Source organism: Rattus norvegicus, chromosome 12 (genome assembly GCF_021556685.1).
Source record: "Rattus norvegicus strain SHRSP/BbbUtx chromosome 12, alternate assembly SHRSP_T2T, whole genome shotgun sequence".
Taxonomy (NCBI): Eukaryota; Metazoa; Chordata; class Mammalia; order Rodentia; family Muridae; genus Rattus; species Rattus norvegicus.
In genome coordinates this window covers 16,928,589-17,052,431 of record NC_141545.1, presented here as the reverse complement: position 1 = coordinate 17,052,431, position 123,843 = coordinate 16,928,589, and the positions used below count along the sequence as shown (strand labels likewise).

Sequence of the window (123,843 nt, the reverse complement as noted above, 5' to 3'; positions counted from 1 at the left end):
TTCAGAAGTGAGGCTTTGGGCAAAAATGATTGGATTAGCCATTGATGGTTTCATAATTAATGGAATATATATTCCTTCCTCCCTTCCTTCCTTTTTTCCTGAGACAGGCTCCCACTGTGTAGCTCTACTGGAACTTACTATGTAAATCAGCCTGTCCTGGAACTCACAGACATCAGCCTGCCTCTGCTTCTCAAGTGCTGGGATTAAAGGTGTGCACCGCCATGCCTGGCATGTTCCCTAATTTCTATTTTTCTGTCACTTCCCTTTCTCCTGGGAGGTAAAGACTCCTGTTAACTTCTGTTAAGGGAAAGTATAGGAAGGCTCATTTCGGGATAGCTTGGTGAGCGACTTCACTGCTTGACTCCATGAGACAAGAGTCCTGCACTGTAACCTAAGTTGATCTCAAACTTGATATCCTCCTGCCTCAAGCGCTTGGGTCACAAGCGGGTATCACCATGTTTCTCCTTGGCATAGTCCTTTAGCGATCTTTGGTGCTCAGTAAGTGCTGGTGTTGGGTTTCAGAAGGTAAAGATCCCAAAAAGGAGGGTTTAGAATTCAGGACCCTCTGATGTCCCGTTTCTGTTATGTGCATGTGTGCACATGGTGACTAGAGAGGGATGTAGGGCTCCATCCCTCTGGGCCCTAGTCCCTTTAGATAGGCTCTCCTGCTGAACTTGGAGTTTAGGCTGACAGCCAACAAGTGTCAGCAACCCCCTCTGTGCCCAGGGCATTGGAGTTATAGTCCTCCGGGGCCAGATTTAGTCTTTTCTTTTCTTTTTCTTTTTTGGTCATTTTAGGGATTTCAGCTCAAGTCTTTATGGTTGCCAGGCAAATGCTCTCACCCAGTGAACTAACTCTCTCTCTCTCTCTGTCTCTCTCTCGTTCATTCTTCCTTCCTTTCTTCCTTCCTCCTTCTTCCCCCTCCTTTTCCTCCTCCTCCCCCTCCTTTTAAGATTTATGTAAGTACACTGTAGCTGTCTTCAGACACACCAGAAGAGGGCATTGAATCCCATTACAGATGGTTGTGAGCCACCGTGTAGTTACTGGGAATTGAACTCAGGACCTCTGGAAGAGCAGTGCTCTTAACGCTGAGCCGTTTCTCCAGCCCTCAGTTTGCTTTCTTACACAACCCAGGACCACCTGTCTAGGAGCAACACTGCCCACAGTGGCCCTCAAGACAGTATCCTGCAGATCTGCCTATAGCCAATCATATGAAAACGTTTCTTCCTTCGGTTTTTTGAGGCAGGGTTTGTCTGTAGCCCTGGGTATCCTAGACATGCTCTGTAGACCAGGCTGGGCTCGAACTCAGAGAGTTCTGCCTGCCTCTGCCTCCTGAGTGCTGGGATTAAAGGTGTGCACCACTCTGCCTGACTTGGAAACATTTTTAATTAAGACTCCCTCTTCTCAGATATGTCTAGGGTTGTGTCACACTGACAAAACTAACCAGAATCCCGGTTATCTGACAGGGACAGCTTAAGGTGGAAGGATTTATAACACCCGTTTGGACAGAACATCACAGTGATGGGAGGTCATGGGGGAGGAGGCTGTCCACTTTATAGTGGAGAAGAAAGGTGAGCAGACAAACAGGGAACAGGGCACATCTCCAGTGATCCACTCTTTGCAACCTGGCCCTGCCTCCATGGGTCTACCATCTCCAAATATTTTAAGACATATTCTCAGGAGTCTAGGTGGGCTTTGAACTTACTATGTAGCTGTCTTAGTCAGGGTTTCTATTCCTGCACACACATCATGACCAAGAAGCAAGTTGCTTAGGAAAGGGTTTATTCAGCTTACACTTCCACATTGCTGTTCATCACCACAGGAAGTCAGGTCTGGAACTCAGGCCGATCAGGAAGCAGGAGCTGATGCAGAGGCCATGGAGGGATGTTACTCACTGGCTTGCTTTCCCTAGCTTGCTCAGCTTGCTCTCTTGTAGAACCCAGGACCACCAGCCCGGGGATGGCACTACCCACGATGGACTGGGCCCTCCCCTCTTGATCACTAATTGAGAAAATGTCTTACAGCTGAGTCTCATGAAGGCATTTCCTCCTTTTCCTGTGGTAACTCCAGCTTGTGTCAAGTTGACACAGAAAACCAGCCAGTAGAGTAGCCAAGGCTATGAGCTCTCATGCAGCCAAGGCTAACCTTGACCTTCCTGCCTTCAGTTCCTCAGTGCTGGGATAATAGCATGTGTTTCTCTGTCCATCTTATGCAATGATGGGAATCCAACCCAGGCCCAGGGTAGGCAACCGGTTGGTCACCCGGGCCACACCTGGAGCCCTTCGAAAAAAACCAAAATATATTAATAAATCCATAAATAGTTTATATATAAATATCTTTATTTATAAAACATATAAATAAAGTAATTAACTCATAAATAAATAATACACGATAAAATTATTAGTTAAGAATTTGTGAGTGTGTGTTGGGGGAAGGGGCGCATCACAGGACAACCTCTGGAGTTGGTTCTCTCTTTCCAGCAACTGAACCCAGGTCGTCAGGCTTGGCTGTGAGAGGGTACACTGAGCCATCTCATTGGTCCTTTGGTTCTCAATCAGATGGGATTAGAATCTCCATGGAAACACTCCTTTGGGTGTTAGTTACTATGAGGGTATTTCCAGAAAGATTAAAGAGGAAGACCAAGGGGTTGGGGATTTAGCTCAGTGGTTAGAGCGCTTACCTAGGAAGCGCAAGGCCCTGGGTTCGGTCCCCAGCTCCGAAAAAAAAAACCAAAAAAAAAAAAAAAAAAAAGAGGAAGACCAAGACGGGACATAGGTGCATAGGTGATACCAACCTGTGGACTGGGATCCCGAAATGAAACAGAGAAAGCGAGTGAGAGTCAGCATTCATCTCTCCCCTCCCCTCCCTCCCTCCCTTCCTCCCTCCCTTTCTCTCCTGACTGGCTCCTCCACTCCCCAGGCGTCTCTGTCATCTCAGTACTTATGGCTGGAACAAACACCCTGTCTTTATACTGCTTCTTGTGAGCTATTGGGTCACAGCGGGGAGTAATGCAGATAGATAACCTCCGACCTGACTCATCCCTTAAGGTTGTCTTGCAGGGATTTTGGTCACAACTACCCAGAAGCAACTAACACAGTCGCTGACCTACTCAAAGCAAGGCGTGTGCAGGCAGGTGCAGCCAGAGCCTTCTAGAAATTAGATCCACTTACTGTAAGGCAGAAGAAGGTAGACATCATGTTTGTGGAGGGGCAAAGATCTCCAGGGGACCCTGAGAAGGCAGCTCAGTGGTAGTGCGCTTGCCTCCCGTGCAAAAAGCCTTAGATAATTTGGTCATGGTGGTGTACTTGGGAGGGGGGAACAGAAGGACCCGGACTTCAGGGTCTGCCTCCATTGTACCCCCTAAAATTTTCTCAGTCAATGAAGAAAGGAAGATAAAGTTAGAGACAGAGAGGCACTAAAAATTTGCCCATCAAGGGCCACCGGATTTGCCCAAGCCATTGTCTATTCTCTGGGGTCTCCCCCAATAAAAATGATTGCTTCTTCCCAATTATTGTTTCCCTATGAATAGAGTGTTTAAGCTTCGACATCCGCCTCCTCTCTTTAAAGATAAGGTTTCATTCAGTTCTGACAGACCTCAAACTCCGAATTTGAAGATAAGGCCTAATTTAGTCCGGACTGACCGCAAACTCAAGATGCAGCCCTGGATGACCTTGGTCTTCTAACCCTCCTGCCTCCGCTACCACAAAAGCTGGGGTTACAGGCGTAGACCACTATGTCAGGCTTGTGTGGTGCAGGGGATGGAACCCAAAACTTGGGAAATGTCACTGAGACACATCCCCAGTACCCTGCCCCTTCATTTGAGTTTTATATTTGGAAGGCTCCCAGGGATGTGTGCAGTGATAAATTAGCCTTTTGTTCTCTTCTAAATGTGTCGGTTCTGTGTGTTAATAAACACAATTATAAAACTTTCAGAAGGGGGTTGGGGATTTAGCTCAGTGGTAGAGCGCTTGCCTAGCAACCGCAAGGCCCTGGGTTCAGTCCCCAGCTCCGAAAAAAAGAAAAAAGAAAAAAAAACTTTCAGAAGGAAAGGTCTATGTGCGAATGTGTGTGAATGTGAGTGTATGTGTGTGTAGTATGTGCGTGGTATGTGTGTGAGTGTATGTGTGTGTGGTATGTATGTGAGTGTATGTGTGTGTGGTATGTGTGTGAGTGTATGTGTGTGTAGTATGTGTGTGAATGTGTGAGTGTATGTGTGTGTAGTATATGTCTGAGTGTATATGTGTGTAGTATGTGTAGTATATGTGTGTGTGCAGTATGTGTGTGTAGTATGTGTGTGAATGTGTGAGTGTATGTGTGTGTAGTATGTGTGTGAATGTGTGTGAGTGTATGTGTGTGTAGTATGTGTGTGAATGTGTGAGTGTATGTGTGTGTGAATGTGTGTGTAGTATGTGTGAATGTGTGTGAGTGTATGTGTGTGTAGTATGTGGGTGAATGTGTGTGTAGTATGTGTGAATGTGTGTGAGTGTATGTGTGTGTAGTATGTGTGTGAATGTGTATGTAGTATGTGTGAATGTGTGTGAGTGTATGTGTGTGTAGTATGTGTGAATGTGTGTGTAGTATGTGTGAATGTGTGTGTGTAGTATGTGTGTGAATATATGTGAGAGTATGTGTGTATAGTAGGTGGAGAATATGTGTGTGTGTAGTATGTGTGTGAGTGTATGTGTTTGTATGTTTGTTTTTGTATTCAAAGGCAGTTTCTTCATAAGAGCCTTAGTCTATAACCTGAAATCTTTCTCCTTCTGCCTCCCAAGTGCTCTGGTTACAGGTAGGCGCCACCTTGCCCAGCCTCATGAAATTATTATATTATATATTATTTTGTTATTTACTTAGTCCATGGAACCTTGGGGCTATCTCTGCCTACTTGTGGGTAAGGCTGTGGTTCTTACCTTTCTCTCTGACCTTTCTAGGACCTTGGGCAACAGTCTGACACTAGGCGGTGTGTGTGCTTACTGCTTTGTGGCTGTTTATCCTCACAGGGTGACTGTAAGGTCCTCTTTCCTGGGTCATGGCTTACACCACATGTCTTGGCAGTGGGAGGAAATGTTTGCCCTGGTGTCAGCTCCTACAGAGCAGAGCCTTAGGCTCAGAACCTAAGAACCTTGGCATAGACTGGGATTGTGAGGCTACATTCTGTCCCCTGCGAGGCCCTGCCTGGCTTCCCCCGCATTCTCAATGGTATGACTCTTTCTTCCTGGCCTTTTGGGTCACTCCTTCATGTCGGCTACTGCCTGTCTGCAGCTGGACCATAAAGGGGCTCTTCCTGGCCCAACCTCGGACTCTCTCTGGCCACTCCTGGGCATCTTACGGGGACTAGCCATGTCCTCCACAGTACAGGAAGCAGGTAGGGGGCCTTGGGATGAGCCTCAGGAGACCTGAGAAGGGACAGGAAAAGCAGTTGGTTTTTGTTTGTTTGCTTTGCTTTTTGTAGTAGAGCACTGGGACCGTGGGTGGCTTCTCTGAACCGTTATCTCTTTTTTCTTTCTTTTTTTTTTTTCGGAGCTGGGGACTGAACCCAGGGCCTTGCGCTTTCCTCTGAACCTTTATCATAGCACCTCCCTCTCACGTGTGTGTGTGTGTGTGTGTGTGTGTGTGTGTGTGTGTGTGCGTGCGTGCGCGCGCGAGCCCGCACATGTGTCTGTCAGCCACAGAGTCTGTCTCTGGGGCTAGGCTAGCGGCCAGCAAGCCTCGGTGATTGGATCGGTTACTTTTCCAGGGTTGTGATAAAATATCATGACCAAAGCAACTTACAGAGGAGGGTTTATTTGGAGTTATGGCTCCAGAGGGATAAGACTCTAGGACGGCAGGGCCGCAGGAACGGGCAAGAGCTCACATCTCAAAACTCGGAAAAGAAGTAGAGAGAGTGAACTGGGAAACTTGAGTTTTGGAAACTTGCCCCCAGGGATGTAGTTCCTTCCTCCAGGCCACACCTCCCAGACAGCGCCACCCACTGGAGACCAAGTATCTAACGCCCGAGGCTATGAGATATCTCATTCAAACCACCACAGTAATCCTCCTGTCTCTGCTCTTCACAGCGCTGTGATTAGAAGCATGTGCAGGGACATGCCTGATTTAACGTGGGAATCTGGGGATTTGAACTTAGGGCTTCATGCTCCTAGAGTTAAGAGCTCTTTCCTGCTGAGCCCACGGTACCCTCCCATGTCAAAGCCCCCTCCCCACGACAATTCCCTAGGCTCACCTGTTCTACACAGCCAAGGTCCCATGACAGCACTGTCTCAAATCCCCTGACTCTGAGGAGGACTAGTTTTGGGTGGCTCTGGCAATACTAAAAAATGGCTGAGCGAAAGCTGTCAGGATCATTGGCCACTCCACACACGAAGAATCCTCTAAAAATAATTTCCAGGTTGGGCCCTAGACCTGCTTACAGATCCAAAGTTATGATTTATTTGTCTCCGTTGACACCGGTCCCCTGTCTGCTTCTCCCAGACAAAGAGAATCCGTGTTGGTTACCAAACTCAGTTGTCAGTAATTGGTCACTATTGTGTCTTTAGGTTCTACTTGGTTCCCTGCCACTCCTGTAAATTAAACAGAAAGGGAGAACCCTTGTGCAGGGCTCTGGATCAAACCCAGGAACTAATATGCTCAGCATGTTAGTCCTCACTGGGGGATTCTAGGCAGGGGCTCTACCACTGAGGCATGCCACCAGACCCTCACTGGGGGATTCTAGGCAGGGGCTCTACCACTGAGCCACGCCCTCAGTCCCTCACTGGGGGATTCTAGGCAGGGGCTCTACCACTGAGCCACGCCCCCAGCCCCTCACTGGGGGATTCTAGGCAGGGGCTCTACCACTGAGCCATGCCACCACCCCCTCACTTGGGGATTCTAGGTAGTGCTCTACTGCTGTTTTTGTTTTTTAATTTACGTATGAGTTCTATATATATATATACATATACATACATACATATATATATATATATATATATGTATATATGAGGTATGCCAGAAGAGGGCATCAGATCCTATTATAGATTGTAAGCCACCATTTGGTTGCTAGGAATTGAACTCAGTACCTATGGGAGAGCAGCCGGGTACTGTTGAGCCATCTCTTCAGCCCCTCTCCTGCTGGTTTTTACATGCCTAGGTTCCTCAGTAAAGGACCTGCCAGTCAAGCACGATGATCAATTTTGTATGTAGAACACATGTTAAAAAGCCAGGCATGGGGTTGGGGGTTTAGCTCAGTGGTAGAGCGCTTGCCTAGCAAGCACAAGGCTCTGGGTTCGGTCCCCAGCTCCGAAAAAAAAAAAAAAAAAAAAAAGGCAAAAAGCCAGGCATGGCAGGGCACATACCTGTAACCCCAGGCTGTAATTTAGGCCTGCCTAGGAAAAGACGGTGTAAATCCAGGTAACTTTTTATCCTCTGAAGCTGCTTGCCATTTTCCTTAATGATACAATGTAGCCATGCTAAATCCACAAGACTTCTCTTTCCTTAGAGCTGGAGTTCCGGGTGTTCGTAGGATATCTGGCTTGTAACATAGGTACTGGAATCCACATTCTGATAGTCACGATTGCGTAGCAAGTGCCCTCAACCTCTGAGCCACCTCTCCAGACACAAACCAGGTTGGTTTGGTTTTTTTTTTTTTTGTTTTGTTTTGTTTTTTTGTTTGTTTTTGTTTTTGTTTTTGACAAGCACTCGCTGGCCTTGAACTTTCCAATTCCGATAGTCTGGCCTGGCAGCGAGCCTGAGGTTACAGGTGTGCGCCACCATCCCTGATTTTTTTATCAGGTGTTCTAGATACAAAACTCAAAAGGTCACGTGTTGGTTTGTGTGCCAGGCACCTAACTGATGAACCGTGTCCCAGCCCCGGGAACCTTTTAGCTATAATACTGAAAGGATGGTTGACTTTTCCAGTTCAGGAGGCTCGGTTCCCTTCTCCAGTTATACAGGAAGCCCGAAGCTTGGAACGTTTTTTTGGTTTGTTTCTTTTTTTTTTCTTTTTTCCGGAGCTAGGGACCGAACCCAGGGCCTTGCGCTTGCTAGGCAAGCGCTCTACCACTGAGCTAAATCCCCAACCCCTGGAACGTTTTTTTGATGAGAACCAGTTGTTCTTCCATGCAGGATCCTCCCCACACCTTGCCTGCCTCAATATCTAAATTCGGTTGAAATGTTCTTGGACTCTCTGTCCTTCAATCACAGAACCTGGGAAGATTGGGGCATGGCTCCATGAAAGAGTTCTTGCCTAGTGTGCGGAGGCCCCAGATTTAATCCCCATTAAAGAAAGGGGGGCGGGAGGGGCGAGCATTATATACATTTGAATATGTGTTGTAACAGTATATTTGGGTGTTTCTACTCCATTTTAGATTATTTAGTTCCCAAAAGACACACAACTTTTTTTTTTTTTTCTTTTTTTTCCGGAGCTGGGGACCGAACCCAGGGCCTTGCGCTTGCTACTCTACCACTGAGCTAAATCCCCAACCCCAAAACTTTTCTATTTATAATAAGCCCTTAAAGCATCAGAGCTGGGCAGATTTTGTTCTCTTCCCTGCCAGTAACCCTGAGATGTCCCTTGTCATGTTCCGTCCCGGCTGTTCCTACTCGGGCAGGCTGGCCTTCGCAGCCCTGTGCTCAGGATCCACCTATCCCATGATACCTCGCTCCTGCTTCCTCTCCCTCTCTCCCTTCCTCTAGTTCTCTGACCCCAAACCTGGGAACCATAGCCCCGCCTACCTCGCTTTGTTGACCAATCAGGCATAACTTTGGGGCGCATGGTTACATAGCATCCCTTGAGTTACGAGAGAATTTTTTTTTTTTTTTCGGAGCTGGGGACCGAACCCAGGGCCTTGCGCTTGCTAGGCAAGTGCTCTACCACTGAGCTAAATCCCCAACCCCGTTACGAGAGAATTTAGTCCTCTTGAGGCAGCTAGACCTTGAGATACAGAATTTAGCATTACAATACAGAGCAACAGATCAAACCCCAACAAATATGTGTGTATGTGACTTATAAAGATTGTGTGTGTGTTTGTGCGTATCGGCGCAGCTGTGCGTTGGGATGCAAGCACGAGGTGGCCAAATGTTAACCGTGGGTGGGTGTCGTTCCTCCAGGTTGCCTATCCTGCGTTTCACGACAAGGTCCTTTACTGGCCTGGATCTTGCCAATAAATAATTTCTTGGCTGGAAATTGAGCCTCAGGGATCTGCCTGTCTCTACCTCCCCAGTGCTGGGATTGTGAGCCTTGGCCTCCACGCCTGGCTTTTACATGTGTATTCTGGGGAGCAATGGCAGGCACTCGTGCTTGCAGGGCAAGCACTTTATCCGCTAAGTTATTTCCCAGGCCCCATGACTTATGAAAGATTTACCACCCGTCTCAGGAAAAGCGAGGCTTTTATGTGTTGTGGAGAAACCGATATGCTTAATTTATAAAATACTTAGAAATATTTGCCCAGTAGAATTGTAAGGCTCACAACGGGCTTACCATAAAACTCCAAAGTGTTTATCTAAGATAAACATTTTGTAGCTATTCAGCAAATATTTGGTAATGTCCTTCCCCAAGCCAGGCACTTGTAATTGGTTCCAGCCCTGGCTTTTGACATTATGCTTCCTCCTTTTTTTTTCTTCTTTGGTCACAATCCCAACCATGTGAGGTACCCAGTTCCTGTATGTGCCAAGAAGTCCACGTGACGGGTTATCAGCTCTCTGAAGTGTGCAAGAAAAGGGCAGATACTTGTTTCGGTTTCCTCTGGTACATTTTGAGGGTAGTGACAGTGACTGTCAAGTCTGGAGGATGAGAACTGTCCCAGCCCTCAGGCAGGGAACAGCATTTCCCGTCTCACCAGATCCCTTCCTGGTGCCCTCCTGAGGAAACATTTATATACAAAGTCAAAGTCAAAGTAGCAGTTACTTATTTTAGTAGAAATGGCAACATTTAAAAAAATAAATTTAGGGGCTGGAGAGATGGCTCAGAGGTTAAGAGCGCTTACTGCTCTCCCAGAGGTCCTGAGTTCAATTCCCAGCAACCACATGGTGGCTCACAACCATCTGTAATGGGGTCTGATGCCCTCTTCTGGTGTGTCTGAAGACAGCTAGTGTGTACTCAAATAAATAAAAATAATAATAAAGAAAAAACATTTAGTGTGTGGTAGGTGATAAAGAACAGAATTTTAATTATCAAAAAATAAACACAGGACTTATTTATTATGAATGGCAGCCCAGGCTGGCTTCAAAGCACTACTGTATAGTAGAACAGTGGTTCTCAACCTTTCTAAAGCTGTGGCCCTTTAAGACAGTTCCTCATGTTGTGGTGACCCCCCAACCATACAATTTATTTTGTCATTACCTTGTAAATATAATTTTGCTACTGTTGTGTATCGTAGTGGAAATATCTGATATGCGGGATATCTGATGTGTGACTCCCCCAAAGGGGTCAAGATATAGTAGGGGTTGACCTTGAACTTCTGATCTGCCGCCTTGTATTTCCTGAGTGCTAGGACTGTGGGCGCTTGCCAGCACATCTGTTTTTATAGGTGCTGGGGATACAACTCTGAGCTTTGTGCAGGCCAGGCCAGCACTGGTGCCCACCAACACCGGTGCCCATCGACATCGCTAGCCCTTATTTTTGCTTTTATTCTCCTTCTGGGGGTGGAACCTTGCATGTGCTAAACAACCACCATCTTCCCATGCAACATCCCCAGCCCAAAGAAGATACGCTTGTTGTAAGTGAAACAAATTCCATTTCGTTCTGTATGAGCGTACAGAGTTTGATCAAGACCAATCAGGGCTCCTTAGTGAGATCCTGTCTCAAAATAGTCCAAAGACTAGAATTGTTTCTTGGACTTTTGGCTAATACCAACTGTGAAGAGGGCTGGCGGTACATAACTCATGTGCGCGCGCGCGCACACACACACACACACACACACACACACACACACACACCACAGTCACCAATGTTTCTATTTCGCACACTTAGTGCAGGGCAAGCATGCTGTAATCTCAGAACTGCAGGTGGTAGACCTGGTGTCCAAAGGCCTGGATTCCTTAAAAAAAAAAAAAACAACAACAACAGAAGCTGCCTGTGCCCTCAGGTTCTTTTGCAAACATCTAGGAGGTATTGCTGTTACTTCCCTGGGATAACTCTAAAGAGCCTAGAAAACACACAGCGTATGACATGCTCTGGAGAGTGCCTGGCGCTCCCAGATTACTGTTACTGGAGTTTTTATGGTTGGAGAAGCCCGGATGAGATCGGTTCCCACCCAGTCTCAAATATACCAATTAAAGAGACTTGTGACAGTGAACAGCAGGCAAGGGATTTATTCAGTGTGGCCTCACTGGGAAAAGGAAGTAATGGAGGTGTCCGGTGGCCCCTAAGTCCACCTCCATGGTCCTGACATAATCATGGTTTTAATTTTTTTCATTTTCATTTAAAATTTTAAAAAGTTTTTTATTTATTTATTTATTTATTTATTTTTTTAATGTGAATGCTTCACACCTTTTTTTTTCAAGATGTATTCATTTATTATATATAAGTACACTGTAACTGTCTTCAGATACACCAGAAGAGGGCATCTGATCCCATTACAGATGGTTGTGAGCCACCATGTGGTTGCTGGGATTTGAACTCAGGACCTCTGGAAGAGGAGTCGGTGCTCTCAACCGCTGAGCCATCTCTCCAGCCCTTAGTTTAATTTTTACGTTCTGTGAATGGGTGTCTTGCCTGCATATATGTGTACCACATTCATGCGATTCTCTTAGCAGCCAGAAGAAGGCATCAGGTCCTTTGGGACTAGAGTTAGAAATGGTTGTGACTCCCACTACCAAGTGGGAGGTGGGAATTGAACCCAGATCCTCACGAGAGAGGCATCTCCAGTTTCTGAGGTTTATGCTTAAATTGGCGTCAAGAGTTCCACATAGCTAAGCTGTCCAGGTTAAAGTATGGCCCTTCCAGTCACTGACCCAACATTGTCTTGGCTTCTAATCTCTCCTGCAGGATGGACAGACGTTACTCATACATGGTCCCCCTCTGGCTGGCACTTTTCCATCCTCCTGGGCAGGGGTGGGGATAGGAAGTGAGGATGTGGAGGATTCCAATTCTCTGGAAACCATTGTTTCTATAACCAAACAGCTGAAGGGAGGACACAGTGTGTCTCTAGAATACCTTGGCTCCAGCCATGCCAGCAACACGGTGGGGCAGCTGGATCTTGGCTATACAAGGGTGCACTGTGGGAGGGGTAAGGGAAGGGAATGTGTGCGTGGAAATGACAATGTCATTCTGTATCAAGCTTGAGCCCTAAATGCAAACAATGCCTGGTGTCCTTATAAGAGGAAGGGACCTAGAGAGTCACGAGGAGAGAGCTAAGGACATTTCAGTTACGTGTGCCCAGGAACCTGGAGTCACTATATTCTAGAATGACAGGGAAGGGTGGTTTCCAAGAACCTTTGGAGGGAATGAGGCCCTCCACACCTGGAGTTTTTTTAATGCAGTGTTTTGTTTTGTTTTGTTTTTCCGGAGCTGGGGACCGAACCCAGGGCCTTGCGCTTGCTAGGCAAGCGCTCTACCACTGAGCTAAATCCCCAACCCCCACACATAGAGTTTTAACTTCTTGTCTGCAATGAGAAGGACACAAAGCCAGGGACATTGTGGGGACCTGTGAACGGAAACGATCCCTCCTCCAGGCTCCTGCTTGCAGCCTCTCTCCAGCTAAGAAGTAAAAATTCCAGCACAAGGAGCCGCACCTCCTGAAGGCCTTTCTCCCTTCCCAGCTGTAACCTGCATTTTGTAGGAATCTCCCCAGAAACTCCACTACAGTAAAAGGTGTGTGCTAAAGCCCCGTGCAGCCACAGGGCTTCCCTGTTTCACCTTATCAGAGTTCGACTCCATGCAAGTTACCTCCATAGCTATCCTGTGGAATCGTTTATCAAAAACTAGCCGGGTGGGGTATGGCGCAATTGGTAGCATGTTTGGCCTCCATCATCACGAAGCCCTGAGTCCCGGCTTCAACACCACCAACCGTGTGGTGGTGCAGAGCTGTGAGCCCAGCGCTTGTGAGGTGAAGGCAGGAGGATTAGAAGTTCAAGGTCATCTTTGGTTACATGGGACCTCATCTCAGAGAGGAACAAGGGAGAGGTGGAGGAGGGGTGAGGGAGAGAGAATCTTTAGCGAGCCTTTGAGATGTAACTTGAGAGTAACCAAAATGATGACAACTTAATACTAAGACACTCGAGTCTCTCCTTTGAGCGTCATTCGTTACTTGTCCGTTGCTGAGGTAGAACACCTGACCAAGGCGACATATTTAGGCACTAACGTGATTTGTAGAAGCAGAGTTTATGGGGAGACTACGGTTTCAGAGACTCGTCCCAGAGCATCACGGTGAGAAGCATGGCGGCAGGCAGGCAGGCAGGCAGGCAGGCATCTGACCTACAAGGATAAGACAGAGAGAGCTGGTTGTGGGCGTTTGAAACCCCAAAGCCCACCTGCAGTGGCACTCCTCCAACCAGGCTGCACTTTCTAAATCCTCTCTGAACCCTTCATCAACTGGGGATCATGTACTCAAGCACGTGGGGACCACTTTCCCTCAAACCACAACTCCTTGGAAAGAGATACTTGGGAAGTTCCCACTCCTTAAGGTTTACCAGCTTGACGGATTCATCCGCCCGCCCCCTGGAAAGGCCCGCCCCCTGGAAAGGCGGAGACACCGGTCTCCAGAACCTTTTCCCTTCTGCCTCAAGGCTACGAGGCTGTCTCATTAGGCTGCACAATAGCACGCTAACTCTTCCTCTTCCCTGCTCAAACCCCAATTCCGGGGGAGCCCCAGAAAGTTCTATTTCTCACACTTCCTCTCCTGGGCTTAGACTTAGCGTCTGACTTCGCTCCCAATTTCCTGAAATTAGCGACAATCAGGACAAAGCTCCCAGGCTGGGGTTGTAGCTCAGAGTAGAAGGCTCATATAGACACACCCAGTAGGAAGGAGGAGCAGAGGGTGAGGGAGGAGAGGGGATGGGGGGAGGGAGCGATATCTGTCCTAGCACTTTTGTGCTTCCCTTCTGTAGGTGACTGACCAGTCCAATCCTGTAGGGCACTGTTCCTCCTATGTGCAAGACTCTAGCCCATTACCCATCATCCCTTTCCCTGCCCTGCTGGATCCGCTTGCTTTACAAATAATCTGTGGTTTGTCCACCTTAAGCAAGCAAGCCAGCCTAAACTGTTCCTTCCATCTCCTCATGGCCAACTGGTTCATTTTCTTCGTGTGTGTGTGTGTGTGTGTGTGTGTGTGTGTGTGTGTGTGTGGTGTGGTGTGTCAGTGTGGAGGACAGAGGTTAAAGGCAGGTGTCTTCCTTGATTTCTCTCCAAGGTCTCTGGTTAAACCTGGGTCTCATTCATTTGGCCATGCTGGCTGGCCAGTGAGCTCCAGGGATCTCTCTCTCTCTCTCTCTCTCTCCTCTCTCTCTCTCTCTCTCTCTCTCTCTCTCTCTCTGCCTCTCCAACATGGGATCACATGTGCACACCACCTTCTCTGGCTTTTATGTGGGCCTTAGGATGCAAACTCAAATCCTGACCTGACTGACGGACCCACCTGTCCACCCCTCCATCTGTCTGTCCATCCATGCGTCCATCCATCCTCAAACTTTCTATGCAGCGAAAGATGACCTTGAACTCCTGATTCTCCTGCCTCTCTCTCCCAAGGGCTGGCATGCAGCACCACACATGTCTACCCTCTCTGGACTTTGGTCAAATGTCCCCTTCCAAAGTTAGATGCTCGAGACACTGGGAGAGAACTAAAAATCGCTCCCCCACCCTCACTGACTCCTTTCTCCTGAGCCTCTTCATCCCCACAGCATTGATTCCTGCAACTCCGCCCCAGCTTCTTACCACATCCGCTCCGAAAGCAGGTGACTGTCTCATTTCAACCTGGGTACCCCGTGCACAGACGAGGTGGTCCACGGTGCTGACACTTGAGTGGGTAACCAAGCCCACAGATCAGGTGCTGGTACCTGAGTGGCTTAGAGCAGGAAATGTCCCAGATCATTCAGCAAGAAGATAGTGTTAAATGAGAAGCAGTGTTGTGTCTCTGTAATCCTGGTACCGGAGAAGTGGAGACAGGAGGATCATGAGTTCGGGGTCATCCTTTGCTACATGGTGAGTTCATGCCAGCCTAGGCTACGAAGACACAGACAGACAGACACATGCGAAAGCACAGACGTGCATGCACGTGCACATGCACACACACACAGACACACAGACACGCACATGCATACACACACAGACACACATACATGCATGCACACACACACAGACACACACAGACAATGCACACACACACAGACACACACACCCACACACACGTGCACACACACACTGGAGAGATGGCTCTCTAGTGGTTAAGAGCAGTTCTTGCTCTTACAGAGGATTTGGGTTCAATTCCCAGCGCCCACCCATCTATAATTCCAGGGACTCTTAACACTCCTTTGACCCTTGCAGGCACCAGGCACACATATAGTGCACAGACATTAGTGCATGGGCATACATTCAGGTGAAATTCTCGTACACATAAATACATACTAAAACCACTAAAAGATAGAGAATGGTGATCCCAACGCTTGCCCGGATTCTCCCAGCTTTTTATTATTATTATTATTATTTTTTGGTTCTTTTTTTCGGAGCTGGGGACCGAACCCAGGGCCTTGTGCTTCCTAGGCAAGCGCTCTACCACTGAGCTAAATCCCCAACCCCTTCTCCCAGCTTTTTAATAGGTATCACTTAGGCAACAGGCTCAGCTCAAGTTCACATGTGTAGAAAACTGGCCCTGTCTGAGTGAAGGTTCTCCTTTGTGCACAGCCCCGGGTGATAGCCATCTGTCTGCCACCCTCTAAGTCTTTGTGAGCTTCCTGTCACCGGTTTGGTACCCCCGCCTCCTGAGGAAGTCACCAAGTTTTTGTTTCAGGAGGGGCTCTGCTGGTCTGGAACTCCAGATCCTCCTGCCTCAGCCACCAGAGTGCTGGGATTAGAGGCCCATGCCCCCACTGCGGTGGGTGGGGGAAAGCCACTGAATCTTAAATTGGTATCTCATTTTCCTTCCTTCCCGGTTTCTCCCTGACCTGATGCTTCCAATCATGTTCCCGTCCATCCACCACCAGGCTCGACTCTTTCTCTTCCGAGATCGGGCACCTTCAGAACGCTATGGCTGTAGACACGGGTGGCCATCTTCCAATACGCAGATCTGAGGCTCACCCGTTTAAACACACGTAGATCCCTTGGGGGTGCGTTCTCCAGTATTTTAGTCTATTTCCCTAAACAGGGCCTCCACATGTGTGTCTCAGAACCCGCTCAGGCCACCCCAAGTGACTTAGTATCATAGCCTAGAACTGCCCGCTGGGCACCTTCTGGGGCTGAGTTTTGAGCTTCCTCTTAAGCTTCTGTTCTCTGCTTCCTGGGAGGTTCTTGCTCTGATCTCTGGGGTCAGCTCCCCATGGCACCTGAGCTAGGCAGCGGTCCTCGGACTCCTGTGACACCCAGGTTCGTTGTTTACCTGTGTGGCACCTCTATCTCCTGTCTGGCAACATCTCGGCCCCTCCGGTGTGAGTTTTGGATAGGGGCTCCAAGGTGCACATTCATGGGCTGTATGGAAGGTTTTGTAGGTGAGTGGCGTTTTTTCCGGGCAACACTGGGAAACCCCAAAGCCCTCCCCGAAACCCCAGCACTCATAAGATGGAGTGCTTAAGTAGAGACGTTCCTAGGGAACCAGAGGTGTGGGGTTTGATCAGCAAACATGGGCTTATAACGGGAAAAAAAAAAAAAAACTGACCTAAAATTGAAGTCTACCGATGTGTATGAGGTCTGATCGGTAGGAAAGGGCTTGGAGGAGCCAATGCTTCTCTCTAGCTTTCTGCAAGGCAGGGACAATAAGGAGTGTCCCAGGACAGCAGGATGGCTCAGTGGGGAAAGGCATCTGCTAAGCAGATGGTCTGAGTTTGATTCCCAGGATTCACATAAAGGTAGAAGGAAAGAGTTTACTCCGCCATCTTGTCCTCTGCCCACCTCACACATGCACTCCCCGCTCCACACATCATCTACAAAAACGATAATGAATACTGATTATTTTTTTAAATCTGTAGACAGACTCACCACCTGAGTGGTGACAGTGGCCAGCCTGAGATGAAGCCGCTTCTCAAGGCGATAAGGCTCGGCCATACAGCCCAGGCTCCCTGCTTCCTTCAAAGCCGTGAGCCACTCTCCATCAGCAAGGTTTGTTTGCTGTTGCCGAGATGCACTCTCAAGCAGCTCAGACCGCCTTTGCTAAGCTTGCTGTGAAGCCACGGATGATTCGGATATTTTTTCTTTTTTCTTTTTTTTTTTTTTTTTTTCGGAGCTGGGGACCGAACCCAGGGCCTTGCGCTCGCTAGGCAAGCACTCTACTGCTGAGCTAAATCCCCAACCCCTCAGATATTTTTTAAAAGAATACACTATTCATTTATGTATTTTATGTACATGAGTGCTATGTCTCCATGCACACCGGAACAGGGCATCAGATCCCATTACAGATGGTTGTGAGCCACCACGTGGGTGCTGGGAATTGAACTCAGGACCTCTGGAAGAGCAGCTAGTGTTCTTAATGGCTGAGCCATCTCTCCGGCCTGACCTTGAACTTTTGAGTCTTCGGTCTCCACCTCTAGAGTGCTGGGATTACAGGCTTGAGCCAGTATGCCTAGTTAATGCAATGTTGGGGATGGGTCCTGGGGCTTCGTGCACACTAGGTGACCACTCTGTGAACTGAGACACACATACAACCTTAATGGGTTTCTTTTGAGATAGAGTCTCAGCGTGTTACCTGGAATGGCTCTGAACTCCCAACTCTCCTTCGGAGTGCCACCAGACAGACAGACAGACGACAGACAGACAGACACACACACACACACACACACACACACACACACACACACACACATCTCTTCATTCTTGTCCTGGATGTCCTCTCTGGTTATTGGCACATGAGCTGGCCTGCCTCTTAGTTCTTCCTTGTGAGACACTGAGGAAATGATCAGTACAAAAGGAAAGAGAAAAATCCAATGTGTTCTAAAGGGAGATGAGTTTCGTATTTGGTACTCAGCTGTGGATTCTGTACCCATACACCAGGGCACTAGGGCAACAGTGGCACGTCTGTCACAGGGGTACCCAACCCCTCTCTGATGGGCTCTGAGGGATCTCCAAGGGATGGACTCCTCCTCCTCACTTGTACTATAAACCCATAGCTTGGGTTGTCAGAAGCCCTAGTGGGGAAGCCCCTCTGTTAATAAAAGTAATTAAAATTGAATGGGATAGGCCTAAAGTCCCATATTCTCTCTCTCTCTCTCTCTCTCTCTCTCTCTCTCTCTCTCTCTCTCTCTCTCTCTCTCACACACACACACACATACACACACACACACACACACACACACACACACACACACACACGGCAGGGATTGGGAAGTGTCACCAAAGCCAGACCCTGGAAATACCTAGGCAACAGTTGGGGAAGAATTCTAACTGTTCCAATATTTCCTTTTCTTTGCTTGGTTTGTGGAGACACGGTCTCCCGTAGCTCAGTTTTTTTAATATTTTATTTATTTATTATATCTGAGTACACTGTCGCTGTCTTCAGACACAGCAGAAGAGGGCATCAGATCTCATTACAGATAGTTGTGAGCCACCATGTGGTTGCTGGATTTGAACTCAGGACCTCGGGAAGAGCAGTCGGTGCTCTTAACCACTGAGCCATCTCTCCAGCCCCTCAGGCTGGCCTTAAACTTGCTGTGTAGCATCGGATGTCACTGAACTGATCTCTAGAATCATCTCCCGAGCCCTGGGGTGACAGTCACGTGCTACCACACCAGGTTCATGGAATGCTGGAAGCGGAACCCTAGGCTTCCAGTGTGTTAGGCCAGCACTCACATAACAAAGTTACCAGGACAGCTCCCAATCTGCCTTTTAGAATCTTACTAACCAACCAAGCTTATGCTTCGATACTTCGACTAGAGGCATGGCAGTAGCTATGTAGACACTGATGGGTCTGAGTCCGGCCACGGTCCTGTGCTAGGTAGCGAGCGACATTGCCACGCTGTAAACTCAAGTACGTGGCCGGGCTGCTAAAAGAAGTTAGAGAAGCTGAAGGAAGCGTAGCACATATGTGTGCTTAGAGTTTAGGGTTCTCCCAAGCAGGGCAGTTATTACTAAATAGTGGCCACAGCCCCTGAAAACGACAATTAATCGAAAGACAAGAAGGAGGATCGCTCAGCAGTTGAATGGGCTTTCCTGGGCAAGTGTACTCGGATGTGCTCCGTCCTACACCCAAGGGTGTGTGGGCAGTGCAGGGCGTGACTTGGGAGGGGCTCACCTGGTGCCTCCCTGTGGGTGGTGACCTCCCTCCCCCCAGCTGGGTTGGGCACGGGGAGGATTGGGGAGGGAAGGGGAGGAGCAAGGTAGTCCATAGTTTAGGAGGCAGAGGTGAGGGGATTAAGAGTTCCAGGCCAGCCTTGGCTACATGAGCCCATGTCCAAACAAACAAACAAACAAACAAACAAATAAATAAAAAACCAGAAACAAACAAACAAAAAAAAGCGGCAGAGGTGGCGAGATGGCCCAGGGAGTGAAGTCTCCCGCCTGCTGCAGAACCTGTCAACTTATCTATCTCAGGACCCATATTGTGGAAAGCAGGAACCCACTCTCGAAAATTATTTATTCTCTGACTACCAAATGCGTGCCCACTCATATGTAACAATTTTTTTTTTAAAAGAAAAGACAAAACCTAAAGAAGGCTAGGATCTTATTGGGTATCCCGCCTTGGCAGGGTGGCAGAACTTCTCTGGAAGTCCAAGATCCATGGGGGGGTTGCAGGGGGGGCGGGACTGAATGAGGACAACACGCCACCAGCGGCCGCCTTGGCTTCTTTAAGAGGCCCTCCCAAGCCCCTCCCAAAGCTCCGCCCCGCCCCGCCCACGTGACCCCGGTCTTGTGACCGGCGGGAGGGCGGGGAACCCTTGGCGCGCCCGCCCCGCCCGGCGCGCGCCTCACAGGGCCGAGCTGCCCGGGACACCGCCGTCGCTGCTACCGCCGCCATCCCCGCCGGGCCGAAGGAAGCGAGCCGGGCCGGAGCTGGCGGGCGCGCGGCCCCGGGGGCCGCGATGGACCACAAGCCCCTGTTGCAGGAGCGCCCGCCCGCCTACAACCTGGAGGCAGGCCAGGGCGACTACGCGTGCGGCCCGCACGGCTACGGGGCCATCCCCACCGCGCCCCCGCCGCCGCCCTACCCCTACCTCGTCACAGGTGGGCCCGCGGCTCGGCGGGGTCCCCGAGCGGCCTCCAGGCTGAGGACCGCGCTGTCCCGGCGCGGGCCTGCGGGGGGCAGCTGCTGCCCGGAGCGCCCTGCCCGGCCAGGCCCTGCCCCGGTGGCCGTGAACTTTGTGTTGGAGGGTTTGCACTTGGCTTCCAGAGCCCACCCGCAGGCGCGCTCTGCCCAGTTGGAGGCGGGGAGGACCGGGGTTAAGGGGGAGGGAGGAGAGGAGGAGGGCCGAGTCGCCCGGTGCTGATCTGCGCTCCGCTCCCACAGGGATCCCCACCAGCCACCCCCGGGTCTATAACATCCACAGTCGAGCGGTCACCCGGTATCCTGCCAACTCCATCGTCGTGGTCGGAGGCTGCCCGGTCTGCAGGTAAGTCTCTAGCCTAGGGGGTGGCGGAGAACGCACGTGCCGGAATCTTGCAAAAGGCCAGCGGGGGTGGGATGGGGTGGGGTCACAGCCGGGCTCCCGTCTTAGAGGGAAGTCCCGCATGGGAGGGACTGCAGTGGGAGAAGGTGGGGGTCACTCACCCCTGGCTCTGAATTTACTTTATGCGGCAGAAGGATGGGTTCCCTTTCCTGTGGGGAGTTGAGTGCATTTGGAAGGCATGGCACCCGGAGTGCGTGGGACGCAGGAATGTTAACAATGGAGACGGATGGTCTTTCCTCCCTAGTACTGAGCTTCTCAGTGAATAGGGGTTTATTTTGTTTTGTTTTGTTTTTCCTCCAATTTCCGCAAGTGTACTGTTACAGTTGAATCCTATTAAGGAGGTATTGGGACTTGAGTCCGCTGGCCAGTATGCCAAAGGACTTAGGAGATCCAAGTGTCCAGCAAAGAGCGAAGGCTGTGAGGGTGCAGAATGCGGACCAGGGCTTAACAACTCCTGGCCACTAGCTGGCCCAGGAGGAAACCCCGTGCTTCTTTGTTTCAGGCTGGAGTGGTTTTGTGGTGGTGGTTATATTATCCTCCAACTGGAGCTGACAGAAACTTTGGGAGGACTTTATGTAAGGCGAGAGATGCAGCCAGATTCATTTTAGTCAGACTCTTGAGGATTCAGCTTCCAAGTTGGACTTGGCCACTCACCCAGATAGGCCAGGTGGGGCCTTGTGCAGGGCAGGGTTTCGGCCTTTGTCTGGGAGGGGGAAGTTCGAAGTCTCTGAGATGGGATTAAGAAACCCTTGTTTGGACTTCGTTTTCATTTCCAAAGTGTGCTTCGGAGGTGCAGAGTGGGGGAGTAGGGAAGTTAATGATTTTGGAAACTTTTGAGTGGCTTCACTGGAGATGACTGAGGGTGGAAGACGCTTGGACCCTCAGCTGATCGTGTGTTTGGTGAAGAAGGTTGAGGTCTAGTTAGAGTCCTCGTTCAGGGACCCGCTTGACTTTTGGAACTGGTGGAGGGAGAGGGGTGGAATCGGCTGGTTCCTCTAACTGTAGACGGCTGGCTCTCTGGTAGCTTAGACTTGCTGACTGCCTCCAGAGGGCAGCTCTCTGCAAGAGTGCTTGAGGCACACCAGGTAGACCTGGTCAGAGGGAGCATAGCTTGGGAGGTGGCCCTAGCTTGTTGAGCCAAGGGGATCAGTGTAGGGTCTCGTATGCAGAGAGCCATTGGGAATAGTGGGGAGTTGTGTGGAGGTGGGAAATGGGAGACTTCCTGTGTGGCCTTGAGGCTTGTCCCGGGATGGGAAGTCTCAGAGCCCTTAGGATGGAGCAACTATTAGGTGACCTGTCAAGTTTAAGGGTAGATGGCAAGCAGGCAGGAAGATGGGGAGGGGGCATAGCAGTGGAGGCGCTCAGTAGGATTTCACATCTGCTTTTTCCAGCAACCAGGTCCTGGCCCTACCATGGTCAGCTGGGCTCTTTCCTCCCTCAGTGGATGGGGTGTTCCCACGAGGCTCTTGTTAGATCAGACCCCTGATGGTGGAGTCTGCAGCAGTAGGGCAGCATCGATGCTGTCTGTAGTCTGGGAACCAAGGCAGGCGGGATCCTAGAGCTGTGGAGTGTCCCCCCCCCCCCCCATGCAGTCTGGATTACTGTTGAGTGGAGAACGCTCTCTGAGACTCTGTCCCTGGGAAGTGAGTTGTTCGCAGGCTTGTGGCTTCTGTTCATGGGTCTCTTCAGTCCTGTAGAATCTGGGGCAAGGTCAGGCTGTGCCTGCTGCCCTCTCAGGAAGGCCTTAGGGCTCTTGTGGTGCTACCTGTGGATGGGGGTGTCCAATATTAAGGAATCTGGGGCCTCTGAGGACAAGTTTGGATGTCCCTGATCCTTATAGTGACCACTCTTCAACCTCCCAGGCCGCTTGTGTCTTGGCTGGGAGGAACAGGCTGTATACACACTTGGAATCCCTGCAGGCTTGTTCACTGTGCCCTCTGCCGCTAGCCCCTGGCTTCAAGGCTTATCCCTGTCATTACAAAAGCAAGCTTGCAGGATGTTGGGGGGCTCCCTCTCCAGGAGAATGGGAGCACAGGAGGGGTAGCTAACTTTGCCTTTGATTGAGGGAAAGTGTGTCGGGGTTGGGACCAGGTGTTCCCCTGTAAACATTTGAGTCTGCCTCTGCCTGGCATGTTAGGGCTGAAAGACAGGACAGACACTTCTCATGTGACCAAGCTTTCTCCCTTCCAGATGTAGCCTGCCAGGCCCTGTCCTGTCTCTCCCTAGTGGCTTGGCAGGAATTTATCCAAGTCACACGTCTGTGATTCCCTCTGAGTGAGACTTGGCATAAGAGGCCAGTGTCGCTTGTCACGTTGCCATTCTGTCTGAGTCGAAGTTAAGTAGCCTGACTCCGTCTCCTTTTATAGACATTTGCAAGGAGCAATTTTCTCCTCCAGTGGATGGGGCTTCTCTCAGCTTCCCCCCCTTCGAGGCTTTGGTGCCCCACCTGCAGCAGTCATATCCATGAAGGCCCTGGGTCTCTGAGGCAGGTGGCTTTCCATTCCAATGGCTGTGGGTTGTCCCCAGATGCAGGGCAGGTGGGGCTGGTCAGCGTGCCCTGGGAGCACAGGTCACAAGTGGACTGTGCATGCACAGGGTGAGTGGGACGCCTGTGAGTGCAGGGCCTGCAGGGAGCCTGCCAGGCACGGGCTCCTCCTGTACTGGCTGGGCTATTATTGTTTCTGAGTGTTTAGTTTTGGAGGTGATCAGAGAGACAGGAAGAAATCCAGGGCAGGTGGGGTCAGGGTGCAGCACCGAGGGTCATTGGTGTGAAGGCTGTTTCTGAAAGCAGCTGTGGGCCGGGCTGAGAGTCTGGGGAAGATGGGGTAGTTGCAGCTTTAGGCTTCTAATAATGGTGGTTGGGGGAAGGGCTGCTCTGCCCTATCTGTAGCTGAGGAAGAAGGTGAAGGGGCTGGTGGTGCCTGGCAGGAGGTGGAGGCTGGTATCCTGGCTGTGTGCAATATGAGGGAAGCCCTTTCCCAGTCCTAACTGTGGCCTCCCAGATGTGCCAGTGTGGTACAAAGCCGCCTCCTGGAGCTGGAGGGCTCATGCCCTTGGGCCACCCCGTCCTTCTCCCCAGTGTGAACACTTGAGGCTATGCCTGACAGTTCTGCCTTTGAGACCTGTGCCCAAGTGGCAGGACATTTTGAGTTTGGTCCCTGTGAACTGCCCACATGACGGTGGGCATGTTCTGGAGTGGAGACTGTTGTAAGCTGTAGCTGTATTGTCAGTCAGTAGCTGGTGGAGAAAACCCTCCCATCCAGGCCTGGATGGTGCCTGGAGCTCCCTATGGAATGGGGTGCTGTAAGGATGCAGGAGGGGTCAGGGTAGCCTTTTCTGGATGGGTACTTGGTCCTGGGCCCCTCCAGGATTACATGTCTTCTTGTAGCCCAGAGCTTCTCTCTCCCCTTCCTCTGCCCACTCCTGTCCTGTGGCCAACCCGTCTGGCAGATGTGGGGATCTAGTGGCCACTTGTTTATGGAGCCTCCACTCAGGGGTTAAAGAAGTACAGGCTTTTAAAGTTAGTCACTTCCTAATTCCGGGTACCATTTTCTCTCCTTCCAGTGACCTGTTCAGCACGGGGGAGGGGCCATCCAGGTGCTGCCAGGAGGCAGGTTTGAGTTCTGAGTCTTTTGAAAGAGTTGAACCGTGTCTAGGCAAGAGTTAAACTTTTCTGGAAGTTGTAGAGGAAGAGAAAGTAAAGCTGTTGGGGAAGGGACAGGCTGGAAGGAGGAGGCAGCTGGTCTCCTGGGCCAGGCAGGGTCTTCCCTTAGTGCTGCTGCCCCGGCCACTGCAGCCGCCTGTAGCATCTTGCTGATTATAGGTTGGCTTAGAGGCCATATTGTGTTTCTGGAGTCAGATGTTGGCTTTTAAAACTAAAACTTTTGCCAATGTTCCCTTTGAGATCTGGGGCAGAGCTGAAGTTAAAATATTAGTATTTCCGCAGCAAGACGTGAATCTTCATGTTAAGTGACTATATTAAGACTAGAAATAGGCCGGGTGGCACTTGGGAGGCAGAGGCAGGGGGATATCTGTGAGTTTGAGGCCCACCTGGTCTACGCAGAGAGTCAGGTCTATGTAGAAAGAGCTTGTCTCAGAAAACAAGCAGATAACAAAACAAAAAGACTATACATGACATAGCGTATGTTCAGGTCTCTGCGTCCAGGTTGAGCTTCCTCCAAATGTAGGGAAAGTTGTGCTTCCAGAGTTTCGGGCCTTTGGTCGTGTGGGTTCAGGGCGATGGGACCTTGGGCCCTGAGAGTGCTTTCTCATGCTCAGAGCAGGTCGGTCTCTCTTTCTCTCTCCCTCTCTTCCCCCTCTTCCCCACCCCCTGGTCCATTCATTGAAGCCTGTGTAGAGCGTGAGTTCAGTTGCTGTGTGGGATGAGGGTGCGTGGTCTCTGGTCACAGACTGTTGATGTCAGCTGTCCGACCCTCCTTAGGTGACTGGTCCCCACACGGTGTGATTGAAGAAGCGTCCTCTTTTCCCAGAGGCATAGACAGAGCCTTTTAATCCTCCCAGAGGTGAGCAGCCCTAAGTAACTCGAGAGGATGGCTCCTTAGGAAGCACACGGTTCTTAGCGCCAGTCTGGCCACTTGTGCCTGCAGAGTCGGCAGAAGATGGCACTGTTTCCCAGGTTGAGCAAGTGTGGAGCTTGCTGGGAACAAATGCTTCAAGTTGTCCCAGTGCCTGGAGGCCCAGCCGTGACAGGTCAGCTAGGTGTGCCGTAGCTTGCTCTCAACGTTGTGAGCACAGTTAAAGGGGACAGAAGATGTGAGGCCTTGTGCCAAGGTGCTGGCCTGGCTACTGTTGGGAACTGTGAGCATTGGGCGGTGCAGGCCAGGAGGGAGAGTGCAGCAGACCTGCCATCTTGGGCTCCAAAACAAGCTTGCACCAAAATACAGCAGTAGCCTTCTCCTGGGCTGTTCCTGTGGATGAGATGCAGGGCAACATGGAAAGCCGATCCCAACCCCTCACACCCTGGCATGGTCCTACACTGCCCCAGCCACCTTCTGGGCTCTTGTTTCAGGTAATAAAGGTCTTGAGGCCCCTGGTTTCAAAGCTCCTGGTGATCCAATTGTCAAGATTTGCTTCCTGTGACCCAGTGCTTTTGAGGGACATTTTCTTTCTCCTCCTTCCCCTTCTGAACCTTTTAAGACAAGGTCTCCTGTAGCCCAGGTTAGCCTGACATGTTACATAACAGAGAATGAACTTCTGCCGTTACCTCCTGAGGACTGGGGTAGTGGGTGTGAGTCACTACGTCCGCTTCGTGGTATATTTTCTACCTGGAATATGCAGACCAGTGCTTGTTAGAGTTCACGGACAGCTGGGAAGGGGCTAGGAGAGATGGAAGGATGAAGCCCAGACCGACAGTACATAGTGGGTTGGGATCACATGGCCTTCTGCCAGCCACACTGGACATGGCTAGTCCCAAGTCCCTCCCACCTGTGCCTGGGGACAGCTGCTGTGTCAGGGCAGGAGAGCAACCTCAGGTGTTTTTCAGCTGGGTTTTTCACCACTGGCTAGTGTGCACCCTGCAGCTGCAGCTGGGTGGAGGAGTCCTGCCCAGTCTGTGGTAGGCCAAAGGAAGTGTGGTGACTTGGTGACATTGTGGTAGTTCAGTGACACTTTTTTTTTTTTTTTTCTCGGAGCTGGGGACCGAACCCAGGGCCTTGCGCTCACTAGGCAAGCGCTCTACTGCTGAGCTAAATCCCCAACCCCCCAGTGACACTTTTTGTAAGAGTCATAGAGAGAACAGGCCTTGGTGGCACATGTCTGTAATTTTAGATGTTGGGAGGTGGAAGCAAGAGGGCCAGAAGTTCAAGGTCACCCTCAGTTATTTAGGGAGTTTCTTTCAGAGACCCTGTTTTAATTCCCCCAAAGAGGTGGCTTTGCTGACAGGAATGCCGGCATCTTGATTCTTGTGGCTCAGGTGCTAGGAGCCTTGTGCCAGGCGGAGTGGAAAGCTCCCAGGAGTGGAGAGTAAGGTCGTTTCCCAGACCTGCCTGTTTAGAGCTTCCTCACCCGAAGAGCTTGTGAGGGTTCAGTTACTGTTCAGCGTTGGGGCTGTTCATGGCAGCTTCTCCTGGGTGATGGTGGTGGGGAGGGGCTGGCATGGAGTTTGCCTTGAGATTTCCAGAATATCCAAGTTTACTTGTCATGGCCCACTCCCCCGGTGAGGTCCTCCCTCCCTCAGTTTGGCTGTCAGCACATTTGGTTTTTTTTTTTTGGTTCTTTTTTTCGGAGCTGGGGACCGAACCCAGGGCCTTGCGCTTCCTAGGCAAGCGCTCTACCACTGAGCTAAATCCCCAACCCCGCACATTTGGTTTTTAAGCTGTCACTTCATGAGGTGGAAACAAGGAGCAGCCAGTGTGGCCTAAAGGGCTCGTGTGCAGTGTGTAATACCAGAAGTACAAAGGAAGGCCTCCTGCCCAGTGGGAGCCAGCAGAGGGCTAGCCAGGCAGCTCGCTGTGCCTGTCTTCAGACCTGTCCCTGTGGTATCCCTGCCGAGCCCTCAGTGCTGTGCTGACCAGCTCAGATGTCTGACAGTGTCTCCAGCAGCCCCTCTTCTTTTCCTATCTTGAGCTTGGCTCAGTTTCTTTTCGAAAGAAACCCAGCGGGGTGCACTGCCCATGGGCTGCCCATGGGCACGTGACTGGAGCACAGGATGGGGGTCCCTGCTGGGAGCTAAAAGTCTGGGAGGAGCTTGTGTGAGTCTGTTTGGTAGAAGTGAGACTTGGTGTCTAGATCTTTCCGGAGGAGCCTTCCTTCCCACCTTTGGGACTTTTGAAAAGATCCTGGAGCCTGACTGGGTTACACGCGGAGAAGAAATTCATTAGGATTTGTATTTATGTATGATTTATGCAGGCTTTGCTTGACATCCCCATGTCTTTGGGTTCCGCGTTATGCATATTGGAAATGGACTTAATAGGAAGCTTTAAAAGTTCTCAAGAGACTTTCTGCATGTGTGAACATGGCTGACTGTTTCTCTTAACCCCACACCAACCAAATGATCACTTTTAAAATACTTAGAGGACAGAAATGAAACCTAAAACTTTTCCTCCTTGGAGAAGCACGCTGGGTCTGTGGACAGAGCAGTTGGCTTGCTACTCACGAGCTCTGGCTTCCTTCCCCAGCACAGCAAACACTAGCATGGGTTTCATTTCTGTGGCGGTTTTCCAGAGCTGTAGGAATTTCTGTAGATTTGCTTGGGTCGCTCTTATTTTTGTTGGGTATGAAGGCAGAGTCAGAGGACAGCTCTGTGGAGTCGCTTCTCTCTTTCCATCTCTGTGGCTCCAGTTGAGGGGCTGAGCTTGACAACCCGATGACGGAGAGGCCACCAGAGTGTAACCAATGGCAAGTTCTTTGCCTCTGTTCACACTAGGTGATACTTTCCATTTTGTTCTGAGTTTGCCTAGGATGCCCTTGTAGCACTGGCAGTCTATACTGGTTCCAGCTAGTTCTGTGCACCGCAGCCCTAGGCTGGCTCTGAGGTGGGCAGCTGCCTGTTCTGAGCACATTCCCTGCAGGTTGGGCAGCTGCTGGGTAGGTGGTGTGGTGACGTCCCTTGGGCTGTCGGGTTGGGGAGGGGTCCTGACTTGGTTGTCTCTTTCTGCAGGGTTGGTGTCCTGGAATACTGCTTCACCTGCCTGGGCATCTTCTTGGCCATCGTCCTGTTTCCTTTCGGGTTCCTCTGCTGCTTCGCGCTGAGGAAGCGAAGGTGCCCCAACTGTGGAGCGGTCTTCACCTAAAGGGAACCACACACCCAGTTTTCCTACGTCAGCTCTTTTCTAATGTAAATGTCGTGTACAATAGTTTTATTTGATTAAGCTTCAGGACTGTTTTGTAAAGTGCGTGCTCTGCCTGCGGTGGGATGGACTGGCTTAGGGCTGCAGAGGGGGAAGGCAGCGACCTGCTCCCAAGGCCAAGGATAACGCGCTGCTTCTATTTTTTGCAGTCTTCAATTTGAGAATGGTGAGAAATACTGTTTTAAATAAATGAGATTCATACCATTGTGTAGCTTGTTCTGCTTGCCCCGTGTTTTTACACACTGCCCCTCTGAAGTCTTGCCATGGGAGATGTCACAGGCCAAGGCCATCTTCTGGTCTTCAGGTGACACTCCGGCAGAGAACGTGTGTTTGAACTCTCCTTTATTACTGACACTGAACAGATGTCAGGGTAAGGTGGTGTGAGGGAGACCCAGGGCAAGAGGGCACACCCAGCAGACTGGCTCCTGTACTTGTGCGCCAGAGCCAGGATTCCAGGTCTCAGCTCACCCCTCCTGCTTTACATATCTGAAAGCCATACTTGGCTTGTTCCCTCCTGCGGAAACAGGAGGCTTCCCACCTTATACCCTGCATGTAGGCTGGCCACAGGGAGAAAAGGGAACTATGGCCCTGTCCCCTATCAGGGCAGGCTAACCCCCTCACACAGTGACAGGATAGCTCCACAGGGCACGACCCAGACTTTGTAATCTAGGGGTATCGGCATGGACGAGGTTGCCATGGGGCCATCAGGTTTGGCCCCCCATGTGAGCCTGCCGCTGCGTGGCCCAGCTGGAAAGGATGGCGTTTCTAGACCCTGACCAATTAGCAACTGGAGGAAGATGATTTCTGGTGAGATCCAAAAAACCGATCAGCAACAAGCTGTGGATCAGTGGCTGCCGCAGGTGGATTTTAATTGCTGTTCTAGAAAAGGTCTACATGTTAGGCAGGCAGGACAGACTGATCTCTGGCTTCTCTGTGCAGTGGCCTGGGCCTGGATGCTGGTCTCAGCTGGAAGTCTGAGTGTGGGACAGTGTTGGGCTGGAATGGCGGCCACCCCTCCTGCCCACTGGGCTTCAGAATTGCTGTTTACAGGCAAGTAGCTGACTAAAAACTGAACTTCAGGAGGGGTCCCCAGAAGTAATGGTGGGGGTTTGGTCACCCAGTTTATTGAGACCCTGCTTGGCAACCTTTGTTACGCTGAATTCTGTAGCTCCTGGAGATAACTGACAAATGCCAGTGAAGCAGGCCACTGTAAGCGCTCTGCAGCCGTCCCCTCATGGATGTTGGAGTTCTACTTGTTTAATCAAAAGGTTAAGGATTGGGTCATTTAAAAAATTATATTTAATATAGTTCCATAATTTACATTGCTTACTGGATTTGCATGCTCTGATGCAAACCTATACAATATTTTCTTTAGATGAGCATCATACTGCATTAAGAACACAGGCTTTATTTTATAAAACTCCGGTCTTACTTGCATTCAGCTACAGAAAGCCAGGCACTAAAGCATACCCCTACTACCCCTTAATCTGGCTGTTTCCTTAAAAATTAAAAAGAACTGGAGCCAAACTGACTGTTTTTAAATAGAAAAGAAAACACTTCAAACGATTCATTTATGCACTAAGCTACTCATTTACCTTAAAGACAAAATTGTGTAAGCCCAGCTCTATCAAACAGAAAATACATTGATTTGCTCAAGTCGGGGTTCATTGAGATCAGGCACCCTCTGCGGGCTTTGTCAGTGCCTGCACTTGTCCAGCAGTGAAGACCTATCGCCCTGCAGGTGAGAGAACCACTCCGGCAGGGTCCTCTGCATTTTCACCGGATGATCGGTGCCGATCGGTCATTGGTCACTGTCGGCCGGAGTTTCACGGTGGCAAAGGGGTTTTCTCCACTGCAGGGGAGGAAAACAGACATACTAGACCAACAACGACAGCAAAGCCCCCAGGGCAGGACTTAAATGACATTGTGTGTGTTAGGGGGGCGTGTGTGTTAGGGGTGTGTGTGTTAGGGGCGTGTGTGCACGCTGGATGTTACTCAGGTGTTTTCCCTCATATCCACCTTCCATTTTGAGATTGGAATTCAGTGTTTCTGTGGGTTGACCATTGAAGTGTCCAGAATCTGTTTTCCCCTCTGGTGCCGGGGACCAGCATGCCCTGCTGATGTCCTGCTCCTCTGTGGGTGCTGGGGGTTTGGACTCAGGTCCTTTGTATGCTTGTGTAGGGAAGACTTCAATATTACATACAAACCGGGACTGCCCGTTCTGAGCACAGGTGTCCGGCAACTTACTGTGCCAAGCTAGGGAACAAGTCCTACACAGGTGCTTTAGTCTGACAGAAGGAGTGCTGGAGGACGGGTCACTGTGCCATGGGTTATACCTGAGCCATGCTGCTCTGTCCCTCTGCACTCCATCCTGGACTGTCTAAAGCTAGTGAGAGCAAGGAACCTCAGTTTCCCTGTCTCTGAGGGGCCTGTGGGGCTCTACTGGTCACTTCCTTAGCAGTCAGGACATCATCACACTGACCTGTGCACAGGGTATACATACCTGAGGAATGGTGGCTTCGCGGTCCCATTTGAGTCACTCTGGGGAGAGACAAAGATTATGGAAGGCTTGAAATTGGAACATTCTTCTAAGACCCACAGGGAAAGGCAGGCAGAGTTAGGTTTAAAGCCACCCGTGGGGCTGGAGATGCGGTTCAGTGAATGATGCTGTTCATGTAGATAATCTGAGTCAGTTCCCAGCACCGGCACCTACATATAGGCTCAAAGGCACCTGGAATCTGCTCTCGGGCTCGAGCGCACACATGCACACACATAAGTAAAACTAAAGCTATTCATGTTTAAAACATCCTGTGATCTCACATTGAGAATGCCTCATATTTAAAGTCGTTCAAAAGAATAAGCCAAGAGGAGCTTATCTTAGAACTTTGAGGGCCCTCTGCATGTCAGAAAGTGGAGTATGAGGTGCCTGGGAGTGTGGCAATAATGTTCACACAGGGGTCGTCCTGAAACATCCTGGATGCTCACAGAAACCCAGACCTTACTGAATTAAACACCAGAGCATAGCATGGAAGAACACACTTGCAGATACGCCTCAGACCCACACTGGGGCGCTATAGTAACTGGTCATGCCCCACACCCTTTTTTGAAGTGGTGTCCTCAATAATGACATGAAGGTTACTTAGTTTGGGAAAGTGATGCTAACTGTTAGAGCCAGCCATCTGGGGACCTGGAGCGAGGCTTGGTAGAACACTTAGCATATAGGGTTCAATGCTGGAGAAGGGGAGATTAAGAGGGGTGGGGGATTCTGAATTGAGGATCTGTCCCAAGGCCTGCAGGTGCATGGCAAAGCGCTGGGCCCCTCCCTCCGGCCACCTCTAGGCTGTTGGCTGGGGACTGGTGTGTCAGTGCCACCTTTCTGGAATTCTAAGTCTTACCGCCTTAAAATCTTTCCTGCTGTCCTCTGAGATCACTGAGCACATGGAACTGACACAGCACCACCCAGCAGAGGGCAGAAGAATATCACCTACTGCACCGGAGCCCAAGTCCTGGAAAGCTTCCTAGTTTCTCAGTAGTCTTGGGCACTTGTAGATTCAAAGCAAGTGCTTCATGTGCTAGTGTGTGTTCTGAGGCTGAAGCCTGGGCCAGGCTCCTCCAGGCCAGCATCTCTGAATCCTGGAATTCACCTGATAGACACACTGTCTCAGCCAGAGGCAGGCTGGAGGCACCTGGGCCGTGACCTCAGCCTCTGGGTTGCCTGGAGTCAGCAGTCATCTAGCACAGGACTTCATGTATATCGTCAGAAGCACAAAGCGACTGCCTGGCTTGGCACATCTTAATCAGGCTTGAAGTGGTGTTAAGTGATTTCTTCCTGCAGGGCCCTCGGTTGCTCTGGACAAGTCACCTCTGATGTAACTTCATTTGATAGGGTGATTAAGAGACAATTTATGATTTCTTCTTAAAGAACATCAGGAGGGCTGGCCTGTCGATTGCCTGCTCAGATCGCCGGCATGATTGGACTGCCTGGAGCAGTAAGCCAGGCAGCAGCCTCAGTCTGGAAGGAGCCTCTGGGTGCCCAGAAGGCAGACCAGAAATGCAGCCTTGCAGCCCCAGGCTGCCTCACTTCCCATAAGCAGACTCTTCCCACAGGAAATGGCTGCCTTCTGTTTTCCTCTGGGCAAACACTGACCTATCCTGTGTGGCCTTAGGAGGACAGCACCAGATGCTCAACTGGAAACTATAAGGCTCTCTCTCCACCTGACAGCACCGCACCTGCTAAAACCTGCCTAAAACCACAAGCTCAGTGCATCTTAAGGTGCCCTCACCAACACGCTCTGAATGGGTCTCTCTTACAGCCCCAGGTAGAAACAACCAAAAGTCTGACAGAAAACTAGCGCTTGACTGTCATCCAGTCTGTCCCTGTGAGATCCCCATGCCAGGACATGGGGATCCTGGTCTTAGAGAAGAGGCAATGATGCCAGGACATGGGGATCCTGGCCATAGAGAAGAGGCAATGACTATGGGGCACACACAGAGGGTCCTGGGGATCTGAGAATGTTGTTTCTCAATCTGCTGCTGATCCTACAACCATTTCAAGAAAATTCACTTCCAGGCCAGGCAGGTCTGGTATCCAATGCCCATATGCCCAGCACTTGGGAAGCTAACACAGGAGAAGAGTTCGAGGCCAGCCTGGGCCACATAGTGAGCCCCTGACCTAATTCCCAAAGATCTAGGGATGTAGTTCAGCTGGTATTATTCACGAGGCCCTGGGTTTCATTCCCAGAACTTCATAAACTGGTCATAGTGGCATCAAGCATCTCAGTACCATGGAAGTGGAAGCAGGAGGATCAGAAGTTCAAAGTCATTCTTGGCTACACAGCAAATATTATGCTAGTGTGGACTATATGATCTTGTTTTTAAAAAATGAAAAAAAAAAGAGTGTACTTACTCTTTATGTGTTATTCCTGTGCTTGGTGCATGAACTTGTATATTTTAATAAAGTATTTACTTAAAAACCAAGTACCGTGACTGGTGGTTTGGTGTGATGGCGTACAACAGTGTGAAAGTGACACGTTCACTAGAAAACTGTACTGTGCGTTTTGGATGTGGTCTTTTCCTGGGCTGGTGGTACATGATACAGTCCCCTCCCATGGGATGCTCAGGTAGCGCTGAGACAGCGTCTGGCCCTCTGCAGTGTGCTGCCTTACTACGCTAGGATGGGCCATAGCTTAGGGGACCAGGCGTTTTCAACTTCCAACAGGTATTTCAGGACATCACGCCGCAACAAAGACAAGTTTTCAGGCAGCTTCTCCTCTGCCTCAACCCTCCAGCAGCAGTCTAATTTCTAGACCAACTTTGAGTGCTGTCCATCAGGGTGACTTCAAAATACACCATTATGGGTTGGGGATTTAGCTCAGTGGTAGACCCTGGGTTCAGTCCTCAGCTCCGGGGGGGGGGGGGGGGACCAAAAAAAAAAAAACCAAACAAAATACACCATTACTGTTTGCCTATCTTAGCTGGCCTACCTCCCACTTCCTAGACAGGAAGGACTGCTGCCCCCAAGCCTGCCCTCCCCACTCCCCTTCCCTGCAGTTGGGGGTACCATGGCAGACAGGCAGGGCCTGTCACCCATGCTGTGCCATCTCCTGACAGCTAGTGAAGGTGCTGGCCCCTGAGCACACAGAACAAAATGGGATGATGCAGGCCAAGCCAAGGTGCTCAACTGGAGCCAGGCAGGCCATTAGGGAATGGGCCAATTTGTCTCTAAAACGCCAGGGCAGCAGTGGCCTTGAGTCTGGAAAGGGCAATGACCAACAGGAGGTAATGGGCAGGGCCGGGGTGCAGACACTCTGACTACCCAGTGCACATGTTTACGTACACTGGTCACTTGCTTTCTGTCCCACTGTCCCCTTCCTACTGTACAGAGGTCGTTGTGGAGATGCACAGGGCCAAGAGCTCGACCCCTTACAAGATGGTCTCAGTTTAACCGAACACGACTCGTTCTTTAGGAAGACACTTTCAGGAGTAAAGGGCTATGCGACCCAGGGTGGGCGGGGTCCTGCTGAGGAAGCCTAAGGGACTTGGGACACCTCGTAAAGATGTCCATTTCAGTATGATGACATACGCCTGCAATCTCAGCCCTTGGTAGGTAAGGACAGGAAGAGGATTTGAGTTAAAGGCCACTCTGTCTCCATAGCAATACATTTTCTTAAACTCAAAAGACTGGCCATCTCCCTGGGTATAGGGACACATGTCTATAATAGCGCGTTTGGGCAGCTGAAGGCAGGGCAGACTGCCCTCGCAGTGGTCCCGACTTCAATTCCCAGGACCAACATGCTATTTTACAACCATATGTGGCTCCAGTTCCAGGAAATCTAATGCCTTCTTTGGACTTCCTTCAGGTACCAGGTATGCATGTGGCACATATATGTACGTGCGGACAAAGACTTGTTAAAAATGTAAAATTAAAACCCCAGAGAGTCCCAGAGCAAACGTGGTCATGGCACTCACTCTTTGGAGCAACACTCACTCTGTGTCCTCCGTCTCTGCTCCTGGGACTCCTGAGCCTGTCTGGTGATGGAGCAGTGTCGATGGAAGAGTACTGTTCTCCCTGCAGTTTGCCCAGGACCCTTTCTGTAATTGGTGGTAACTGTACAAATCGTCATGCAACCTCGACCTCTAACAGGAAGCCTCTGCATTTGTGTGGGGTCCTGTCTGTTTCTCCTCAGTGTAAGATAAGGCAAAGTAAACATCCTTAGTGGACTGGGCAGGGACTCGCAAATATCTCTGCCTTTGGATATTGAAGGCCAATCGCTCTTTTGCTTGTTTGTTTGAGGCTGGATCTCATGTAGCCAAGGCTAGCCGTGACTGTGAATTCCTCATCTCCTGCCTCTCCCTCTGAGCACTAAAGATGTGAGCTCTGTAGCACTATGCTAGGTTTCTGTGGTGCTCAGGATGGAGCCCACAGCTCTGTTCATGCTAAGCAAGCACGCGACTGAGCTACACTTCCACTACGTTCTAGTGACGTCAGACTTTTACTAGCTGGTAGTTTCCATTATCTGATGGATCAGGAAGGCAGTGGAATGGGCCTTATCAGCCAGAGCTCCCAGCTCCCTTCCCTCCTTGTGCTGATAACCACTGCTAGGGACATTTCCCAATCCACTGCAGGACCTAGGAAGTGGCTGTCATTCCGGTCTCCACTTCCCGAGGCCCTGTAATCCATTCCGACCTTAAGTTACCCCACCAGGCCAGCTCTCAGCAGGGTCCAGGCGCAGCGGCTCAGCTGGTAATGGCAGGAGAAAATGCTATGATTCTACTAAGTGTGGGTGTCAGGTCAAGACTAGAGATGAAAATATCAATCATCCAACCGTCCACCCACCCACATCCATCTGTTTATATTTATCTAAATCTGTATCAAAAGAAACATAATTAATGTTAATCATATCCTAGAAATATAAGCATTACTAAATGTTCCTTTTAACATTTTCCTAGCTTTGAGAAAATGGAACTAAACCAAATCCATCCTTTTTTTTTTGAATGGTGCTGGGGGTTAAAGTCAGGGTTTTCTACGTTCTAGTTGCTTGTTCCACCCCTGAGCTATCCCCTAGCTCTCTAGATCATTGCTGTTATCATATTCAAGATCCAGGCAAGCTACAGTCTTCCATCGACGCTCCTCCGTCACCAGACAGGCTCAGATCAGGAGTCCCAGGAGCAGAGACGGAGGACGCAGTTAATGTTGCTCCAAATGGCGAGCGCCATGACCATGTTTGCTTTGGGACTCTCTGGGGTTTTGTTGTTGATTTAATTATTTTTTTATAATCTCATTTTTTAATTGTACATATTTAACAAGTGTTTGTCTGCACGTATGTATGTGCTGGGATGGATCCCAGGATCTCGTGCATGTTACACAGGTACTCTATCCCGAAGTGCACCTTAGATAAGATGTAGTTATAAGGTATTTTAAATATTACAAAAGGCCGAGGACAAAATTTGGACTCTGATCTTTAGCAAACATTCAGTCACTGTGGACTTGAGTGTGGGCAAGGTGTTCATGCCATCCCCTCTAGGGCTCAGGAACACTGCAGAAGAGGGGCAGACTCCTGGTTTGTTTTCTCTTTGGAGGGGTGGTGCTTCTGAGAGAGTCTCACTGTCCACCTGCCCCAGCCTCCCGATGCTGGGATCATGTGCTACCATACTGACTCAGTTTCTCAATAGTGACATATCTTATGATTTAGGCAAGTAAGAAGTTAAAAACAAACCTAGGTCCTAGTTAAACTATGAAATGCTAAATACAGAATAAGTTATTTACTTTTTCTTTTTTGAGACAGGGTCTTACAGCTTTGACTGTCCTGGGACTCGACCTGTAAACCAGGCTGACCTTGAACTCACAGACAGCCACTTGTGTCTGCCTCCCCAGTGCTGGGATCAAAGGTCTGCGCCATCACGCCCAGAAAAAAAGTATTTTTTTGAGAATCCTTTTTGTTATTGTTGTTTATTTTTAAAACTGGACTTGTCAATTCGCTTTTTCCTATGAAGTGAGGGTTACTCTGTCAACTCCCTTGGCTCATGTGGCAAGGTTACTGAAGATAAAAAGATGTTCTGGGGGCTGGAGAGATGGCTCGAAGGCTAACAGCACCTGCTGCTCTCTCTTCTGGAGGAGCTGAGTTTGGTCCCAGCCTCATTGTGCAGCTCACAACTGTAATTGCAGCTCCGTGCCCTCTCCCAGCCTCCATGAGCACCAACTCACGTAGGCATGGAACACGAGTACTCATACGTAGGAAAAACAAAATGTTGGGAGCCATAAGGATGTAGCTCAGTGGCAGAGCACATGTCTAGCAAACAGAAAGCTTTGGGGTCAACCATCTGCAAAATGACAGACAAGCAGTCAAACCCATGGCAGCTGCATGATGAGGCTGGGGTTTCTTGGTGGGTGGGTGGGTGGGGCTCAGGGTCTCATGAGTGCTGTCTATGCATACTCTACTGAGCGACACCCTAACCTTTTCTTTTGATTTGAAAAAAGGAATCTCACTAAGTCGCCTAGGCTGGGCTTGAACTTGCAATCCTCTTGCTGTAGCCTCCAAGTAGCTGGGAGTAGGCCATCAGACCTGTCTTGGACAGGATTCTTTAACTTTAAAACACACTAGATAACCAGGTGACAATCCATTAACTGTTGCTGTCACAAAAAGAGAAATCGTGTTGACTCCAATGACAAGTGATCATAGAGCAGCAGAGAGAAACGGACTGGACTGGAGCTCCAGAAACACAGGACAGTGAGGGGACACAGTAAAGGCAGTACAGGGATGGAATCAACACAACACAGACTGGGGGCCAGGACAGATGACCTGGTTTCCTAAACAACAATGGAAGGGAAAGAGAATGAAGGGAGACCTGTCAATGAGAAAGACTCATGAATCCCCTCAACTAATTACAAGACCCAGACTCAAATGAGTATACTACAAATATCTCTCTCTCTCTCTCTCTATATATATATATATATATATATAAATATATAAAAATATAAATATATAAATATAACTAAGGATGATGCCGAACTTCAAATCTTCTGGACTCTACTGCCTGAGTGCTAGTATTGCAGGACTGTATCTGCCACTACATCTTGATTTATAAACTATTTTAACGACATTACCAGGAATTAGAGTAATGACTAGTTGATGATGTTCACAAAAAATCGTGGGGCTTTGAGGATATGCTGGCCCTGTTAGAATTTTAAACGAGTCCTCTCTTTTCAGTCGTTCTATGGCCAGGTTGCTGAGTGACTTGACTGTTGCAGCTGAGAGAGTTAAGGCCGTCCGTTGTCCTGTTTGCATTACACTTGAACTTCTGCAGGAGAAAATGGAGTCTCACCAAAGCAGGGAAACATGAAGACTCAGCTCACCATGTACTTGAAGCTGTGACATGCAATTGTTTGAGACAGGGTCTCACTGTGCAGCCTGTGTTGGCCTGAGACTTACTACATATCCCAAGTGGGTCTTGAACTCATGGCAATTCTCCTTTCTCCGTCTCTTCAGACTGGACACCGAGGATGCACATCAGGCTCCTTTGCCTGGATGCACCCTGACTTCTCAGCTGTCTTCCTTTTCTCTATCTTTTCCTCTTCTGTCCTCCCTGAAAAGAACTATCCGGAAGTCCCCCTGACCGAGAGCCACACATCTACTCCATGCCCTGTGTGTGCACATTGCACACAGTGTTTAAACTTTTTGCACTCTGCCTTGGAAACATCTCCCAGGACTTCTACACAATGACTCTTTCCTGTCATAGCTTGAATGTCACTTCAGAGAGACCATAGCCACATATGCTGTCCATTGTCCTTTGCCACAGAAGGGCTGACTCTTAGATGCACGAATGCATCTCATAAGTCTGGCTGAAGGTCTTGCTCCTTCCTCCCCAGCCAGCTTGGCGGCCATCCCAGTGGGATCCCTGGAGGCCTCCCACTCGGAATGGTTTTTTCTTCCCCTTCCTTGGGGCTCCATCTTGGGACGCTAAACTTTAAACAAAAGTAACCTGCCACATCCACCCAGGATGCTATTCAATCATTAGTCACACACACGCCTGCCCCCAGCATGGCTTTTATCCTGTTTTGGTTTATTACCCGCTTCTAATCACTGAATTCCAAAGAAGCCTGGGCCTTGCTTGTTGGTCTAGAGCTCACGGGTACAGGTACTCTGGAGACACTCCGTCTGCCATTGCCAAGGACGGACAAGGATGCAGCCAGGAGCCCAAGCCCCCCACTTCCTTTCACAGGGGTAGTTTTGCACATTGGTACAAAGTCCCCATTTTTAAGCTCAGTCCTTCCTCTTTTCAGAAAAGGAACAAAATGCAGGGGAAGAGGAAGAGAATTAAATGAATAAAAAACTAAGACAAAAGCAAGGAGACAGCAAAGCTCTAGCAAACTAATGGCACCGATTCTCCTACATAAGAGAAACTAAAAAGCAAAGAGGGCTTAGAGCCGGGGAGAGAATGTGTGCATGAAGAAGAAAACCCGAGGCCCTCACCCCATCAACAGAGCCTGCCCCTCCAGCACTCACGGGAGATGTGGACGTGGCATCTGGTCTGGGCACTGGGGCTTTGAAGGTAGAAGTAGAAGGTATCTTGGCAGCGTCTGCTCTCTTGTCGGAGGTGGCTCCCATGGACAGGCACTCCAGGTAGTCAGGAGGAGGGATGACAACGCTGCTCTTCTCAGTCAGATCCACAGTGCTGATGCTTCTCACTGGTGCAGAGCTCAACGTCAAAAGTGAGGAGGCCAAGTCAGACAAGGTCAGGCCACTTGGACCCCGATACCCTAAATACCCATGGTGTCTGACAGTGAAGATGAAGTGTAGCTGGAGAGATGGCTCAGCAGCTAAGAGCTCTTCCGGAGAACTCCAGCTTGGTCCCCAGTATCCCTGTGATGGGGACCCCCAACTATCTGTGACTCCATTCCCAGGATCCAGTGCCCTCTTGTACCCTCTAAGGCACTGTGTATGCATGTGGTTCACGGACATTCATAAAATCAAAACAATACACATGAAACAAAGGTGAAGAGAGGACAACGGCACTGCATACACTCGATAGTTTATATGCTTAAGGATGTATGTTTACATACATGTGCATGCATCCTTAGCTATATATTGAGACCCTGCCTCAAAAAACAACCCTTACCCCTCCCCAAACAGACAGCTTCCTTCTTGGTATGAGAGTATTTTTAGACTCTGCGAGAGAGGAACATATGGAGATACTCTCTGGGGAGAGGGGCTGAAGGCTGCTGAGCATGGCACTGAGGCTTCAGAGGTAGAGAACAGCATGTGTGAGGGAGTTCATGATAAAGATGACCAGTCCAGTGTGGACGTCACTCCTGAGGGTCCAGTGTGCAGCCAGCTAGAAATACCTAAGACCTAAATATCCACACCGGATAATGTTCAGCCTGGATGGGTCATAACTGACTTCCGTTTTGGTCTACTCTTATCTGTATGCCCTTGAGCAAGGTTCTTTTATTTATTTATTTTTTATTTGGGACCAGGTCTCACTGTGTAGCGCTGACTGTCCAAGAATTCACTATATAAACCAGGCTGGCTTGAACTCGGATCTGCACACCTCTGCTTCTTGAGTGCTACAATTAAAGGTGTGCGCTATGACACCTGGCAAGCAGGTTCTTACAATCTTCCTGTGTCTCAGTGTTCTCAGTTTTAAACTGTAGCCCCCCCCCCCCCCCAATCACTTTCTCCTTCTCTTTGGTTTTTTTGAGACTGGGTTTCTCTGTGTAGCCCTGGCTGTCCTGGAACTCACTCTGTAGGCCAAGCTGGCCTCCAACTCACAGAGATCCGCCTGCCTCTGCCTCCCAAGTGCTGGGATTAAAGGCACATGTCATCATGTCTAGCCTTTTTTTTTTAGTTTTTAAATATATGTTTTACCAGTTGTGAGCTACCTGACTGAGAACTGAACTTGGGTCCTCTACAACAGCAGAAAGCATTCTTAAACCCCAAGCCATCCTTCCAGCTCCAAGATGGCTATTTTCCTGGTCACAGCCTACCCTGAAGAACTGGGGAATCAGGAGGCGGTGACAGGAGGACCATGAGAGCAGCTGCTGAGCTGCTCAGGGGGGAAGCACTCCTGCTGCTAAGCTTGATAACCTGGGTTTCAGCGCTAGGACCCACATGACTAAAGGAAAGAACCGATTCCTGCAGATGGTCTTCTGACTTCTACATATGTGTTATGGATCTGCTTCCTCCCACAAAATAAAATAAATAAAATGTAAAAAAAAAATAGATGAAATAGCCCAGGAGACACAGATAAGAGAGTACTGATGGGTCCTGAGAAGCGTGAATGTCTGTGTGGTGAAGCAAACAGACCCACAGAGGTCACTAAGTGGGACACAGGGAGGAAAGAAAACAGCACCAGGCCGGAACTTGAGGTGAGAGAGCATCACAGCAGAGTGCTGCACAGTCTACGCTGCTGGTGGGAAACAGAGGCCATGCCCTGTGGGCTTAGTGTGCAACCGGTGGGGACAGGAAGGGGTGAGGAGTTGGTGGGCTGGGCCAGGCTGTATCATAGCAGATAATCAGGGAAGCTCATGGACCACAGAAACCACAGGGGAGCAGCCATTGGCTCCTATCAGCCCAGCTTTGAAGGCTAATCCCAGGGTGGCTGCATACAAGGCTGTAGCTCTAATGTGTCTGGGACATTAGGGTCAAGGTACGCTTCAGTTGCTAGGAGAGCTGGGCCATATTCCCTACCTTGGTGTTGGTACAGACATAGCTTCCTTCATGTTTTCTTCCAGCAACTTTGTGTATGATGATGGGAACCAGCCCCTCCTAAAGGTAAGACAAAGAAGAAAGACTCCTCTGTCTGTGATACCTGAGGTAGGCACACAGGCAGGAAGTACTCACACTTGAGGATATCCTGATGACAGGTGGGATGGCTAGCCACTCACAAAGGGGCTGAATGAAATGGAGGCTGTTTCAGGTGTCTCCTACACACACACACACACACACACACATACACACACACACACACACACACACACACACACACACACACACACACACACACACACACATACACACACACCAATAGTAGTTTGATGATCTCAGGACTCAGCATGTTGGAAGGAGAGAACAGATTCCTGGAGGTTGTCCTCATACACATGCTATACACACACACACATGCACATACACAGTACGTAAATATAAACTACGTATGCCTTTTGTGAGCAGGAACCTAATATCATCTGCTGATCTATTCTTGTGCCAAGCTCACCTATATACACGAGATATAAACACAGCCTAGGATATAATGACAGCAGTGACCCCGACTGTAAAGAGGTACAAAGGGCTCCTGCACCCACAGACAGCTCGAAGTTTACAGGACAGACAGCTGCTCTCTGAGGCAAGGCCATTTGAACCTGATGCAGATGTGCTGGTGCCAACTCACACTTTGGTGGTGTCATGCTCCCCGTAGAGCCAGCCGTCCTTCTCCTCGGGAATGAGCAGTGTGAGGACGTCCCCCTGGGCAAAGCTCAGTAAGGTCTTATTGTTGCCAGCGGTGTGAGGGAAGATGGTCTTCACTTTCTGCTTCTTCATCATGTTCAGCCCAGTTGCAACAGAGACCGACCGCTGTAAACTGGGATCGTCCCCAGTGTTTGCTGAAGTGAGCAAGGCCGTGATGGTGATTCAGAGAACACTTGGTGGGCAAGTTTGAAGAATGACCCCAGGAAACCACTTGTTTCTGTGTCTTGCCTACATGATCCTTTTATGGAAACTTAAACTTTGGCCTATTTCCAGACCTTTCACGTTGCCCACGAGGAGGAAACCAGTATGCCTCAGCCTGAAGGCTTTAACAGCGGGCAGAGGAGCCCAGCAGCCAAGAGCACTCATAATAAGAGAAGGTCAGCACAGCATGCCAGTCTCACCTGTCCCATGGCAGCCAGGTGAGGGGCCCGCACTTTCCTGCTCTTTCAGTTTGGAACACAGAGGCAGCTGAGGCAGCCGCCTAGACCCACCACCTTTCCCTTGGGTTACAAGAAAAAGGAGGGAGCTGGAAATGCTGGTGCTCTGGCCTCTCACTGAGCATGTGCAGTGAGAACTTACTAAGTACCCGCGTCTCTGGAACCTCAGTGCTGTGCAGCCACCAGCCAGCCTCCGGAGGAAGGCTCGGTGAATGCTGACACTGATGAACACAGAAATGAGCCTACAAGAGTTCCCAGACTGGTCCTGTCACGACTGGCAAATGGCGGCCGACCATAGCTACTGGAGCAGCTGAGCACTTGAGCACTGTGCTGCAATGGTCTCTCAACTGAAACACACACTGCTGTGTGCTGCTCCAGGAGACGGGAGACTAGCACGGGCTTTAAGATGCCCGTCTTATCACGGACTCCATAACAAATATAATACAATTTAGCTGTTCTTAACATGTCTCTAATTACTCCAAACACCCAATCTGCTGGAACTTTTCACTTGGCTTTTACTAGAAGGAACCGGAGTTATTTCAACTGAATTATGGACTTTACCTTTCTTCAAAAGCAAATAACTACAAGCTATTATTTTCCCATGCTGAGCAATCCTGCCTGTCGTTATAAAATCTCCTCCTGCGATCTCTCATCTTCCCCTACAGCTGAACACTGTACTCTGTGGTTCTCTCCAGGGCACAAGTTGACTACCATCAGGTCTGTCCTGAAGGAGCTTTCAGATAGGAATGCTCTGTGAAATGAATTTATCACGCTCTATCCTGATTGTCTTTAATTACAACACCTCACGAGCTGCAGTGATGGCTCAGTGGGTAAGAACAGGAATTACAGTTGCAGAGAACCTGAATTAGGCTCCCAGCACACATGGCGAGTGGTTCACAGCTGCCTCTAACTCCTGCTGCAAGGCATCCTATCCCTCTTTTGGCCACCATAAGTGCTTGCACCCACACAGAAGCACGCACAATAAACAAAAATCTAAAGAAATTCTTTTCAACAAAATATTTACTTTGTAGCTATCTATCTACCATAGATTAGTGCTACAGAAACATGTCACCTATCCAATGTCCTATGGTTTAGACTAGACCTTATTTAGTGCATCCCCCTTACTCTCCCTACCCCCACCCCACCCCAAATACTGGGAGCGGGCCCTAGGGCTTCACACATGCTTGACTGATGCTCTACCGTGGAGCTGCACTTAGTTCCAGTATTACTTCCAGTATTACTTCTCTGAGGTAGAAGTCATTCAAAGCCAGGGCTGTATGTGTCCATTAGAGCTGTGTGTCTGCCTTCTGCTTTTCCCTCACAGTTCATTTATCAAAAAAAAAAAAAAAAAAAAATCACTTTTTAAAATGTGGACAGAGCTGGAGAGCTGGCTCAGTGGTTAGAGCACTGCCTGGGTTGTGAAAGGACCCGGGTTCGGTTCTCAGCATCCAGAGCAAGGGGCTCACGATCGTCTGCAGCTCCACCTCCAGGGGAGCTAACACCTCCTCCTGGCCCCTAGCACGCATGCAGCTTACACTCACACTGCACGCATGCACAGAAAAGTGAAGTAAACCTCTTACCTGTGGAGTTGTTGGTTTTCTCTGCGCTCTGTCCAGCCGTGGCAGGGTTGTTGAACATGTCAATCAGAGGACTGGTGTAGGCTTTGACTGAAGGAGCGGGGGGCATCTTCGGTGAGTATTTAGAAAGGGTGTCGTAGTCTTTCCCAATCTGTAGGAACAAATGTCTATTAGTCTACTGTTAGACTAGTGTGGCCAGAGAACAATACACATTTCCAGGTGCTTCTCACCATATGGCAGAAACCCCACTTTCCTACCTGGGAATACTTCAGAAGACTTCATTCTGACAAAGAGTCTCACTATGTATTCCAGGCTAGCCTGGAACTGTCCATGTAGACCAGGCTGTACTCAAACTCAGAGAGAGCTGCCTGCCTCTGCCTCCCGAGTGGTGAACTACAGGTATAAATATCACATCTAGGTAGGCTCCCTCTTAAGCGCTACTTGACTACAGGAGTCTACACTCGAAATAATTTTTTTTGCTCTTTTTTTTTTTTTTTTTGGTTCTTTTTTCGGAGCTGGGGACCGAACCCAGGGCCTTGCGCTTCCTAGGTAAGCGCTCTACCACTGAGCTAAATCCTCAGCCCCGAAATAATTTTTTTTAAAGATTTATTTATTGCACGTATATGAGTACACTGTCACTGTCTTCAGACACACCAGAAGAGGGCATCAGATCCCATTACAGATGGTTGTGAGCCACCATGTGGTTGCTGGGAATTGAACTCAGGCTCTGGAAGAGCAGTCAGTGCTCTTCACCGCCGAGCCATCTGTCCAGCCCTTGAGTAGTCTTTTGAAAGGCTCTGAACGCATTCCATTAACTTGCTCAGTTCACAGCTTTGATTACAATCGGTTTACGGCTAACTTGTTTCATGTATCCTTCACCCAGATTTGCAAGTCAGGCCTGCATTATTCTGAAGCAATTCTCAAACATATCATTTCTTTTCTTCTTCTTTTAGAGAAAGGTCTAATATGTAGTCTAGGCCAGCCTCAAATTTATGATCCTCCTGCTGCTGTCTTCCAGGTTCTGGATGGCACCAGAGCGTTCTAGTCTGTTCTCTCGGATTTGTGTCAGTGGAAATAAACTTATTGTGTTGGAATACAGTAACAATACACTTCTAAAGTGAAGGTGACACAGTCAAGTGGAGCATCAAACGTTGGCACAGTCCATTCTAGTTGTAAAGGAGGACGGGGAAGGATTAGGAGTCAGGTCAGCGAATAGGAGAGGAGGACTCGTGTGTGTCCATCAGAGTCAGGCCTGGCCCTCTGAGTCAATTTGAACTAACTCACACTAGTAAGCATGCAGAAAGGGGACTGATCCTACCATCTTGCTTCTCTCCGTCATGGGCGATGGCTGTGGCGTCCCGGACACTGGGGTAGAGATGGGCGTCTTTATCTCTTCTATCATGTTCATGATTTTCTCTGGGACTTTCGTGGCATCACAACAGGTTTCCTGCCATCGGGGCAGCTTGGAGTTAAGTAATTCTGCAGACTGTAAGTACAGAAGAAACAAAGACAAAGGAGCGCTGTCAGAAGAGCTAGTGAAGACCACCTCAAACAGCGCCTCTCCTCATGTTACTGCTCTGCCACCAGGCATGGGGCTCGGAGTCTAACTCAGCAAGCAGCTTAAGCCGCTCTGAGCATCTACTGTGTCTCAGTTGCTGACGAGGCTGGCTCAGGACCTAAAGGAACTTACCTGCTTCCTCAGCAAATACAGAACTTCCAGGTAACACAGGACCATACGTGTGTGTGTGTGTGTGTGTGTGTGTGTGTGTGTGTGTGTGTACATCTCATAAACAAAAGCTAAAGTGGAAGAGGTAAGCAACCAGTGTGATTCTTTCATTGTCTGGATGTCCCCGGAAATGACCATGACCACCTCCCGACCAGTCCTTCTAAAATCAGCACGTCTATGGTGGTTAGAGGCCCAAGAGTGAAAGCACTAGGCAAATGTTTCAGACTTTGGTCCAGGAAGTCTGTCTGTGGGAGAGCCTGCAGGTGGAGTGGTGGGTGGGAGGGAGCAGGTAGGAATATCTGTGCCGGGAGCCCTTCTGTCACAGTCTAACAGGCTCGCACAGTAGCTGGGTGGCAGCACAGAGACCGATGGGCAGAGCTGAGACATTGCACGTTCTGGAGGCTGAAGCTGAGGAGCCATTCCTCCTCCCATAACCTGGCTCTGCTCCTGTAGTGAGACTCTAGAGGCTCCCAAAACCTGTCAATGCACTGTCTTTCCAGGGCAGCACTCTGGTTTGAAAAGGACGCAGGGCTCCCTCTGAAGCTACTTTGCATGGCCACACACTATTTATTGTTTTTCAAGCTTACACACTTCTGCCCCTGACAGGCTGGGGAGAGGGCACTGAGGACCACTTGCTAGACTGGCTAGAGGAAGGACTCGGATGCTCTAGCTGCAACAGGAGGAATCACACAGCAGCTTTCAGAGAGCTGAAGATGCTTCTGGTACAGAAGGAAGCAGGATTGGTCTGTGCTGTTTCACAGCGCACTACTGGGACCCTAGTAAATCTAAGAAGGACACTGGCAGTAACTAGAGCTTCCAAAGATAGCCCAGGTTACCTCCGGACATAGTGGGGCACTGCTGTACCCTGCAGCTGCGACCCTCCATTCTGCAGCAGCAGGAGCCCTCAGCAAGGAAGCACACAGGCTTCGGCAGGTACTCAGCAGTGCTCTGACTCTGTAAATGCACCGTGGGCATCGACAGATGTATCTACACCAGGGCAGACACAAGAGCAGGCACCGAAGACAGCAGTTCTTTTTCATTATAACCACTTAGACCTTTAAGTCTCTGAATTCGGAAGCTGCATATTCAGGGTAGGAAACAGAATGTGTGACACATGCTCCTGAAGGGCGCGGTTTTCTCCCGGAGAGAGAGTTGGCTTAGGTCTAGCTCCTGCAGAACTTGTATTTCGGATCGAACGCTGTCTTAAATCACTTGCTTATGAGCAACAGTGAATGTTCGACCTTGGTCATGCTAGCTTGGGATGGTTACCAAGGCTCAAGGGAATTAAAAGGGGAGAAAGAGGAAGAGAATGCTGGGTAAGTGTCCTGGGCTCTACTGTAACAGCTGCCTCTGAGAAGGCGGGAACTAAGCCAGCCTTTGGTTGAGGTGATCGTGAGTAGCACTGTAAACAAGAGTGGAAAATGACAGAACTCAGTGCCTTGATGGGTGTGAATGGGGGGAGGGGTGTCTGTGGCCTTGGGTAGAAACACCCAGAGATGGGCTAGTCAGACAGTGACACCCAGGATGCACACCTGTCTACAAAAGTTGACTTTTTTGTATTGTGTCTTTTTGCTTTGTTTTTGTCCAGGCTGTCCTCAAACTCACTACATAGCTTAGGATGACTCTGAACATCTGCCCTTCCTACCCTCACTTCCTGGGGATTACTGTGTGCCTCGCCATACCCAATTTATGAGGTGTGCTAGAGAGCAAGCCCAGGGCATGCTGGGCAAGCCGGGTTACAACTGCCAAGTCTGTCATTTTTTCAAAAAGGATCTTAAATATGGATAAGTTAGTAAATTAATGGTAAGTGGATATTTGGTCATTCATCCCACCTGTACTTCGGTAAGCGCCCATTGCTCTCTACTGTGCTAATCTGTAAGGAAAGGCATCCAAGGACTTTTGAGTACAAGATAAAGCTTCTGCCACCCTTAGTGCACGGGGCCGCACGCTCACCTGCAGGTGATAGCGGTGTATGTGACTGGCAAAGCTGCAGTGCTTGTCCACCAGAAAGCAGAAGCGCCTCTTCTCCTCAAGCAGCGCTTCTTTGCAGCCATCTGCGATGAACTTCTGGATCTCACTCTGGCGAGAGGTAACTGTCTCCACATACTGTGGAGATAAGTAATAGAGAGATGACGGGAGGCATCTGATGGCTGCATGGTGTGAGTCTTCTCCACTGCCACCTTTATACCCAGTGTAGTGTGATTATGGTGTGAACACTAAATGCAGATAAACACTGGGCAAATCCGTGTAACCTGGCCGGAGAGGATACCACCATCTTTTTTTTTTTTTTTTTTGGTTCTTTTTTTCGGAGCTGGGGACTGAACCCAGGGCCTTGCGCTTCCTAGGCAAGCGCTCTACCACTGAGCCAAATCCCCAACCCCGATACCACCATCTTTAAGACACTGACTTGTGCAGAGAAAGGTTACCGAGGGCAGCTGGCATTACAACTCTGTACTCTTGGGATGACTAGAGTCATCTTAGAAAGTTTCACACTTGATCACAGCTCCAGGTGCCAATCACAGGATTTTCCCGTAGTAAAATGAGGACAGCGAGGCCTCGTGTCACTGAGTGTGCACACCTTTAGTAGTAGCACTTGAGAGGCAGCAGCACACAGGTCTCTGTGAGTCCTGGACTAATCTGGTTTACACAGAGTTTCAGGCTAGCCAGGCCACGCAGTGAGATCCTACCTCAAACAAACAAAGCAAGCAAGCAGAAGGGACAGTCATGTGAATCCCAAGAGTTAAGGGAAAGCCAGTGAGTACCATGTGCTTACCTTAACTCTGGAAAATGCCGCATTACTCAGTTAGATTACGCATGCTTTGTTTTTCTTTTCTTTGAGACAGGCTATGTAGCACAGGCTAGCCTAGAACTCTCACTATATAGCACAGGCTAGCCTAGAACTTTAGACCCTTTCAACTCAGCCTTGAGAGAGTTGGGATTACTGACGTATGTTACCACATATTTTTGTTTCACCTCAGCGGTAGCACAGGACAAGCTGGTGGACAGGGTACAGCTGGCTGAGGTGAGCCTCCCCTTAAGTTGTGCATTCATGATTGACAGAGGAAGACATTGCTGAAGCGCTCACCTCGATTTCTTTGTGTTCATATTTGAGTGCGTTTCGTCCACCTTGACTTTTTCTTCTGATCTTCTTCAACTCCGCCTGAGATTTCTCCAAAGAATCTAATTTATTCCTGTGTTCTGCTTGATATCTTTTAAGAGTAGCCTGTAAGTTAAACGAGATATCTCACTGAGCACTGTACACGCTGTCTTGGGGTCACCTCTGCTCACACTTCCACTGTGTGTCGCTGACTGACCAGCTCCAATCTGGGCCTTAAGAGTGAGGGCCATACTGTCTCCATATCTACGCCCCAGAGGATCCCCTCCATTCAACTTGAATTCTTAGGACTATGTACTTTCTTTTGAATTCTGTCTTTTCTCCAAGGGATTTAGACCCTGGGTAGTCAGTGCTTTGGTGAGTACACAACAGCACTAAGGGCTGGGGATGTAGCTCAGTGGCAGTGTTTGCCTAGCATCATGTCAGGCCTGAGGTCATCCCCAGCATCACACACACACGAACACGAACACACACATACACACATACACACACACGCACAGACACACACATACACAGTCACACACACACGCAGACATGCACACTCATGCACACGCGCGTGCACACACACAGCACGACACACAGACATGCACACACACACACAAACACACAAACACACGCGCACGCACAGGCACGACACATACACCCTCTAATGGTGTGTGTAAAGCTCTCCTAGGCTGTGAGCTCCGGTGTGGCCGGGTGGGTGAGAAGCACACTCACGTTCATGTACTTTACATCAAGTTCTGTCTTCTTCTCCAACTCATGGATAATCTCCTTATGGAATTTTTTGAACTGTTGACAAGATGAAAAATTTTTAAAAAAATCAAATCTTATCTGAGTTGTAGGCAATCTTTTTAAAACTACATTTTAAAAATATAACAAATGTTCACTTACATTCTCATCGAGAGTCTCGTTGAGTTTCTTGTGGGTGCTGGAAATCTCTATGAGAACATGGCCTGTGAACAAAACCATAAGGGGAAGACACTGTGTGGTTTTGCAAAGGCATAAAGAGAAACAGAACAGTGGAAGCAAACGGGACAAGGTTGCCCTCAGGGGCTTCAAATAGTAAACCCCAAGACAAGTGGAGAGCAGCACGGCTCCCCAGGGAAGCTGCAGAGGGATGTCTGTGAACTAACTTCCTCCTCTCACGTCAAGAACGCCTACTCTGTTCTTAGACTCACCGTGGCCTTTCTAGTTTACACCTTCTCTCAGCCCAATCCTGTGTATCTGATTTAACTTTTCAAGGCAGATTTTGGGTTTGTTTGTGTGTTTGTGTGAATGTTTGTGTGCCCAGGAAGGTCAGAAGAGGTGTCGGATTTGGAGTTACAGGCAGTCATGAGCCACCTGATGGTTGGCACTAAGAAAAACTCACGTTCTCTGCAAGCAGTGCTATTCACTCTTACCCACTGAGCCATTTCTCCAGCCCTGTGAGGTAACCACCTTACAAAAGAGAACTCACTCATCACAGTAACTAATTATAGGAACAGAAGATTTATTTTTATCTAATCCCCAGAGTAATCTGATTATCTGATAACCACAGAGAAAATCATCTTCTTTCTCTCATTTTAGTTCCTGTATTTGTTTCGGAAAATACCAGCACCAAGGGAGACTGCAGCAGAGACAGTGTTCTGCCTTGGGTCTCCTGGGATGTTGTGGAGTCTCTGAAACAGAGACTATTCCAGGGCAAAGGAGCCTCCATCCAGCAAAAAGCAGGGTGACCACCAGGCTTGCAAGGCCAGCTCTCGTACACTTGGGGATCTGTGCTTGAGCTCCGCCACTTTCCTCTGATAAAGGCGGACCAGAGTTTCTCTGTCATCCTACCCAGCTCAGAAACCACACAGGTCTTATGACTACAAGTTGGAAACTAGGAACTCATTGGGAATGGCTGCCACCGGCATAGGAAGCCGCAACGGAATGTACTGGTGGACTGCCTTATAGCCACCAGCCAGAGCCAAAGGGACTTTTATGTCGAGCTGACCAGCTGTGGATGGGAAAGGATGAAACGGTAAGACCCTGGTAGGGTCAGGGGAAAGGGAAAATGAGCACAGAGCCCATGGCTTCAGCTGTCACCAGGGTACAAGTGACTCAACCACGTTTTCAAGAGCATTTGCAGACATCTGCTCCTCAGACTTGCCAGGCCACTCCTCCTCCCTCATCTTCCGTCTCAGAAACCAGTGTGCTGCCAGACCTGGTGTTCTCTGTGTAAGAGTGAACTCTCCGGCACCATGCCTCCTATCCCTCCTAACCCCAGCAGCCAGTCACGGTAGACAACCTCTCACCTACGTGTCATGCCCGTGAAGAACAGGCATTTACTGTGCACTGGTGCCATCAAGTGGGCCAGCTCTTGGGAGGAACACGAGCCTTACCCACCCACATCTGTGCTTGTCCTACCCTGAGGAGATGGCACTCTGGACAAACTGAAGTCACAGATGTGTGTGTCCCAAGTCCACTCAACAGAAGTGGGAAGGTGGTCCACACCCAGATCAGCTGCTGGGTCTCTTAGCAGAGTCTCCTCCACTCCCTATCTGCCTCATGTCCTCATTTCCCTGGAGTGGGTTCTCTCTAGGGTCAACTTTACATGGTGCCAGAGGTCCTTCTAAAAGCAAAAAACAGGCAGCCTCCCCGTTCTTCCCACAGTGTCCCAGATAAACAGACTTGTGAGCTGTAAACTGAAGGCCTCTGTACACAAGCGCTGTGTAACCCTGGGTATGGTGGGCACTGAGAACTGCTTATTATACAGGCACATAACCTGGAGAAGTCACAGGATCCAAGGACACACACTGTCCCCTAAGCTCTGTGAACCTAACAAGTTCCAGTCAGACAATGTGCGGGATGAAGGAGAGCTATGGCAGAAAGGACTTCGGTTTTGTGTTTTCTAACCAATCACGTTCATCAGCTTCCCACCCCATGATGCCATCCAAAATTTCCAAGTCAATATAAAAATCAAACCAGACTCTTCTACAGGAGAAGCCCGACACCTGGCCAGGAATAGAAGTATAGTACTCTGTCATTTCAGATATGAAAACATTCCGAATTGCTTTTATGTTGATTTTGAACCATAAACAATCCCTTGTTGGGAATTTTAAAAAATACGCTTCAATTATTTCAAAACCAAGCATACAGTTCTTGGCAAGTCATGATCTTCTTAGAAAGAAAATCTAAAAATATTTTGGCTGAAGCCATCAGCATTCTGTTGCAAGCGGTGACGTTTCTTTCTAACATGGCCCTTCTTGAACTGTGTTTCCGCAGCCCCACTCAATGTGGATCTGGAGCGCTGTGCTGTGTGCTACGCACAGCTCTGAACTCAACACTCTGCCCTGCCGGCCAGGCTCACCTTACAGGGGCTCCCACCGTTCACACTCCTTTGCGTGTCTGCCACTGTAGATAGGATCAATGAAACGGACAGTCACAGTGGTCAGATAGGAACCCCTGACCTTGTTAGTCTTGGCCCTCACGGGTCTGCGGAATTCAAAACTGGCCTCCCGGGGATAACTCCTGAGTCCTTGGTTTTACAGAACTGACTGGAACACACCTTAGTTGTGACTGTACAAGCTGCCGAGGCGTACCTTGAAGTGGATCACAAAACTGCCTTTGGGGTCAGCCCACGGACATTTACTGTTTGGGCAAGTGCCACTTCCCGTTGGAAAACACTCTGCTTCTGTGTTGTTTTTACTCCTCATGCTCTAAACGACATTTTTGTGAATTATATTTGAGAAGGAAGAAGACAGAGAATACTGAGGGAGGAACTGAGAAAGCACAACCCTGGTGAGACAGAGTAGAACAGAGCGCATGCCCCAAGAGGAAGTGCACTCTGCCAGCTGCACCAACCCTCTCCTTTCTCCTTTCAGGTTGGGAGCCAACGTCTCAGGAAGAAATTCACATCATTGTACTCATGTGACTCAATCTGAATAAATTAGGTTCTTTTTTTTTTTTTTAAATAAAGATTTATTTATTTATGAGTACACTGTAGCTGTCCTCAGACACACCAGAAGAGGGCATCAGATCCCATTACAGATGGTTGTGAGCCACCATGTGGTTGCTGGGATTTGAACTCAGGACCTCTGGAAGAGCAGTCAGTTCTCTTAACCGCTGAGCCACCTCTCCAGCCCCCATAAATTAGGTTCTTAAGGGGGGCAATAATAGGGAATTTATTACTAAAATTAAACATCCTCCCAGTGCTATCGATGGAACTGAGGTACTCACCCACGTGGGCCACAGTGCTGGCTAAATCAAAGGGATTTAGGTGAAACATGCACACATTTCAAATTCATGAACTCAACCAAGCCAGGGCACATAGCAGTAGTGGCAAACAGCAAACAGCATTGCTCTAGGTTTCAGGAAGGTATTTAAAACAATACTGTGGAAGACTATGCATGTGGCCAGTAGGCAATGCCACCTTAAAATGTTAAATAATAAGACTTAAAGAGCGGAACTGATATGGGATACTTTTTGTTTGAAGACTTCTGTTGACTTCCCCTGTGTTGGCACTAAAGATGGAGCCCAGAGCCTGGCCTGTGAGGCCAGCACTCTTCTACTAAGCTACATCCCCAGCTCCCACCAGAGGCTCTCTGACTATTCTCGTAACAAGGCTGTCTTCAAACTTAACTCCTCCTACATCTACCTTCCAAGTGCTGGGAGTACAAGCTGGGTTTACCACCACACCCAGCCGGTCTATTAATAAACTTCATGAGATAAGTCTTCACCAATTCACAGTGAGAATGTGGAGCAGCCAGATGGAACCTGCCAAGGACAGAGGCAGCAAAGAACACATGCTGAATGAGAGAGAGAGAGAGAGAGAGAGAGAGAGAGAGAGAGAGAGAGGAACCAAACCCTGCTCTTTCCATTTATATCTGGTCACAGATAATTACAACACATTTGTTATTTCCAGAGAGCATCGAGTAATGGCTGAGTCACATGCCACTTCCTACGTGTTACTACAAGTGGAATCAGATAATAAAATGACACCAACTTACTACAGGCCTGAAGACACACTGTGTGGATCAAAATGAAAATGACCAAAAATATCGCTTGGAAAATGTTTAGTTTTTCTGAGTGGTTTTCTTTTCCCTCTCCTCTCCTCTCCTCCCCTCCCCTCACCCCCTCCTCTCCTCCCCTCCTCTCCCCCCCTCCCCTCCTTTCCTTTCCTTTCCTTTCCTGAGACAGGGTTCTGGCTGTCTCAGAATTCAATCTGTAGGTAGGCTGGTTCGGGCTCAGAGAGCCACCTGCCTCTGCCTCACAGGTGCTGGGAATAAAGGCGTGTGCCCCTCTGTTTTTGCTGACATTTTACAGGTAGCAAATGTAATGAGGAGGAACTACAATGGGGGCTGAAAAGAGGGCTTAGAAGGTAAAGGCCCTTGCTGCCAAGCCTGGCGGCTGAATTCAATCCCTGGGATCCAGTTGGTGGAAGGAAAGAAAGAAGCAACTCCTAAAGCTTTTCTTTTGACCTCCACATGCAAAATAAATAAAGGGCAATAAAACCTAATCAGTACAGTGACAGCAAAAGCCAAGCCCACAGATGTCCTCTTGAGCTACCAGGGGTGCTTTAGATCCACACTGCCCACCCCTAACCACAGTGCGGGAGCACACCACACGGTGGATGATCTACTGTCCTTAAATATGGCTTAGTCCCTGCGCAGTACTTCTTAATCCCAGTACTTGGGAGGGAGAGGCAGGTGGATCTCTGAGTCCAAGGCCAGCCTGGTCTACAAAGTGAGTTCCAGGACAGCCAGGGCTACACAGAAAAACTCTGCCTTGAAAAAAACAACTCACACACACAACAAGCAAAAAAGCCCCCGATATTCCAACCATCGATTTAACCAAATGAGCAGCAACAGTAAGGAAAACCTCACAAATCACAGCATAGATAGAGGTGCAACAGAGTTTAGATGAGCTTAGTCTCATCCTTGACTTAACCAACCGAAGCCCTACAGTTCTAATGAAGGTAACATCCCTTAATTACTCTGCCAGTGTTCCCCGAAATAAACAAATAAATGACATGGAGGGGCATGTCACAGAGTCAACTTGTCAGACATGGGGTGTTCTAACCTGAGCATCAAAGCAGTGAACGGCCATAACAAACTACAGGTCATCAAAGGATCTAGGGATCTAGGAGACCACAGCACATCGTGTTGGGGGGCAACGGATGCTCCTGCTCAAAGGAAAATGTAAGTGCCAATTAGTAAGTGAGGGGAGGCTGCCAGTCCTGGGAAATCACCATTTTGCCACCATCCTGTGAAAGAGTGGTTGGAGGGAAAATCACTGAGAGATGTACAGTTAGGATGAGGAAGAAGCTACTGCATAGCCTGGACGTTTTCCTCGAAGGTTCTTGTTAACAGATATGGTTTTAAAAATCCAAAATGAACTAGAGAGCAGACAGTGCCTTTACAGCAAAGATGAGAGGAAAGTGACCAGTGTGCTCACGTTTGATACTCACCAGATACAGAATGGCTTGGATAGTATTCTAGTGAGGACAAAGATCTGGCACCTAAAATCCCTCAAGGTCCTGGTCCAGACTCCACCTCCACTTAGGATGTGTAAAACAGGTTTACAGTACCTACTCTTGCTGAATGAAACACACCTGCTTAGACTTAAAACTTTACACTTGGGGGGTTGGGGATTTAGCTCAGTGGTAGAGCGCTTGCCTAGCAAGCGCAAGGCCCTGGGTTCGGTCCCCAGCTCCGAAGGAAAAAAAAAAAAAAAAAAAAGAAAGAAAAAGAAGAAAAAGAAAAAAAAACTTTACACTTATTTTCTTGGTGTGTGTGTGCACGCACATGCACATGTGGAGGTCAGAAGGCGACTTGGTTGGAGTTTGTTCTCTCCTTTGACTATGTGGGTTTTGGAGATTAAACTTAGGTCAGCAGTACAGGCCTTTACCTACTGGGCCATCTTACTGACCCCTTATTTACCTGTTTAGTTTTGGAGAAGGTCAAAGAGGAGGAAGAGGAGGAGGAGGAAGGGGGAAAACGATGCAGATTATTTCATCCCAGCCCTGGGGAGTCCAGTGCTGGCTGCTGGAGAAAATGGAGGGATAAAGAGGTGTACTGTGGTGAGTTGACACCTATGCTGTACTTAAAGTAAGATCTCTAGGGGGTTGGGGATTTAGCTCAGTGGTAGAGCGCTTGCCTAGCAAGCACAAGGCCCTGGGTTGGGCCCCCAGCTCCGAAAAAAAGAAAAAAATAAATAAAAAAAGTAAGATCTCTGGTAACCTTCTCCTTAGGAAGTGATCAGTATAGCCAAAGACCTGAAGGTGAATAGTTCTCTGAGTCAAACACAAGTTGCAGCTACAGGTTGGAGAGATGGCTCGAGGGTTAATTAGGTTAATTACCGCTCTTGCAGAGGACCCGAGTTCAGGTCCCTCCACCCATAACCTCCTGTAACTCCAGCTCCATGGGATTCTGAGGTCTCTGACTTCTGTGGGTACCTACTCTCACCTCAAAGCACATACATATAATTTAAAATAATAATTTAAAAATTCCTTTTAAAAGGGTCCAGTCAGAGTGGGGAGTGATTGCCCACACCTTAATCTCAGAATTCTGGAGGCTGAGACAGGAGTTTTGAGTTTGGTGCAAAATAGGATTGTGTCTCAAAAAACTGGAAAAAAAAGATTATAACTATAAACCTAGATACTCTTCTTGGAGGTGTCTCTTTTAGACACTGGACAATTAAAACTAATTTTTTCATAGCTGGGAGTTGGTAGTGCATGCCTTTACTCCCAGCACTCGGAAGGCAGAGACAGGAAGAACTCCGAGTTCAAGTGCAGCCTGGTCTCTGTAATAAGTTCTAGGACAGCCAGAGATATAGAGAGAGACGCTTTCTCAACAACAACAACAAAAACAACCTAACGAACAAACAAACTCAAAACAGAACAAAAGCAACTTAACTTTGTGTGAGTCTAGAGTAAACCTGCCCAAAGGCAGAGGCTGTGCACGTCAGCCTCTCAGAGCTGCTGCTGATCTCAGTAGTGGAGCGCATCATTGGGAAGAAGATGGAGGCTGGAGAGGAAAGAGTATGGTGACTCTCATTCCCCACAGAGAGCTCGAAGCGGAAGCCTCAGGCATGGTCAAAGCTTTTGCAGAAAGATATGATGGTCCCAGCCAGGCTTCTCAGCACCAAGCACACTTAGAATATTACTTAGCATTGTTAAGGAGTCCCCATTACTTACCAGAGTTTACCTTTCACAGTTCCAATGGTTGCTTTCTGTAAAGATAGAAAAAATGCCCTCCAGGCTTCCAACAACAGAGATCGGCTGCTATTGTGAAATAGGCCCAGAATCCCGAGGCCTTCAAGGGCAAGCTGCAGCAATGAGGCCTTATCTGACCTAGGAATGGCAATTAATCTCAGGTCCTCTCAAGCTTTCACATAAAGGGCAAAGAAAGGCGAAGAATCTCTCCCAAAGGTCAGGTTCAGGGTTGTCTGAAACATCCACAAACAATCAGAGATTCCCGCTGAAGATGAAGGAAGCTTTCCTTTCCCAAAACTTTATTACACAAGCGGTCAGCAGAGAGCCAGGAAAGGACCTGGGTTACAGCTGCCAGCCTCTGTAGAGAGGAATGACAACCGAGGAGGAAAAAAAAGCCTCTGTCACAGTTATAATAGCTACACCCAACCTTAAATATATCCCAACTCCTAGCCAGACTAAAAAAAAGAATTTACACCAAAGGACTATCTTCCTCTTACCTGGTATATTATATTCAATTTTCATCAACAAATTAGACACACTAAGAAAAAAAGATCTGAAGAGAGACAAGGCAAATATCAGACCCAGACTTGGATATGGTAGAGATTTTGAAAATGCAAAACTGATAATTTAGCTGGATGTAATAATGCATACCAATAATCTTAATATTCAGGGTGAGACCAAAGGGCTGCCACTTTGAAGACAGCCTGACCAACACAGTAAGAGTCTGTCATAGCCCAAAACGAAAAGACTGAGAACTTGAAACATCTAGGTGGCACCTGCCTTTAATCCTAGCACTTGGGAAGCAGATGTTCAAGGCCAGCTTGGTCTACAGAGTGAGTTCCAGGACAGCCAGAGCTACACAGAGAAACCTTGTCTCAGCAAAACAAAACAACCAAAGAAACCCAGCTATGATTACTATGCAAGGATCCTCCAGGGAAAACCGAAAGCCATGTAAGAACAGATGAGTAATGCACTTGGACTCAACTCAAAGAATAATCAAAGATGACAGAAATGGGTGCCCCCTCTGACGCTCTGGCTTTTCAAGAGACTGGATAGAGCTGAGGAAAGAGATGCTACTACAATCTCAGAAACAGACATGCAAAGAGAAGAACTGGAAAAAGGAACAAAACATCCAAGAACTGTGAGCAGCATCCATAAAGGGAAACTAGGGAGAGAAAGGAGCAAGTGTTGGAGACTGTGTTCCAATCCGGTAGATAGTCACTCACAGACCCGGGAAGCTCAGTGAACACAGACTAGATATGGAAATACCGATACTTCAGTACCTCATACACAAACTGCAAAATACCAAAGATAAACAGTCGCTCTTGAAGAAGTCATTGGGTGGGAAACGCCAAGGCTGGAGAGGAACCGGATAAGAATTACATCACACTTCCCCTCATAAACCACATGAGAGAGTATGAAGTGGGCCGTGGTGGTGCAAGCCTGAGATCTCAGCATTCAGGGGGTAGAGGCAAGAGGACTGCAAATTCTGTATAGCTTAAGCTATGTGGTACAACCTGTTCTCCCTCCCCAGCACCACACAAAAGAGGGAAAAGGGCTAAGCAGCATGGCAGCACGGCGGGCAGTAATCCCAGTACTCAAAACACTTGAAGTAGGACTGCCGCACAAAGCTAGCTGGGCTATGAAGTAAATGGCAGGCCAGCCAAGGCTTCCCAAACTACAAAATACCCAAGGCAGTGAAATATCTAAGAGTTCCAAGACTCGCTGACCTAATTTACTTATCTGGTGAAATTATTCTCTAAATACACAAGAAACACACACATAGGGAGTAGAGGGAGAAAGAATATGTGTGTGTGTGTGTGTGTGTGTGTGTGTGTGTCTGTGTGTACGCACGCATGCACAGTTGAGAGTTTGAGTGTGTTTTTATTGAGATAGGGCCTCATATGTTGCCCGGCTGGCCTGTGTGTGAGGCAAGCAGAGCCAGAGGGGACAAGAGCAGAGGCCAAACTCAGGATCTGACAAGATGGCCGGCTACCCTGCAGGATCATCAAGGAAACTCAACATTTGCTAGCAGAACCAGTTCCTGGCATTTAAGCAGAACCAGATGAGAGCAGTGCCTGTTATTTTCATGTGGTCATTGCTGGCCCCCAGGATTCCCCCTTTGAGGTAGGGACTTTTAAACCTGAACTATTCCTTCCAGAAGAATACCCAAAGGCAGCACCTAAAGTACGTGTCATGACCAAAATTTATCATCCTAACGCAGACAAGCTGGGAAGAACACGTTTAGATCTGTTGAAAGATAAGTGATCCCCCGCACTGCAGATTCACACAGCTCTGCTACTAACCCAGGCGTTGTTAAGTGCTCCTAAGTCAGAAGAGCCACTGGCAAGTGAGGGAGCCCAGCAGTGAAAGAGCAAGCAAGCCCTGGAAACAGTGAGAGCATGGTCTAGGCTCTTCCTCTTTGCTGATCACACGCACATCAGCAAACCGGCCTTGTCCTGATTCACTAAAGTACGGACATAGTGGAAGCATCGCCCGGGTTGCTGAGAGGTGCTGAGAAGCAGGACTGTCTGCTTCCACCCCTTTCCCCATCAGGGTCTAAGTACAGGCACTGTGAATGAAGGTAGTTGTCAGGCTGGCTGCCAGGGGCGCGGGTGCTCTCATTTTATTTTCTAGGGTTTTATGTTAATTTATGGCCTCCTTTCCCCTCTCCCGTTCTACGGGATCTAATTGCGGTGGTTAAGTACAGCTAACCAGGTTTTAGCGTATGCTCTCTAGCCGAGTCTGACTTTAGACACTGTAGATGGACAAGCTTGACTGAACCAAAATGGGAACCTTAAATAAACACCAGAGCCCTCACTAATAACATTGTGACTTTGCTGTCAAGGGTAGATTCTCTGCCTCCCACCTCCAAAGACGAAGAAAAAGCTTGTCTGGAAACTTCGGTAAATCTTAATTTTTAGTAAAATTTTTTTTATTTTTCTAAAAAAACAAAAACAAAACCCTATCTCAAATTGACAACGCCCCCCCCCCCCCCCGTGCGCGCCCCACTAGTTGAATGATAAATGACTGCACGATGCTATCAGAAACTGTACCGAGTGGCTCTAGCTTGTGGTCAATGAGGCTGATATAACACTACCTCCAAGTTGGAAAGGAGAAACTGTTAAACCCCTGTTACTCGACAGAAATGGTCTCTGTCTTCTGTCGGTTTGTTTGTTCCGTGTTTCTCTGTGTAACAACTGCTACCCTGGGTGTTCTGGAACTTGCTTTGAAGACTGGGTTGGCCTTGAACAGAGCTCTGCCCGCTTCTGTCTCCCAAGTGCTGGGAGTAAAGGTGTGAGTCACCACACCCACCGTCTTCTGGATTTTAACCGTGAGAAAGAAACATGCAATGTGTTTCAACAGAAACTGTACTTTGAGTTTTCACTTGTGGTCTTTTGCTGGGCTCGTGGTGCATGGCACAATGGCACTTCCTGGTGATAGGGCAAGGTGGAAGGTCAGGATTGAATCAGTCACTCATCATATGGGGAAACACCGGACACGGATAACCTTAAATGTGCGTTGTTCCGGGAAGGAACGAGGACCACAAAACCTAAGTATATTCTATGATTCCCAACTGCATGACACTCTAGGAAAGGAAGAACTTTAGAGACAGTGAAAAGATCAGTGCCAGGGGCTTGTGGGTAGTGACAGAATGATATCACACACTTGCCAAATTAACAGGATGCAGAATGAGCCCTAATGTAGACTGATAGATTACCAATAGATTACCCTCAGCAGTTTCACAAAGCAGGATGTTTGAAGTGAGGAGCCTGGGTGGAGGGAAAGAGGGTATGTGGACACAATTCAAAATCTACACATTCTGAAAGGCTGAAGCACTAAAAAACAGGCTCAAAGGGAAGACAGACAAAACAATTCTGTTATTGTATTTGTGTTTGATCCCCAAGAACCTACATAAAGGTGGATGGAGACGTATTTTATTTTTATTTATTTATTTATTTATTTATTTATTTATTTATTTATTTATTTATTTAGGTTCTTTTTTTTTGGAGCTGGGGACCGAACCCAGGGCCTTGCGCTTCCTAAGCAAGCGCTCTACCACTGAGCTAAATCCCCAACCCCTATTTTTATTTTTTTAAAGATTTATTTATTATATGAGTACACTGTAGCTGTCTTCAGACACACCAGAAGAAGGTATCAGATCTCATTACAGATGGTTGTGAGCCACCATGTGGTTGCTGGGATTTGAACTCAGGACCTCTGGAAGAGCAGTCAGTGCTCTTAACCGCTGAGCCGTCTCTCCAGCCCAGAGACGTATTTTAAAATCAAGAGTCAGTGAGGTTTGGAACATGACAGCAATAGGACACCAGGTCTACAGAATGGAATATTAGGGATCTAGTGTGTGCCTCACTGACAAAATCAGGGACCAGTTTTAAACCAGGAGAGATACAGGTTTTAGGGGGCATTTCTGTCACTGGCCTGATAAACTGATTCTGAAAGCAAACTGACTGTTATTTCATACCTGACTCTTGATTAACAATTAAGCCAACTAGCCTTCCTGCTGTCACAATTACGGCAAGCTAAACACACACTGTGACCACACTTAAGGTGACATCTTATTGAAAGTGGTTTTGTGGATGTATGATGTGTCTATGTATGTATGTGTTCATGTGAATGCAAGCATGTACATGTGGAGACCAGAGACGACCTCAAGTATCAAGCCTCAACTTTTTTTCTAAAGATTTATTTATTTATTGTATGCTTGTAAGTACACTGTAGCTGTCTGCAGACACACCAGAAAAGGGCATCAGATCTCATTACAGATGGTCGTGAGTCACCAATGTGAGTGCTGGGATTTGAACTTAGGACCTTGGCAAGAGCAATCAGTGCTCTTAACCATTGAGCCATCTCTCCAGCCCCGAGCCTCAACTTTTTTACTGAGAGTCTGCTCTTTCTACTTTCTGCATACGCCAGACTAGCTGGCTCTGAAGCTTCCAGGGACTCTTGTTTCTGCCTCTACCCAGCACTACCATATCCAGTCTACATGGGTTCTGGGGATCCAAACTCAACTCCACAGAGACACCTTGCCAGCTGAATACCTCTAGTTTAATGTACTATTTTTAATTTCAGCTAAAACAGTAGTAGTAGTAGTAGTAGTAGTAGTAGTAGTAGTAGTAGTAGTAGTAGTTGTTATTATTATTATTATTATTATTGTATGTGCATGATATGTAGATATGCTTGCCATGAATGGAGGTCAGAGGATAATTTTGGGAGTCAGTTCTTTCCATCCACCTTTATGTGGGTTCTTGAGGATAAAACTCAGGTCACCAGGCTCGCATGGAAAATGCCTTTACCCATTGAGCCATCTTGCTGGCTCAAAAGAATGCTTGAATTTATTAAAATGTATCAAGTGTATATCACATAGAAGAAATTTATCAATTTTGTTCTCATATGAAATGATAAGTATGATAAGCAATTGGTTTCTTTACAGCTTAATGTAAAATACAACATGAAAAGATTAGTGTGTTCTACAAATAACTTTAAGTGAGGTGAATTGAACATTAATGATCCATTTTTCTCATTTACTGAAATACATCTACTGTGATATTGACACCAATGAAAACAGGTGTGCCATCAACCATCATGAATGAGGTGACAATGGCTCCTTTCTTTTTTTTTTTTAAATTTATTTTTTTAAGATTTTATTTTATTGTATGAGTACACTGTAGCTGTCTTCAGACACACCAGAAGAGGGCATCAGGTCCCATTACAGATGGTTGTGAGCCACCATGTGGTTGCTGGGATTTGAACTCAGGACCTCAGGAAGAACAGTCGGTGCTCTTAACCGCTGAGCCATCTTTCCAGCCCCCCAATGGCTCCTTTCTAATAATGCAATCAATTAATTGTACACATTTTCATTCAAGACTTAATGGTTCATCTGGAATTGTACATACTTCTGTTTTTGTTGTTATTTTATGTGTCAGTGTGCATGTGTGTGGTGGGTGCGCATGTGTGTGTGGTAAGACGGTGGTGTCAGACCCTCTTGAGCAGGAATTACAGATGGACAATTTGAATGCTTAGAACAGCACTTGGGTCCTTTGGAAGAGTAGAAGTACTCTGAACTGCTTAGCCATTTCTCTAGCCCCTGAGGATCTAACCGAGCTTTTGAGAGGATGGAAGATTTTCTTAACATTACACAAGGACTCTACTGAGAATAAGACCCATGTCTGACCCTGAGCTTGGGATCCCAGCTTCTAGGTGTCCTTGGTTTGAGTCTGAGTGGAGAGTTCATGGGGAGGGGTCAGGTTTGCTTTACTGGGTACCAGGGACTGTTCATCTTCACTGTCAACTTGACTGGACTGAAAGCTCATCTCAGGGTGTCTGGAAGGGCAGTTCCAGAGAGTATTAAATCAGGAAGGCTCTGACTTACTCAACAGACTGATCCCTCGATGGATTCATATGATGGCATTATTGGGAGGCAGGGATAAGTAAGAAGTGGGCCCAGGCGTGTGCAAGTAGGCCTTGCACCTGGACTGAGTCTGAGGAGTCCATCCAGCCTGGCTGTTTTCTCTCCCCTTTTTCTGCTTCCTGGCTGCCATGATGTGCCTACTCCTCTCTTACACCTTCTCCTTCATGACTGACTATCCTCCATCACTTCTGAAAACAGGAGCCCACGCCAGTAATCCCTTCCTTTTACATTGTTTTAGGAATCCATCAGTTTGATGTACAAGTAACTAATGCAGTACACAAGGCTGAAGAGATGCTCGGATGAGGGAGGCAAAAGTCACATCAGTACCAGAACACTCAGGGTTGGTGAGGTCATGAGATGGCTCAGTGGACACAGGCACCAAGCATGGTGATGTGTACCACTGATTTCCACATGTATGCCATGGCACATATATGTGTACAGAGACATGCACAAAAACATAATGTAATAAAACTTTAAAAAACACAGAACACTGGAATTCTAGTCTAAACACAGAATTGTGAAAGGCTGGGCAGTACCACAGAGGCACACGTAGCCTAAGGATCGGGTAAGTCCTTGACGCTACTTCAGGGAGTGAGTGGACTACATGGAGATAGAGCTAATTGCCCTTCTAAGGCTGGCTCACACACACACGAGCGCTCTACAGTCTCACAGGAGAGAGGCCCCAGAGAGGACCAGGCTCCTGGGCTTGGATAAGAAGCATACATAGCTTGTCCTCTATACAGGCTGAGTCTGTGAGACTTGACAGAAACCCCTCCCGAACCTAGTGACAATCAAATGAGAAGACCGTAAAAGAAATGGCGGTGACACATCATGGCCCTCAGGAATGGCCACATTTAAGATCCAGGGAGGACCCAGAAACTAGCTTAGTATCCCTGTTGTTGGGCTGGTGAGACAGGGCCTGTCCACAATGATCTCCAAACTAGAGTTTCCAGAGGAAGGCTCAACATCTCCAGCCAGTGTGACAGGCACCCAGTCCTTCTCTTCACGTGCTGCTCTGTGGACCAGCAAACAAGTGTCTCCTCCTCCACCCCCACCCACCATCCTGCCGCACCCTGGACTGGCATACCGGTCTTGAATCACGCTTCTCTGCTCCTAACTTTACCATTTATTCTTCATTCTGAAGCCAGGAAAAGCCTTTACAGATCTGTCTAACCATTCCACTCCCAGGTTCACCACCTCAGAGCCCACACCACCAACTCAGTTCTTCCCTGGCCCACAGCCCCCATGTCCTGGCCATGTTCTTACCTTCTTCATCTAAAGTGCTCACCCCTCTCACTTCCCTTGCTTCCCCAGGGACAGAGACCTATGCCTACTAGAGCCCCAGGACCTTTAGACTTGCTGGTTTCCACTGGAATGGTTGTGTCAGACATCTGCCCCACAATAGAGCCATGGTACGTGCCTACTGCCTGCAAAAGCAATTGCACTCCGTCCTTCCCTCCACCACCTCATCCGTCACCTGACGTGTAACACCCAGTGTCCATTCTCCACTGGAAAGTCCCCGAGGGGGGGACCTTTTATTGTATTCATTTATCTTCTAAGCCAGAACAAGGCTTCTAGATAACAGATGCTCATTTAAATAGGAAAGGAGGGGCTGGAAAGATTACTCAGGGGTTAAGGGCACTGCTCATTCTTCTCAGAGGACCCAGGTTTGATTCTCAGAATTCACAACTATCCATAACCCCAGCTCCAGGGGATCCAACAGGCACATGGCACATTACATGTGTGTATGTGGGCAAAACATTCATACACATAAAGACAAATAAAGAAATCTAAACAACGGTCAAAATAAAAGCTAAATAGGGAAGAAAACCACTTCCATTATCACTTAACTACTGGGATTGGGTTTCCTGTGGCTTTTTGGAATACTCAGTAATTAATTTTCCTCTGCTCAGCTTTCTCTGAGAGCCAAGAAGTCCCAAACCTCCTTAGGACCACAGTGCTTCTCTTCTTCTCCAGTACCCAGCTCAAGAGATGAAAATTTATAGAGAAATATAGACAGCCATCAAAAGTAATGACTATCACCAATGGGGAATCTAGCTCCGTAGCAGAGCACTTGACCAGCATGTATGAGCTCCTGTTCAATCCCGAGTAATGGCCAAAGGAAAAACAAGTAACAAATTGTTTGTCACTCCAGTATAGGTGTGAGGCCCTGGGTTTGAGCAACAGCATCAAAAACTTAATTCCTGAAAGTTTAAAAGTAAGTTTTAGAAAGAGTCAAGATGGCTCTTCGCTCCCATTCAAGAGTGGGAAGCCCTGGGATGTGGCTTAGATGGTAGAGTTACAGGCCTAGCAAGCCTAAAACTCTAGGCGTGGTCCCCAGGCTCCCAGAATTACACAGGGCATAGGGGCACACGTCAGTAATCCAAACACTTGGGAGGAAGTGGAAGCAGGAGAATCAGAAGTTCAAGGTCATCCTTGAAGTTTGAAGACAGTCTAAACACATACGACCTTATCTCGAAAAGGGGAGGGGGCAGTGGCTGGCCAAAATAATTAATACCCAAGGGCTTAATTATGTAAAAATAGACAATTTAAGATAATAAAGAGAAAAACTAAATTTGATGTTTATTAGGTTCATTTTTCAGTCAAGATATGTTTCTTTTTAGAATGTAGGTTTTAATTTTCATTACAAAATCAAAGTATATCGTTTTTCACCATCCCAGAGGACTTGTAAATTATACAGCACTAATATGAATGGGAAATTAAGCTGGATTGAGTACAGAATAAAAGAGAAATAAAATTACAATATTTAATTAGATACAGTAAAAGAAGAGATGCATGACGGTTCAGGCTGAACTCAGGAGACGGTGAGGCAGGATGGTTTTTGGTTTGAGGTTACTTTGAGCTACATGGCTAGCAAGACCCTGGCTCAGAAACTTAGAGAAGCCCTGGGGACAGAGCTTAGTTGATGGAATGATGCTTGGCACATGTGGGGTCCTAAACCAAACCTCCAGCAGCACATAAACCAATCTTTGCATTGGGAAGTTAGGGCAGAAGGATCAGGAGTTCCAGGCCATCCTCAGCTTCATAGTAAGTCTGAGGCCAGCCTGGGCTACATAGAAAGACCCTGGCTCAAATAACCTAGGCAGAGGCTGGGAATGTAGTTCAGCTGGTAGAGTATTACCTAGCATATAGAGTATTACCTAGCATATAGAGTATTACCTAGCATATAGAGTATTACCTAGCATATAGAGGTTCCACACTCCATCGCCGGCACCGCATTACCTAGCTATGGTGGCGTGCACTAGTAATTCCAGCTCTCAGGAGGTAGGGGGAGGATCAAAAGTTCAAGGTCACTCTCAGCTACATAGAGTTTGAAGTCATTTTGGACTACACAGGATCCTACCTATCCATCCATCCATCCATCCATCCATCCATCCATCCATCCATCCAACCATCCATCCATCCATCCACCACCTGGGTTTGTTGTTGATGCTTTAGTTTTTTAAAGGCAGGTCATTCCCCTCCACCCCCCAGGTAGCCCTGGCTGTCCTAGAACCCACTCTGTAGACCAGACTGGCCTTGAACTCAGAGATCCATCTTGCTCTGCCTCTCTCGTGCTGGGATTAAAGGCATGCGCCATTACCATATCCAGTGCAGGTGTGTGCACATGTGCACACGTGTGCAATTTTTAAAAAAGACATTGAAAAACAACAGAGTAGAGTAAGGACAGAGAGTGGAAAGAGGGAGAGAAAATGAGTAAATCAATCAATGAATGACAGTGTGAGGGAGAGAAAATGAGTAAATGAATCAATGAATGACAGTGTGAAGGAGAGAAAATGAGTAAATGAATCAATGAATGACAGTGTGCCACAAACCCTATCAGGACAGAGGCGGAAGCTGTGCCTGCGTGAGGCATCAGCCCCGGGCCCCTGCAGAGTCACAGGGATGGACTGACGGCCTGTGAGGTCATGGCTGTAAATGCCTGTCATTCGGGGTGCTTCCTTGCTCACCTGGTAATTAGGACTGCACTTCTGCACCCATGCTCCTAAAGTATGACTCAGTGTCTATAACTCCCAACCCTTTAGCGCCAACACTGCTAACTCCTTGACTTGAAATGGCACACACCAACACACCAGGAAACAAGGGGCCATTTTCCTTTTGCACATTATTGCCCTTGATCCTCTCCACAAGCTCCAAAGCCCAGGTAAGTGAAGACAGCCTCAGCTCCTAAGAGAAGGCACAGCTTCTCCCACCTCCCCTGTAGCCCATCCTCAAACTTGCAGCTTCTCTGCCACCCTCATGTAGGTGAGATGATCTTTTCCCACGAAATCCAGTAGCTCTTGCTACCCCTTTACTCAGTGCCAATCCCAAATAAAACTGTGTATACCTATATTTTCATAATCTCTTTATCATGCTGTAGGTGAAGACCCAGTCTGCTGCAAAAGATGGCCATGGTTTCAAAAGAGAACCGATTCCTAGATGAGAATCAAAACCCATGTCAACTCACTTGGCCAATCAAGGATTCCTAAGTTCATCTGTAACTCTTCTTCTTACGTCCCTGCCTCACCAAAAGCTCATCAATGAGCCCAGCAGGGACAGTAAGACTGTGGCTCTTGCTGCTACCTCTTCTCTGTCCCATCTTTCTGGTAGTTATCGCTGACAGATCACTAGGCCTTCACCCAGCCTCACAGCTATTCCCGAGATGAGAGCAGAAGTCGCCAGCTCTTTTCACACACACACACACACACACACACACACACACACACACACACACACACACACACACACGCGCACACGCACATTTGTGGGGGAGGGAGGGAGGGAATGTGCATATGAGTGCAGGTGCCTGTGGTGCCAGAGATGTCAGATCCTCTTGGAGCTGGAGTTCTAGGTGATCATTAAGGTCCTAGAAAGTAACCTTTGGTCCTCTCCAGGAACCACAAATGTTTTCCAGGCCAACTTATTTTTTGTTGTTGCTGTCATTAAAGTGACCCTAAGTGTTAATAGTGACATTTCATCTATCTATTCACAATGCTGTACAATCCACACTACTGCCTTTTTTAACCACAAAACCTTTTTTTTAAAAAAACAAACAAAACCCCAAAAAACAAAACCTACTCAAAAAGAATCCCACTGCTCACTAGGCAACCAACCCTCATTTGGTCCCGTTTAAACTTCAAAGTTTGCTTTGTGTTTGTTAATGTTTTTGACTATGTCATATAAATAGAACCAGGTGATATCTGGCCTCTTATTTAGCTTCTTTGACTTGCCATGTTTTAGAGGCTCAACCATGCGGCGGCATGCATCAGTGCTCCATTTTTTTCAGGGCTAAATAACACTTCATTACAGGGACAGATCATAAATTGACTTTCTAATTATAAGCTATAATTAGTGTTCAAGTTTAAGATTACGTGGTGCTACGAGTTTCATTTCTCATATCCAATTAAGAAGCAGAACTGTTGTGAGAATTTAAGGAACTGAGGTTCTTTTCTGTCCCATTTTACATCCCCACCAACGACATGTGAAACCTTCAGTTTTTCTGCATTTTATTTCATTTTTTTGAGAGAGGGTCTTCCTGGCTGACATGGGAACTCACTGTGTGAGACCAGGCTGGTCTCAAACTCAGAGATTAGCCTGCCTCTGCCTCCCAAGTGCTGGGATTAAAGACACATACTATCATGCTTGGCCTGCTACATCTTTGCTAATATTGTTACTGACTGTTTTTTAAAATAATTTTAGGGGCTGGAGAGATGACTCAGCAGTTAAAGAATATTGGCTGCTCTTCCAGAGGTCCTGAGTTCAATTCCCAGCAACCACATGGTGGCTTACAATGACCTAAAATGAGACCCTATTATGCAAACGGGCCATTCGTATACATGAATTTGTGTAAATAAATAAACCTTAAACTTTTCTTATCATTTTATGTATGTATATATGTACACAAACTAGGGCGCACATGTAGAGGTCAGAGGACAGCTTGTGCAAATCAGTTCTCTCCTTCCATCTATTGGTCCTTGGGATCTAACTCAGGTTGTCTGGCTTGCAACAAGTACTTTATCTTGCTGGGTCTTGGCTTTTTTAGTGACAGCTGCTTGTCTGGATGTGAAGTGGCTATCTTGTGGTTTGGTTTTCATTTTCTAGTATCTTTTCTGTGTTTTTGCCTTTCCTAACCCAGAGAGTATTCCACCTACATAACAAGGAATCTTTCTGGTCTCCCTACCTGAACTGCCATCCCTACTGTGGCACTGCTGCCTGCTGGGAAATGTCTGGTGCAGGCTGGGCCTCACTTACTTCATTGCTCCTTTCTGTTCCTATGCTCCTGAGCAGAGCCACTGTCCTTGGAGTGCTCAAGTGTCTCTCTCCTGTGTGCTAGAACCTGCATTTCCCTGGCTAACACAGTGCTGCCAACAGTTTATAATGTGCATCCATTCATAACAGGGAACAAGAAGCTCTAGTCACCAAGGATAGTGTCAGCAGCTGAGGCAGAGTCCCTGGGTCCCTGGCACTGATCCTCCACCATGATAGGACATTGCTTTGGCCCTGAGTCAGTCTAACATGAGCCCACTTCCTTTTTTAAAAATTAGAATGACATTTAATATTTGTGTGTCTGTGTTTGCTCATGCACACACATGTGCATATGCCTTACAAGTACAAAGAGGGGATCAGATCCCCTGGAACTGGAGTTGTAGGTGGTCGTGAACTGCTCAACTTGGGTGCTGGGAACTGAACTTAGGTCTTGTCCAGTTGTTAACCATGGGGCTATCTCTACAGTCCTTCTTTTCCTTATCTTGAATTGCTTGGACACATGACTTTCTTCTAGGAGAAAAAAGATCAATGAACTGTGAAAAATGGGTTGAAACAGGATAATTCTCTGTCTGTACACTTCCAAATTCAAAGATTCTGAGGATGGGCAAAGTGGTAATAAAAAACAGGTGTTGTTTCAGATTCATATGTAGGATGTGCCCAAGGAATCAGGTAGCACTAAATAGGGTTGTGGATTTAGCTCAGTGGTAGAGTGCTTGCCTTGCAAGCACAAGGCCCCTGGGTTCGGTCCCCAGCTTTGAAAAAAAAAGAAAAAAAAAAAAGAAAAAAGCTAAAATAATAAAGATTTCATAACCTCACCTCTATAGGTTCTGTCATGATTCAAACATGAAATATCTCCCACAGGCGTGTGCATCTGAACACATGGTTCACAGAGGGGTGCTGTTTTGAAGTCTGTGGGACCTTTTGGATAAGGAGCCTCGCCGGTAGAATGGGTCTCGGGCAGTGGGTCTGGAAAGGTGTAGTTCTGTCAAGGTCTGACTCAGCTCCCTGCTTCCTGGTCCACTAAGATGTGGAGCGAAGTGCCCCTGCCATACTCGCCCACTGCTATAAACTCTGCCACGGCCTGTGAGCCCCAGGAAACCCTTCCTCCTTTAAGTTGCATGTGTCCATTGTTTTAATACAGTGATAAAGCCACCTGCTGCCAAGCCCGACAACCCAATTGATTACCTGGACCCACATGGGAAGGAGGGAATTGACTCTTCCAGGCTGCCCTCTGCCTCCAATCACATGCCATGGTACATATGTTTCACCCTCCCCCCTCCTCGACCCAATGAAATAAGTTAAAAAGGTAATTTTAAAATCACAAGTATAAAAAAGTTGAATTGGTACAACAGGTCACATATCTGAGATCTAGGCTACTAACAATGAGCTATGCAACCTGGGCAAGTGACTCTTTGAACCTACCTACTTCCACCTCTGTGAGAGGGACATTATGTTACTGACGTACATCTCATAGAGTTGTCACAGAACTGTAGAGCCAATGTGTATTCAGTGCTAGGACAGTGCCTGACATGTGGCTGGTACTGTCAGGTAAACCAATGAGCACCCTACTGTTGCTTATCTTCTGTGGGAAATCTCCTGAAAGGAGCCTAACCTGTAACTAACGAGCGCGTGACTGGGGTTGGAGGTAACTGGTTTGGCTCTGCTGTCCTTGCTCACTGCTTTGAATTCTTTTGTGTTATTTACATCATGACAACGTATTAACCATGCTTCTGTAATCAGTACACTTCTGTGCGTGCGTGTGTGTGTGTGTGTGTGTGTGTGTGTGTGTGTGTGTGTGTGTGTGTGTCTAGGCCAGAGGTTGATGTTGAATGTGTCCCCTATCATTCTCCACATTATTATTGTAGCCCTGGCTGGCCTGGAACTAACTCGCTATGGAGACCAGGGTGGCCTTGAACTCATGGAGCTCCATTTCTGTTTCCGGAGGGCTAGGATTAGAGGTGTGTGCCACCACACCCAGTTCCACGTTTTGAGTCATAGCTTTCCCTGAACCAGGAGCTTCTGGCCTGTAAGCCCCAAGACGCTTCTGTCTACCTGCACTCCACATTTCTCCAAGGCTTTTGTGCAGATGCTGGAGTCCACGTTCAGCCCTCATACTTACACAGTAAGCATTTCGCCCACTGAAACTCCTCCATACCCTTTTCTGTTCTCCCTGCAGCCTTTAAAGATCTGAAATCAGTAAGAGAAAACTACCTGGCACAGTGGCCCACGCTTGTACTTCCGGCAGTCAGAACGCTGAGACTGTGAGCTTGAGGGTAGCTGAGGCGCCAGGAGACTGACTCAAAAGTCGAGAATGAAAGAGAAAGTGGTAGAGGAAGGTGTGTGCGTGGATTTTTAGGGTACAGAAAGAATCTACGTTCTTTTCAATTCAAGAAGCTGGTCTGAAGTCTGGGGAAGATGGCCCAGTGGTAAAGGTGCCTGTCACCAAGCCTGCCACCCTACATTCAATCTCTGCAATGTACCTTGTAGAAGACCTGGCTCTCCCAGGGTGACCTCTGTTCCCAAACCAGCACCGCCATACACACACACACACACACACACACACACACACACACACACACACACACACACACACAATGTAAAAAGAAATTAAATATATAGCTCAAAATAATGAAACAGATTATTAAATTGGAACAAAATAACACTGCCTAAATTTATATAATGGTAAGACACCAAAAAAACCAAAGCATGTTTATAAATTCCCAGAAGAAAGGCTGTTTTTTGTTTGTTTTTCTTGATAAATAATGCAAACAACTTCCCCCACCCCTGCTTAAAGGATCAGCAAAAGTGATTCAGCAGCTCTTTGAAATATTTCTCCAAAACATTTTCTCCTGGCCATTTTCTGTTTTCTTTTTCAATTTTTTCAGTACTTCCTAAAAAAAATAAGTGCTGCTTGCTTTAGAGCCAAGCCTGGCCCCTCCTCACACTCGGCTTCCTGTCTGTGTGCTGGAGGTCAGCCTGCTGCCAACCTGAGCTGTGGACATGGCATAAAGTTTTATGTGTGTGGCTACGAGTCACACCCTGGCAGCCTGTGGCCATGAAGTTGGCCCTGTGAGCTATTTAACAGTTAAACACAATGGATTGGACTGTTACCGGCCAAACCCTGTTTATAGCACTACAGAGCTCTCAGTCTATTAATCCCAACAAGACCAAGTGGTAAAGGACTGCGTTCCTTAGAGTGTTGTGGCTGTTCAGGTCATGTTGTTAATGTCTGTTAAGCCCCAACACTCGGTAAGAAAAAGTTTTTCCTATCTCAAACCTCTGACAGGAGCACTCATATTTTAAGTACCTGCATGATATTAAGGATTGGTCTGTTTTGTTTGTTTTGGAGACCAAGTTTCATGTGGCCTAGGCTGGCCCGAAGACTCCTTATGTAGCTAAAAATGACCTTGAATGTATGATCTTCCTACCCCTTCCACAGCCCCACAACCCACCGAAGTGCTGGGATTATAGACCTTTTTTTTTTTTTTTTTTTTTGGTTCTTTTTTTCGGAGCTGGGGATTGAACCCAGGGCCTTGCGCTTCCTAGGCAAGCGCTGGGATTATAGACCTTTGTCCAGGCTGGGTTTAAACCTGTGGTCTTTAAACCTGCCTCAGTCTTCTGAGTTCCAACATACGAGTTGACTTCTCTTTTCAAAGATGCTTTAGGGTAATCCAGGTCTGGTGGCACATACCTGGATTCCATAGTGTGACCCTGTCTCAGAGCAAAAAAGAACTACTTCTCAAGAATAATTTAACAGTGTTGCTGGCTTCTCATATAACTTTAGATATGGGCTCAGAACATCTTTCCTGTGCTTTAACAGACTGTCACATCCTTTCTAACTGGGTCTGCTTAGACATGTAGGAAAAAGATGGAGAATGGAGCTCCGTGGTAGAGGACTTACCTGACATATGCAAGGTTGGGTTTAAGTCCCACTGTGGGGGGCAGGGTAGGAAAGCGCAGACTCAAATTCCTCCCTGTATTTCTGAAACACAGGGTGCTTTGTTACTGTGCTCTCACATACCCAGAATGCAGTCTGCACTGGATGACAACTGTGTGAGCTCAAATTCAATTCTGACACTGTCTGTCTGAAGACAGTGATAGATCCCACTGGCTAAGAGCTCAATTTCACAAGGTCGATCCTGTTCACATCTGACAGAAGAGAGATCATCGCTTACTCTCACCCATCAGCTACAAGCTGGGGTTCTCGCCTTGTCTTTCATGGGTTTGGCTACGGGAATCCCTCAGAATGGGTAAGCATTACTGGTTCATTAGAAAGGACTCCTGACTGGGTGGTGGTGGCACATGCCTTTAATCCTACTGCTCTGGAGGCACGGGCATGTGGATCTCTAAATGCCAGGGCAGCCTGGTTTACAAATTGAGTTCTAAGACAGCCAGGGGTACATACAGAGAAACTGTGTTGAAAAACAAAGCAAGCAAGCAAACAAACAAAAACAAAAAACAGAGAGGAAAGAAGGGAGGTAGGTTGAGAGGGAGGAAGACGGAGACTCTGGAGGCATGGGAACAGGCTTCCATCTGTCCCTGTGCACTGTGCTCCATGAACCCATGTGTAGTCACCTACCTAGTGCTCCCCTCAACCCAGCCCTTAGAGAGGCGTCTAAGCCACGACTGGTTCACTCACTCACTGGCAGACAGCCCCAACCTGAGCCTCAGGTGCTCCAGCGGTCAGTCAGTTCCTCAGCACACAAAGACGTATCCCTCCAGAGCCAGAGTCAAAGGTTAGCAGCTCTGTGCTAGTAACCTGGACAGAGATCAAGAATAGATTTCACAGCCTCTAACGTTCTATCCTTTGTGGTTGTGGTGTTGCAAGATGTCTTGAGGAGTTCCTTTCATGTGAAGGGATCTTGCTGGCATCATTTTCTCAGAAACATCTTTGTCCTTTCATCACAACCACTTCCTTCAATTATGCCAATAAATCTGGGCTCCTTTTCATTCCTGTGGTTGCATATGCAGAGTCTGCTGAACGTGAACTGGGCAACTGGTGCAGTCAGCTACGCCTTATCAATTCCACTGGCCTTGTGATAGATTATTGTTTTTCCTTCCTTTTCTATTTTAATCTCTCTCTCTCTCCCCATGTACTCAGGTGTGTGCACATGTGTGCACATGCATGGTGATATTGTTGTCCTCTTGCTCCAGCCTCCCAAATGATTGAGGTATGTCACCATACCTGGGTAATATGAGACTGTTGGCAATTTTTTTCCCTATTGCAGTGTAGGGGATGGAACTTAGGACTTCAAGCATGCTAGGCAAGGGCTCTACCACTAAGCTTCATTCCCAACCCAAACTTTTGTTTTATTTTGCTTTTAAAGATAGGGTCTCTCTGTGTAGCACTGTAGACTAGGCTGGCCTTGAACTCAGAGAGATCCACTTGCCTTGGCCTCCCTAGTGCTGGAATTAAAGGTGTGTGCCACCACTGCCCAACTCAGCCAAACCTTTCTAAAGGTTCCACAATTCCAATTTTCTCCACTGAATATTAAGATGACTGTTGGTTTCACAGTGATTGTTCTGGTATTATTACCGTGTGAAGCAATTAGCACTTTTGAAATGGACATTTTAATTGTGCCAGCTACAAAAGAACACTGGAGGAAAGAAAAAGAACGGGAAGTGAAACAAAGCAAAGACACAATAGAGAGAATGGAATGACTGACTCATGAGAAAACAAGTGTCATTGTGGAAAAATGCGTATTCTTACAAACCCATATTACCTACTTTCTGAATGAAAAGAGTGTCTAGGAAGAACACTAGTAGTATTTGCTAATTTCCTAAATGTTGGTGAAATAAAGGGATCTGAGGCATCTCTCTAGTCTTTGATATTTTAAAGCTGGGAGGCACATTATCTCATTTCCTCTTCAAACAACCTACACAGCATGGCCTTCACCTCCTTTAAGCTCGCCCAACCCACTCATAAAGGCCAAGTGTTGCCCAAGTTCTGCTGCACCCAGCAAACTGACACCACCGCCTCTGTGGAGGTCTCTCCATTGACAGGCAGCCTGCGTCCGAGGGATAAAGAGTAGCCTGGCTTCACTGTCCTGGGCATGGGGACCTGCCCGCCCCCATAGGGACCTCAGGCTTCTCGAATCTTGCTTTGTCTTGTTTGGATACAAAGTCCATGTCCAGGGAGAGTGGTCTCCATGGAGGTGGGTTATCACTTCCCCCTGCAAAGGAGGTAACTGCTGCTTGTTCTTAAGCCTAGCAACCACCCCTGAGGGAACACAGCACCTACAGATCACTCAGAAAAACTCTGTCCAGGAATGAATGGAATGAGGACCTCAGGTGAGGGGGAGGAGGGAAGGATTCCCCACACATTCTCAGTGAGGGTTTAATGAGACCCAAATTTGGGTGGACAGTAAAAGACACCGTGTTCATGTGATTTATCTGTTATTTCCATATCACTAACTTCTTGACTCCCGCTGTTAACAGACACATTTGAGGGAAACCATCATTTTCAAGAAAACCATCCATTTAGTGGAACTGATCTCCACTAAATACACTGGCCAGGCCTGCTCTGCCACTAATATCAACTTTAATAACGTCCTCTTCTTTTAATTTTAAAATTACACAAAAATTTGGGAGGTTGGGTGACGGGTAGTACTTTCCACGGTGTGTATGCATGCAGTGGTCAAAAGGCAATCTCCAGGAACTGGGTGTCTCTTCCCACCATGTAGGTTCCAGGGAGCACACTCAGGTCCCCAGGCTTGATGGCCAGTGCATCCTGCCATCCCCCTCTTTCCCTTTTCATTCAAGGTGACTATGTTGCTCAGGCTAACCCTGAACTCAGGCTCTGAGTACTTGGATCCCAGGCTTCATCCACTTTCTGGAAAGGCTCCTATGGTTGAGGCTTCGGAGGCTCCCCAGCTGGCTCTTTTTACTCCCGCTTGCCTCAGTGACAGTGCAGAGGTCAAGAGCTCAGATTCAGACTACCCACTAACTAGTGATCTGAGACTGTGAGATGGAAGGCACCCATGACCTCCATTCAGGCCTACAGTGAGAACACTTGGTAACTGTGTGTGAAATGCTGGGCGTGGGCCCAGCTCACAGCAAGTATTTAGGATTGGCTATTGTACGAGAGCGAGAGTCTTACATATCTCACTGGGAAAGCAGCTAGACAAAAGTGGGCAGCGTCTAACACACTCACTAGAAGAGCCTGCAGGATACATGTGAGAGTAGGTGCTGCACACAGAAGAGGTTTTAAATGTTTCTCTTAATTTCCACTCACAAGAAAATCACAAGGAAAGAAGCTGCTGAGCAGTGGAGAGGAAGCAGGCCTAGGAGAAGTGCCCTGGAGTCCATGGTCAGGAGATATCAAAGCAATAAAATGCAGTGGGTGAAGGAAACAAAAAGTCCCCACTGCTGCTTCCTTTGTGCTTAGGTTCTTGCCTCTAAACAGGGCTGGATGGGGAAGGACAGCTGCCGCATTCTGGAAAAAGAAGTGCAATGAACCCTCGGGAACAGGTGACAAGGTCTGATGTATACAAACGCTGGGCAAATGCACATCAGCCCATTAGGGGGTGGGGAAACCACTCCAAGCAGAGACGCGTGCAAAATGCAGAAGCCCCACAAATGTCTACAGGGAACATTTGTGCAGTGTCCCGCCCTTCACCCAAAACCTCTGAAACCAGATCATTAATGCCAGAGATGCCTGATCCTAGGCCGTGTCCTAACAGCTGTTCCTTCTCCTCTGCAGTCCTTGGCTGGCCACACCAAGGAATCTTTTCTGGCAGCCAGGCGTGGACGAGTGTGACCTAACCTGGGTTAGGTATGGAGCACAGAGGGATGTGTGCTGGAGCTTCTGGGCAAGGGTTCTTCCCAGGACACACCTTGGGAAGACATTCTACTTCCTGTGTTTGGAGACAATGAGGAGATGAATGTGTTCATCAGACCGTTGGTTATCTCGGTGGCATGAGGAAATGTGTATGAAGACAAGAAGACAGACATGGAGTCTGAATCCTTGGTGAGGACTGACTCAGCAGGCCTGACGTGGAACAAGAAACATGCCTATTGCTTTAATCACTGTAAGCTGGACATTTTGTTCCACTTAAGAAAAGCAATCTAAATTATCCATACAGCACATGAACGCCGGGTGAGACTGCCTAAACAGAAACTACCCATAGCTAAAAATCCACACCACCTTTACCGACAGATTCAAAAGGCACTGAATAAAAAGTTTGAAATGATCCATGGTCTTAGGCAGGTATACTGTAGCCTTTGTGCTGGGGTGGAACTCAGAGCTCCGTGTGCTAGCCAAGTAGTTAGTGGACCCCTAGGCTGTCCTGCAGTCCTCCATTTAAAGGTTTTCTAATACATTAATCAAATGTGTGTGCAGACCACAGGACACATGTGGAGGTCAGAGGGCAACTTTTAAGGGGTCAGTTCTCTCCTTCTACCAAATAGGTCCCTGGAATTGAACTCAGGCTGTCAGCCTGCTAGCAGCAAGCACGTTTACTGCTAAGCCATTTTACCAGCCCTAGTCCTTCTCTGTGTTTTGGAGACAAAGCCTTACTCTATGGCCCAGGTTGACCTGGAGATCCTTCTGCTGTAGCTTCCAAGGGGATGGAATTACAAGCACGAGCCACCATGCTGTCTCTGGGCTGGCTAGTCAACCTGATGCAGGCTACAGTAATCTGGAAGGAATGAACTCGAATGAAGAAAACGCACCACAGGCTTGCCCACTAGCCAACTTAGTTGGGGTATTTTCTTCATTGATAATTAATGTGGAGGGCCCAGCTCACTGCAGGTGGTGTCATCTCCGGGCTTTGTGGTCTTTGGTGGTATAAAAAATCAAGCTGAGCAAGCCACGAGGAGCGAGCTAGCCAGTAAGCAGCTCTGTATCAACTCCTGCCTCCAGGTTCCTGCCTTGTTTGAGTTTCTGCCCTGACTGCCTTTGGTAATGAACTTGATATGGAAGTGTAAGCAAAATATTCTTTCCTTCCCAAGTTGCTATTGGTCATGGTGTTTTATCACAGAACTAGAAAACAAACTGAGACAGTCTTAAATAAACTTTATGTTTCATAAGGTCATGAATACCAATATCCAAAGCCATACACAGTACTGGAAACAGAAGGAAACACAATCTACCATTGGCTTTTTTCTTTTTTGGAGGAGGGGTGTGTTCAGGTTCCTGTGAACATGTGTGCATGTCTGTGGAGGTCAGAGGTCAATGTCATATGTCTTTATTAATAAACTAGCTTTTCCACCTCACTTTGGAGACAGGGTCTCTCACGGAATCTGGAGTTTTCAAGAAGATTATCTGAGCACCAAGGCCCAGAGACTCCCGTCTCTGCCTCTAGTGATGGGGCTGAGGCACGTGCTGCCACACCCTGCTTTTACATGAGGGCTAGGGATCTGAACTTGGGTCCTCCTGCTTGTGTACCAAATACTTATTCACATTTCCCCAGCCTGGCTTTCTCTTCCTTCTTCCTCTTCTCCTTTTAAAAGGTATGTGACTTGACTGTTATTCTTCCATATGGGAATTTAAGTAAATAGAGTAAGTATTTTTAATAGTACCAAAAGAAAACCTACTAGAGTCAAAAGAAGTCATTACCAAGTCCCCCAAAGCAAGGCTTATTGAGGTGAACTTTTTAACCTAGAGAAAACTCTGTAAATGGGTAAATAAACTACTAAGTAAATGTGTAAGAACCTCTGAGACAGTAGACAAAAGCAAATGGACAACTGGAAACAAAGTGAAACTTGCGAGGAGCTTCACTTCATTCCCCCTGCACAGAAGGAACCTTCACAATATACTTTCTCCACTGAAACCGGAGTGTCAGGGCGGTGTTTATAACAACACTGTTGCTGTGGAAACAGTTGATTCAATGTTACCAGCTTGCAGCTGAATAAAGTAAGGTGTGGAACAGAAGTCTTATTTAAACAGTGGCAAGACCCATAGAACATTAAAAGGAGAGCTGAACAGCCATGAGTCAGAGCACCATGTGCATTACGGAGAGGGTCAGACCTTCCCCCTGGTGCCCGGGACAATGGGATGTTTCTTCTTAATTAAATCTTACTTCTGGGACCCTGTTATCAGCTTAGCTGCTTCCAGAATCCCAAATGTCTAAAATATTACTATCTGCTGTATACGGCTGGCTGCGTGTCATTAAATGGATGGTGCTTCTGAGCTGCAAGTGGTTGTCATGACCCTGGGAAGTCACAGACCCCACAGAGCATGAGCTGGGGTTTCAAAAACCATACGGGATCAATTCCATTAAACACAGCAGTCCTCATTAACATCACTGCAGATGTACTCTGTGTCTTTTTCTGTTGCTCCACCAATTTAGGCATAAAGCAGCCAGGGAGCATGAACTGAGCCCGCCCCATATCCTGCCACCAGCATCGAGCCTCTAGCTTGTTCCAGCCTTTGAACGTGGTCAGTGAGCTTCTCACTCAGTCTACTGGACACCGAGTAGAGACAGACAGGTCAATCTTTAAACACACACTCACTCTTCACTGTGTTTTCAGAATCCTTAAAGCAGAATTCTTAGTGTCCACACAATAAAACATAGTCCACAAACTTTAAAGACGAGAGTAGCATGTGGGTCTATTAGCAAAGTGGCCCTGCCCTGCAGGAGATGACCGCAGTGCAGTGGCATAGCTCTGTAAATAGAAGCCCAGCTTCCCTTGGCTGTGCCGGGGGCTGCCCAGGGTGTGGCTATCCTCCTTGCCTGCACAGGGGATCCATTCATACCAGCAAAACCGGAAAAATCACAACCAAAGGCAACTGTGGGAGCAGCGGGAGCCAAGGGTATAGCAGCGGGAGTCAAGGAGTCATTTTCCACAAGGTGAGTCACCACAAGAACTTGGCCTGTCTCACCCACCTTGGTTCAAAATGTAGGTCACAGTTCTCCAAGCTGGAACTTCAGGGGTCCGAGGTGACAGGCCAGAACCCAAAGCAGCAGAGGCAGGAGCAGAGCTCCCAAGAGGCCTGGAAAGGGGCCTCCACCTTGCTCCTGAGCCCCAGTCTGCCTTCCAAAAATCCCTCTATTTTCATGTGCCAAGGTGAACTCAGACTATAGTATCCAACTAGTTCCCTTTTGTGTCCTTGATTGAGCCACCTGACACACTTATTCACCTCCCAGGACAGCAAGCTAGGTGTGTGTAGAAGTGGATGGTCAGCTCACCTAGTTCTGTTGACACAGGAGACCCAGTGGCGATTTCCCCAATCTTGGCCACTCCGTCGTAGTAGGCTTTTCCTGCCAGGATCATAGCTAGACAGGAATGTGGTACATAAAGTCAGTACTCAGACAAGGAAAGGGGCGAGTGAGACAGGCTCAACATCCCAGTGTGCCCTCCCTGGCTACAGGAAGTCCTAGAGCAGTGACATGTTTCAGTCTGTTTCAGTGACATTCACCAGGCCCTCCTGCTCCTGACAGCAAACGGGCACTGGGAGAAGACTGGCCATGTCATTACTCAGGGTATATTGGATGCTGTGGCCTAGGAACCTGTGTCATGAAAGCACATTTAATTCTTGTATTGGGTGGTGATGACTAGCACATGCCTTTATTGCCAGCACTCCAGAAGCAGAGGTAAAAGCAGGCAGATTTCTGAGTTCAAGGCAAGCCTGGTCTATAAAGCAAACTCTAGGACAGCAAGGGCTACAGAGAGAAGCCCCGTTTCAAAAAACAACAACCAAACAACCAAAAAAAAAAAAAAAAAAAAAAAAAAAAGAGAAAAAGAAAAAGAAAAAAAAAAAAAGTCAGATCTGGTGGTGTAGGCTTATAATCTTAGCTACTCAAGGGGCTGAGACAGGAGGAATTTGAAGCTGGCTAGGGCTACAGAGTGAGTTTGAGGCCAGCTGGGGGAGCTTGGTGGGACTCTTATCTCAAAATAAAAATAAACAGGCTGAGGATATGAAGAATGCTTGCTTAGAATCCCCTGGTGAGAGGCTGAGGGCATGGCTCAGTGCAGGCTGCTTGCCTAGCATGCACTCTATCCCTAATACTGTAAAAAGACCAATATATCTGAGGTAAAAAAAAAAAAAAGTTTGAAACACATTAGCATTCTGAAAGTTACAAACTTACTTAAAAAAAAAAAAAACACAACCCGAATTTTCTCCTTTCTTTTCCTTACAGCAGAGACAAGCAAAGGTTTTATTGGAAAAAAAGAAAAAAAAAAAAGCTACGTTCTCATCATCCTAAAATATATCTCTGTAATTAAAAAATGTTTTCCAGTGGTGAGATGGCTCAGCAGTTAAATAGTGCATCTTACTCTGGCAGAGGACCCAGGTTGGTGCCCAGCACCGTGTTGAGAGGCTCACAATGTCTGTAACTTAAACTCCAGGGCATCCAGTTTCCCCAGCCTCTGTGGGCATACCCTCACTCACATGCATATATACACATGCACAGCTTAAAATAACTAAAATACAAATTTAAAAACCATTTCTCCTTCAAACTGACCCTGAAGGTACTTGGACAATGTCTGCGCCCCTGTGGAAACGAAGGCTGCCCTCTCTGGAGAGTTCTCCAACAGTCAGCGTGGGATGGACAAACACTGGCCTGGCTTCTGCTTTACAGGATTAAGCTTGAGAATGGTGTACAAGAAACAAGCATTTCAACAAGACCCAGCCGAAGCCAGTGTGATTTTGGAGGAAAAATCTCTACCCTTCTCTAAACTCAGACGCAGAAATCAGTTTTCCTGGAGCTCTGGAGAGCACAGGAGCTTGGAAGTCAAGGGGCTTCTGGCCCCTTCTCTTTGCCCACAGAACAGTCAGAAGCTGCACGGGCTGTTTTGTCCCAGTTTGTTTTTAAGTGTCTCCCTGTCCTGGACGTGGAACCCAAGCCTAGGTAAGTGCTTTACCAATGAATTCCATCCTCCATCTTTTAATTTTTCGTTTTGAGACAGAGTCTCAACTAAGGTTTTCTGGGCTAGCCTCGACTCTGTAATCTTTTCTGGCTTTGGCCTCCCAAGGAGCTGGAATTACAAACCTATGCCATTAGGCCAGGCTAAAACGTAGGCTATTTACTTAGTGCATGTATGTGTCTACATATGTGTGTCAAGAATGCATGTGTGAAAGAGGGAAGACAACCTTGGCTGCCATCCTCGGTGACCTGGTCCACCATCACCTCCTGAGACAGGGTCTCCCGCTGTTAGGCTAGACCGGCTGAGCCATGAGTCCCAGTGATCTGCCTGTCTCTGGCTCCTCAGTGTTGGAATCACAGGCTTGTGTCACCCCCCTGACATTTTTACGTGGGTATTCGGGTTCTCACAGTTGAGATAAGCACTTCTCACTAAGCCATCTTCTCAGGCCCTGGTTTTCTTAATTAAGATAAAAAATTATATGTATGTGAAGGTCTGTGTGTGAACATATCATGTATACACAGGGGCCCTCTGAGGCGGAAGAGGCCATTGGATGCCCTGGACCTGGAGCTATGAACAGTTGTGAGCTGTCTGGTGGTGCTGGGAATGGAACTCAGGTTGGTCCTCTGCATGCCCAGCAGTGATCCTGACTGCTGAGCCTCCAGCCCTCTCTGTGTTTGTCCCCACACTCAGGAGGCGCTCCACCACTGTGCTACAGTTCATGCCTCAGAGGTGGACCTTTAAGGGGAAGTATAGAAAACAATCAGAGGATTCATCATGTATACGTGTAGCTGAAAGGTACTACAGGCCAAACTCCTGCCCCTGTAACTTTATTGATTTCAGCATTTACTATTGAGTTTTGTAAACTGTAAATTAAGGCTTTTACTGTGTCGGCATGCAAGTTGAAGAAGTGCACTGTTCTGCTATCCTAGTCCTTTATAGGATTGAGAACTCAGCAATGGCAGACAGCATTTATATAAGCTGTTTGGTCTATACTTAACTGATCTGCCCAGCATTGTTGAGACAAGGGAAGGTAATGTTATCAGCTCCTTTGGCTATAGGGAGTGGAGACATTTCAGACTGTCCCCAAGGTCAGTGTGAGTCAGCCACAGGGCACACATCCCCTGCTGAGGTACTTGACTTCCTCAGCTCTAAATCACAGTGTTTTAGCTGGAACCGAGGAAAAATCAACTCCACCTAAAAACAAGTGTGCGGCCAGCAATCTGTCAACTCCATAGATGGCACGCATTCGGAGGAAAGGTTTAAACTGTAAAGCACTGATAAACTGAAGAGCGCATTAGTGGGAGAGTTGTCTTTAGGATTACACAACAGCTAAAATTTCTGGTTTACACCCACATTAAATTGAGATTTTTGAAAAGTAACTGTTGACTTATACTTAAAACCATGTAACCTCAGTCTTTCGAAATAGCTTTGCTTTTATAATAAAGCTAAACTAACTTTACAACTATATAAGGGATCCAGGGCTAATAAAAAAAATAGTATTTTGATAACTCTGCCCCGCTTTGTGAAAGTTTCTGTTTGTTATTGTTTAAGGGAACCTATTAAGTTCTATCTTAGTGACTATTTAATCATCCCCTCAATCTAGAGTTGGCTCCATACATACTCTACTGGATAATCTTTGCTTGTTTTTGAGACAGGGTCTCATGAAGCTCAGGCTGTCCTGGAACTCACAGAGCTCCACCTGCCTCAGGCACTCACGTGGTTGGATTAAAGGCATGTATTATGCCCCACTGATGATGTTTTTCTTGAAATAGTTTCACTGGATTCCTATTCTGCTAAAGCCTGTATGGTTCTCCCACAAGTCCATATTCTACCTGCTCATGAACAACTTTTGTAATAGTTTCAGTGAGTGAACTGCACCCCTTCAGATTTTGTGGTTCCCTGGGACACCAGTCATAGAACTTGCTTTGGCCAGTGCAGTACCAACAAGCATGGCTTGCTTTGGAACCTATAAATGCTAGGCCATTAAGTGCTGCTATAGTAAGGGCCCAGTGTGGTCTTGATGGAGAAAATTCACCTGAGGACAAGAGTGTTAAGCAGAGTGAGCCCTGAGACTGCAGAGAGCTATCATGCTTACCCGGGAACTAGAAGGTGGCGTCTTAAGCCATCAAGCCTGTGGGAAGCTGAGGCATTTTGTGCAGTAGCAGGTGTAGCAGGTGCCTGGTCCACAGTGCAACACATAGCTAAGCTGGCATTGTCCAGTCCCACTTGTTCAGAGCTTCTCCCCAGGCTAGTGTGGGGCCCAGGGCTCATCTTTTCTGCTTGAAGTACTGTCTGTCTGCTAATATCCCTAATTTGTGAGCTTGAGCTCTTGCAAGGTCTCTTGCCTGCTCCAGTCCATACCAGTCACTATTGCTCAGAGCCGGGTGACAGTGATCTACATTTCTTTGCCGGCCATGCCCATGTTACCCCCACCTTCGTAATCTGTTCACTGCACTTCTGGTTGACTGCCTCATTTCTACTCCCAAATTCTTACCAAAACCTTCATAAATGTATCTAAAATTATCAGTAGCTTTGCCAAAACTATATCCAGATGACCTGCAGAAGTTCTGGGAATATTTATCAAGTACAGAGTCATCTCTAGGAGGTGGTGGAGAGGTAAGAGTCCTTGGGGAGAAGTTGTGTTGACAGGAGGCTAAGCAGCAGGCAGCTGTCTTAGTCTGTACGTGCTTCACAAAGTAGTTTAGGCTACACAGTGGGAAAGTTCTCCAGTTACAGTGATACTTCCCCACGAGGGCTGGAAACAGCCATGACTTTGTGGCCCAGTGAATAAGCAGTCACGGAGGGACAGCTGCAAGGCTGGCCTCTTGCTCTCAAGAAGGGAAGGTGCCTGTGAATGGCAAGGGCACTGCTGGGCAGAGAAGCAAGATCCCAGACCTGTTATGTTTCCTGGTCCTGAAAGCTGCAGGTAAAAATGCACAGCCATGCAATCTACGTTTCCAGTGACTGCAAGTACCACGCTGATTGTCATCCATAGCTTAGGGCCAAACAGTGCGCTGTCTTGCCTAGGCCATGTTTTTGGGTGGCTATCAATGTATTCTAATGCATTCGGTTTTAGTAGGAGTGCAGGAGTAGCTGCTTATCAACCTTCTCAGTGAAACCCTTTTCAAGATAACTAGCAAGCTGGGTCCCAAAAGACAGGCAAATATCGATGGTTGAATTTATTTATTTATTCTTGTTGGGGATTGAAATTAGGGCCTCATTAATATTAGACAAGTACTTCTCCAGCCTGTGCACAATCCTGCAGGCACACCCTAAGTAACTGGATGCTTGCTTGAAATCTCCCCCTCTCCCTCTTTTTCCCCATCTCTCTATTCTTACCATCCCTTCCCCTTGCTCTCACTGTCTCAGAGACAAGTTCTTGCTAAGTTGCACAAGCTAGCACAGAACTTGTAATCCTTCTACCTCAGACTCCCAAGTAGCAGGGATTATAGATTTATGCCATCAGGCCTGGCTTCAAATTTAGTTTCAATGAAGCACTCACTTTGAAATGACTGTCTAAATCCAACCTCTAACACAGACGCTCTTCCGCTGAGGTTAAAATAGTATTTTCCATGTTACTATGAAAACGATACATCAGCAGGGTGTTACTGCGGTTCACGGTTGTAATCCTGGCCCTTGGAGGGTGGGAAGAGGGACTGCCTGAGTTCAAAGCTGGCTAGCCTGTGTTACAAAGTGAGATTCTGTCTCAAAATAAAACAAAAAGATAATCTAACTAAAAGGCAAGATATTCTTCTACAGATAGTTAACTGAATGATTCTCATGTAATTTTGTTTTCTTTCTCTGTGTAGCCCTGGCTGATCTGGATCTTACTATGTAGACCAGGCTGGCCTTGAACTCACAGAAATCCACCTGCCTCTGCCTTCTGAGTGCTGGGATTAGAGGCGTGTTCCATCACGCCAAGTAATATTCAAATGTTTTAAGTAAGTATACATATAAATTACTAGTTCACAAAAATTTGTTTAAAAATTTAAAAAGTTCATGAAAATGATATAAAATTTTAGGTTTGTGTATCAGAAAGCAAAATTGAAAGTTAAAACATGTACCTCACTGCAAGCACTCGCTTCAGATACACTAGTACTATCCTGCACTGTCATAAAAATCCTATAGATAACTTATTTAAAAATTCCATTTACAGACATTTTAAAATGCAATGTTAAGTATCAAAGATAAATAAAATATTAACTTAAAAGATTTCATATATGCTTTACATTAATCAGTTAAGAGAAATCAAGGCTTACCATTCACTGCTTTTTCATAATTTTTTCCTAGGTTTATTAAGTTTCGTAGTCCAGGATTGAATTGTTCCACAACATTCTGACAAACAAACATACAAAACAAACAAATTAATAAACAAAAGAGGGAGGGATATCGACATTCTGTCAGTGTGAGGTCTAGAGTTCCTATATAGTAGAATTTATAGATAACAAAGTCTCAAATGCTCATTCATTCATTCATTCATTCAGACAGGGTCTCAGGCCCAGACTAGCCTACTATATATATGACGATGGCCTTGAACTTCTGACCCTCCTGCTTTCACTTCCCAAGTGCTGGAATAATAGGTGTGTATTCACACAATTCACGTGTGGTTCACACAATTTTGGGGATCAAACCTAGGGCTTCATGTATGCTAACTTAGTCCAATCCTCAGCCCACAGAAAATGCAGATGTAAAAATCCCCATGAATTCGATTGTCTGACCGAATGGATCAGCTAGCAAGGTGGATATGATCTGGCAATTTTCAGTTACCCTAAGGGCTACCTAAAATCTGCTAGAAATGGAGCAAGCAGGAGACATTCACATGCCTCCTGGGCCCCATGGGGACTGTGAGCCCGGATGTAGATTGTTCATGGCTGTCACTCTAGCATTAGGAACCTCTGCTAGAGCAGCGAACTCAACTTATTTATAATCAAATGTAATGCTCTGGCTATCAAGTATTTAGAAACTTTAGGGCAATCTTGCTTTCATTTGCCTGAACCTGTACAGTACAGACAACAAGGATTATTCCCAGGGAGCTGGCTTTATGACTAAGAACACGTCAACGTATGGATGCCTGCTCCATGCTGGACCAACAAGTTGCCTCACAGTCATCATTCTAAACGGATCACTTAGGCCTTTCTGCCCGTTCTCCCTTGTATGTAGTATTTGGAGATGACCAAATGATAAAGGATGGAAAACCAGCCAATGTTCAATGCATCAGATGCTTTACACACATCCTGCAGAGGAAAAGGAGGCTCTCCATTAGTAACTGGGAATAGAGGATGTATGACAACATAGAGTTAACCACAGAACGTCCAATCACGTGGTTCTCTCCCTGTTAGTACCACCGTTTTGACTATTCACTTCAGTTTTAGAGAGTGACTTTGGGCTTCCTTTCGTATTCAGGAGGACCTCCTTCCTTCTCTATTATACCCCATCTTTCCTGTGTGATTGACACCTTTCTGGTCAGTTAACAGTATTCACTGTGACTGTAAATACTGGTTACTACAATCAAAGCATGTACTTAAGGTCACATTTCCCTTCTTAGTAAAGCCTTTCGTTTCTCCTAGAATTAATAGGTGGCTTGCCTGTCTTCCCCCTTGCTTCTACGTGTCTACCTTAAGTCCTTTATTATTGTGTGTGTGCAAGAGGGAGGGAGAGGGGGAATGTGAATGTACCAACACACAGAGGGCAACCTGGGGTAGTTGGTTATCCCTGATAGGATATGGGCTCTGGAGAATGAACTCCGGTCATCAGGCTGGGTGGCACTTTCCCACTGTTCTCTGGAACTACTTTTACCTTGGCATTTGTTTGCTGTCTTGCTGGGCAATATAATATACCCATCTGTCTTCCTCAGAATGTTTAAGATGCTGCTCTATTGTCTTTAGCATTCGCTTTCCCTGAAGCCAATGGACTCCCCCCCCCCCCCCCGCCCCTGACCTTTTGGGATGTTTGTGTGCATGCTTGTGTGGATGCCAGAGGCCAGTAACAGGTGTCTTGCTCTGTTGTTCCTTACCTTGAGTTTTGAGACATGGTCTTTTATTGAATCTGGAGTTTGCCAATTCAGTTAGACTAGTTGGCCAGCGAGACCCGGGGGATGCACTGGGATGTAGGTGTTTGCAGCAGTGCTTGGGTTTTATGGCTACTGGAGATCTAAACTCAGGAACCCACGGTTGCAAGCAAGCGCTTGACTGACTGAGCCATATCCCCGGCTTCAGACCCTCCCCTTCTTTAAAGCTTAGTTTTAGAAGCTGTCTCTATCCCTATGTTGTAAAATCAACAGTGCCCTCCTCGCTGTGAGTATCTTCTCCATTTATTTTATGAGGTCCTTGGTAGCTTCTAGCCAAGTGGAAAATCAGTCTGTCAGCTCTGGAAAACACTTGCTTTACTTTTTTGTTTCTGATTTCTTTTGGAGCTCAGATGAAGGTTTTATGCTTTCTAGATTTATCTAACTTTACCTTTTCTCTATTTTCCCACTCTTTATTTTTTACACCTGAAAAATATTCTCTACTTTATATCCTAACTCTTTTTTTCTTTTTTTTTTTAATTTTTTAAAATTTTTATTTATCTAATGTATATTACAGATGGTTGTGAGCCACCATGTAGTTGCTGGGATTTGAACTTAGAACGTCTGGAAGAGCAATCAGTGAGTGCTCTTAACCACTGAGCCATCTCTCCAGCCCTCTTTTTTTCTTTTTTAAGCATTTGATTTTTGCTTTCTTTTGAGAAAAGGTCTTGTTAAGTAGCTCTGGCTGACCTCAAACTCATGATCCTTCTGCCTCAGCCTTCTGAGCACTGGGATTATAGGTAGGTGTGTGTCATCCTACCTGGTGTTTTTAATTACACAACAACAACAACAACAACAACAACAACAACAGCAGCAGCAACAGCAGCAATGACAACAACGTATGTGTAATTTTTTCTGAGTGCTTTAGTATCTTAACTCTTCCTTTTTAAAATCACCATGCTGGCCTTTGTTTATGAATGTGGTTTTCCTCTCTTCTGAGGGCTCTAGAATGTTAGTATTCTATTCCAGTTCCCCATGGCATCATCTCCTAGTTATTTATATTTTTTAAACTATCCCTTTGATAAAGGCTTTTTATTCAACCTCTGGTGTTGTTTTGTTTATTCAATTAAAAACCTATCTTATTGTTTTATGTGCATGGGTATTTTGGCTGCATGTATGTCTCTGCACCACATGTGTGTCTGGTAACCACAGAGACTAGAAGAGGGTATTGGACCCCCCACAAGCTGGAGGTAGATGGTTATGAGTTACAATTTGGGCTCTGGAAACAGAACTCCAGACCTTTAGAAGAACAGCCAGTGCTCTTAACTGCTAAGCCATCTCTCCAGACCATTTGTTTGTTTGAGACAAGGTCTCTCAAAGTAGTTCAGGGTGACTTGAAACTCACAATCCTGTGCCAGTTTCAAGAGTGCTGTTTCAAGTATGCAACAGCATGCCTGCCTTTGTGATTATTTACTTATTTAAAAGACAGGGTCTCACTATGTTATCCTGGATGGCCTACAACTCATTATGTACATCAGATGGCCTCTGGGCTGAGATTAAAGGCATATGCCACCATGCTCAGTCGCTTCTGATGATCTTTAAAGGGGATTGTTGGGGGGCTGGAGAGGTAACTCAGTAGTTAAGAACACATATTGCTCTTACAGAGTATCCAAAACAGTTTCCAGTATCTATGCCAGGCAGGTAACAACTGCAGGTAACTCCAACCCTGGGAGATCTGATGCCCTCTCTTGGTCTCTGTTGGCACTTGTGCCCTTGTTGGTGTACACACATGTACATGCTTTTTCTCTTTTTAATAAGTCAGCTCATATTTACAAGTAAAGCCCTTCTTTCTGCTGCAGGGCTGTGGTGCTCGGTGGCTGCTGCTAGTGGCTGTAAGCACATTGTCTAGACAGCAAGTCCATGGGGAGCCTGACTATGGGTAGCACTCAGGGGCATTGTCTACAGAGACATTCCTAATTCCCAATCAGTGGGTAGAAGGGAGAGAAGAACCCAACAGATGGTTAGCCTTTCTGTCAGTCAGGAATGGGGGTTGGGAGCCAGAGTATACTGAACTGGTATCCACTAAATTCTCCTGTGTACTTTTACCTCTGGTGTTTAAAACCCAAGTTCCAACATGTCTTCAGATTATCTCTAGTCTGCAGGCAGAAGAGATCTGTTCTCAGTGGCAACTGGGACAGGGAAGGGAACCTGGTGGTTGAACCACCTTGTATGCATACACACTTCCATTCTAGCCCTTGGCCGCTCAAGTCCTAGGGTGAATGGATGACTTATCCCCAATATTTCCCTACGGATCCTTTGGGTACATGTAAGCCAGCCACCACTCCTCTATTACTCAAAGTTTGTTTCTTTACTTGTTTCCTTCCTTCCTTCCCTCCCTCCCTCCCTCCCTCCCTCCCTCCCTTACATGTCTTACGTATCCTAGGCTAGCTTCAGATTCTTATGCAGTCAAGGAAACCCTTGGACTTCAGATCCCACTGTCTTGGCCTTCCGAGTGCTGGGCTTACAGATGCATGTTATCACAATGTCCAGTTTATGGAGTGCTAGGGTAGAGCTCTAGGCTTTATGCATGCTAGGCAAGCACGCAACCAACTGAGCTACACCTCCAGCCACACTACCCAGAGTTTCTTTGGATACTTTTGTCAATAGATGTCTCCCCTTTAGATCTCTGCACTATATACAGATGTGTGTGTGTGTGTGTGTGTGTTATTCTATATTGTCATCGTGTCAGTATATTCTCAAAAGGAGGAAAAGACAACCACAAGGGTCACTCTGTTTGGAAGTCCATCCATCTTGTATCACTGAAGCAAGCATCTGTCCTAGGTCTGCAAGTGGCCAAGAATCCCCTGAAGCTTCTGGCCCCCATTCTTCTGATGAACCCTCAGTACCTAGTACTGTATATCTGTAGACACAATGCTATTGTTCTAGTCTCTTCCCCCTTTGTAGATTGTTGTCTATATGCAGGTGAAGGCAGGCACAAGGTAAGACAAGGCCTGTGATTAGACAGTGAAAAAGTAAGGTAGGCACAGAGTTTTAGAGAAAGGAGAGAGAAGAGAAAGGAAGAGTAGAATCAAGATGGAGGAGAAGGACGACCGAGATCTGTGTGGTCTTAAAGGGCCACAGACAGTTATAAATATTTCATGAGGGATGGACTTTTACAGGACAATTATCTTATCTAGGTGGGCAGTTTATATCATTATCAATTTGTTGTGAGTTTATTGTGTGGACGTTTTGTGGAATGAGAATTTAAGATATAAATCTGATTGATAAATTACAAGCTTATTGAATTTTGATTTTAACAGGTTACTGGGAGTTGTGACTATAAGCACAGGGGGATGCTGGGAATGTGAGCAGAGTTGCAGCAAGAGAGCCGAGAGACCGCCTTGGGAACTAGATGGATGGTGAGATTGCTGCAGGGCCCAGAGAGTAGTCAGCGACAGCTTGGGATGGAAACTGGAAACTTAGTGAGTTGGTTGAGATGCAGGCTGACTGAGATGAAAAGAGCCCGCAGATGCCCCGTGGCCTGCTGGAGCCGGCACTAGCATGAGATGGTAGATTCTTTTTTAATATTTACCACTACACCCCTTTAAGCTTTTAATTGTAAAATAGGTTAGGCCTCATAAGGAGCTATTAAAACAATGTATACATGTGGATGCTGCTGAAAGGGCTCAGCAGGTAAAGGCATTTGCTCTACAAGCTGCCAACCTGCGTGTGACTCTGAGACCTAGGAAGAAGGTAAACAACTCTTGAAAGTTATCCTCTGACCTCACACATTCTATGTCATGCACATGCTTACATTCACACCACACACACTCATACACCACACACTTACACCACTCACACACACACTCATGCCACACACTCACACCACACTCACTCATACCACATACACACTGACACACATATACATACACACACACACACCACTCACACTCACTCATACCACATACACAATGACACACATATACATATACACACACACCACTCACACACACACTCATGCCACACACACTCATACCACACACACACACACATGCCACACACACTCATACCACACACACACACACACACACACACACACACACACACACACACACACACACACACAATGTCCTAGACCTGGTCATTTCCCTAAGCTCCACAGTGTATTCTCAAATCCATTAAAACGCTACTTGTATGGGCTATGACCTTACTTGGATTTCGATTGTGACAATTAAAAATTGGATTTTGACAATTAAAAATATTTTACCTTTTAATCATGTGTTGGATTTTTTTTTTAACTTAACACAAGCTAAGATTACCTGAGAGGAAGGAACCTCAATTAAGAAAATGCTTCCACAAGATCAGGCCTAAGGCAACCTTTCTAATGCTGTGACCCATTAATACAGTTCTTCATGTTGTGGTGACCTCCAACCATGAAATTATTTTGTAGTCACTTTATAATTGTAATTTTGCCACCATTGTTATGAATTGTAATATAAATATCTGACATGCAACCCCCAAAGGGGTCGTGACCGACAGATTGAGAAACACTGCTCTAAGGCATTTTCTTAGTGATTGGCTGAAGGAGGGCCAAGCCCATTATAGGACCCCTGGGAAAGTGGTCCTGGTTCTATAAGAAAGCAGTTGGAGCAAGCCATGAGGAGTGAGTCAGTCAGCAGCAGTCCTGCATGGCCTCTGTGTCAGCTCCTGCCTCCAGGTTCCTGCCTCGCATGAGTTCCTGTCCTAACTTCCTTCCATGATGAACAGCAATGTGGACGTATAAACCAAATAAACTTTTTCTTTCCCAAATTGCTTTGGTCATGGTGCTTTGTCACAACAGTAGTAATCCTCAGAGCAAACTATGTGTATTTGTGCATCTGTGTGGGTTATGCTCTGGTCTTACAGGCAGCAGGTACTGGCCACTTAACACACGTGCTGGGAGCTAAACTTGGATGCTTTGTCAGAGCTTTCAACTGAGGAGCCGTCTCTCCAGCCCCAGATTTCTGCCAGTCTTTGTATCTCTTACTGCTGTCAGAGAGAGGACGATCTGCATACAATTTTATCTTGTACATGGATCTGCACAGCTATCACTCAACCACTACACAGGATGGTCTGTCCAATCACAGGATGGTCCAATCATCACAAAGATCCCCTCTGTCCCCCTTTCTAGTCTCTCAGCACAGTGCCTTTATCCAACTTGGCAGGTGTATGAATAGCTAGTCCTCTTTTCCGTCTGTCCTAGCTGTGTTTCAAGGTATGGATGTATCCTATTTTGCTTACCAATTTATGCATTTAGGTTGTTACTGGTTTAGAGCTCTTCCAGCTAAAGCTGATTTGAACAATTATGTGCACGTCTGTGTCTGAGCATACATTTATATGTATACAGGATAAATACACAGGAGTTCACTGCTGGGTCACAGGGTAGGTGTATGTTTAACTTTATGAATGCTGCCAGGCCTGCAGGCAAATCAGCCGGGGCACTCTGCCACAACATCAGCAATTAAGGAGAACACAATGATTCTTAAAACCTAACGATTTCAAGGGGACGTGGCTCACTTGGTAGAGCGTTTGTCTAGTAAGCATTTGTCCTGGGTTCTATCTTCAGCACTACAGAAACTGAGCATGCCGGTGCAAATGTGCAATCCCAGCACTTGGGAGGCAGCAGATCAGAAGGTCACAAGTTTACGGCAGTCCCTTATTACACAGGAGCTTGAAACCAGCCTGACATATGTGACTGTTTCAAAACAACGACTGCAAAACTCTCATTAGAAAACAGTCATTTCCTAATTGAAAAATAAAACTATTTTGAATGCAGCATGACTAAAGTTCCTGTAGTATTCTTGTGGGGCTAGGTGTATACAGTAAAAATTAGAGGAGTCCATTACATAGCTAACCTGTCCCATAGCATACAAGCAGCCATATAAAAAACACAAAACAAAACAAAACCTAGATCTGTTCTAAGTATATTATTTGTATAAAATAAGAGAAAAGCATGGTTTGGTTGTGTATGCCTGGGAACATATGTGTGCATGTGCAGGTTCATATATGTGTGCATGCATGTGGAGGCCAGTGATCAAACTTAGGTACCTTTCCTCAAGAGCTATCACCTTGTTTCTTGAGGCTGAGTCTCTCACTGGAACCCAGGGCTTGTCTATCAGGCTAGGTGGCTGCCCAGCAAGCCCCAAGCATCCACATGTCTCTGACAACTGGTGAGTACTGATGCTACAAACGAACACGCCATGCCCAGGCTTTTGTGTCAGTGCTGGGAACCAAACTTAGCTTGTTATGCTTGTGAGCAAGCACTTTCCAAATGACCTATCTCCTCGAGCTTCTTAATCTGTTTTTCTTTTAAATTAGCCCTGGCTGGCCTGATATTCACTATGCAAACCAGGCTAGCCTTGAGCTCAGAGATCTGTCTGCCTCTGCCTCTCAAGTGCTAGGATTAAAGGTGTACATCACCATATTTGACTCATAATTTGATTTAAAAAAAACTCTTGAAATACTTTATAGCTCTAACATTGATGTTATGATGTTATGATGAGCATTGAACACCACACACGAATCACTGTTTATACATAGTCTTAGCTAAAAGGCCAAGAAATGAGAATCACTCTCTAAATAATTCATAGGCTTTAACTGAGATTTAAGACTATACAACCAGCTTTGAAGAGAACTAGAGTTCTTAAGCGAGAAAAGTTCAACATGTTGTTTAGTTCTTTGAATATTTAGGTTTAGGTACAGAAATGTTGGCCCCTTCCAACCATGGAAAATCCATTTCTATATTGGCTCTTGGCCATGAGTTGCATTATTTTAGCTGAAGTACAAGTTATTTTTAAACTGAAGAACAAAAAGGCAACCCTGTCTTTGTACAGTGAAGTCTGGAAGATGTTACGGCAGCAGGCAGCTCATGCACTGTGGGTTGAATGGGCCCTATGTTTTAGGAAGGCAGTCACTGGGTCAAAGGCCAGGACTGTGGCCAGGCTTGCTAAGACCTGAGCTATGGCGCTGTCTACAACTGGAGGTTATTAGCAGGAAAGATCAACTCCATTTCTAGTTTGGAGGGAAAAACAGAAGACTTAAGAATGAAATGGATGGAAAAGATACAAATGGGTCAAGAAACACTACTTTTGTTTGAAAGAAAAAAAAATCTTATATGTATCCACCACCAGTTCCTACTCGCCAATTCGTATAAACTATCAAACCAGTTTCCACTAGAATGGTTCCTTTCCATTCAGTAAGTGTCTACCTACTGTTACAATATAAAGTCTGGGTTAATGTATTGGCAATGTTAATCTGCTTGTGATAAATCTGATGTGAAGAGGTTTGGTTCTATCCAAAAACCAAACCAAAATGAAACAAAAAACCCAAACCAATCAAACAAAAAGCCCTCAGCAGCTTTGAAGAGTGGTTGTCTGTTTGAGATGAACTGCGGTGATGTTACACATATGCAGTCCTAGTGACTCGGGATGCTGAGGCAGGCGGGAGGCTCAGGAGATCATTCTGAGCTAGGCAGGCAGTTTAAGGACACCCTGAGCAACTATGCCTTGAAATTTAAAAAAAAAAAATTTGTCTGGTGGTAGTGACACACCTCAAATCTCAACATTCAAGAGGGAAAGGCAGGCAGATCTCTGAGTTCAAGGTCAGCCAGGTCTGGTGAGTTTCAGGATAGCCAGGGCTACACAGAGAAACTGTCTCAGGGGGAAAAAAGTTTCTAAGGCTGTTTCTTTACATAACCAAGGGCAAATTGTTTGATATTTCATTACTTTGTCTTTTGCAATTAAAAATGCGAGTAATATTTACAGAAGATAATTGTTAAATAGTTTACAAGTCTCTAAACAAATGCCAAGTTCTACAGCTTGGAATTTTATGTCATTTTATACAAACCCTTGTATGAATCGAGATAAAAGTTAAAGTTGTATGGCAGGCACATCTGTGACAAGAGTTAACTGAGGCACTCTGAGACAGGCTTCATTTGGAGAAAGCTTGGCTTCCTTCTTCCTTGAGTGTCACTGGAAGCTGCTGTCTCTGTCCTAACCTTGCCAATATTTGAATACCTCCTCGGCCTAGGGGAAAGTATTAGAAGCAAATTTGGCAAAGAGACAACTGCTTGAGGGCCAACAGGTGGCCAGAAGAGTCACGTTGTTCATGCTTGTCATGGATGTAGAACACAAGCCTGCTTAAGGAAACTCGGAAAACTGAGATGGGGCTTTGGAGCATTAAGCTTGACCAGAAACACTTATTTGAGCCAGCTTTGGTGATAGGTGCCTGTAACTCCAACACTTAGGGGGCTGAGGCCGGAAGATTGAGAGCTGGAGGCCAGGCTAGATCCCGTCTCAAAAAGCAAAACAAAACAAAAACTTTATTCAAATATGTAAACTCAAAAAATCCTCTCTGTTGCTAGGCTTAGTGACGCACGCCTTTATTCTCAGCATTTGGGAGGCAGGGGCAGGCAGAGTTCTGTGAATTCCAGGCCAGCCTGGTCTACAAGTGTTCCAGGACAGCCAAGGCAGAGAAGCCCTGTCTCAAAACAAAACAAAATGAACAAAAGAAAATTTTTTTTGGCTCCCATAAGTCTACACTGTCTATTGTACTATCTATCAAATGGCATTATATGTACTTTGTGTTGTCTGTAATCTGTAACATGTCATCCTAGAAGCAACAGAACTTCAAGTGCTGGAGACAAGATAGATCCACTTTGAATAAGGAGGGATTAACATCACCTCTGTGAGCCTTAGTCTGTTTTACAGTGAGATAGTGATAGTTTTTATTTTCTAAGAAGTATGAAGGCTGAACGTGATAATCTAGCACTGTGGAACTCCTATTCGTTTTACTACGTATTGTTTCTGCAGTTCTGTGATCAAACCCAGAGCCTGAAGCATGCTAGTCAGACACGCTGACCCTGAGCCCCACCCCAGCTCTAGGGAGCACTTAGACACTCTCCATACTTGATGCTTGGTACACGCTGAATCAACTGCGATTAATATTGCAAGAGCAGAGCTCTAAAACTGGTCGGTCTTCAAACAGATGGCCATTCCTGTCTACTGGGGACTCTCTAGGTAACACGGAAACAAATAGATCGGCTCTCCCACCTCAAAACCTCATTATCAGGATTGAGAGGTCATGACCACGAAATATCCAGAGAAGAAGCCAACCACAGAAAATTGAAGGTTTCGATTCGTTTATTAATAGATTTGGAATACCTGTTAGTACTCATGGAGTTAGAATCCTGGCTCTATACCCAACATTTGGCTTGGATCTTGTTTGGGCCTCACTCATGGTTATCAGTTTCCCATTTTACAGATGAGATTCAGAAACTCTGAGGCAATACGTCTTAAACCAGTAAACATCCAGTGGCAGCAAGAGGTCTCGCTACCAACTTTGGCACTCGCCCTGGTGCCTCAGTAACTTACTTCTTCAGGTGTGCTGTGAAACGCACTGGGACAAAAATGCCTCATGATGTCAGAGCACTGCGCCATGAGAAAATAAGGAAATAGCTACTGTTGTTTTTATATTTTCTTAGATTCTTACTACCCATTTTTTTTTTTTTTGGTGACAGTAATTAACCTTCCAATAGCTTCTGAGTTATTTCTGATCTCTTTCTATTTTTGTTTCTCATTTAAAAAAAACAAAAAACAAAAACAAAAAACAAGGAGAAAGAAAAAAGAATCTGGAACCAGCAGGATGGCTTTGTAGGTAAAGTTGCTTGCTGTCAAGCCTGCTGACCAGAATTTAAAGAACCTACAGGGTAGAAGGAGAGAACTGAAACCTACAAGTTGTCCTCTAATCTCACACACTTACAGATAACTACACGTTTTTTGTTTTGTTTTGTTTTGTTTTGTTTTTAAAAAGTATAAAAGAAAAAAAAAAGGAACTCAGTCACTTATCCTGACAGGAATTATTAACTAAAGGCCAGCACTGTCTTCATGGGCCTGTTGGCCGAAAGCTTCTACACCACTGCAGACAACATCACTGTATGCCCTAACGACCCCCATTAACTCCACAGAGAATCTGCAATCAAGATGGCCGATGACTTTCTAATCTATGTCTTATATCTTTATATATGCACATGTTTAGTCCTGATTGAGATGTTTTTGCTTTATTGAAACAATACTTAAATGAGAAACATTTGTGGTATGACCAATTCATTTCACTCTTCTCTTTTCCTCTGTATTAAAAGTTATGCTTCTGAGGCCTGGCCACATGGACAGTATCTCACGGTTACAGTGCTAGGTGTCCCCTAGATGAGCTACAGTAGTGTAGTGTGAGTCAACTCCGAGAGACTGCCACACAAGTATTTTGCAGAAATGGTTACTATATGCTAACAGATGGCAAATGCAATTCTGGGTGGGCGGATGCCATCTAATCAGCTGAAAGGCCTGAACAAAAAGCCTGAGGTGTTCCTGTGATACTTGGGAACCACATCACCTTCTAGCCCAACACAGGACTCACTCACCCCTCCTACAGTCACAAAAGTCAACTTCCAAAAACATTCTGTTCTCCCCGTTGTTTGGTTTCTCGCCCTGTAAAATGGGCTGGCCTCAAACTCAGAAATCTGTCTGGTTCTGCCTCCCAAGGGCTGGGATTAAAAGCATCCCGGCACTGCCTGGCTAACATTTCACACTTTTTAATGGACACACATACAAATATATACATATAAAAGCATGCATTTTGTCCATCTATTTCTCCACTGAGAGGAAGTTGATTCTTAAAGCTTGTGCAACCTCAATTGTGCAGTAATAAACTGAATTCCTCCTGTATGCAGAGTAAGAATTTATCTGAAAACAGAATACCTAAGACATAGAGTATGTGATGTATTTTATATTACATATTACTAAAGAAGAAAGAGGATGCAGGAATTTATACTTCCATAACTTTTATATACAAAAAATACTATATTATCCAAACATCTTTGCCAATATTTTTTATTACTATCCTGTCTGTCTGCTCGATAGGTAAAGGGCAAGACCTCTACAAAAGTACCATAAGCTATTTCTAATTTCAGTCTTAAAAGTCTCTATATGTAATGGCCGCAGTTATATCCCAGTAGAGTGCTTGTCTTACATACATTGAGGTTCTAGGTTTGAACCTCAGCACCCAAAAATAAAAAAAGAACAAAAAACAAAAGCAACCTCTCCCTCCTCCAAGACTACTCATCTAAAAACATCTATTCAGAAGAAGAAACACAATATAGGACAGATCCTGGGGGCTGGGGATTTAGCTCAGTGGTAGAGCGCTTACCTAGGAAGCGCAAGGCCCTGGGTTTGGTCCCCAGCTCCGAAAAAAAGAACCAAAAAAAAAAAAAAAAAAAAAAAAAAAAAAGACAGATCCTGGTAAAATTGAACGGATTTATCTTTAGTTCTCATGTTTGACTTTTCTCTTTTTAGCATGAGGGAGGGATACTTCAAACCGGCCCCTTCTCTGCAAATGAACTACACACTCCCCCAGCCACTGTGTTCCAGGTCCTTCATAAGCTGCAGACCTCAAAGAGCCAAACCCGTTCCTCCATAGGGAATATCACTTGCTCTTCCCAGTGAAGGCTCTGGCTCTGAGCAGCAGGCCCACCGGGTCTCAGCTCAGTTCTGATACCTACCCCAGCCCTCTTTCCCACAGCAGCAGCAACTGCAGCCTCCCTCTCTCCTTGCTTGTTCCTGGATCTCTCTTCAAGTGCTGGTTGTTACCAAACATGGTATTACCCATCCGTCGACTCCCCTGACACCTTACTTGAAAGCACACATGGATTAAGGTCTAGGGGCTGAGTTTAAGCCCCACTGCAATGCTGTCACCGGGAACGGGAGCAGGGCCAGCTCTCAGTGTCCCACAGTGAATGAGACGGCAGTTTTGGAAGTCTGTATATAGATATATATGTGTGTGTTCATGCTGGATATGATGCTTGCTGTCCCTTTAGCTCCACAGATACATTTGAACACAGTGCTATAGACACAATGGCCCAGTGGGCCAATTAGCCATGGAGATCAAGCGTGAGGTAATGGGGCCAGTGCTAGCGACTTCATTAACGCAAAGTAAAAGCTTCACTAGAGAACCATAAAAGTCACAAGGCCCCGCCCTCTGTCTACTAAGGTTAACAGGCTTGCAAAATCTAAAAATACCAGAGTTTTTCTTGAATTTTGCTTCCAAACCCTGTGTCCTTCCTAGCTGTCATTTAAATCACCTTATTATCTAGGCAATAATGTGACTCTTAAAAAAGAGCACCTTATTAGAAACCATCCAAATGTCCACCAACTACTGAATATAAAGACGAAATGTGGTATTTCCATACAATGCAATATTACTCTGTCATTAGAAGGCATTATGTAAGACACAGACTCCAGTATGGATGAATCCCATCATGTTCAGTAAAGAAGCCAGTCACAAAACACCACATATTGGGCTGGGGAGTCAGCTTCATGGTATAACATCTATCTAGCATGGAGGCCCTGGTTTCAGTCTGCAGCACCAGAGAAAAAGAGAAGGAGGCAGGGACATTGCCATTTATATCTATATGAAGCAAAGACAAGGTCTCACTATAGAGCCTGGTTGGCTTGGATCTCACTATGTTTCCCACAATGGCCTCAAACTTGCAGTTCTCTTCTCTTGGCTTCTAGGGATTCGTGCTGGGATTACAGGTGCTCACTCCCAAGCCAGGCCAGAAAGGACATCTCTATAGAGAAAACAGTTGCCTAGAGTTAGAAATAAAAAAAGGAAGGCCAGCAAATAGGCTGAAGAGAGTGCACACTTTGAGTGAGTGAATTCTATATAAATTGTAACTCCACAAAGGCTTAAACAAAATAACACAGTAAAAAAAGAAGCAAACACAAACCCCTCGGGGGATAGGGGATAGATGGTTCAGAGGGTAAGGCACTGGCCATGAAGCCTGACAACCTGAATTAAATTCTCTGGAACCCACATGGAGGAAGGTAAGAAATGATCCCTGAAAGTTGCCCTCTGACTTCCATATATGCATCTGGCACATGCAAACCCCTCACTGCGTAAATATCAAAAACAAGAGAAACTGATAGCTTAAAAAAGTAAAATCACTTTGACTATTAAGGATTCACTCTATATCCTAGTTGTTATGGGTGGCGGAGTGCATTTGCTTATTCCTTGGTTGTGTGGCTAAACAGTCCACATACAGACAGACGATCCAGCTGGTGTGTGTGTGTGTGTGTGTGTGTGTGTGTGTGTGTGTGTGTGGAGAGAGAGAGAGAGAGAGAGAGAGAGAGCAGTGTGTGTGAGAACAATGTGTGTGTGTGTGTGTGTGTGTGTGTGTGTGTGAGAGAGAGAGAGAGAGAGACAGAGAGAGAGAGAGAGAGAGAGAGCGCGCACAGAGAGAGCTTGAGCACAGTGTGTGTGTGTGTGTGAGTGAAAGAGAGGCAGGGTGGGGGGTGGGGGTGGAGCCTGCACGTGCATGACAACAACCTCAGGCATTCCTTAGGTGCTGTCCCACCTCATCCCTTCATTTAAACAGTGTGTCATTTGCCTGGGGCTCATGATCAAGCTAGACTGCTGGTCAGAGAGCACCAAAAATCTATCTGTCTTTGCTTCCCCAGGGCTGGAATTAGAAGTGTGGGCCACCATGCCTGCATTTTTTTTTTTAAATGTGTGTTCTGGGGATCAAACCTAGACTCGAATGCTTGCCTTTTGAGCTATTTTCACAGTTCAAGTCAGATGTCTCAAGATGAGGTCACCCACACACTGGTTTAGGATGAGCAGAAAGTATTGTCAGTCTCTAAAGTGTTTATGCCCATGTTGATCTCTGCCGCAACTGCATCTTCCAGAGCAAAAATCAATTTGGCCCATTAGCAAAAGTGATAAGGCATCCATTTTGAGGCAGATCTGCTGGATTAGCATCTGTCTTTCCAGCTATGGGCGGAGAAGGTGTTTAGCAGACATTTGCTTCCAGGAAAATATAACCTTCTACGTCCTTCAAAAAGGGAATTTCCACAGGAAATATTCAGCCACAGAGAAAATCCTCCATTGACCATTCATAATGACGCCAACAACATTTCCCCTTCTTCCATAAACCAGGTTTTGGTTACACAGAATTACTTCTGCCAGAGTAATCCTCAGGGTACAAAGGTCATGTAGGAGGGCCTATAGGCTCACGTGGATCTGTCTCGAGCCACACCACACCGCCTGAGTGAAAAGAAGCTACTGGGACGGTGGACAGTGAAGCACAGGAACAGCCCCTCTGTTTGGTTGTAGAAGAATGTTATTGGCACTTAAGGAAGCACCTATTAGGTCCTGTGATTCCCAATAATCAATCAAGACTCAGGTCACCCAGAAAGCAAGGCCTATACTGTCAGGTTCAACCCAGTTTCTATGAACTTCTAGTTTGGGGATGAGTATATAGTTCAGTTGGTAGAGAACTTGCATAATACCAGGCCTTGTCCGACTACAGAACACAAGTGTGGTTAGTGCTGTAGGCCTCTAATTCCAGCACTTGGGAAGTGGAGGCAGTAAGAGCAGGGATTCAAGGCTAGCCTTTGCTACGTGAAGTCACCCTGGGCTACCTGAGAACCTGCTTTAAACAAACACAATGATCAGATTGCTGTGAGGTATTCCCTACTTGTTTAGACAGCATGGACTTGCCTGAAGCTAAAGCACAACAAAACCAACAGAAAGGCTCCTCCACCATAGAAGTAGGACTGAGAAGGCTGTCCTACCTTTGGAGTAAAATTCTTTTTTCAGAGCTGGGGACTGAACCCAGGGCCTAGCAAGTGCTCTACCACTGAGCTAAATCCCCAACCCTGGAGTAAAATTCTTAAGGTTTCTAAGAAAATTATTTTTCAGAGCATTAAAATCAGCATGCTATAATCTAGGTTCTCAATTATTAAAAACAAAACCCCACAGGAGATGTGGAGGTGCGTATCTGTAATTCCAGCACTAAGGAAATAAAGGAGGTGAGAAAATCATGGCACACTCAAGGCTGCATATCTATAGTGTGAGTTCCAGGAGTTAGGGATACTGTAAGACCCTGTCTAAAAACAAAGAAAAAGGCTGGTGAGACAGCTCAGCAGGTACAGGTGCTTACAACCCGAGGACCTAAGTTTGACCCCTGGGATCCACATGGTCCACGGAGACGCTGTCCTCTGATAACACACACATACGTGTGCACCCATGTAAGTGCATACACACGGGCATACTTCTGTTCACACATATGATTTAAATGAAAAGCAAGAGCAACCAGGAAAACAAACAAACATGGAAGGATACAGAGTCAGCTGTGGTGGTGCATGCTATATTGACAACGCTTAGGAGACTGAGGAAGGAGAATTGAGAGCTCAAAGCCAGCCTGGGCCAGTGAGGCAGGTCCCCCACGCCAAAAATTAAATAGCCAAGGTAACTTGGAGAGGCAAGCATGGGTATTCTGACTTCATAGCCATCTGAGGTAAAGCAAAGAATAAAAACAAACAAACAAACAAACAAACGACTGACACCTTGTTCAAAGACTAGAAAATTGCATTCTACTTCAAATATTAGAGTTCAATATTTGTGTCAGAGAAGAATTATTCTAAGCTTCTTCCCCCATGATTCAAGTACAGGTGACTATACTAAGTTTTAGTTTAGAAGATTCACTAATGCTACGTAACTACATATAACTATAACTATATATTTGGTCCACTGGTCAGGGAATTTGAACCCTGCTCCAGACTTCGGCCAACTTTTAGAGTATGGACTTCAGAGAGAGGATAATAGTATCTATGACTAAAATAAGAACTACTCAAACCTCCAGCTACAACAGTAGTCTCTACTATTGCTTGACTTGTAGAGGTTTCCTTTGAAAGAAGGAGAGCGCAAAGCTTCCCTGTCTAAAGTACAGTATTGCCAGTTAGACAACTTTGAATGCGAAGCTAACATTTCAACCAGAATCTGAAAATGTGCTTTTGCTTCTGGTATCTTCCAGAAATAAAAATAAACATGAGAATGAATGGATTGGGGCAAAACTGGAGAATGTGTGCACTTAAATTTCATTCTACTAACTCCATAAAGTTCTCCCATTGAGATATTTAAAACACCATTAAAAACTAGACAATTGTGTAACCTTTATCAGAAGCCCACATCAAGCTTGGCACTATGCTAGTCCATTCATCTACAAAGATGAATGAAGAGAGCTATGTGGCCTGAGAGAGAGATAGGCATGAAAAATACAAAGGCCATCCCCAGATGGAGGAGAAAAACAAAAAAATGCAAAAGCTGGGCTGGGAGATGGTTCTTGTGGTGCAAGAAAGAAGACCTGAGTCTGGGGGGTTGGGGATTTAGCTCAGTGGTAGAGTGCTTGCCTAGGAAGTACAAGGCCCTGGGTTTGGTCCCCAGCTCCGGGGGAAAAAAAAAAAAAAAAAAAAAAAAGAAGACCTGAGTCTGAACCCCCAAAACCAACGTGAAAGCTGGCTGTGTGGTGCAGGCATCTGGAATCCCAGTGGACTCCTTTGAGGAGACAGGAGGTAGAGACAGGAGAGTTCCTGGAAGCTTCCAGGCCAGCTAGCTTGGCCTACACGGTAGCAAAGCCAGAGACCTGTCCCAAATGAGGTGAAAGGTCAGGACAAACACGGGAGGCTGTCCTCTGATCTCCACATGTGTGCTGTGACAAACACACACTAGACTCATTCACATGCACAAGCACAAATATTTTAAGTGTTATTCACATATCATTTTGACATGCAAATAGTTTTGAAATATATAATTTTATTATATAGAAAAGGCATATATGGGGGCCAGTGAGATGGCTCAGTCAGTGAAGGGGCTTGCCACTAAGCTTGATAGCCCTGATAACCTGAGTTTGATCCCTGAGACCAACAAGCTGGCAGAAGAGAACCAACTCCAGAATATTATCCTCTAACTTCTAAAATGTGTCATAGCATACACATATACCCCCAAGTAATTTATTAAGAGGCAGACATTAGAGGTTGGGGATTTAGCTCAGTGGTAGAGCGCTTGTCTAGGAAGCGCAAGGCCCTGGGTTCGGTCCCCAGCTCCGAAAAAAAGAACCAAAAAAAAAAAAAAAAAAAAAAGAGGCAGACATTAAAGGAAAGATAATTGCATAATTCTTGGGTCTGGAGAAACTTCCAATGAAGATACACTCTGCAGGAGTGTATTAGACCCTGTGCTTAAGTGGCCTGTCTGCCCTGCAAGCTTGCTGCTTGTCTTTTCTGCTCGCTGTTTTAAAAAGGTTATGTCCTGGGATAGAAAGCAAGCAAAAAGCCAGGCATGGCTTTAATCTCAGCACGCAGGAGACAGAGGCGGGAGGATTTCTGCAACCTCCTGGCCAGCAAGAGTGGCAGACTGTTAAAAACAATGGATCTGCAGGAAATGCTGGTTTATGTGCTGGGCTGAAATCTGTTTAGAAATTCCCCCCAAGTACTTCAGAGCAACAGGAACCTTATCGGATCAAAGTATGCTCGCTTCACACAAGCACCGTTTGCTGTTTGAAGATTCCCAGCTCCTTCCAAATACCATGTCTATCTACAGAGTAAGTCTACTGAGTCCCTGTCAAAGAGAAAGATCATTCTAACGTGCATTAAAATTGCACTCCTTGTAATCAGAGGAAAATAAATCGATAACCAAATGATTTTTAAGGCAGTTCATGATCTTATATTCTCAGACGGAAGGACGAGGAATAAAAATCTCTTTTAAATGTATGCTTTCTTAGATGCATGTGTATGCACGTGGGCCTGAGTGTGGGTGTGTTCATGTCAATATGGCTACCACAAAGATCAGAGGGTGTTTTGTTTGACCCCCTGGATCTGGAGGTCCAGGTGGTGGTGAGCTACCAGTGTGGTCGAAGGAAACTGAACTCGGATCCTCCACAAGGGCATTGTGTAGTCTTAACCATGGAGCCCTCTCTACTGCCCCTAAAGTGTATAATTTTTGTGTCCCATCTAGTTCTTTGAATATCTAACTTCTGGAGAACATCTGAACTGCCTTTAAACAGGTAACTCTTCTGAAACATCATCATTTCCTTTTGTCCAATTCAGAAACAAAACGAAGTCCAAAGAAATGAATAAACAGATGGTCTGGGCCTAGGCCTGGGAGCCCAGCTATCAGAAAACTGAAGCAAGAGGATCTTGAGTTCAAGGACAGCCTAGGCAATTTAGTGAGACCCTGCCATGAAAGAAAAAGCAAAAAAAGAGGCTGGAATGCAGCTCAAGGAGTCGAACACCTGCAAATGTGACGCGGGAGTAAATTCTGCCTAGCATGGAGGAGGCTGTCATCCACAGTACTACAAAGTTGAAAAGTAAAAAAGAAGAGATAAAGATAAAGAAGGGAACAGAATGGCAGTGAGCGCTCCTCTGGGACAGGTCAAGGAAGCCATCAGTAGCCGAGGGCAGGCCAAGGCCGAGGGCTGGAGCTGGGAGAGTGACACACCGGCAATGTTGTTCTGTCATTAGCTATACAGACCACACTGCTTTATTCTCCACTGTGGTTTCTGGTGGTGACCACAGAGCCTGGGCACAGCTGGGGTCCTTCAGAAAATAGCTGAAGGAAGTGTGGATGCTCGTGGCAAGCCTGGCAGACGCGTAACAGATAACAGGTGCTTGAAACTAGGCAGTTGTTTACGATCACCACTGTCTCAGGCCCCTCAGTAAGAAGACAACTGTGACAACTGTACTCACAGGGATGTGACGGGTACCAAGCTCCAGTGTTCATTTTACTTACAGTTGTGTGGAAGCCGGCTTGTGTGCCTGTACACTGTGGGGCCAGAGAGGATGGGCTATCTTGTTCTAGCTCTGTCTTCTTCCCTGGAGACAAGGCCTGAACCTGGAGCTAGGTTAGTGGCCAGCAGTTCCTGCCATTCTCCTGCCTCTAACCTGCTGCAGTTGTTATAGGCAATTGTGTAGCCATGCCCAGGTTTTTCTTTGGGAGCTGAATTAGAACTCAGTTCCCCATGCTTTCACAACAAGCTGTCTTACCCATTGAGCCATTTCTCCAGACCATATTTTTATTTCTAGGACATCATGCATGCAAATGATCTATCGTGAGCCACACCTCCAGACAAACAGTCAAAGTTTCATTAAAAAATAAAATAATCATAACAATAAAACTTAAGTATAAGGAATTATCGTTGCTATCTTTCTGGTTTGTTATTTGAGGATATTTTCTGGTCAGGAGTAAACTGTCCATTACCCACAGACTCAGGAGTCAGTGTCTGATAAGCATCTGCAAGGGACAGGATTGTTGCCTGTACCTTTCTTAGTAAGCCAGAGGGTCAGTTCTGCACTTAGAGTAGCAGTTGTCTGGCCTGTCACCTGTCCTCACCTACACACTTATCACCCTGGGTGGTGTGCTCTAATCAGATGAACTTCCCCATACTTTTTACAGGTTATCACTAGTTTCGAACCTGTCCAGGACATAGCCAACCTAGAAAGAGATCAACTGCTGGCAACAGGAAACTCTTAAAACAATCTCAAGATTTGTACTCTGCATGTTTCTCAGTGTTTTAATTTCTGTTACAACTGTAGTTTCAGATTAGTAAGCATCTCAAATGCATCCCTATATATGAAACTTAAGAAAAATCTTAAGACTTTACCTTTAAAGGTTAACTTGGAAACAGGTAGCAAGTACAAAGTTTTATCATAGTTCTAATATATTTAATTGAAATGGAATCTATTTTTGCTTATTTTTGGTAAAACATAAAAGTAACCACTTTAGGGCCAAGAAGATGGTTCAGTGGGTAAAGGCCCTTGCCTTTAAGCCTGCTAACCCTAATCTAAGACAAAATCAATCCCACAAGGTGGTAGAGCCAATCCGCATGCAGACGCAGACAGACAGACAGACAGACAGACAGACAGACACACACACACACACACACACACACACACACACAAAAGTAAATGTTTCAGGGTTCGGGATTTAGCTCAGTGGTAGAGCGCTTGCCTAGGAAGCTCAAGGCCCTGGGTTCGGTCCCCAGCTCCGAAAAATAGAAAAAAAAAATTGTGATTCATTTAGAAAGTATCTCTCTCTCTCTCTCTCTCTCTCTCTCTCTCTCTCTCTCTCTCTCTCTGTCTGTCTGTGTGTGTGTATGTGTGTGTGTGTGTTTGCATAGGTGTACGTGTGAGTGCAGTGACTATGGAGGCCAAAAGTGGGTGTTAGCTCCCCAGGAACTGGAGTTACAAGCAGCTGTGTCCTGGGTGCTAGGACACTAAAACTAAAGGCCTCTGTAAAGACAGTGTTGCTATTGTCTTCTGAGCCTTCTTTCCAGCCCTTGCAGTAGCAAGTTTTATGGTGAAGGGATTGTTACTGCTTCGGGACTTTCAATCTCAGGAGAACCAAATAAATAAATGAGTTGAAGCAACAAACTGGAGGGCATCTCAACCCCCTGCTGTTAGGGTCAAATGTGCAGCTCTCCAGGCTGTAAACAACCCTTTAGATCTCTAAGGTTGGCTCATCTATTTTGCTTTCTGTTTTGGGAACATGCTGGCAACATTTTTCCTAAAGAAAGAGAAAACTGCAACATTTTATCTCATTTTCACTTGTCTCACCTTTATCTATAAAGATCAAAGTTAACTGTTACAACTAGTGACTAACCATAAAGAGAATCAAAGTAGAGAAAATATTGAGTCGAGGCTGATGAAAATAAGAACAAAGGTCTGAATGTTCACAGTACTATCTGATCACTCTGTTAAATACCCAGAAGTTCCAAATTACAAATTACACTAATAATGGTAGACATGAGATCTCAGGTGTTCTGGACAATGTCCATAATCTATACACTTGATAGATATGTTTTTCTGCTACAAATACATGAAATCTTTCTCTGGATTTAAAAAAAAAAAAAAAGGAAATGGTTTTAAATTATCTCTGTAACTGGCTAAGAGTTCAATGGAAGGTGAACGCATACTGCAAATTTCAGTATTAATATTTGCAGCATATTTTCTTTAAAAATGCAGCAACCCTTGGACCCACAGCTCTCTTCTGGGAATTTAACTTTCGGAAATCAACTTGGATTGGGGCAAAGCTTTATCTGCAGCCGTGCCCACTGCAGTGTCTTAATAGCAACCTACTGGCAATGATCTATATCTAACAACAGAGCTGGATCAATAACTTGTGAAGAAGAGTTTCAGAATACTGCGGAGTCATCACAATGAGGAAGCAGCAAATACTGACATGAGCTATGGACTGAAAAGAGTTGACTCCAAGAGTTCGTGTTGTCTATGCAAGATGAGATTTGGGAAGACTTATTTTTAGAATTTTCATAGAAATTTTGGAAATATTCTGCAATCAGAAGAAAAATCGTTTTCAAAATCCTCTAACTTGACTCATAGATACAAACCCTGTGGGAAATGCGGAAAATTATACTTTTCAGGACTTGCTCTCAAGCATATACAATTACAATACAATTGGGATAAAGACTCGAATTAAAAAGAACAGTTCTGGCCAGGTGTGGTCGCACATGCCTTTAATCTGTGAGTCTGAGGCCTGGTCTGCAGAGTGAATTCTAGGCCAGTCTAGGATTTACACATGAGGCTGTTTGAAAACAAGCAAGCAAACAACCTTCACCACCAAACAGAACATTTCCCGGACTACAGAGATAGCTTACTTGACACAGTCGGCCCAGCAAGCATGAGGACCTGAGCGGGATCCTCTGCACTATGTAAACACCAACTGTGGCAGCCATGTCTACAATACTAGTTCAGTGGGTGGAGACCCAGGGACAAGAGTGTCTTTAGAGCTCATTGGTCAGCTAGTTTAACATGATCCAGGTTTAGTGAGACGCCCTGTCTAAAAAAACACATCCAAGAGTAATGGAGGATGTCACCTGATGTTAACACATGGTCTCCAAATACATGCATACACATTATGTACTCATCCACACAAGTGTGCACATACATGTCCCCCTGCCCCGACAAAGAACACCAATCAGATAGACAGAGACACAAAAATGTCCTTTAGCAGGTTATCAGTCCTGAAGTTACTTGAATAAACTATAACTCACTGAAACTACTTTAGAAAACTAGCTTACTGTACCTATACCAATAAAGTTTGTACATTTCTGAGAAAAGTTATATAGAAAGAAAAAGGAACTTTCATTAAAACTCAATTAGCAAGAAAATCCAATTGACTGTAACTCTAAGTATCTGGGTGTATTTAAGTAGAACTCATTTAGGTCTCGGACATCTCTTTCATAATAAGACTTTCTAATGTGCTCAGCCACGACAGTGTAGAGTCTAACGAAGTTAAGAGTTTTACTGCAGTGAAAACCAGAACAATACATCCCGAGACCTGCAATCCCGTGATCCTGATTGTGACTGACAATGTGTCCCCTACCAGTTCCACACAGGTCAACAGCAGGCCTGGGGCAAATGTTTTGAAAGTCGATTTTTTCATCTACACACACCTATCAGAGGGCAAAGATGACAAAAAGCCAACAACGATATCATAGGCTGCCTGAAGGGAATTTGGGAGCAGTCAGCTAGCACAACCACTGTGGAGAATGGCTCAGTATTTGCTACTAAATCTCAAGATCCAACTTCACTCCTGTGTACTCCTGTGTGCACATCCAGGGGATACCAGGGTCTATGACTGTCCGTCACGAACCAGAGTGTTGGAAGGCATCACTGTGTCATCCTGGAGAAGCTTGGAAACAACCCACACACCCCTGATATATCCTGATGGTAAAATATCAATCCACAACAAGAACAAACAGTGACAGTTACTACGACATGGATGAATCTGATAACCATGCTGGGAAAGGGCAGAGAAAACAGCAAACACTATTACAGGTTGGAGAGTGGTACCCACACTGGCATAGTGACAGGAAGGAAGCCCATGAGCAGCTCAGTGTGGCTCGTCAGACTTTTTCATCTGGGTGCTGCTTACATAGTGTTTAGTTTATGTGATGTAGTGAGCTCCATATACTAAAACACATTCTTCTATTTGTTTATTTATTAATTCACTTTACATCTCAATATCCACCCCCCTCTCCTCCTAGGCCTCCTCTCACACAATTCCTCCCCCTCTTTCCCCTCTGCCCCCCACATCTAGTCAAATACATCCATCTCTACGTAAATTGAAATTCAATAGAAGTTTTATGAATAAATGTATTTCCCTGTGTCACAGGCAAGTTAAGTCAATGTTACTGCAGTTTTTACTTTGCAACTAGAGAATAAACATCCACACGGTCTGCTGAAGAAACAACAAACCAAAACAAACAAACCAAGTCTTTACAATTTTATGTGCACTAGACTTCCTTTGCAGGTCTGTGCAAGGCCAGAGTTAATGTCAGATACTGAAAAAAAATCATGAATATAAACTTAATAAGCTAACTGAAACCCAGAGAGGGTGCCATGGTCTAAGTGGGCCCAACTTCCCCTGTTGCACACTAAAGAATGCTGTACGGCCATGTTACCATAGGCGCAAAACTCCTTAGTAACGAGAAAAACATGCTTTAATAGCAAAAAGCAAACGATTGTTTGTTTGCTGTACTTTGTATTTTATTTGACCACACAACACACTAAATCGCTGGGCCGTTCCCATCAGTATTTGACACGTGGCAACTCTTCCCGAGGCTCCCGGGCACAGCGTTCTCACACCCCCTTTTCAGTCATTGGATAACTAACAGCGAGCTGTCTAGAGTTCTGCAAATCTCATTTTATCTTCCGGATAACTGTAGGGAAGAGTTAGAGGGGGGGAGGGATTAGGGGGATGTTTGCCCGAAACCAGGAAAGGGAATAACACTCGAAATGTAAATAAGAAATACTCAAGTTAATAAAAAAAAAAAAAAAAAAAAAAAGAGTTAGAGGAAAAGAAAGAGATGCCAAACGGTGTAAAGCTACAGAATATACTAATACGCTTCAGAGATTAGCTGCTGTTTTTACTTTTTAAAAACAGCTTATTTTAAAAAATGTATTTTTATTTATGTGGTATGTGTGTGTATGTATGTATGAATGTATATATGTATAAGTATATGCATGTATGAATGCATGTATGAATGAATGTATGTATGAATGCATGTATGAATGTATGTATGAATGCATGTATATATGAATGTATGTATGTATGAATGCATGCATGCATGAATGTCTGTATGAATGTATGTATGTATGTGTGTGTGTGTGTGTATGTATGTATGTATGTATGTATGTATGTATGTATGTATGTATGTGCAGGTACCCAAAGAGGCCAGAAGAGGACTCAGGATCCCTTGGAGCTGGAGTTGCAGACAGTTGTGAGCACCCGGCATGGATGCTGGAATCCAAACTCCAGTTGTCTGGAAGGGCGGTTCACACCTTAATCGCCGAGATGTCTCTCCAGCACTTGGTTTTTTTATTTTTCTGAGATAATGTCTTACTTTGTGGTTCAGGCTGTTCTTAACTCACAGCAATTCTTCTGCCTTAGCCTCCCAAGTGCTGTGTTCAAAAGCCCCAGTACACTCAGCTAGAAAGAGTTCTTAGGCATTTTAAAGTTTTCCGTGTGGACTTGACTCTCCACTCTGGAGACCAAGCAGACCCTAGCCTTTACACAACCCCCATTAAACTCAAGCTGAGAAGAGAAACAAGGAAACACATGCCCCGAGGCTCGCTCTACCCAGTAAAAGAACAAAAGCACCTCAGTTTCTTATTTAAAAGTTTGTTCAAAACAGGTCTACGATGAATTTCCAGAAAAAAAATTTTAGTGACTTTTTTTTAGATCACCAAAATTATGAAAACTTATTTGTTATGTGCATTCGAGTTGGTCACCAGAAACTGAATCACTACTCAGAGGCCAGGGGTGTAAATGACTGAAACTGGTCACTCAGACTCCAGGTCAGTTTTTCAACTTTAAAATGGTTGGTTCTGGGCTGAGGTTAAGAGCATTGGCTGCTCTTCCAGAGGACCTGGTTCAGTTCCCGGTACCCACATGGCTGTTCACAACCATCTCTAGTCCAACATCCTCACACAGTCATACACACAGTACGTGTGAAATCTAAAAATAAATAAATATAAAAGGTTGGTGGTGAAGAAGGCTCAGCAGAGCACTCACGGCCCTTGCAGACAAGCAGGGCTCAACTCCCAGCACCCACCAGGCATCTCAAAACTGCCCGTAACTCCAGTTCCAGAGGCTCTGACACCCTCTTCGAGCTCAAGACACCAGATACGCACGTTGTGCACATATATCCAAGCAAATAGACACTCACACACATAAAATAAAAATCTAAATAGATCTTTAGAACGTGGTCATAGAAAGAATCCACATGTATCTTTGGAGGCAGATGTCATCAAGGGAGGGAGCAGAGATCTGAACGCAGGATTAAACACTTAAATTGATTAAATGTGCAGTGGTTCAACAAATGCACCTTCGTACCAGGAACTGTTCTGGGTGCTTGAAATACCACAAAACAAAGGTATTTACCTTGAACAGCTCACATTCCCGTTGGGGAGGAAGGAGAGATGGACAAACATAATGAGTAAACACATCACACAATATACTTACGGTTGTAAATTTTATGGGGGAGAAGGTGAAGCAGCTTAAGGTGGGGCTGGAAGGCAGAATGGTAATTTTAAGAGAGTGAAATAAATGGGCCTTCTTGAAAAGCTGACATTTACTGACTGCTTTATGTGAAACATTTTATTGTATTATTTTCGCCCTTGAGATGGGGTCTTATTGTGTTGCTCTGGCTGCCCCGAGCTCACTTTACAAACCAGGCTGTGCTTGAACTCACCGAGAGCCATTTGTCTCCCTGTCTCCTGAGTCAGAGGGTGGCAAATGACTCAGTGGTAACGTGTTTTTCTAGAAGCGTAAGAACTTTAGACTCCCATCGACCATGTAAAAAGTTAGAGGCGGCGGTGTGTGCCTGAGATCCCAGGACTGGTGAATCAAAGGCAGGAGTGTATCTGGGGCTCACTAGCCAGCCAGTCAGCCAGTCACTAGCCAGCCAGTCAGTCTAGCCAATATGGTAAACTTCCAAGTTCAGGGAGAGATCATGTCTCAAAAATAAGGTGGAAAGTGATTGAGGAAGACCCTTGATGCAGCCCCTTGTTCTCCACCACCTACACACATATGTGAACACATGTGTATACACACATACGCCACCACTTTCAACTGTTTTCGTGGTATCATAAATAATTTTGTGAAGATTGAAAAGGATGACAATCTTAGAACTTTTAAAGTTGTGATTGATGCTAAATGTCTGTTCATTTTTTTTAAAACCTATTATACATTTGGTTTTGTCTGTCCTAGAGTCATCATTTCCTTCTTATTCTCTTACGTTGTGTGTGTGTGTGTGTGTGTGTGTGTGTGTGTGTGTGTGTGTGTGTGTGAGAGAGAGAGAGAGAGAGAGAGAGAGCGCACAGGTGCCCTCAGAGACCAGAGGCATCAGATCCCCTCGAACTGGAGGTACAGGCAGTTGTAAGCCATCCTCTGTGGATGCTAGGAACAGAATTCAAGTCCCCTGGAAGAGCAGTAAATGCTGAACCACGTCTCCAGCTTTCACATACATAGTTTCCCAAAGTTGTATATACTGCACCTTAGTTCTTTAACAGAACCCACCTTACTATGTCTGTGGCACTGGATAAAGATTGTGTCTGTGGCCCTTTCCCTTGTCCTGAGAGTGCCACGTTTCTCTTCCACTCCTTATTAAGATGAGCACAGGTAGGATGTCCTTGGGTGATAGTACATCCATTCTTCCTCAATCTCCTAAGACTTTCAAACCCTAACTGTTAGGAAGGTTGGGGTTCCTCTTAAGCAAAGTTTTTGGAACTTTATTTCATCCTTACCTACCAAAGCAAGCTCTTATCAGAAAAGCATGAGAAAGTCACAAGAAAGCTTTCGAGGGCAAATTCTGGGCACACTATAGGCTAAGCCTGGGAAGGAGGTTGGTATCTTTGGCTAAACTCAAATTAGCAACAGTATTTTTTCTTTTGGGGCTGATTGTTTATGAAACAGTAAAACATAACATCCTTCTGGGAGTTAGCGTGGATATCCAGAAATCATTTGTCTAAGTACATTTAAAACTATGCCAGTGTATTAATATATATTTAGGGCTATCTGATACTGCACAGAGGATCACACCACCTTGCCAAACTTTCATTGCCCTAAAGAATTTATTCCTTTATTTAAAGATATCTGAGCATTAAAAAAACAACACACATACACAACTAAAGCCCAGAGAGGCAAGACACCAAATCTCATTTGCAGGTGGCCTTTGTAAACGCACCTGGTTAGACTGTATTTCTATTAGTAAAATATTGTAGATTGCCAGGTAACACAAAGAAATCTGTTTTTAAAAGCACGCCATTCATCAACACTGTCAGTAGAATTTTTGCAATATTGCATTTAAATTGTTTTTAGCCTGGATTAAAATAAAAGGCTTTTCAGGCTTCCAATCACCCCCGTAAATGTGCATGTCTTTAAAGTCAAATTATGGGCTAGCAGCCTTCACTTTGTTTTATAGATATAGAAACCTCAGGTCTAGTGCTGTGACTTTTTTTTTTTAAATCCCATTATCTTCACATAAAAAAACAAACAAAAACAAAACAAAACAAAAAACCCTGACCCCAAATTATTAACAAGGAAATGCTGGCTAAAATCAATTGACATTTAGCAAGTTTTTGAAATATTTCAACACTTGGGAATGGATACTAATAACACACTGGTCTCTGATCTTCAATCTATTACCTCTCAAAACTGAAAAGGAGCTAGTATGGTAGTATACACTTCCAATCCCAGCACTGAGGAGGTGAGGCCAGCCTGGGATACATAGTGAGCTCTCAGGAAGCTGGCCTAGACTACATACACAAGAGTATCTCAGGAAAGAAGAAGAAGAAGAAGAAGAAGAAGAAGAAGAAGAAGAAGAAGAAGAAGAAGAAGAAGAAGAAGAAGAAGAGGAGGAGGAGGAGGAGGAGGAGGAGGAGGAGGAGGAGGAGGAAGAGGAGGAGGAGGGGGGGGGGGAGGAGGAGGGGGAGGGGGAGGAGGAGGAGGAGGGGAGGAGGAGGAGGAGGGGGAGGAGGAGGGGGAGGAGGAGGGGGAGGAGGAACAAGCAACAACAACAACAAAATAGCTAGGAGTTACACTGTTTTGAATCTCTGAATCTGAGGTCAAACTGGTCTACATATCAAATTCCAGGCCAATTAGGGCTACATAGCCAGACCTCGTCTTTAAATAAAGAAAAACAAAACATGCCAAAAAAGACTTACTAGATGCCTTATGTCTACAAATGCGGATAACCAAAACAACAAAATCACCAATTTTCCTCTTGCTCCATTTCTGTGGGTAGAAAGACATGCCAAAGTGGTTCATATTTGTGGTACTGTAATCTGCCTGCCCACACCCCAACCAAAGGTTTCTCAGTCAGAAGTGAGAAAAAGAGCAGTTTACTTAGGGCATCTGATTGCTTGTCAAGTTGACATTTTCTTTCCAGACCGGCAAGATAAACAATCAGTTGTGTTCGAGAAACTTTACTGCGCCTGTGTTTTCCACTGAAGCAGATGCTCGGATTCCAAGCATAAACTCCAATAAATAACCTCCATTCCTTAACTATCATCTGAAGAGCCTGTCTCCCCCATGCTATGTTATTTCACTTCCGTACTTTGTTAGCACCCCACACCTCCAGGTCTACCCTCTTCAGATCATTTAAGTGCGAACAATGTCAATCCAAATATAAGGCTTTAAACGTTCAAATTTCTGGCATTTCTAAAAATTGCCATTTATTTAAGGAAACACACCAATAGGTACAGGTTTTGGCCACAGTCATGAGCCTTCAAAATCACAATAATACAGTCTATTTTGTCTATCTAGAATAAGTATTCTAGTACACACATGGAGGGGTGAATAAATTTTGGAGCTACAATGAATTCTGAAAATATGTTTATGCTGCTTTAAAATGATTTCCCAGCAACTCAATAAACTCTGATTGCAGAACTCAGACCTTGCAAATCTAGAAACTCAATTTTAGGGGGAAAAAAATCTAGAAAAATGGCCAAAGAGTGGCTTTTAATCATGACTACAAGAAAATTTAGAGAACTTTAAATCTCAGGGGTTCAATGGGCCTAAGTGGAATTAAAACAAAAGTTGTTTTGTATTCTATTAATAGCAGATGATTAAACGCATATCTCATTTCAAATGGAATTCATTTATAAGTACTTAAACTTACTAAACTGGCCACTAATCCCATGTCTGTTTCTGGAAAAATTCTCTCACATAACATGCACGTTTAGCGACCAATCACCACACGTTCTGTCAGCTTAAGTCAATTCTTATTAAAATCTCAGGGCTCTCTGACTCCAATAACCTCCCCAGATCATCGACGTAGGAAAAGTCCAACTACGGGCAAACATGTTCATAATAATTGTATATAGATATATAAAATTGTCAAAACACTAAACAAAAAAGTAATCAAAAGAAAAGCCAAGTTGAACTAAAAGCTCCTGTGTGAAAGAGTCCAAGAGGGGGAAGGCGTTTCAAAGGTCTTCCCAAGAGCAGATTCCCTGGCAGCCTAGAAAATTCCCTGAGCTGAGGGAGCCAGGCTCACCTGGCGATGGATTCCTAATTACGGAGGAGTTTCTCCCCTACATTCTTGAGCGCTTTCTTTTCTCCGAGGAAACTCGAGCTTGTCTCTTTTTTTCTCTTTTGGATCTGGGGAGGGTTTAGCCCCAGCGGTCAGACCAGCATAGTCACTGATCACAAAGAGAAGTTGGGGGAGGACAAGAACCTCTCGGGGACTCCGCAGATTGTCTTCCACGTCTCCAATCCCCGTTCCCCATGGGTCCCTGGGAGTCTCCGAGGGCCCAAGGGGGAAGGGGAGAAGACCCTTATCATGTAAAGTCCGCACTTTATCTCAAAAGTGAAAAAGAATCCCGAATCGCCTACCCCGCTGGCGACAATGGTCAGCTGCTTGGCGGGGCTCACGTTCCTGGCCTGGAATCCTGGACTCCCCAAGTCTCTGGGCCTCCCAGCCTCCGCCCTCAGCCTGGAACCACAGGTTTCCAGATCTCCCTTCTCCGGTCTCGAACTCCGCAAAGTCCCACACTTACCCGGTACGTGTTCTCCGTGAGCCGGTTCACCTCCTCCGGCCCCCGAGACATGGTGCAGCCTCCGGGAGGGCGAGCGCGGGAGGACGCGGCGGGGCCTCGTGGCCTCCGGACTGCGGGCGGCGGGAGAACCTAGGGCTTGCGACTGAGCGGCCCTCGGGAGTCGGCTGCCGCCACAGCTGTCAGCCGGAGAGAACCAGTGTGCGTCTCCGTTGCCAAAATGTCAAAACTTTGCGGCGCTTCGCTCTGTGAGAAGCTGTGAGGTAAACGTAGCCTGCCGAGCCTGGGACTAGCAAAGGGACCGGCAGCCCCACCTGAGGCGGGCGGGGTGGGCGGGGCTGAACGGCCAGAGGGCGGGACAGCCCCACCTGAGGTGGGCGTGGTCTAGGCAGAGTGAGTTGGAGTGGGCGGGGCGGCCTCACAGAGAGGCAGCCTGGTGGGAGGGACGATCTGTTGGGGCAACATGGGGGTGGGAGGTGGGGGGTCGAGGGGGAGGTCGGGGGGGGGGGGGAGACAGGGAAGAGACTTGTTACGCTAGGTGGGCGTGGCCTAGAGGCTTGCTAGGCGGAGCAGAAGCCGGGCCAGCGCGCAGGACTGATTGGCCTCAGCTGAGGAGCGGGGGTGGGGGCTGAGAGGCCAACAGGAGGGAGAAGCCAAGGGGAGGGAACTCCCCCCTACCCCGCCAGAAATGGGCTGGTGGGCGTGGCCTAGATGGTGGGCGGGCGTGGCCGAAACTAAATGAGCTGGAGGGAACGAAGTAGCTCTTAGCTGTATTCGCCAGAGTGGCCGGGCAGAGTTGAGCCGGTGGGCGCGGTCCAGCAGACTGATGGGCGGTGCTGAAGTGAGGAAGGAGTGGTTTGGGTAGCCCCAGCTGAGGCAGGCATGGAATGGAAGGGTCTTCCTCGTGGTGGGTGTGGCTGAGCAACCTGGTGGGCGAGGCTGGAACAGTACTGGGATGTTGGAGGATGCCCTCGAAAAGGCTCTGGAACCAATGGGCCCAGTGGACCAGGCCATCTAAGCTAAGGTTTGGGGGTGGAGGCAATATCTCGGAGCGCCCTCTCTCGGGCCTCCCAGAATTCCAGCCAAGCCCCTACACTGTGGTCTCTTTTAGACCTGGACCTTTGGGCTCCTAGGTCTAGTGTCCGCCACAAAGTGCTGGCTCTGAAAACTCGAGGCCCACATCCTCCACTGGTGAATCCTCTAAGCTCTCTGCTTTTGAGTAACTTCCACATACCTCATACGAATCGATTTCCCTGATTGAAGGTCCACAGGGCACAGCTCCTCCATGGAGCAAAGGGGTTGCAATTTTGAAAGTTTCGGGGTGTCAAACATAACTAACGTCAAGATCTGATTACTGAAATAACAGAACATTAAGAATAAGTTAATCCAGGGACTAAGCCACTACCCAAAGACTATACATGGACTGACCCTGGGCTCCAACTGCATAGGTAGCAATGAATGGCCTAGTAAGGGCACCAGTGCAAGGGGAAGCCCTTGGTCCTGCCAAGACTGAACACCCAGTGAACGGGATTGTTGGGGGGAGGGCGATAATGGGGGGAGGATGGGGAGGGGAACACCCATATAGGAGGGGAGGGGGAAGAGACTAGGGGGATGTTGGTCTGGAAACTGGGAAAGGTAATAACAATTGAAATGTAAATAAAAAATACCCAAGTTAATAAAGATGGAGAAAAAAATAAGATAAAAATCCCATGCCTTACAACTGTGTAAATCACAAGACTGTTAAATTTTTTCCTTTGTTCCTGAAATTTTTTCCTTTGTGTGTGTGTGTGTTTTACAAGAAGCTAACCTTGGAGTCATTCCTTAGCCGATATGCTCTTTTATTCTTTTATTTTTATTTTTTTTTGGGGGAATCTCTTACTGAAGTAGACTGACAGCTCTCAAGTCTCCACAAGCCCCCATGGATCTGCCTGTCTCCTACCTCCCCAGCACTGGAATTACCAGAGCATGTATACTGTGTGTAGCTTTTTACATGAGTTCTGAGGCTCGATCAAACTCAGGTCCCTATGTTTTGCACTGCAAGCACTTTACAAGATGACCCATTTCCTCAGTCCCCTGGTCAGCTGAGGCCTTTAGGATGTCTGTCCTTTCGTCTTACAGAGGCTATGTAGGTATGTGGCTCCTGGCATGTCTTTGTACTTTTTTAAAACATTTTACTTTATGTGTAAGCTACTTGGACTGCTTGGTATGTCGTCTGTGCCCCATGTATATACCTGGTGCCCTCAGAGGTCAGAGGAGGGTTTCCGATCCCCTGAGACTTGGGTTACAAAAGGTTGTGACGATCATGTGGGTGTCGGGAAACAAACCTAGGTCCTCTGGAAGAACAGCCATTGTTCTTAACTACGGAGCCATCTCCCCAGTCCCTCTTGGTGCTTCCTGTTCTATACCGGTTGTTTACCCCAGTCACACCCAATCCAGCTCTGGGCATATCCTGGAGTACACATCTAGGACCGAGATGACCCAGACTCCAGGGCCACAACGGAGGGCGCTCTCCTAGCCAGACACACACTCAGCATTCGAGACTCAGGCTTGTCGGGAGTGGGCGTGGTCTTATTTTTAAAAGCTGTCCAGGTGCAATTTGCTTTGTTTACGAGCTTTTAGGACACGAAGCTTCTAAACTGCTTTGGGATAAAGTTCACTGGGAAATACACACAAAGAAAGCACTATGCGCCCCACAGGGAAACACTGAAAATATGAAATGCCTCTGGACTTAGACACAAGCACTTGGACTCTGGGGTAGTCTTATCACGTTTTGTAGGCTATAAAACATATCTGGCTCGGGAACCAAATGGTGGCGTGTGATGGATGTTGGAGGAAATGGAACCTCAGCCTTTAGGTCGTAGGCAGTGGGAGAAGCTACCCATTTCTTTAAGGGCTCTTCCGGAGCTGGCTCAGAGAATGTGCCAAGTGGGGTTCATATATGGGGTGGTGAACAGGACTCTATAATTACTACCATTGCATGTTAGGGTTCGCTAAGGGTGTCTGCTGGCTTTTATTTGAATTTGAAAACTCCTTGTCTTTCCTTGGCAGATCACCTTTTGGTCTCAGAACCCCTCTCTGTGTCTTCCTTCTCATGAATGAGGTCATTTCACCCTCCGCTGCCAGGCAGTCATCCGAGGAGCTGGAAAGAGAGCAGAAGCTTAACCTTTAACACCCCACAGCTTGGCAGCACCAGTTCCGAGCCAGGGAAGACAGCTTAGCAAGCCGTCATAAAGCCAGAGAGGATCTCAGATGGCCCATTTAGATTGCCACGGTTGGAATTCGATCAGAGATTGGAGTTCTTGATTGTATGCAAATCTTTGCATAATTATCTGGGCTTATCAAACTCAACTTTATGGAAATAACTTCCTAGTTATGATCTTCCTGCTTCCTGAAAGTCCTTTTAGAATGGTCAGGTTTGTTTTTTTCTTCCCTACTAGTGCTAGGAATAGAACCCACAGCCTTGCTTATGCTAGGCAAATGTTCTACTGCTAAGCCATGCCCTAGGCCCCTCACAGGGGGATTCCGGACAGGTACTCAACCACTGAGCTACAACTCGAGTAAGAATAGTCAGTTTTAAATCTGTCCAGGCAACAAGCATAAGGCTTCCAGTCCCAGCTCCAGGCTAGGCACATAAGTACCTAAGAGGTCTTTGTGGGGCGAAAAAGCAAGTGGATAATCGATTCTGTTCTTAGTGCCAGATAGTCTGAGTATATGTGTACCAGGCGGTGGTGGGGTTGATGAGAATAGACTCATCTTTTAATGCAAGTGCAGAAGGCAGAATTAAGGACTGAGATGAAAGCTTAAAGTACCATCGATCATGCCCGTAGGCAAAAAGGTGGGCTCCATCTCAAAAAGTCCATTTGGACTCATTAAAGGTGTTCCTTAGTGCACGCACACTGGAGAGCCCATGAGCTCATGGATGTTCCTGGACTTTAGGTGCTCATGAAGAACGGAAGGAAGTTGATCGATAGAAAGGTTTGACTCAGTAGAAGGTAAGGTGTGCTGGCCACCACTGCCTTACTTCTCAGTACAGTTAAGTGCTGAGAAATCCACCTCCCCCACCCCAACTCCTAGCCATTGGAGCCTCTTAGTATCTTAGCAAAACATGTCCCCAGGGTTGTCTCCTCTTCCGGCTCTTGCTTCAGTGAAGTAATCAAATGTCCTGTTTATGTTGACATAGTTTGTAGGAAGCAATCGTTGGACCTAGGAGATGGCTCAGTGGGTAAAACATTCATTGTGCAAACTTGAACATATGAGTTAGGATCCCTGGCGCAAGCGCGCGCGCACACACACACACACACACACACACACACACTCGCCAAACCTTGGTGTGGTGTCAAATGTCTGTAACCCCAGGGTCTGGGGTTGGGGGTGGGATTGGAAGAATGTCAGAGGATCCAGAGGGCTCTTCGGTCAGCTAGGCAAGCCTAGATAAATGGCAAGGTCGAGGCTCAGTGACAGACCCTGTCTCAAAAAAATAAGGTGAAAAGTGTTTGAGGAAGACTCTTGATGTCATCTCCTGCCTTCTACATCTGCAAACGTGTGCATGCACACACATTCACTCCAAAGATTCAGTTGCAAGTGGCACTGCCACCAAAACAAGCTGGTCGGGCTTCCCTTAAATTTCGTGCCCAGTTGCTCAGGGCCTCTCTGCCTCTGGAGTGTTGTGCCAGTGTAGAATTCCACAAGGTTTTATAACCGGAGAGATTCCTGTTGAGCACAATCATTAGAGGTGAGCTCTTGTAGAGAAGCAGCCTGTACAATAGAGTTGAAAACTGTCATGTTCTTGGAAAAAAAGGGCTGGCCATTTTGGGTATTTTCTTCTTCAGCGTGCCTACCTTGCTCCTGTTGTCGGGTTTCTGCTAGCTTTTCTCTTCACCTGGT

At 46.5% G+C, this 123,843-nt stretch overlaps 2 protein-coding genes, 2 long non-coding RNA genes and 1 pseudogene across 7 annotated transcripts; 3 read left to right on the top strand and 2 right to left on the bottom strand.

Annotated features, from left to right (window-relative positions):
* The first annotated feature begins 5,210 nt into the window (after window positions 1-5,210).
* Bri3 (brain protein I3) lies at window positions 5,211-28,725 on the top strand. 2 transcript variants are annotated; one of them, NM_001393811.1, is made up of 3 exons: window positions 5,211-5,362; window positions 20,547-20,649; window positions 28,325-28,725. In NM_001393811.1, the coding sequence occupies exons 1-3, from the start codon at window positions 5,236-5,238 to the stop codon at window positions 28,455-28,457; spliced, it is 363 nt and encodes a 120-aa protein (NP_001380740.1). In that variant the 5' UTR covers window positions 5,211-5,235; the 3' UTR covers window positions 28,458-28,725. The 2 variants fall into 2 exon arrangements, with proteins under 2 accessions (NP_001380740.1, NP_001009604.1); NM_001009604.2 differs by lacking the exon at window positions 5,211-5,362 and adding an exon at window positions 20,014-20,263.
* LOC102554669 (uncharacterized) lies at window positions 11,460-20,455 on the bottom strand. 2 transcript variants are annotated; one of them, XR_015634643.1, is made up of 3 exons: window positions 20,254-20,455; window positions 14,837-15,043; window positions 11,460-13,384 (listed from the first exon to the last, which is right to left on the bottom strand). It is a non-coding gene; the product is annotated as an uncharacterized LOC102554669 (long non-coding RNA). The 2 variants fall into 2 exon arrangements; XR_015634644.1 differs by lacking the exon at window positions 20,254-20,455 and adding an exon at window positions 17,090-17,230.
* Window positions 28,726-29,795: 1,070 nt separating the features above from the next.
* Baiap2l1 (BAR/IMD domain containing adaptor protein 2 like 1) lies at window positions 29,796-119,250 on the bottom strand. Of its 2 annotated transcripts, NM_001034140.1 has the most exons (14): window positions 118,963-119,239; window positions 87,273-87,348; window positions 81,336-81,422; window positions 50,222-50,283; window positions 50,048-50,119; window positions 49,301-49,438; window positions 48,169-48,321; window positions 45,808-45,975; window positions 44,493-44,640; window positions 42,399-42,609; window positions 41,702-41,779; window positions 39,518-39,710; window positions 31,018-31,055; window positions 29,796-30,366 (listed from the first exon to the last, which is right to left on the bottom strand). In NM_001034140.1, the coding sequence occupies exons 1-14, from the start codon at window positions 119,011-119,013 to the stop codon at window positions 30,291-30,293; spliced, it is 1,551 nt and encodes a 516-aa protein (NP_001029312.1). In that variant the 5' UTR covers window positions 119,014-119,239; the 3' UTR covers window positions 29,796-30,290. The 2 variants fall into 2 exon arrangements, with proteins under 2 accessions (NP_001029312.1, XP_087434356.1); XM_087578230.1 differs by lacking the exons at window positions 81,336-81,422; window positions 87,273-87,348 and having other exon boundaries at window positions 118,963-119,250.
* Window positions 55,470-59,969, top strand: Ube2n-ps5 (ubiquitin-conjugating enzyme E2N, pseudogene 5; annotated as a pseudogene).
* LOC148002195 (uncharacterized) lies at window positions 80,793-84,526 on the top strand. The gene is made up of 3 exons (XR_015634645.1): window positions 80,793-80,996; window positions 82,618-82,997; window positions 83,535-84,526. It is a non-coding gene; the product is annotated as an uncharacterized LOC148002195 (long non-coding RNA).
* Window positions 119,251-123,843: the final 4,593 nt, after the last annotated feature.

Coding starts and splice junctions, on each gene's coding strand:
- Baiap2l1 (NM_001034140.1), bottom strand. CDS start 119,013: ATGTCTCGGGGGCCGGAGGAGGTGAACCGGCTCACGGAGAACACGTAC. Junction 81,423..87,272: donor TTATGAAAAAGCAGTGAATG/GTAAGCCTTGAT, acceptor ATTCCTGTCTAG/CTATGATCCTGGCAGGAAAA. Junction 50,284..81,335: donor TCCTGTGTCAACAGAACTAG/GTGAGCTGACCA, acceptor TTTTGTTCACAG/GCCATGTTCTCATAGAGATT.
- Bri3 (NM_001009604.2), top strand. CDS start 20,122: ATGGACCACAAGCCCCTGTTGCAGGAGCGCCCGCCCGCCTACAACCTG. Junction 20,264..20,546: donor CTACCCCTACCTCGTCACAG/GTGGGCCCGCGG, acceptor CCGCTCCCACAG/GGATCCCCACCAGCCACCCC. Junction 20,650..28,324: donor GGAGGCTGCCCGGTCTGCAG/GTAAGTCTCTAG, acceptor CTCTTTCTGCAG/GGTTGGTGTCCTGGAATACT.